The 144179-nt window shown below is 44.8% G+C and overlaps 1 long non-coding RNA gene and 1 other non-coding gene across 7 annotated transcripts; one reads left to right on the top strand and one right to left on the bottom strand.

The window, feature by feature from the left end:
* The first annotated feature begins 66490 nt into the window (after positions 1 to 66490).
* On the top strand, positions 66491 to 135097 carry LOC131488354 (uncharacterized). Of its 6 annotated transcripts, XR_009250178.1 has the most exons (11): positions 66491 to 67033; positions 67445 to 67568; positions 76737 to 76788; positions 78083 to 78187; positions 106035 to 106159; positions 114223 to 114344; positions 121260 to 123047; positions 123500 to 123681; positions 124957 to 125060; positions 126123 to 126354; positions 126663 to 127035. It is a non-coding gene; the product is annotated as an uncharacterized LOC131488354 (long non-coding RNA). The 6 variants fall into 6 exon arrangements; XR_009250181.1 differs by lacking the exon at positions 76737 to 76788; XR_009250180.1 differs by lacking the exon at positions 106035 to 106159 and having other exon boundaries at positions 66492 to 67033.
* On the bottom strand, positions 112676 to 112782 carry LOC131489437 (U6 spliceosomal RNA). Its single transcript, XR_009250554.1, has one exon. It is a non-coding gene; the product is annotated as a U6 spliceosomal RNA (small nuclear RNA).
* Positions 135098 to 144179: the final 9082 nt, after the last annotated feature.

Below are 144179 nucleotides of genomic sequence, written 5' to 3'. Positions count from 1 at the left end.
CAGGAATCAGGTAGGTAACATGAGGGAATAAGTGGGCCACACTTGGTGCCAGAGTCGGGGACGAGGGCAAGGAGAGCAGTGGGAAGGCCAGCCCATTCAAAGGAAGAGTTTCCTGGGCTGAATTGCCACAGACTTTTTTTTAAATTATTTTTCTCCCCCACATTGTATTGGCTAGTGCAGTGGTTTGTGAAAAATACGTGGACAGTTGAATGTTGGGAAACGTCACGTGAAAACCTGACGTTTCCAGCCTCTGATGAAAGATCGGAAGATTGGTAGTCACAGGGGCCACCCATCACTTCCGTGTGGCTGGGATTGGCCGAGACCTACAAGGCAGTGCCTTGTCCTGCGAGAAAACAGCAGCGTCTCCCTTCCCGTTGGGCTGGCTGTGGCTGTCCTGGCTGCCGTGACTTCTCTTTGCTCCCCGTGCCCCCCACCCCTTCTTCCCCTGTGTCAAGAACTAGGGTTTTTTACTGGGTTCCAACTGGCACCCAGGTCTGTGGATGGCACCATCTCAGGATATTGGAATGAGTTTGCAGTTTGGGGTCAGGTGGGCTGCCTTTTGTATTGGTGGTTCCAGTGGAGAACAGGCACATGTGGGTCCTGCAGATAGGTTGATTGAGGCCAGACGAGTTTGTAGTGACTCTGGGAGTTAAGTCCACCTTGATGTGTTCACATTTCTGCTTCACTTGAAGGAAAATAGGAGCCGAGTTAGTTTCTCTACACGTCCTTCAATGTTCTGTTCTCTGACCATCACCTCCTTAAATTCAATTGAATTTAGACTTTTAGAAAATGTGAAAACAAAGAAAATCAAAGGAAATTGCATCCCACATTATCAATCTGTGGCCTTCCAGGTATTCTGAAATAGATTTTTTTTAAAGCCAAGACATGTAGAATTTGGCACAATATTTATGGTGAAATGGCCTCAAGATTATTTGAAGTTAACACGGCAGGATGATGAATTAAGAAGAAAAAGAATGTAACACATTTCTTTCTCTCTTTCTCTTCCCCTTCTCTCTCTCTCTCTCTCTCTCGTTTTCTCTTTTTTTTCTTTCCTTCCTTCTTTTCTAGCTCCTGAGATTGTGAAACTGTGGCATTGGGTTTTTTCTCCCCAAGAGGTGCTCTCGAGAAGGATTTAGACAGAACATCAGGGTTCTATTATAAGTGGCTGGCTTTCCACCATGTGGAAAGACTGAAATTGAATTTATTTTTGTATGCTGTATGCCTGACGTGTTTAAAGGGTCTCCAGGTGAACGCATGAAATGACAACAATTAAATGAGATCCAACTGAAAAAGTAGAAGCTGAAAGAATAGAAACCAGAGCTTGGGAAGGAGCCCAACGCGACTTGCCCATCAGGATTGAAGAGGGGGGATCAGGGCTTATGGTGTCACCGCCCAGAAGGGAAAGCTCCTGGTGCGGAGACCCTCTGTCCTGGTATTCACAAACGTGGGCCCTGCAAGATGCCACACAGATGCTTCACCTTCACTTCCTCACTAAGCAGAGGAAGAAACAGTGCCCAGGAGGGCATGTTGGCCGCAGGTTGGACCCAGAACTCAGACCATCGTATTGTCAGCAACGTGGCAGATGCTGGGGGTAGAGGTTCAAGTCTCCATACCGTCAGTGATACTCACGGTGTGACCTGGCAAGACGTGGGCCAAGCTTCTGCTCCTGCGTTAGTGGAAAGGAGGGTGATGCCCGTTCTTACTGCATAGGGTGGTTTCTCAGGACTGCATAGGGGGTTACCGGGCCCGGGCCAGAGGGAATCCTCATCAGTGCTATTGCTTGCGAATTTGCGCAGGGGGTTAAGCTGAAGATCGACAGACTTGAGACCGGGAGCCACCTTTTCTAACTCTGCATCCAACACTCTTTCTCCGAGGTCAAGTTCCCTGGAAGGAGAGAAGGCAGCGATTTCAGAATCTGAAGGAACGTAGCCCCCATCCTCAGCTGTGCCCCAGGATGTCCTCAGCTGTGTCACAGGGGCCACGAGGGACACACCAAGTTGTCCCCCACAGATACTACTTTGGCAGTAGGGACTGCCGACAGGTTGCTTTGAAAGGCCACCTGGCGGGGCTTGCAGCTCTGGGTTCTCGGGGCTAGCTGACTCAGTTTCAGGTGAACCTCGAGAGTTCAGTCCTGTGGAGGGACCTAGAGAAGAACAACAAATCATTGTAGTAGCTGAGAGGTCATTAAAGCCGTAATTCGAATCGATCAGAGAAAAATAGGATCCCTGATGCAGGTGAGTCCTCTGGGTTGAGAACACAAGGACCAGTTCTCGGTCAGAGTCAGCCGTGCACCCTTCCTGGGGGTGGGGCTCTCCCCAAATCAACACACTTTCCATTTCAGCCCTTACAGGTGTCTGTAGGGACCGCAGGAGACAGCAGCGACTGGCATGTGTCTCCGAGCGGTCACTCCTGGGTTACAGCCCGTGGCTGTCATGAACTGGCTAAGAGAACAAGGACGATGATTTCACCTGTCTGAGCCTCGCTTGGCTCTTCGGTAAATTGGGGGAAATAATTGGACCCCGTGATAGGTTTGCTGTGAGGACGGAGGGTAATGATGCATGGAAAATCCTGTACGTAGAGCACGGTACCTGACAGGGCGGCATCGGCAGTAAGCGAGAACCAGACATGCGTTTGGACGTTTTGTGAGGTTACGCCAGGGGAAGGCAGGGGAGAGCCTTTCCTTCCCACGTTTGGATCGGGAAAGTTTCTCTGACCATCGTCGTCCCAGGGGTCTGAGCCCAGCGGTGTGGCGATGCTGGCCGTTCCCACAGCCCCACGACCACCACGGCCTTCCTGGCGTAGCCTCCTAACTTTGTTCAGTCTAAAGGGAGGAGAATTATCAGAAATTCTCTTGGTGCTCTTTTCTCACATCCTGCAAGGGGCGTAGGGAGTGGCTGGGGGCCTGGAAGCAGACGGGGAGGGAAGGGAGGGACAAGTGCTAACCCACGTGACCCCCCCGCCGGGTCTGCCTGGGCATCTGACGAGCGTAAACAGAGGGGGCCTGCCCCTTGTGTCCATGCGGCGATGTAGAACCCGTGCAGGTTTCTGGGTAAGTTGCTCCCTAGATACCTAAGGTTTGCAATGACCTGTACCAGGCTCCAGCCCGGGACAGACTTGCATCCCTGCACCGACCGTTTCCTGCTCCCGCCAAGCTGATCCCCCCGACAGGCTGGCGACTGTTGGTCACCCCGCTTCACCTACGCCAACAGCCAGGCGTCGTTTGTGTCTCTGCTGGAGTTTGCCTCCTGCCACTTTCACACCTGGCTGCTCTTCACTCTTTCTTCAACACCCACCGCTGGGAGACGCCTGGGGCCCACGCTCACTCGTGCCATGGCCCCATCTCCCGCTTGCGCCCGATCGTCTCTCCCACTCACCCGGGTTCTTGAGGGCCAACCCCGCACCTTTTGCAGTGGTGCCCCCTGCCTGGCCGGCATGGTTGTTGGAACCCAAGAACGATGGAAGAGCGAGTGAATATTCCTATGCCACCGGCGCCCTGGCTCTTGGCAGGGCTCTGGCTCCGTGCCCTTCGGTCATCGCTTAATCGCCTCGTCTTGTAGTAAAACCGTCCCTTCTGGTTTGGCCACGTGATCCAGCTGGCTCACAAACTTCTGCCGGTTTCGTGGCTGGCCCTCGGTTTCACTGGTCAATATCTGATTTGCCACCTCTCCCCCGCGTCGAGAACGGTAATTGGCATTTGTCTGTTGACCTGAGCTCCTTACAGGCGCTGGCTGCGTTTGAGCCTCGCAGCTACCTCCGACGACGTCTGCAGGACAAGCATTGGAGGCATTTTACTCATGTGAACACCGAGGCTCCGAGAAGTTGGGAGCAGATTCGAGTTCAAGTTGTTCGGGTGGGGGAGCAAATAGAATGGTCTTCAGCAAGTTCTGAAATCGCATCTGTTGCGAACTCCGCAAGTGCTGGCCGGCTGGGACTTAGCACCCTCTCGAGTGGCTTGGTTGGGCAGTTATAGCACATTCAGCCATGGAGCCGGGGCTGGGAACTTTGCACCCCACGGCACCCCCGAGGCCGTCACACTCTCCTGGTGGGTAATTTGTTAGAACTGCTGTTGCCCCTTTAATAGCTGCAGTTCCTGACTCCACACCGGGCTTCCTTTCATGTCTGTCCTCATCTATTACAAATGTCTCCAGGAGAACAGCTTATAGTGGATGGCAGAGTGATTTTAATGGCTAATTGAAAAATCATGGGCTTTTAAAGCTCAGAAAGGCTTTCAAAAAGATTGATGATGGCCCATGGTTGTGGTTTACCTTCTGCAGCTCTGTATGTGACTCTGTCTTCCCTGAGGGTATAAAGTGGGCCGGTCACCCTCCATTGGCTGGTCTCTCTCTCTCTTTCTCTCTCTGTCTCTCTTTCTCTCTCTCTGTCTTCTTCTTTTTTTTTTTTTTTTAATTTTTTTTTTTTCAACGTTTATTTTTTTTTGGGACAGAGAGACAGAGCATGAACAGGGGAGGGACAGAGAGAGAGGGAGACACAGAATCGGAAACAGGCTCCAGGCTCTGAGCCATCAGCCCAGAGCCTGACGCGGGGCTCGAACTCACGGACCGTGAGATCGTGACCTGGCTGAAGTCGGACGCTTAACCGACTGCGCCACCCAGGCGCCCCTCTCTCTCTGTCTTCTGATTAAATGGCTGCATGTCCTTGCATGTTGGTGTACGGGTTTAGTAATGTTTCCTTCTCTTTTTAGTTGTAAACTTTGGAGATGATAAGAAGGTCTGGGATATTTTGAACCTTTTTTTTTTTGCCCCCTAGGTGGAACTGTGGCTGTAATGTATTCCACACCCTGGGAAATAGACCCTCCTTCCCAAAGTGGTAAAGAAACCTTTTTACACAATGAAGTGCCATGGCGTGCACATGGATGGTGATGTCATCAACACCTAATAAATAAAATAATAACATTTTACATTTCGTGCTATGCTTTTGCTCCCCCAAATCCTTGCAGCTATGGCATAAGTCAGTGCTTCTGAAAGAAAGCCAATTTGAATGTGGGTGAACATCAATTAAGACGCGGGAACTCAGAGCTTTCTTGGTAATTGTCACACTGTTATGGAAAGCTCCCCAGGGTATCCTCAATTTCCATGTAGACTAGATTGGGACTTCTCCGACCTCGGAATTTCATGCGGCAGTAAAATTTCCAAAAACATTGGAATACTGACATGTTTGCCTATTTTTAATTTTGCTAAAAAAATTAAGCGCATTAGAAATATTAAAACAATATCCCAAACCAAAATCCGATCAACAAATAGACCCACCTCCTATCTATAATCACTGCACACCTCAAAAACGAAATGAAATTTCAACATCAAAATATTTACAAGCCTTAGGTCTCTGATCTGCAAGCAAATGAATATTTTAAGTGGGCTACCTTTTGCGTTATGAAAAACTTACTACATCTTTCTTATTTTTATGTGTGTATGCTAGAATTTATTTTAAGATGCTTAATATTATTAATAATATTAGAATTACAAAACTATGTTAGATCTTCAGGCCAGCTTTTTGAGGGGAAGCACGGCTATAAAGGAGATGTCTTGGAATATTCATACGAACGTCAGACATCATGCCCCCCGAGTGTGTTTTTGCCCTTAGCAGCCGGCGGTGGCTGGTCCCCTGCCATGTGTGACTTGAGTGTCACTGTCTTTGTCTCTGCCGATGCCTCTCCTGCTGCCACCAGCCCCCGTTCCAGCTCCTCCTTCTGTCTCTCGCTCTCTGCTTCCTCGGGGCCTCCTCTTGATATCTCCCGGCCCTTGCTGTCCCGGGCCTTTGTCTGTGTGGCTTTTCAACTTCTGTGTCCCGTTTGCTGGTCTGCGTTCTCTGTTCTATCTCCGGATCAGACTCCTCAAAAGGAAGAGTCTCTTTGGGCCTGTTGTGTGTCGCACCCCTGTGTGAGCGGAGCTCTTGCTCGGGACCCCGCAGAGACTGTCACCAGCTGACTTGTTGGCTGCTGTTGAGGCTGGTCTCTGGCTATGGACCAGCTGGCTGTGGCTTGGGGCGTGCCAGCTCTGTGCTAGGCACGTCACATGGGTTATTGATTTCATGGCTTTTGAAGACCTGTGAGGTAGGTGACAATATTGACCTTACCTGAGCCCCGTGCTCTGGGGAAAGCAGCCATGATTATGAAATCCCTCCGCCCTTTGGCGTTCCCGGCATGGGCTAACCACAAAAGACCACCCTGCTCTGTCATATTCTCACATAGGACCCCCTTCCACCCTTCGGTATGTGACTCCCGTAAGACTTGCAGTGACTTTCTTATTTACTCACCTCGATAACGCGCCCCCCCCCCCGCTAAGTTTCTCATTAATGCATATTCTTCCTGTTGTAGTAGCTTGTATAAAAACATCCCTTTAATGGTCTGTGCATCTTGTCTTTCACTTAGGAATTCTTTTCTCCATTTCTAGTCTTGAGTAAACTGAAACTTACCCCAAACCACCCAGACAAAAATGGCTAGCATTTGGCCCCAAGAGTAGCTGTGGAATACGACTCCAAATTTGTGTCCATTTTACTTAAGACATGTGTTGCCATGTCAACATCGTCGGGTTGGCTGAAGACTTTCTCAGGAAATGGCTCTCTGAGGAGAACAGTGCTCTTGGCTGGGCAAGCCAACGCTTCCTAGTGATAGAGGCCCTCATGTTTTATAAACTGAAGAACTCGGCATTTCAGCCGACGTTCTGTTCCTCTGTATCTCTGTGTCTGTCAAATTTGTCAGAAGCAAACCCTTGCGGTTCTTCCAGAAGCATCCATCTTATTCACCACCCTTAGAATGAGCTTTGGGGTCTTGGCAGGAAGCTGGCCCTATTCAGCTGTGAAACAGGCAGCGGGCTCGTTATTGAAAGTGAGCACTGACGGGTGGGTTGTGTGACTGACGCTGCCTGGGGGACAGAGCCGTGACGCCGAACGCTCCGGTCACATCGCCGGGATCCGATGGAAAAGAGGATATAAAATATACCAGTGATACGTGTATGGGTTGCATGCTGAAACGGTATTTTGGATAGATTAGGTGTAAATATAAATTATGAAACTTAAAAAAAAACAAGTAAAGAGAAAGAATTGCCTCTTTTGCTAACATCTCATTTCATAGCCCTGGATTATTATGCACAGTTTGCATGTCTAGGAGACAAGGCCCCTGGAACTTGTGTGGCCTGGATGGAGCAAATTGTGCACAGCCTGTCTCCAAGCATGTTCCAGAGACGACCGACCCTCCTGGGCAGCGAGAGCTTCTGGCACCCTGTGACTTTGTGGCCAGGACAGCAGGGAATGTTCTGGGAACAGGCCTGTCTCTGCTTCTAGTGCCAAATCTGGGAAGATGCTTCTGTATGGCAGGAAGTCTTACCCCAAAAGATATTTTGTGATCCTGGGCCAAATTCAAATAAATCCCTTATCTCTGTATTCTGTATATTATGAAATTCTCCAAATGTGTTTCCTTGCATGACTTTTTTTCTTTATTTTCTTTTTTTAAATATAAGTTATTGTCAAATTGGTTTCCATCCAACACCCAGTGCTCATCTCAAGTGCCCTCCTCCCTGCCCATCACCCACTTGCCCCTCTCCCCCGCCCATGAAAGAATCTTGGTATCTATCAAGAACTGGCCATGACTTTCATGAATGAAGTCGTGCTGATTTTGACTTCTGACCTGAGACTTGCCACCTTCCTGGAGGATTAACAAGCCAGTGCTTCTGAAAAGGACAGGAAAGAGACCAGTGGTTGCCCCCAGCACCTTGCACGGCCTCAGCCTGTCTGGGTTTGTCAGGCAGGAGAGGGATAAGGGCGGGGGGAGGGCCAGTAGCCTGAGCACTGCTTCCTAGGACCCTGGGTGTGAGCGAGCGCTTTCTTCCGGGTTGGAAACAAAAATACATCCTCGCCCTCAGAATAAATGATAAATCTAGAAAATGCTTATTTCTTTGTTGTCTCTAAAGTGTTTGAAGTCATTGTCATCTTAAGGCCAACAAACAAGCTTCTTTTGTTTTTAAATAGAACGCTAATATGAAAGTGCAATACACTATTTTAAATCTACTTGAACTATACATACAAGTAGAGAAAAAGATGTTTCCAGAGTTCAGATGTATTAAAAACAGAATTAATTCCCTACTCGTGCTTTCCTAAGACCTCTGGCATAAAAGCCAGTTCCATTCGTAATTTCCATTTAAGAGAAGGAAAAATTATAAGCCACATCCTTTATTTCTAACACTCCGAGACTTACAAAAAAATGTATTTACAGCAATGAATTCCTGTTAAATGAGAAAACGGCACCAGGGGAGCTTAAACGCCTTGTTAAAAGACATAGTGGTGAAGAAAGGCCGAATACCCGTCTGCCGACCCCACAGCTATCTAGTTTTCCTTGTTGGCCACACTTCCTTATAAAAACAGGTCCTCTGGGCTTTTGCTGCCTGCAGTCAAACCCCTGTTCTGCCACTTATAAAGCATGGGGGGAGCAGGTTAAGTTACCTAACTGTCTTAGTGAGTTTGGGCTGCCAGAACACGGATGACGCAGACCCGGTGGCTGATAACCAACAGATGCGTATTTCACACGGTTCCAGAGTCTGGGAAGTCCAAGATCAAGGTACCAGGAGATTCGGTGTCTGGGGAGGGCTCGGTCTCCGACTCACAGATGGGCATTTTTAACTGTTTCCTCACATGATAGAAGGGCCAATGGAGCTCACTGGGGCCTCTTTTATAAGGGCACTAATCCCATTCATGAGGGCCCCATCCACACGACCTAATCATCCCCCAAAGGTCCCACCTCCAAATTACCATCACACTGGGAATTAGATTTCAACATATGAATTTGAGGGGGAGGGGGGATAAACATTTAATCTATAGCACTAACAAACCTGAACGTTGAGTTCCTTTGCTTGGAAATGGACATTCAGACTTTGTGTGTGTGTGTGTGTGTGTGTGTGTGTGTGTGTAATGGGGGGGGGGCAGTGGAAGAGGTACAACTGTAGTGAGAAAGTCAGCATACATTGCCCAGAACAGCTTTGTATCTACGGAGGTTTGCGCTCCTTATAGCAGTCAGTATTTATGTCCTTACCATGACCACAGTGCCATTTAGCTTGGCCATTTTCTGTTATTGTGATGAACACAGGACCCAGGTCTTCCATGCTGGCCATTTCACCTTAGTGCTTCCCCTCCAGACTATCTGCTACATGGACTATGATGATGGGTTTCCTTCCCAGATGCGAGCAGGACACTGCCTTCGTATCTGGAGCCTGGCCTGCCTGGTGACGCAGCAGGGAGGAGTCCATATCCTGGCCCGCCATTTTATTTCTATTTCTGGTCCTGGGTAACCAGTGTCCTGTGGTGACGTGCCAGGAGAAAGCGTTCTTTCTCTCGATCGTGGCATTACTTTAACTCATAGGAAAATAGTGGAAGGTCAGAAGTAAAACTCAACATGCGGGGAGCAGTATCATTTGCGTTCTGCTTTCCTGAGTTCGTGGTAAGCTCCTTGAGGCCAGAGTTGATATTCCCTGGGGCTGAAAGCCGCAGGGCCTCGCAGGATGCTGGGAGAATGAGCGCAAGAAAGACAAACGCTGGGCTCCAAGGTCAGCTGACAGACATCTGGGCCAGTATCAACACAGAAGAGCTGTTTACTGCGAGTGTGAACGAGAGTCTCCAAATTCACTTCAACTGTAAGACACTGTTTACAGAGGTGTCAGAGGACATGGAGAGGAGCCCCCTGGAGGCATGGCTGAAGGGAGACGCAGCTGTGTGTTGTCAGAGAGAAGCCCACATTTTGCACATGGATCAGATCCCAGCGTATCAACACTGGCATCCGGCCCTGGTGCGGACCGGTCTCGGAGGGACGCTGCGGATCTCTGAGACACTTCCAGAGGCTCTATTATGGACAGGAGATGAGCAATTGCTCTGTCAAAGAAGCCAAGTTGAACATTCTGTGCATAACTCGAGCACCTCTTCATGTGAGGGGACATCTCTGAGCGCCTGGGATGCTTCAACGTCTGATCCAACTGGGAAACTCGCAAGCACCCTTGACCACAAAGCCATCTGGGGAGGGAATGAGGAAGCAAAACACCTAAGATTGTTACGGCCCACCAATATACACTTAGACATTCCGTAACTTTCTTCCCTCTTCTGTTTCACTCGCGAATAGGGCTTTCTCACGATTTTCAACTCAAAATCAGATGTGCAGTCTGAAAAAGCACATCAAGATGTGCCAGGTTGGATCTTCATTTATCTGGCAGAGCTATGTTCGTTCAGGTAAATGAGGTACCTGCATCCACAGGAAGAACGAGTGAGGTACAGAGAGACCACGTCACCCCAGTTCCAAGTGACAAGTGCCAACCACAACTTCAAGGCATTTGCTTTTTACATGATGGACTGTGCTTTGCTTCCTACGCATGAGGACAAGACATCGAGGTGGAGATAAAAATCTATGGGTCCGGCTTCATCCCACACTCGCACGTGCCCACACAGGCACACACCTCTCCCTCTCCCTCCCTCCCCCCTCACACACACACACACACACACACGCACACACACACACAGAAAAAGGTCCATAAAGATGTTGTGGAAAGGTTCCACGGAATAGATTGAAACAAACGTTGAACTGAAAAGTTGCCGTAAGAGTTTTCCGGTCGTATGAAGTAACTACTCCTAGGCCCATCTGCCTCAGAAAGGTGTAGGTTACGTGGCTGCTGCCTTAACCTTGGTGGGTATAGTTAGGTACATGTGAATCGAAGTTTCTCGAACTCACTTTTGCTACCTGAAGTATTGATTAAATGGTTCTTCTTCAGGCATTAATTCTGGCGATTAATGCTGTCGTGAGGTCTTTATTGCTGTTCTTTGGTGAAGCTGGCAGGAAGCGTCTCTGAGGAAGGATGGGTCCTTCTAACTTAAGCAAAAAAATCCATCTATTAACTTCTCTCGAAAGATATCTTGTCTGGATGTATGTGGTCGCGGTGAAATTTTATCTACGATTGTCAGGCACCCTCAGGATTTCTTTTTTATAACTTTTTTTTTCTATCAAGGTGACCACAGTCAATCCCAAACCCCCTTTAGAATGGCCTTCAAATTCAGTCTAATCTCTGTCATGCGCTTGGCCCCTGATGTGAGTCACTTTGACATTTTTGAGACTGCAGGTTTCTCAGAAGGGGTGCGAAGGAGAAAGTTTTCCAAATGCTGTGACCTTGAAATAAAAAACGTCACTTTATTTTCCTGCTAGGTTTCACCATGTGCCAGCTTGAAATTCAAGTAGGAAAAGGCAACAAAGCTGTGCAACTTGAATTTGTTCTGCAAGTCCGCACTGAGCGACTCACCCTTAGCAGTGAGATTTTGTTCCATGCCTGTGGCAATTTGCTGGAGAATTAGACGGAGTTGATAGGGAGACTCTTAGGGGTTATAACTTATTTTTCAGTTATTTTTTTTTGTTTGAGTTTTTGGTGGGCTTTAAGCATTAACGTGAACCCCCAAACAGCGTGTTGTCAGACTTAAGCACAGGAAATGAAAGCCTGGGGAGAACTGGCCTGCCCAGCAGGTACCAAGGGGGAGGGAAAGATTGGGAGATTGGGAAGAGTGATGGACCATCTTGGAGCTGAGGTGAAAAGGTGTTTGAAAGGTGCTCTGGGGAGGAGGAAAATGTGAAAACAAAAGGCTGCACGAGACAGATGACATCATTTTAGTAAAAAATAGCCCAAACTGTGTGACCCACAGTTGGAGGTCCCTCCTCCATCCATCAATACCAAAGAATCACATCAAATTAGCGTCCACACCAGTAGCATGTATCATCCCTGCTTCTTCTTGCTTTCTGAGTCCTTCTCCAGGTCCGAAACAGGGGCGGAGCGTGTATGGGAAACACAGGAGGGTGTTGGTGGGGGCAGTGCTGAATCTGAGCAAGCCGAGTGAAAAGGAAAAATTTCAAAGAAGGAAGTGGTAACTTGCCATGGTTTGGAAATGGACAGATACTTTTTTTGTTAAAAAATTCATTTATTTATTCAATAAATACTCATGGACTGCTTAGTCATTTTAGGGGACGTGCTGGGTACGGAGGATACAATCACGAGCAGAAAAGAGTGTAGGACCTGCCCTTAGAGATTCCTAAGGTAGCGGGGAAGACAGATAGTAATGAAATACCCCTGAAATATAAAACTTCAGCCGTGACAAATGCTAATGAATAAGCTTTGTCTTCTTAGACTTCTCAACCAAAAGCATCTAAACGTAGAAGCCCAAGTTCATCCTTGTTTTGCATCTTTTTCTTTGATTTATTCATTAGTAGATATTGAGGGCTTGCTATGGGCTTGGTGCCATTGCAGGGTCCAGGGGCACCAGGAGAGAGACAGGCAGAGTTCCCGGTCTCCCAATGCACAGAAGCACACCCACCGCTTTTATTAATAAAAAGTAACAATGCATGGCAGTCACAGTGTTTCTGTCTTGAGAACGAGGGTCAGGCTTGATGGGACTTGCTCCTGTTTGAGAGGAAGGAGATTGATCTCTTCAACCAGCGGACGCCTGTATAAATGCATTCCTTTCCCACTCTTGACCGATCATCTCCCTTAGCCCTTGCCATTGTCTCACGATGAGGCCAGTCCCAGTCACTACTTCTTCTAACAGGCATGGGCCGAAGAGTACATTGCCTATACTTATTGGCCGAATTCATTTGGGGCAGTGGACTTTTCTTTAAGAATTACGTATTAACTTCGTAGTTAGCCGGCAAGAGGCTGGCCCAGGTTGAGGGCAAGCCGTCCAAGCACCCGCTGGCTTTAGCTGGGCACACAGACAACCCAGGCAGGCAGATGGTGATGACCTGGCAGGGGACACAGAAATCTATCAACTTGACTTCACAGTTTTGTAGTGCTTTACCTTTATTTGTTATTTATTTTTATTTTTTAGGGAGAGAGTGCTAATGTGCATGCCAGTGGGGCAGAGGAGGAGAGAGAGAGGGAGAGAGAGAGAGAGAGAGAGAAGATCTTAAGCAGACCCCATGCTCAGCTCGGAGCCCAATGTGGGCTCGATCCCAGACCCTGGGATCATGACCTGATCCAAAATCAAGAGCTGGACGCTTAACTGACTGAGCCACCCGGTGTTCTGCTTTAGGTTTATTTAAAATTGCTTTTACAAATCATACATACCTTGTCATCTTCACCACAATAACGTGAAGTAGGCAAGGATAGTAGATATTTTGGTTTTAAGTATGAAGAAACTTGGGGCAGAATGAGTAGGAACAGAGAGGGCAGGTGAATTTCGGGAGAATTGCGGCCCAGGTGCTTGTCAGAGCCCAAGCGTCTCCTTAGCATTATCGTTCTAATTTTACTCTTTGAAAGTAGTTTCCCACCTCAGTATAGCAGGAACATATATCCATTGCTGACAATTTCGAAAATGTCAAAAACCTCAAGACATAAAATTAAAATCACATGTAATACCGCTACCCAGAAATAGATCACATTTTGGTATAAATTCTTATAGCTTTTTTTTTTTCTGTTTATATACACACGCAGGGAATCATTTTCTAAATTGGGAATCAGACTATACATCCTATTTAATTAGCTGGGATTTCCACTTAAAATTAATTGTGAATTTCTTATGTGATCAAATATTTTCTGTAACGTCATCTTTAACAGTTATGTATTTTTTTTTTTCAGTTTATTTGAGAGAGACAGAGACAGCATGAGCAGGGGAGGGGCAGAGAGAGAGAATCCCAAGCAGGCTTCCTGCTGTCACCACAAAGCCCTGCTGGAGGCTTAAATTCACAAACCATGCCATCGTGACTTGAGCTGAAATCAAGAGTGGGTCGCTTAATGGACTGAGCCACCCAGGCACCCAGCTAGGTATTATATTTTTGATACAAGTCAAAATTTCAAAGCTTTAAATGATCTTTTATCATTGGGCTGCTGAGTTGTTTTCATGAATATGGTTGATAAATGGATATTTCAATTGAAAGTTGACCTGGGGAAGAAGGAAACTTATCTTTTTTTAAGTCACTAAATTCTTATTCCCAAATTCTTAGATATAATTTTAAGGAATTATTCAATTGAGGCATAATTCACACATTGTAAAATACACATATCTTAAGCATACACTTTGATGAGACTGATAAATGCATTTACCCCAGTCACGTCCTAGATCGTTGCCATTGTCATGGAAAGTTCTGACTTACGTTGTTTTCAAAGTCAATCCTCAAATTTGCCCATGGGCAACTACACCCATGATTTTTATCAACATAAATAAGTTTTGGCAATTCAAGGTTTCTTATAAAATCCATGTACTTTTGACATTTCGTTTTTTTTCTTTCAGCATTCTGTTTTTGAGAATCGTCTTGGTTGCAGGTAAGGTTTATTCTTTTTAAAAAAATATTGCTGGGGCTCCTGGGTCGCTCAGTAGGTTGGGTGTCTGACTTCAGCTCAGGTCACCATCTCGCGGTCCGGGAGTTCAAGCCCCGCGTCGGGCTCTGGGCCGACGGCTCAGAGCCTGGAGCCTGCTTCCGATTCTGTGTCTCCCTCTCTCTCTGCCCCTCCCCCGTTCATGCTCTGCCTCTCTCTGTCTCAAAAATAAATAAACGTTAAAAAAAATTTAAAAAATTATTGCTAAGTAGTATTTTATTATATGGATATAGCATAGTTTATCTATTCTCCTACTGGTGGACATTTTGGTTGTTTCTATTTTTGGCTACATTAAATACATATGCCATAAAGTCCCCCTATAGGCTTTTGTATGTTTGTTTGCCTGTTTTTATTTTATTTTTTCAAGCATATATTTCAATGAGTAAATGCCTAGAAATAGAAATCTGGGTCTTATGGTAGGTGTATGTTGAACTTTATAAGAAACTCCCAAAATGGTTTTCCAAGGTGACTGTGCCATTTTATACGATACTCCCACCAGCAATATATGGCAGTGCTGGTTATTCCAGTTTATGAAAACATTGGTGTTATACATCTTTTTAAGATGAGCTATTCCAGAGGATATACAATGGCACTTCATAGAGTTTTTCCTGTGCATTTTTCCGATAACTAACTATGTTGGATATTTTTTCATGGGAATGTTGGTATTCACATCACCCTTTGTAAAATGTCCAATCAAACCTTTAGTCCAAGTTTTTTTAAGTTTATTTATTTTGAGAGAGAGAGTGTGAGCGGGGGGAGGGTCAGAGAGAGAGGGAGAGAGAGAATTCCAAGTAGGATCCACACTGTCAGCAGGGAGCCCGACGCGGGGCTTGATTCCACAAACTGTGAGATCATGACCTGAGCCGAAGCCAAGAGTTAGATGCTTAACCGACTGAGCCACCCAGGCACCCCACTTTTAGTCCATTTTTAATGGCGGTATGTTCCTTCTAATTGAGTTGTTTTTGGTTCTTTGTATAATTTTTTTTATTTATTTTTATTATTTTAATGTTTATTCATTTTTGGAAGACAGAGAGAGAGCACAGGCAGGGGTGGGGCAGAGAGAGAGGGGGACACAGAATCTGAAGCAGGCTCCAGGCTCTGAGCTGTCAGCACAGAGCCCAATGTGGGGCTCAAACCCATGAACCGTGAGATCATGATCTGAGCCGAAGTCAGATGCTTAACCGACTGAACCACCCAGGCGCCCTGATTCTTTGTACATTTTAGATAAAACTTGTTTGCTAGATGTGTTTGTGAAAGTTTCCCATAAGCCTATACCCTTCTAAGTCATTTGCTTACTGATATTTTTGAGAGCAGATGAAATCTTAGTTTTTTTTCCCCTCATGGTTAGTGCTTTTTGAGTTCTAAGAGAGCTTTTCCAGTTGAAGGTTGGAAACATGTTTTCCTCTATTTTCTTCTAAAAGCTTTACAGCCTCAGATGCTACATACAACTATATGGTCCATCTCAAATTAATTATCGTGCAAGAGGGGAAGCAGGGGTTGTGCTTTGTCTTTTTCACGTAGAAATACAGCTGTTCTGGAACCAATTGTCAGAATGATTTTCCTCTTTTCGCCAATGTACTTTTGTACCTTTGTTGAAAATTAATTTACTATATAAGTGTGAATGTATTCCTGGCCTCTATTCTGTTCCACAGGTGTATTTTTTTTTTAATTAAAAAAAAATTTTTTAAATGTTTTATTTACTTTTGAGGGAGAGAGACAGAGTGCGAGCGGGGGAGGGGCAGAGAGAGGGAGACCCAGAATCTGAAGCAGGCTCCAGGCTCTGAGCTGACAGCACAGAGCCTGATGTGGAGCTCGAACTCACCAACTTTGAGATCATGACCTGAGCCTAAGTCGATGTTTAACCGACTGAGCCACCGAGGCGCCCCGGTGTATTTGTTTATCCTTATCTGCACGCCATATTGACTTGTTACTCTTGCTTTATAGTAAGTCTTGAAATCAAGAGAATGGAATCTCTTGGCTTTTCCCCAAGTATCTTCTGGTTATTCTAATCGTTTTTTGACACGTCATATACATTAAAAAGAATAACTTGTCAGTTTCTGTAAGAAAAAAAAAGGATCCTCAGGATTTTGATAGAGAGTGTGTCAACTCTGCATGTGAATTGAAGAAGATTGGCATCTTAAGAATTTTGAGTGGGTTTCCCAATCCACAAATGTGGTATAGACCTTCAGTTATCTCGGTCTTTCTTTTCATATTCCTCTAAGATACATTTTAGAGTTTTCAGTGTATAGGTCTTGCACTTGTTTCATTAACCATATCCCTAGCATTTTATGGTTTCAGTGTTATTTTAATTCCTGCTTAATTACTGTTTACTTAATTATTTTAATTACCGTTTCAACTATGTTTTCAAATTTTTCGTTGTAAATATATAGAAATACCCTTGGTAATTTTTATATTGGTCTTACAGCCTGTGACATTATACTTCTTCATTCTAGAAGTTTTTTTTACAGAGCTTTTAGGATTTTGACATGTTGCTTGTGAATAAAAAAGTTTTATTATTATTAAATCTGTATATATTTGATTTCCTTTCTTGCTTTATGCATGAAGTACAATAATGAATAGAAAAAATGAAAGAGGACAGTCTTGCCTTGTTCTCAGTCTTAGTAGAATAGAGTTCAGTGTTTTCTACTGTTGGTTTTTTGGTAAATACCTTTTATGAGATTGAGGGAAATCATTTATTCCTAGCTTACTATGTTGTTGTTTAGGTCATGAATGGGTGTTGAATTTTGTCAAATGCTTTTTCTGCATCTATTGGGATGATCTTATGGCTTTTCTTCTATATAATTTTAAACCAACATTGTATTTTTGGCCCAAGTTCCATTTGATACACACTTATTTTAATATGTTTCTTGACTCGATTTAATTTCTTAAGGATTTTTTGAATCTATGCTTGTTAAGTATCTTTCTAGAGAAGAGAGGTCTACTTTGGGGGTTTGCTTTAGGGACCAGGATAATGACAATGATGTCAGCTTCATGAACCAAGCTAGGAAGCATCCCTTCCTCTTCAACTTTGACCATTATTTCTTTAAATATTTTTCTGTCCCCACTTTTTTTTTTATTTCCTCCCGTGAGTCCAACAGCAGCTGTGTTAGATCATTAATGTTGTCGTCCATAGATCACTGAACTTCTGTCCCACTTAACAACTCTTTCCCCTTTGTGCTCTGTTATGGATGGTTTCTGTTGCCCCTCCCACAGACTTGGGACTCACCTTTCTGAGGAGGGAGCATTGCCCAGCTGGTGAAAGTATCTCTGAAGGGGTTCACTGAGGCTGGTTCTAGAAATGTCCAAAAAACCCAGAACAACTCCTGTTGCTGAGTGGGAGGTCTGTTTCTGGGTCATGCTAGCACGAAGCAGAAGCTAGAAACGGGGGTGACTCCATTCACTGCTTCCCGGCCCCCTGCATTCCAGGCTTCGAGTCTCCCAGAGATGTCTCCCTTTGGAAGAAGCCTGAGATGGAAGGGCAGGAGCCGGCAAAGAGAAAGTGCTTTGCAGATTCTCAGCCCCAGCATCACACAGAAGGATCTGGAGGGATGGGTTAGGACCTGAGAGAAATTGCTTAGTAATGAGCGAATAATCCTCCAACTCGGTCTCTATGTTGTAGCCATAGTCATCTTTACCGCATAGGATGCCCTCTTTCTTTATTAAAAAAGTTTTTTTTTTAACGTTTATTTGTTATTGCCAGACAGAGAGAGATAGAGCATGAGCAGGGGAGGGGCAGAGAGAGAGGGGGAGACACAGCATCCAAAGCAGGCTCCGGACTCTGAACTGTCAACACAGAGCCCGATGCGGGGCTTGAGCTCACAGACTGCAAGCTCATGACCTGAGCTGAAGTTGGATGCTTAACCCACCGAGCCACCCAGGTGCCCCTCTCTCTTTTTTGCATTATGCTTTGGATAAAAGAAAAGTCCTTAATGTGTCCTGTGGGCTACCTGGGATCTGGCCCTTATCCGTCCCCACGCTCTCATGTCTATGCACTCTTTCTCTCACTCACTGCATGCTAGTTTTTGCTTTGGCCTGAAACCTGCACACATACTCTCCCTCAGCCTGGAAGGCTCTTCCTTGCATCCTTCCTTCGCTTCTCAAATCGAATGCCATTTCTTCAAAGCGGTCTTTCCTCCTACCACGTGTAAATTAGGTCCCTCTCTTAATAATCTCACGCTTTTGCTTTTAAGGCATGCACATCAGCTTCTAGCTGTATTTTGTTTCCTTCTTTTGTGTCTGATTCCCTTGAATCAGACCGAGGTGGAAGATTACTCGCTCATTACTAAGCAATGTCAAGCTCCACGCTGCAGGAACTATGGCAGGTCTGCTACCCTGGAAAGCCTACTGTCTAGTATGGGGCTCACACATGGGGTGAGTGGTGAAATCTTTGGTTCACGAGTGGATTGTTATCTTGGATACTCTTCATCCCCAGCAAAGTAAGTGCTCAAGGATATTTTTAGGACAGATAGGATCTTGGGAATTGACTGAATGGACTTCCCATTTTACTCCATTTTGCCCACCTCGGCTCCTTTCTTAGAAATGTCCCGCAGCCTGTCTGATGGTATCCATGAAGGTCCTTGTAGGTTTCGGGGAGAAACAGCCCTTACTCTTGTCATTTTTCAGCCTCTCTTTTCGATGTGACCTGATGACCTTCATAGCAGCCAAATGTAATTTAGACGGATTAGAACATTGGCTTCTTTTCAGGAGCTTACAGAAGCCTTGGAATGGAGACAGTCCAGAAATCTACACATATCCACATTAGCCAATCTCTAGAAATGTCTATTTTTAAACAGCATGAGCTTGTTTTCTCTTGTTACTAGAGAGTTAGATCTCTTCAGGTTGCCATCTTTCCTGAGACATCTTAGGGGAAAGTAGACGAAGGATCTGTTTTCAGCTTAGCAGGAATTTTGAGAGAGGAAATGTGCTTAAATGTATGGGTCCTGGACAAAATTTGGTCACTAGTTGATCCAAATTCCGTTTCTCAGAAAAATAAAAGATTCTAAGGACACGTGGATGAAATTCATCAGGCGAATCCAAAAGAGATTGAAGCAAACACAAAATGTGTCAAACCCATCATCCAAGCTCGATAATTAGTTCATCAGTTTGGCAAGATCGGTAACCGCCTACAAGGAGCCACATATTGTGTTAAGGCCTGGGAGCCCACCGAGACAGATGAGGTCACCAAACTGCTGTCACCTCAGCAGGAAAACATACATTCTCATGGCTAATGTTGAAATGACGTAAGCTTTCCCGGTGATGGGACACAGAAGAGGGACGGTGCCGGCTTGGCAGGGGAACCCCTACCTACGCTTCCCCTTGGAGAAACCAGGGAGACTTTTTCCTTCGAGCGAACGGTGGGTCCAATTTTGACAGGCAAAAGCACACAGGCAGCTGTGTCTTTTTCCCTCTGATGACTCTGCGACTATTTTACAAAGAACAACGTTTAGCTAGAGGGGCATGAGACTTGGTATTGCTTAGCTGGTGTGGCTTCCAGAGTCGTGGGCAATTTCTTTCCTTTCTTCCCAAAGCCAGAACATCTCCTAAAGCCTAGAATTGAGACCTGAATTCCCTTAATTTTCAACCCTTTAGATGAAAGCTTGGCCCACCGTTTCCACGGCAATGCCCTCCTGGCAAGTATCTCGGTCGAATCTTACCTGCTGGGCACAACTTCCTATGAATAGGTTTTTCTTGTTACTTCTTGAGAGTAAAATTTGGATCCACAGGAAAGACAAGATTGCTGAGACCCTAGTTTGTGGTGTGTGGGTGTGTGTGTGGGGGGGCGGGGGTAGAGGTAGGAAAAGGTAATAGTGAGGAGAGGTGGGGGAGGGGACGGTGAGGGAAGATAGGAGTTGGGGGAGGTGGGGGGCGGGAGGTGGGGGTGGGTCATTGGCAATGCTTGGTTGGTGGAGCTGACTGGGGAGAGCCTCGTAAGGGGTACAAAACTGAGTCGGGGGCACACAAGGTCTGCTTCGTAATTTGTCAGTGTGGTTCTGTTCACAGGGCATTGCATGACTATCGCTCTTTAAATGGAGGTTAAAATCTGCTGTAGAGCAGTCCCCACAGTGCAAACCCATTCATTTAATTATGTGAAAAACACCCAGATGTTAGTCTCAATCAACTTTTAAGGTCCTTCTTGAGATGCTGGGAGTAAATATGCCCAGCGACGCTAACAGCATGGGTTGCCAGGAATCTGGGCGGCGGCCCTTCCTTCTCTCTCTTCAGGACCCCAGCGAACTGGGAGGTTTAACAAAACCTCAGCAAACCTGAAGTATTCTAGAAGTCTTCTTATGCAACATTTTCGTTTTTAAAAAGAAAAATGGAAAAAAAATAAAAATAAAAAGAGAAATGAAGGTGGGTTTCCTGTGGTGACTCCCTCAGGGTCCCCTGAGCAGCATGCCCAGGGTCCACCCACCCCAAGTTGCACAAGACCCAGGAGATGGAGAGACAGTGCCCACGGCCACCCCCCACGCCCACGCAGGAGCTGTCCAGGAGAGGGCCAGACACCTAACGGTGGAGGGCAGCTCGCTGTGGAACCTTCTAGAGCAGAGATTTGTGTAAAGGGCCGTGGGAGCTCGGTGAGGGGAGCAGAGAGTTCTGCCCGGGGCAGGAGGGGTATTAAGACCTCCCCCCCTTCCTTGCTTGCCTGGGTCTCCTTTGCTGGGTTCAGACGCCGTCTCCCAGGCCTCAGGCTCTCCTTCTTCAGCCTGCTTTCTTGTTGACCCCGATTCTCCTCACAAGCAGGTAGCCGGAGATGAATGGGGTTGTGTAAATAACCCAGTGCGATAATGCCCGGGCCTCAGCCGGTGAAGGGGCCAGGACGGGCAGCCGCTGTTTTGTTTGATCTGCCTTTTACAGCTTCCCCCAGGATCCCACAAAGTCAGTAACTTTGAAATAGTTAATGAGGAAAAAAGAGGCGTGTTATTAAAGCAGTTCAGCAAGCCAGAGCATCGAGGCGGCTGTGTTTCTAGTGTTGGAAGGGCCCGTATTATCTTGGATTTTATATCCTCCGCTCCGATCACTAAGCCATCGTTCCCGAAATGAACGCCTTTGAAAGGGGGAGAAATGCACAAAGGAAAGCAAACCTTTGGGTTGAAGTGCCCTCCTTCTGCTTCGCGTTAACGGCGCCCTCCTCCCACAGCGCTCTGCCCTGCAGCCCACAGGGTCTTTGCACACATTTGCCCAGAGGACGCCGCAGTGTGTTAGCATAGAACGTTCCTCTTCTTCTCCCCAAAGTGGCCCGTTTGACGTCCGAGGCCAACAGCCCTAGCCGGTGCTCAGATCGAGCCTCTGGCGGCACCTGGGAGGGTCCTGGGGCTGGCAGAACACGCTTCTCACCACCGAGGGGACACGCTACTCGGTGCTTCGGGCCTGGACACCAGGTGAGAGTCTGAAGTCGGCTGTGATGGCTTAGGGTGTCTGCTCAACACGATCCTTGGCTGCTTGCAAGGGCACAACTCGGACAACCATCCTGCGTCTCTTCTCCTTTCCCAGTGTGGTCTGAGGAACCCGTGTTCGGGTCCGTCCATCCCAGAGCCTGGGCACACGGCCAGAGCTATCCTGGCTACACTGTGCCTTTTACAGCGGTATATTCCTTGAATTTTCTATTTAAAATGTTCATGCATTTTTCTGTTGTTATTAGTTTAAAAAAAAAAAAAAGCCTGTCTAAAATGATCAGAATGCCTGGGTACTTCATTCAGGGCCAGCAGGTTAGAAACGGGGAGGCTGAGTTTTGCTCTGACGTGCTTTATGGAGGAAGAGGAAAGGAGTGGGAGAAGTAAGTGTCTAAGGGCCAGCTGAAGACAGGACCATGGGAACACGGGCGTCTCCAGAATCCAGAAACAGGAGGGCCAGAGAGCTTCCTCAGCTCTCCCCTTCTCACCCCTGCCTCTCTGGAGAGGGCCATTCACACTCACCCCTCAAGCTCAGCTCGGATTTCAGGCCTGCTCTGAATCCTCTGATCTCCCCCTCTTCCCCCAGAGTTCAGAGGGATTTCTTTGGGCGACCATAGCCTGTCGTGTCCCTCGTAGCCCCTCCATGTTGGAGACTAACCGTGGCTCCCACGTTCAGCTCACTTCTCCAGGGTGAGCCGTAGCTGTCCTTCTCTCTGGGCACCTGTGCCTGGAATAATAGCTGGCACAGAGCAGTGACAGTGCCGATGGTGGGTCATACTTCCAAGAACGACCCGGGATCGGTTCTAATCGCCGAGGGGGTCTACGTGGCAGCGTGAGGTGCTGGAACTTGCGTGAACACATTTAACCCTCTCAAAAATGCCTCACGTTAGATCTTTGTGGACCTTGTTCGAGGTCACGCAGCTAACACGGGACAGCGCCTGGCTATGGGACTTCGCAGCCCATGCTCTTTACCTGCTAAACCGATTGAGGGGCGATGAATGAAACCAAGTTCTGGCAACACCAGAGCTGGCCCGAAGATAGGAAATAGACTTCAATGGGTCGGAGGCAAAGGGATGGTATTCTTTTCAGCTCCATTCCACTGACCGAGGTCTTAGACCCTGCCATTTTGGCATTTAGTGCCCCAGAAGACTGGGGGCGTTTGGACCACTAATGTGTCAGAGCACCGGCCTTCACAACGGCCGGGTTCCCTTTCCTCCCGCCCCTTCGTTCTGATAAGGTCCCACAGCTGCTCTGGGGGACATCAGCAGCTAATGAACTTGGGAGCCAATAGCACCAAAAATGCCCTCAGTCGAATTCTAGCCTCCACACGGCCAGCTATTGAAGGAAAAGATGGATGAACTAAGAATGATCCCTGTCACCGCCCGGCAGTGGGGGGTCGGATGTGCAGCCCACAACTCTGCGTTTCTTTCTTTTATGAGGCGCTAACCCTTCCCAAGATCCTTCGTCCCCCGGACGCACACCTATCTGGAGGCATGAATACTGAACGTCCCCTGCAAGCCTTTGGTGTGGATATGGCTTCCTAAAGCGTTCAAACCTGCTCTCTCATTTCCTCTTTGCCTTTTCTTTTCCTGAATTCCCCAGCAGTCGTCCTTCTTGGTGGTGTTTTTAGGCTATGTCCTCTCCTTGCCCTCTTCTCCGAACTCGTGCTCTCCCCCAGGCTCCAAGCCCGGCCAGAGCCTGACTAGAGTTTGCCTCTCCATGGGCCGCATTAGGCAATCCCCTGGATCACGCTTCTCTCTGCGTTAGGAGTTTCAGGTGGCCAGTATTGTGTGCTGGTCCGGACAACTACTGGGTTTGAGGTCTTGTACTCGGAGGATCTGTCTGAAGTAGACCATAACTCATTTTAAGTCATCCTGCCTCCTTCTTGAAGCAGGAAATACAACGACTCTGGGTGTGGAAGCTTAGCAAAGTCAATAACAGAGTTACATGGTGACATTGAGTTAAACCCCCAGTATGTCTGCCTGTGCTATTCCATTGTGTAGTTTGCAAATGGAGACCATATTCTACCGTGAAAAATATTAAATGAACAACAATGACATGCGAGGTATCTTTGCTATCCCCGTGTTGCATCAGATGTAGAGAAAGTTGCCCTCCTTTGGGTTGAGACGGATTTGTTAGCCACCTATAATTGTGTATGGATTTGCCCGGCCTCCTGCGTTTATGCGGGATTTGGGGCTGAGTGCACTTGCCCCCATCGACTAAGGGAGGGTCACAGTGTATTCTGTGAGCAACCCTGGACCAGAGAAGACAGTTCTTGAAGACATCAACCTTTTGAGCAGCTTCAGAATCACCATCACAGAGCTTGAAGAGACCTTGGAAATCACCACCGCCATGTTCTATCCTCGTCAATGTATTTGACATTTTCTCCCCCCTATGGCCTTTGCAGTGCAGTGATGGAGGCATGGGTAGCTGGTGTTAATGCCAGGAATCACTCCAGAGGCATTGTGGCCAGGGCCTGCTCCCGGGAACTCAGGTAACATATCTGCAGGGGTGCCCACGATAGAGCATCCTAGCGTGAGGCTCTGTCGCTCCTGGAGGGGAAGCCGAGGCCAGGGTTCCCTTGTTCACTACAGCAGCGACTGGCCACCTGTGGTTACTGGGCATTAAAGTGTGGCTGGTCCAAACAGATGAGGCATGAGGCGTAGACACTGACCTTCAAGGAATTGGTTTGAAAAAAGAACGTAAAATATCTTGTTCATAATATCTTAGAGTGCTTACACCTTGGAATGATAATGCTTTGTGGAACACAGGGTTAAATAAGACATATTAGTAGAATTGATCTCATCTCTTTCTTTTTACGTTTGAAAATGCGGCCATTAGGAAATTTTAAATCACGCGTGTGGCTTGTATTTGTACCTCGCGTTATATTTCTGAGAGTCCTTATATGGAATCCAAGTAGGTGGCCCCAGACTGCATCCGGAGTCCCCTTTTCGGCAGGAGGCAGGGCAGCTGGGAGAGAGACCAGGGCTGCGGACCAGGAGGTCTCGTATAATAGGGCTTTCCCTCTGAGAAGCAGGGCTTAGTCATTACCTCTTTTTTCCAACGTTTTTTTTTTTTTTTTTTTTGGGACAGAGAGAGACAGAGCATGAACGGGGGAGGGGCAGAGAGAGAGGGAGACACAGAATCGGAAGCAGGCTCCAGGCTCTGAGCCATCAGCCTAGAGCCTGATGCGGGGCTCGAACTCACGGACCGCGAGATCGTGACCTGGCTGAAGTCGGACGCTTAACCGACTGCGCCACCCAGGCGCCCCAGTCATTACCTCTTTTGACCTCAGTTTCTGCAACTGCCCAATGGGCGATTTAGTCGAAAACTGGTTTGTATGTACCGCCCAGCCCTGAAGAACGGTCACGGATGGATTCAATGAGGTCCAAGGGCCTCCACCACGGGGGACCGAACTCTGCACTGGGGACCTGACGCCTTCGGTTCTGGTTCCGACTCTGCCACTGACCTGCCGTGCAGCTTGGGCCAGATCACCAAGGAGGCAGCATCCGTGCACCTCTCGTTCCGGCACTTGGTCGTTCTAGAAGGGTAGAGGAAGAGGTGGGCCGTGGATGCCATTGTGCGAACCGGGGCTTGAATGAGAGAGGGCGTGGTTCACCCCGGCCCTCTTTGGAGTGGACTTTCCCATTTGGGTGGGAAACTGGAAGATGTGATCTGCTGTGTGAGGCCAGGGGAGACTCCGTGGGGTCTTTCTGGAAGCACAGAGGACTCCATCGTGTACTCGGCCCCTGAGTCTGCTTGTTGGCTGGGGTGGACCGCAGGTGGGGCTCTCCAGCTAGGTGTGGAGCCTGGGCAAGCTCCGTGGGGCCCACAAGAAAGGGTGGAGCTGGGCTAGGACTTTGGATCTGGCAGGGGAACGAGGAGGGCGCCTAACTCAGCCGTCCTTGGCAGTGACAGCCGACCTGTCTGACCGCACACCAGGACCGCGTGGTGTTGGCCACGGAAGGAAAACCCGGCCAGAAAAATGAAAGAAGAGAAAGGCATTGGGAACCTCTTTTAAATATGATCAGGGAGGAAACAGCAAGTGAAGTGTTGTGTCATTTGAAGATGCAATGCATGATCTGTTAATTGAAAGCTGCGTCCCAGGAACATTTGATATCGATACAATTTACTTAACCAAATTACTGTTATTAGTGAGTAGCAATGACAAAGAATTATCCAACATCCACACATTTAATTTTGGTGATTATTATTTACGCATGATTTATTACCCCCCGTGCAAAGCACAGCTGGAGGGATCACAGAGACGACTCACGGTTTCCTAAGGCCACATTTTCGTTTTGTTTTGTTTTGCCAAAATGATGGTTTTATCGAATCCCGGGATGACAGTCTGCTCCTGATATGTCTCCAGCGCCAAACGCATTGGAGGAAATGCAGGGGCATCGAATTATAACTTTGTTTCTAATGAGAGGTTCGACCTTCCCTTTGTTCTGAAACAAGAAGCTCTAACCAGAGATCTTGAGAAGGATACAAGTGTAATACTTTCTCTAAGACAGTAGTTGCAGACTACAAAGAGGGCAAGGTAACACCATGTTACATTCCAATCGCTTGAAACGACTTAATTATAGCATTTCTATGATCTCTAGGAAGGCCGCTTTTCCAGGCCCACCGAAAAGGCTCCTAGCACATTCTTAAGCCTGCACAAAAAGAATTTGCATAATTGTTATATTCAGGGAGCAGCGGAGCAGAGAGGGTCACATTCTTGTCCCCGTATGTAATTCCGGACCAGGCAACACTAGTCCCATTGCCGGAAACCACCCCTTGCGTGTCTTGGATGGAGCTGGACAGTAGCAGGCAATATACAGCACAACATACACGTTTAGCTACAATTCTCTTTTCTAGAGAGCTCTCAAGAAGGGTAAGCCTAGTGTACACCAGACAATAAAATAAGGCATCGGTAATTACCAATGAAGACGGAACAGTTTAGTTAGGACAGATTAAAAGCAGTCACTGGTCTCCCAGAGGATCACGTTCTCTGAGTTTCTAAGATTTTCATGAACTGGGAGCAACCATGGGAAATGGGTACTTTGGGTGCTGGGAGGAGACACCCAGTGCTGGTTGGAGATACCTTTGCATGGTTTTGGGATGCAGAGGCCCCTGGCCAGGCCGCTCTGTTGGCAGTTGGACTTTAGAGGGAAAGTGCCCTACTCATCACGATGATGGAAGCCTTCCAGTTCACAGCAAGCTTCATTATTAATCCATTATTGAGATTTTCATTTGTAAGACCTGTAGATTCAGGAGAGACTCCCCCCTGGGTCAGTTGGAAGTTGGTTTCACTGCTTTCTGTTCCCAGAGAGTCTTCAGCATTTAACACAAATGCCTCCTTTGCCTAATTCTTAAACAAATGGATAGATTTTTGTTGTCGTTGTTCAGTTGAATGATGAGGCAAAGACTCCTATCAAGCGGTGCCCGGCCACGGGGGGTGGGAGAAGGGGTTGGGTGCTTCAATACCTCTTCCCCATAATCTCCATCAAGTCAGCCTTCGAACCTTCCCAAATAAACACCAGTGCGAGGTAAAAGCTGTACCTGCTATGCCAATGAATATTCATGGCAATTCCTCTCATGCTCTTACCGTCCCAAGTAGGTTGCCACCAGCCTCCTTCTTCACTAAGCTGCTCCTTTGTGGAGATCTAGACACTAGGAAATCTAGACACTTAAATAAAGGGCCCTTTTTCTACCTGCAAACTCCTGAAAGCTGCGTCTGAGGGAAGCTCCCAGCTAGAGCCATCTTGGGGCATCCAACCCTAGTCCTAACCTGGGAGACCCTCCTTTGTTCCCATTTCCTCACTTTCCCCCCATGGGTTTCTTTGAATACATTTGGAAGGTTTTAAAAATGAAAGCTTTTTTATCCTAAAGTCAAACCGCCTTGCCCTTTAGATGTCTCAGTCCGTCACGTCAAATCGTGAACTTAGCTTGTTTTATTTCTGTTCCACTTAGATTTGAACATCGATTCGCCCCCGTTTTTGGTAGCAGTTTTTCTCGAAGATAACAATTTTCTGCTAAAGTGCTGCAGAAGAGACCAGTAGGCTCGAGGTTTGATCCCAGTTCTGTGAGAGAGCATCTGTTGTACGTGATGGAACATTTTGGAACATATCTAGCCTGTGCTTCTTCGACGGATAGAGTGAGAAGCCATCTTAGATATGCTGCAGAGAGAAATTATGTTCTTGAAAGAATTTTGGGCTCTTAGGATGCATGAGGTTCAACAATCTGCAGGAAACCTCGTCAGTGCCATTTTGTTGGCCTTAAATCTCTAGTCACCTGAACCTTGGCTCTTTGCTAATATGGCAATTATTCGTGGTGGTGTTTTTGAAATAATGCAAGTTTTCAAAATGCTTTCCGAATCCCCAAAACGGACTTCAGAATGCATCCAGAAAAGTTTTACTATTAAGTATACATAATTGCTTTCTAAACATTTAGACAGGCAAGGGGTGGCATTGATTGTCAATCAAAATTGAATTAGAAACGTGGTAGGAGAGTTTGTTCTCTATCCTGAAGACCATCATCTCTCTCTCTCTCTCTCTCTCTCTTTCTCTCTCTCTCTCTCATATGCATACACAGTTTACACACATAGAGAAAAACACAAAAACCCAGTACCATGTAGGCTAGAATTTCAACCGTAGCACCTCAGTGGGCTCTGACTAAGCAAGTGTGTATGAGCGTATGTGCCTCACTCCATGAATTGCGTATCGTAGGTTGTGACTCTTCGACAGGGAGTGTTTTTTTAGCTTATGAATTTCCTTTAGGTAAGTGTAATGTTTCTTTGCTAAGAAAACAAGTTTTGAAAACAAAGGACTCTGAAGTGTTGAATAATTGTTAAATCTCAATTGAAATCGAGATTTAAACATCTAAATTTATATTCTACCGAACGTAAACACATCATGCAAATGTGACGACAGAAGGTGGTGGGAAAACAAAATGGGAAAGATTACTGGCCCTGGCAGAGTCTCCCTATAGTTAGTACAGGATACTGGACAGATTATTAAATGGTCATAGCCTATGGCTCCCTAACACTTGGTGGTTCAACGGACTTCAAAGCTTATGTCGGTGCAAGAAGAGGTGGCTGGAGACTTTCCTTCAGGGCCCCCAGTATGTCCCCGGATGGTTTATATCCATTGTTCCTCCATGCCAAGGTCTTCCCAAGACCCAGAGCATGGGATTGAATAAAGGCTGGGTACGGCTACCACACTGACCAGAGATTTACAGGCGACCTCCCCCCTCCGATCTTCTGCCTCTCCGTCATCTGTGTAGAACTCTTTGCTGGCAAACATATCCCGCTTTGTAGAGCTCCCGCTTCATACAGAAACACTGGTTCGTATTCCAGTTTGGTTATGAGAAGTTGGCTAGTCTGAGTTCCGCTCACAACAGGTACGGTGTTGCCACACACGGGGTCTACCCAGCCCTCCCTTCCTCCTCACCCCGGTGTCCTCACTCAGCTCATATCCTTGCATGTTTGGGTGCATTCATGTGTTCTCCATTCAAGAGACTCTTTTCACGTGATAAAAAAAATAAAGGTTTTCAGTAATTGCAAGTATTTGTCCAGCTCCACGCCTAGTTGTCTTATGAATTGAGAGTAATGGTTTCTGACGCCTGCCAATATCTTGGATTCCTTCGTAAATGTTGGCAGTCCCCGCCACTGCGTTCTAGACCTCAGTATACACTTATTGTACCCCTGCTGTACGCACTGTGCTGATGGTGGGGGTGGGTTACGTTTTTGACCATCTGTTTAACACCCTGTTTTAACTGACCCCAATTCCGAGTCTCTGGGGCCTCTAGCACTAGCCTGCTTTTCACTAGCCCCTCCCTCTGCCACATCCAGAGGCCACGTATCACCCCTGCCTCAGCAGGTGCCTCCTGAACTCTAGATCTTGCTTATTGATATTACCAAGAACCAAATAGCTTGAGCTAGAAAACTTAGAATTATTCCCAATTCTTTCCCTCTATTTCTCCAAAGCAAGAATTGTGGCTTCTGTCTCCTCAATAGCTTTTGGATCTATCCCTTCTTCTTTATTCTCAGGTACTGCAGAATGGGTTGCCTATTTGCCTGTGTAAGACTCCTTAAGATCTTAAAGATGAGAGATGCCTGGGTGGCTCCGTCGTTGAGTGTCCAACTCTTGATTCCGGCTCAGGTCATGATCTCATGGTTGTGAAATCGAGCCTTGCTTTGGGGTCTCCTCCTCTCTCTCCCTCTCTCTGCCACCCCCCAAATAAAAATAAAATAAAATAAAATAAAATAAAATCTTGAAGATGAAATCCATATGTTTTTGACAGACAGTCCAGGCGCTTTGTAATGAAGCCCCCATCTCTGGGCCCACACGGACCCTTGTGTCCTGCCATTGTCATTTTTCTTCTCTCATTGAGTATACTTCTCAGTCTCTTGTCTCTGTCTTCTGCCGTGTGCCTGCCACTTCCACTCACGTCCAGCTGGCCCAGTTCTGCTCATACTTACAAGACTCAGGTCATGTTCTTTTGTATTATTCCCCGCCCCATTTTGACTGTGTTACAATAGGTCTTTCTTTACGCAGGTGGGCAACACGGGATTGTTGTGACACAATTATTGTTCACACGTTGATCTTTTCACCAGACTGGGCTTCTTCCAGGGGCAGGACTGTGCTTTAACCATCTGTGGAGCAGAGTCACTAGCGAAAGATAGAAGCTCTATAAATAGTCATTGAGTAAATTTGGTACATCAGAAATCTGCACTTGAAGGTATTGGTAGAATGCCACTGGCCCCATCACACCAGGAACAGAATGGGAGCAGAACGCTTCTGGGCTTGCTGTTTGTGGACGCCACGCTCTGTGGTTTGGCTAGGACTGTCCCACCCGCCCCCCCGGACTAACCTTTCATTGTGAGCAACAGAGTTCTATAGGACACCTGTGGGCAGGGGCTTCACCAGGCAGCTTCACCTGCCAGGTGACTTTTGCCCGTGGTATTTCCCTGTGTGGTCCCATCAGAAAGGAAGCAAGATGGTTTTTGAAGGAAGAAACTGTTTTGATTGGTGGAAATGTGGAGAATGAGACTTTAGCCACAGAGAGAAGCACGTGTAAAAAACATGTGGTGGTTAATGAGATTAAAGATAAAATATAGGCTGGGAAGGAATTAAAGACTGTGGAAGACCATCCCTGGCTCTCCAAGAGAGAGGACGTCCTCCCGAGGGCAACAGAAAGCCACTGAAGGACAAGTCCTTCGCTGACGGTCACAGGCAGTCTTTACAAGTTGTGTCAGATGACGTGTCTGGTGAGACCATTCTAGCTGCCATTGGATAAGTCCACGTTATGACTCTGAACTTAAAAAGTTCAGCCACGTAAAGTTTTGACTATAGTTTGTTCCTTTCAGATACAATATGTGAAAAATTCTCAGCATCGCAAGTCCATTTTTATTTTATTTAATATTTGTGGGCAAACAGATATCTGAAGTGAATGATTAATTCAGGGCTGATTTTATTTGGCCCCTAATTGCAACATCTAAGGCTCTGACTTCTGAGTGAACTCTGGGCGGGGTGGGGAGGGACCAACCACTCAAACCCAGGTGACCGCCCAGTCATGTACCTGTGGAGTTTCAACTTCTTATGCTCAGAACTTGGTGTTAGCGTTTAGCACGAAGGGAACGATTGTGAAATTTTGTACTGGGACTTTTTAATCTTTAGCTGTTGGTGGGAAACACATTGTGGACTCTCTGAACAATGGGAGAGGATGTCAAATGTTCTTTGCCAATTGCGAAGCTCGACGCTGCTGATCGTATGTATGGAAGGGTCGTGTGTGACTATGTGTGTATCCGTGTGTGTTTGTGGGTTCGGTCCTATACACTCATTTGAGACTTCTCAGGGCAGGTTATTTGTTAAGCACACAACCCATAAAGTAAATGTCAAGCCTTAGATAGTAAGCCAGCTTAGACATTGACAACTTAGGTCTTGGTCTGCTACAGAAATGGGAAAATGGGTACTTTGGGAAGAGCTTCCATTTGGTCAGGACGGTGTCAATGAAATTTTACAGTCAGGAGCAGAATTCTTGGGGGTAGTGCAGGCAGTAGGGCTTGAAGAAAGACATTCCCCTTATCACCTGAAATCTGTGGAGTACGTCCTTCCTCGGTTGTAGGGGAAGTCAGCTCTCCCTGTCGTGGGGGTGGCGGGGCAGCTTCAGGCTGAACGCTTGATGTGAACTTGAACGCAGCACTGAGCATGCACCCAGCCTTTGGACATTACATGTCTGGTGCATTTGGGCCTGCTTGTTTCTGTAATGAAAAAAACATGCTGCTTCTCATGGATAATAACTTTTGACTTCCTGGACAGCTCTTTTGTTTTGTTTACTTTAGCATAAAGTATTCCACCCTTTAAAAATATTACTCTCTCTTTTATCTGTTTTATAGTATTAAAAATACACCGACGTGTTTATATTTAAAAATGGGAAATGTCAAAAACATTTTTATAGCATCTTTCTTTTAATCTTTGTTTAAAGGGCTGGCGGGGAGGTAGAATAGCTTCTAGGTTATGTTCAATTTTGTCCATATCTGGGAGGGCTCGATTAAGGATTCCAAGCCTTTTGTGTTGGACAGATGTTCAGGATAAAAATAAAAGGCATATCATGGCTCTCTGATGGTAGTGGTTTGCAGTATAAGTCAATACAACATTAGAATTGCTAGGATTGCAATGCTTTTGCTAATGATATTTCGTTGTTTTTAATAACATTAAACTCTTTGAACGATGTTGTGTTCTAATATATATTTCATTTTTGGCTTTTGCTGTTTGAAATGTAACTGGCAATGCTATATTCCCAGGTCCTTGTTAAGGACCCCGAGACCCTTATGGATCTTTACAATGACGGTTGAGTCATAGGCAAACAGAACACACTCCAGAGGCTCCGAGGAGTGCTTGAATGAGTTCAATCCCCCCTCTCTGTGCCAAATGATGAAAATACTGACACGTGTCCCACAGTGTGGTGATATGGACAAGAAATGCCGCTAGCTGTGGGTAACTTCAGGATGCTGCTGACATTTGCAACGACCATATGAAAGGCTCTCAGTTGTTGACAGTGTCGACAGAGAAATACCAGAAAGAGAAGAATTCTACCTTTAAAGGAATCCGTTTGTTTTCATTTGGAGGTGACGAACTGAGCACTTCAGGGAGTAAACTTTGCACAGAAATTGGTTATGCTTCATGGTTTTGTGTATGGAGGGGGAAGCGATTTTGGTAAGCATTCTGTCTCTTCATTCTAGACTTATTCTCTCAAAGAAGCGTATTAAGTAAGGTAAAAACCTATGATACAATGCCACGAATGCTAAAGCGACTGAAACAAAATGATAGCATTATTATTATTGCAGTTATTATTATTATTAATTATTAATTTATTGCCATTTTGCATATTGAGAGCCACTTAATCAACTAGAATCACAGAGATATGCCTGCGAAACAGTCAAGCGAATATTATGGAAAGATCTAATTATCTGCTGCTAAAGTTACCTCATGAATGTGTCACACCACGGATTTGTACATTTCTAAAAAGTTGAACACAACAAAGACATAGAAATAATCTTGGCTGCTGTGCTGACTACTCCCCTAGACTGGAAAACTCTTCAAGGATAGAGGACATCTCTTCATTTCTGTGTCTCCATTTCCTTGTTCAAGACCAGAGTACAGATAATAAATGTCATTTGAATGGAGGCACAGTTGACTATTGAATAACATGGGGGTGAGGGGTGCCAACCCCCTCACCCAGTCAGAAATCTGTGGGACCCTCTTGACTCCCCCAAAACTTAACTAAAGCCTACTCTTGACCAGAAGCCTCACTGATAATGTGGGCAGTTGATCAGCACGTTTTTGGTAACTTATATGTATTGTATACCGTATTCTAGCAATGAAGTAAGCTAGAGAAAAGAAAATGTTATTAAGAAAATCATAAGGAAGAGAAAATACACTTACAGAACTCTACTGTATTTATTAAAAGAATCTGCATATCCGTGGACCCATACAATCGAAACCTGTATTGTTCAAGACTCAACTGTATTTGAATTTACTTTGTTTCCTTATTCATATCATTTTCTCCTGTGCTGGAAAAGTCCCCCAGGTGTCATCCTGGTGCTTGACGATAGTGTTCCATTATCATTTCTCCCTTCAGGGTGATTTTTTCTATAAAGCTTCCCACTGAAGTTCCTTTTACCTGTGATGTTTATTATACTAAGAATGAAGGAGAAATGGCTCCTGTGGCTCTCCATCCAAACACATCTCCTTTTGTATTTGCATTTTCCTTCTCTAGTTTGGTTTGCCTTCAAAACTGAGAGGTTGCAGTAGTTCTGAATTGAATGGACAATAACAAGGGCATTATTTGTGTTTACTACTTAATTGTCCCCCAAACAACCCTGTTGTGCATAATAGGCTGTCCTGTCTATCTCTATAAACTATTCCCAAAGCAAATTAGGAACCACCGCTCTGTCCAGAGCTCAGAAAGAGACTGAATTACTCTAACACTCACTATTCCAACCCTATATCCCTGTGCTCACCCTTAGTAACCTCTGTCTCCTCTCTCATTATGGCTGCCAAGGATGTGGGCAAGTGGGGAAAGTTGGGGGTCACCTAGACCTCACTTCTTGTGTGTGCTTTCTATAGGGTCTGTGGCTATGATGTTGTGCGGTATAACTGATGGGCTAGGCAAGGCAACACCCGCTTCAACTCTTCCCTAAGCCAGGTAGGTCATACTGACTGCATGTCCCAAATCCCATCTACTCGCACCCCAGTTGATTAAGATATTTTTCAGCCCGTAGAATCCTACTAATATTCACACTGTTAAAGTCACCCAGCTCTTGGAGTGCGCACTAACACATGAATTGAAGAGCAAGTGAAAAGAACATTCATTAGGATTCAAAACAAATACCTTCATGCCAGCCAGATTTCTGAACTGACACATTCTCTAACAATGTCCAAAATTGTGGGATGTTTTAAAACCAGTTTAAAAAGGTCTACCTTTTAAGTCCATGGCTTGCAGTGTTGAATAACCTCACAAATGAGAAAACGCACAACAGTGGAACATCAAAGCCAATGCTGTCCATTTATCATGATAGGTTAGGCAGTCACCACACAAGTATGCTTCTCCCCTGATGCCCGTTGTGAATGATGGACGTCTAACCGCAGTGGAGATCAGAACAGCCACCTCTTAGCTGGAGGCAACAGCTTAGAAGACTAAGAATCAGATTTGGTAAACTGTGACTTTGGAACAGCCTGTTCAAATACCGGTAACTTGGACTCGGGTTTGTGAGGGGACAAGTCAGCACCCATGAATGCACAGAAAGTGTCTTTCATGCTGTAGGTGTATTTCATGTTTCTAAGTCCTCCGTAATCTACAGATCTCACTTGCTCCTTACAAAGGTGGCACTGCTCAACCTCTTTTAAGACTGACTGGTTAAACAATGGTTTAAATCACTGGCCACTCTTCATTGCTGCATACTTGACTGAGTCAGCCATGGTAATTTTTCTTTCTTTTTTTTGCTTTTATTTTAGGGACTGTCACATCATTATGTCTAATTCCTTCTTCATTATTTCAACTTGATGACCATATCACGAGGACAATTCTTTTTTTTTATTTTTTAAAAAAATTTTAAAAAATTTAATGTTTATTTATTTTTGACAGAGAGAGAGAGAGAGAGAGAGAGAGAGAGCATGAACGGGGGAGGGGCAGAGAGAGGGAGACACAGAATCCAAAGCAGGCTCCAGGCTCTGAGCCGTCAGCACGGAGCCCGACGTGGGACTCGAACCCACAAACCGTGAGATCATGACCTGAGCCGAAGCCAGACGCTCAACCAACGGAGCTACCCGGGCACCCCTGTTTTCCTGTATTTTTTTTAAAAAAGTCTTTCTCTCTCTCTCTGTATATATAAATGTATGTAAATACATTTTAGTCCCTGCTGGGATTGGGTTGAGAGAAAAAGTTTTCTTTCAAGGGACAGGTACTCTAATTTAATACTATATTTTACTGACATTAAGTCGCTATCAATATTATGACATAATAGCATTTGGGGCATGACGGAGAACTTCTGCCCACTAAATTATGATACTCTATGATTATAAGATACACTCTAATTGCAGAGATGTTAATATATATATATATATATATATATATATATATACATATTTTAGAATTGATAAAATATTAAAGAAATCCAGTTTTATACAGACTCAGAAAACAAAGGAGGAGGGAGCATTGGCCAACTAAGTTTGTGAGGATAACCCCAACAGCAAACCCTGAAAATATTATGAGATGAAATTTTGGAGCATGTTTGTCATGCAGAAGCAGAAATAGAGAAATTCTTAACCACATATTAGTAAATGAAGCAGCACTATAAAAAAGGAATAGTACATAATGACCAAGGGGCATTTATCTCAGCACTGCAAGACTCGTTTAACATTTAAAATTAACCAACATAATTTACCACATTAAAAAGAACAAAAGAAAAATGCATATGATAAATATACAAAATACATGTGACCAAATCTAACACCCATTTGTGACTACAAAACAAACATTTGGCAAACCAGGGAAATTAGAAAAGTTCCTCAATTTCATAAAGTGTATCCATAATAATCCCACAGTAAACATTGCATTGCGTGGTGAAATATTGGATGATTTCTCCCTCGGAATTGAAACCTGACAAGGATGCTTGAATTTATCATTCCTACTCAACATTGGACTGGAATTTCAAGCCAGGGTAAATAGCAATAAAATAAGAAAAAAGCATGAAGTTGGGAGAAGTAAAAAAGTTATTATTTGCCAGTGACATGATTGAAGGTTAAAAAACCTTGAGGGATCTACCAAAAATTTAGTGCAATTAATAAATAAAATAAACAAGGCCATGGCATACAAAAGTAATTGTATTCTATATACCAGCGATGAGCAGTTAGAAAATGAAATTAAAAGTATGTCATTTGCAATAGCAGCACAGTGATTAAATTCCTATAAATAAAAATAATAAAAGCGGTTAAATTCTCTCCATTAAAAATTATAAAACATTTCTGAGAGAAGTTGAAAAACACCTAAGTAAATTAAGGATATACCATGTTTATGGATAGAAAGACTAAATATTGTTGGGGCGCCTGGGTGGCGCAGTCGGTTAAGCGTCCGACTTCAGCCAGGTCACGATCTCGCGGTCCGTGAGTTCGAGCCCCGCGTCAGGCTCTGGGCCGATGGCTCGGAGCCTGGAGCCTGTTTCCGATTCTGTGTCTCCCTCTCTCTCTGCCCCTCCCCCGTTCGTGCTCTGTCTCTCTCTGTCCCAAAAATAAATAAAAAACGTTGAAAAAAAAAAAATTTAAATATTGTTAAAATACCCATACTCCTCAAAATAGCTATAGATTAAGTGCAATTTCTATAAAATTCCTGTAATTTTTATAAAATTTTATAAAATTTAAGATTTCTATTGTATAAAAAATTCTATAAAATTCTATAAATATTCTATAAAGTTCCTGTAAGTCTATAAACAATTCCTACAGGTTTCAGGGGTTTTTTTGTTTTGTTAAAATTGATAATCTGATTCTAACATTTATGTGGCAGTTCAGAGGATTTAGACTAGCCAAAACAATGTTGCAAAGGAAGAATCAAGTTAAGGGAATTATACTTCCCCGTTTCAAGAACATTCTAGAGAGCTACAATAGCTAAGTCAAAAGACTATAGAGATATCATAGACAAATTCACCTATGGAACAGAATGAAAAGACTAGAATCAGAGCCAAATGGATATGGTGAATTAACTTTTGACAAAGATACCAAAGCACTTCAATGTTTGCGATGCATATATGTGACAAAGGTTTGTATCCAGAAGATATAAAGATTCTTACAAGTCAATGATAAAAAAAAAATAAGCCAACAAAAATGGGCAAGAGATTTAAAAAAGACACTGCATGAGAGAGCTGAATGGCCAGTAAGTACACGGTAATGTGCTCAGTGTCACTAGTCATAAGGGAGATACAAATTAAATTGTTTTTTTTTTTTTTAATTTGTTTTAACCTTTATTTATTTTTTTTGAGACAGAGAAAGACAGAGCCTGAACGGGGGAGGGTCAGAGAGAGAGGGAGACACAGAATCCGAAACAGGCTCCAGGCTCTGAGCTGTCGGCACAGAGCCCGACACGGGGCTCGAACTCACAGACCCTGAGATCATGACCTGAGCCGAAGTCGGACACTCAACCGACTGAGCCACCCAGGCGCCCCAATGCAAATTAAATTGTAATGAGATACCACTTGCTACATGAGAAGGGCCAAAATCGAATCACGTTGGCAAAATCAAAGCTGGCAAAAATATGAATCACCCAGAACCTTGTACATTGCTGGTAGGGTGGTGAAAAGGTGCAAGCACTTTGGAAAACTAGCATTTTCTCACCAAAACAAGCATCTTCCACATGCCATGTGACTCAGCAATGCCACTTCTGGGTACTTACCCAAGAGAAATAAAGACACACGTCCACAACAAGTCTTCACGAGAACGTTCATAGCAACCTTATTCATAAAATCTTTAAGCTGGAAAAAGCCCAAATGTTCATCCAGTTGAGAATGGGTTATCAAATTGTGTGGTACCCACACGGTGCACACTATCCGGGAAGGAAAGGAAAAATAACTGATGCATTCAATGGTGTGAATGAGTTTGAAGACTGTTCTGTTGAGAAGAAGGTGTTAAAAGTAAAGAGATCCGCTGATTCCATTTATATGAAGTTCAAGAAGAGGCATAGCAACTGTCTGCTTCTGAGGGAAGGACTGACTAGAAACGGGCATGAGGGAGTTTCCAGAGTGACACAAGTGTTCTGTGCCTTGATTTGATGGGTGTCTACACTCTTGACGATCATTGATGCATCCATTGAGTATACGTGCACTTTATTTTAAGGAAACTCTACCTCGCTGTATATATTATGTCTCAATTTTTCTATGTATGTATGTGTGTATCATCTATCTATGATTATGTAATCGACTCATCCATATTTATATATGTAGACCAGTTCTGATAAAAAAGAATTAATGAAATAGAGTATATTTTGAGAGATTTCTAAGTGCTATTGACCTATAATCCATGCTATCACATGGTGGATGATAGCAAGCATTTTGGCAGGAGGCAGACCTCAGTAGAAGTCTCTCTCTGACTACTTATTTTTTTTTATAATTAAAAAAAAACATTTAGAGGCAGTGAGAGAGAGATTGAGCAGGGGAGAGGGGCAGAGGAAGAGAGAGACAGAGGGAATCTCAAGCAGGCTCCACGCTCCACGCAAAGCGTGATTTGGGGATCGAACCCGCCACCCTGGGATCGTGACCTAAGTGGAAACCAAGAGGAGGACGTTCAACCAACTGAACCACCCAGGTGCCCCTTTCTCTCTGACTACTTATTAGCTGTTTTCTTCAGGAAGTTACATAAACTCTTTCAGTCGTGGCTTTGTCATTCACAGATGGGAGTATTGATTGCCCACCTTTCAGGGTTGATGTGAGAAGGAGGCAAGAAAATGCACGTGAGGACAGTGCTGGGCACATGCTCATCGGTACTCCACACACAGTGGTTGTGATAGAAGTGGCCTGGGAGTGGCACTTTCAGCAACTGCCGTCGTGCGTGTGTCGCTTCTGCCTGGAATATTCTGAAACTTCCCCTTTCTTAATCTTCTACGAATTTTTTACTCATTCAATTCAAATTCAAATATCCTTTCTTCTACTTGACCTTCATATTACCTGGTCATTTCAGGCTCAGGTCCTATTGCACACTCAGATTTTGCACACTTTTTAGACCCCAGATCTCACTGTCTGTCTCACCCGTGTTTTTCCATTAGGTGGGAGAAACTGAAGTTTAGGGATTATTGCGTCTCTCAGCTCAGCACCTTGCTCATTTCTGGAGAAATGAGCGTTTTTGTGAAATTGAATTGAATTAAGAAATCTAACGCGTGCTTCCTGGTATCCCCTGAGCCACTGTGGCTGTCTAGGGTTTTCGAATGTCACCTAGGCTGTTTCAGTTCTAAGTAAGAGTCCCTGTCCAATTACAATTCATCATGTATATGGGACTGAGAGCCCTGGTTCACTAACAGATGCCATTGTCTTCTCCAAGCACTCGTATTGTTATAAAATGTCACATAATGTTATAATAATTCTTTTTTTAATTTTAATATTTTATTTTTTAATGCTTATTTATTTTTGAGAGAGAGAGAGAGAGAGAATTAGCAGGGGAGGGGCAGAGAGGGAGACACAGAATCCAAAGCAGGCTCCAGGGTCCAGGCTCCAAGATGACAGTAGAGAGACCGATGCGGAGCCCGAACCCACGAACCATGAGATCATGACCTGAGACGAAGTCCGACGCTCAACTGACTGTGCCACTCAGGTGCCCCATTTGTTTTTTTAATTTTAAAACTGTTTTTATTTATTTTGGAGAGAAAAAGAGAGATCGAGAGTGAGTGGGGGAGGGGCAGAGAGAGAGGGAGACAGAATCTGAAACAGGTTCAGGCTCTGAGCTGACAGCAGAGAGCTGGATGTGGGGTTCGAACTGGTGAACCACGAGATCATGACCTGAGCTGAAGTCGGACGCTTAACCCACTGAGCCACCCAGGCGTCCCTAATATTATAATAATTCTTTAATTAATCGTCCATTCTTTTTTCCTCAGTGGGAAATAGGTAAATTCCTTTCAAGGATATATTTTACTATATATTGTAGGAAAGGTAAAGCTTTGGGTCATTTCTGACACCTTCTATACTTAAATTTGTAAAAGATGTTATTATAAGGTACAATAAGTCCTTCAAGAATTCTTCTAAAAGGTGAATTCAATATTCAATATTCAATATTCAATATTCAATATTGAGCACTATACTCAATAAGGCAGAACTCCAAATGTGAGAAAACATTTTCAACAGGGTCGGGGCCTTGAGGGACTTTTGCTTGGTTCTCGGTGGCTAGATAATTGTTCTAAGGACAATTAGGACACCAGGACTTCCTGATGGTGAGGTTTGTCCCCTTTCTTCCTTCTTCCTTCTGACCATAAAGTCTCACACATTCCCTCCAAAGCAATTCCCTTATTTTGTCAAGAAAACAAGCATGTCCTTGTTTTCCGTCTCTGTTTCCTCTACAGCACCTGTGCCTCATCGCCACCCAAGTATGTGCTGAGTACATGCATCACAAGAAGCATAACTGCCCTGCCTTTTGTCAGAGAAGAGTGCGGCCAGAGTAGCTGAGAGTGTCCACGTTACGTCACGTTTGATTTTTTCGTAGCCGTGATCTGATGCTGCGTGCTTTACCGTATTTTTCTCCAAGGAGTTGAGAGTACAGATTTCACCGTCGAACGTTCTTCCTAATATCCTCCAAAGAAAGAAGGAGAGGAAGACATCATTTTACGTATTGTAGATGGAGAAAGCAAGAGAGTGACAGAAGGAACTGATGAATGGCCACCAGACACGTGGTGTGAACAGGCTGAGGGTTGCACAGAATTTCTGGAAGAGTGCCCAAAATGCTCTGTAGGGGCGTGAAATTTTTGCGATCTCTTACTTCTAGGCCAATTTCATAGAAATGGGATTGGAGACGGTATGTTCCTCCTGAAAATAAGTATATGGGTTTTAACATTAGGATAAGTCCATATCATCTCTCTGCAGAGTCACGTCCCTGTCTTGTCCACCGTGCCCCAAGTAAGAAAGTCACCTGAAAGTTGACTGCAAGTCAACTCCACATAAGAAGTCAGACTGAGCCTGGTGGAACTGGCACGCAAACACTTCACAAACGTCCTGAAGACCCTGAGGCCTCTCCTGGTTTGACTGAGAACCGAGAACTATTTCCAAGATGGCCTCGTAAAATTCTTTTGAACCTTGGCCTTTTCTTTGCTGGAGCGGAGTTTCCCTCCCCCTGGGAATGGCGTCAGCGAGATGACGTGATCCTCATGCCCTAGGTTGTGCTGCTCTGGGAATTTCTTACCCATGTAACTCAGACGACCGGCTTTTTCTTGGCCACCGCGTGAGCCGGGTTAGGTGAAGCCTGGTATGTCAGGGTCACCGGGAGAGACGAGCAGGGAGCCTTTAGAAACGGCGACCGTGACCCCGCTGCGAGGATTCAGCAGGAGAGGATGAACACTTAACTGTTATTTCACAAGCACAGGAGGCCCCGGACGTGAAGCCAGAGAGAGTTGGTGACCCTGTGCCAAGGTCCCCACAGCCTAGGGGATTCCGGGCTTTTATTTCAGGTCTTTATTTCTGGGTGCTGGGCTTTTATTTCAGGTCTTTACTTAATTTCCAGAAGAAGAAACACATTCCTCTGGACATAGCGTATAACTGAAGTTAGAGCATGGTGATTTCTTTCAAAGAGAGAGGAAGTCAGAGAAATCACTTTGAACATGGGGTTTATATTTCCTGATTGGTTTCATCAGCCCTCCTGGCCTCAAACGTACCGAAAAGGCGGAACGTCCAACGTGAAGAAGCCACTGTCTTCCAGAGTTGGAAGGTGTGCCGGCCCACATCCATCCTGGGGGGTTATGTGTTGACCTACCTCAGCTCCTCGTGCTGTTCCAAGCAGGGGCTGAGAGAGTTTGTGTACCCGGTTCTCTGCTGCCACGAGGCAGCTAGCTTTCACCTTGGGGCAACTGCTCAGCAAGCTCCCAAGGAGCACACACTTGCTGTCACCGTGCCTCTCGCTGGTCGATGAACACCTTCTGTAGTTATACAGGTTGGTGTGCTTGAGGATGGGTAAGTAGACACTGGAAACTCCCCTCCACCCCCAGTCCCCGTGATGACAGGTCATCTCCATAAGACAGTTGGACATGTGGACATTTGCCTCCTGTGGGAAGTTACGCCTTTTCCCTCTCCCCTGAAGAGAATGAGGGAAGGGCAATACTCATGAACCCTGAAGGTGGGCTCGTGGTAGCAGCTCTGTGGACGTGGGGCGTCGGGAACTCTGTGATGGCCACCGGACTCCTGTAGGGAATTCTTTACAAAGCACAGAGTTCTCTGCTCATTTCACCTTCCCTCACCCCTCGCCTCCTTTTCTGTCTCAGCACTATTCCTGTGGGCTACACAGCCATGGAGGAATTGTGGAGAAGATCTTTGCAGGTCTAGAGGACTCCAGAAGGTCTGGGAGAGGAGAAGATTTCCCGGCTCGGAGAACAGTCTGACTTCCTTCCGCACGAACTAATCTTCACGTTGAACACTTTGGAAACGCGTGAAAGGATGGACCCTGGGACAGGCCAGATTGATTGCTTCGTGGGGAGGGTGGCAAGGAGTGTGGTGTCCACAAGCCTGAGTGGCTGGGAAAGGGCCAGCTAATTGGCCCAACAAAGGATGCTTAGCACCGAAGGAAACTCTGAGATGTCTCTTTCCCAAGGGGAAACCATGTCCGGCGCTCCAGTCAGGTTTCCTGGAAGGAAAGGGCTTCAGAAGATTCCCATCAACATGAGGAAGGAACAACAAGGGAGAAGGAAAGGGTTGGCACTCGGAAGGGTTTGGATCAGGCTTAGGCCAAAGTTTAAAGTCTGGACTAGATTGGTCGGATAACAGGGCACGTGCGTGAGCTGAATTTTCTGGAAGGAGCATCCGGGGCAGAGAGACCAAGGTCCTTTGGAGGGTCTGATGAAGGACCCAGAAGGAGGAGGTGAAAATCCAAGTGTGTATCTACCATGAAACCGGCAGCCAAATATAACGTGTCAAGGAGGGGGTCACACTGCCAAAGTGACCCGAGGCGAGTCGATGTGATGGTGATTTTGAAGCAGTGCGAGCTTTGGGTAAAAGAGTGTGTCCTCTTCCAAAGTCGTGGGCTTTTCCTTTGGGGAGCTCGTCCAGAGTCTCTCTGCTGGATCACTACGGCAGCTCCTCTGCCTTTGTAGTCGCTACTCTGCTTTTTACCACATTTTGCTCAAATGACTGCTTACAACGCATTTTATCCACATTGGTTTGCAGTCTGTCTCAAGGGAGTTTATTACCCTCTGGCTGTGCTGAGCTTTTCTCCTGTCGTGTGCAGAGAGCCCATTGACCCATGCTGGTCACGAGACAGCTGCCATCAGCCAGGGGTCCGTGGATGTCTGCTTTAAGGGCCGAGGTTCTTGTAGCTGTGGCAAGCAGACTCTGGAACTGGGGTGCCTCAGAATTTGACGTCTGTGGTTCAAGGAGACTTCCGGCAGCCCTTTTGGATCTGCTTGCCTGGGTTCACCTTCTGAAGCCTTTCCCTGTAGTTGTGCAGACAGCTGTACCACCGTTGCTTCTGCGGGCACCCCAGGGGTAGGCAGCGATTCCATCAAGTGCCCCACTCCACACCTTCCCAGATCCTTCTGGACTTCACACGGGCTCATCTGCCTGAGCAGGCAGGGTAGGTCCCCCCGGAAGCTACCGTTGGCTTGGGACCCTGTGGCCGAAGTGACTCACATAAAATAAATGGATTCTGCTCAGTGGAAGGCATTGCATAAGATGCAGGTATATAAAACATGGTCCTTGCCCTCCCTCCACTTCCCTACAACCTCATTGGAAAGGCAGGGCATTTCCACTGAGAACGACAACCATACCAAGCGGTTATGCTAAGTGCCAAATGAGTGGTACAAATCAGAAGGAGCTATTGAGTGTTTCGAAGGAGGGGGAGATCGCAGCGGCTGGAATCTTTAAAGAACGATGCGTGGGGGGAGGTGGGGCAGGACCTGGTTTGAAAGAATGGGTAATATGGGTAATATTTGAATAATATTTGATAACACGGATAATATTTGAAAAAAGCAGAGAAGGGAAAGGAAGACATTCCAGTCAGGGCTGCCACAAAAATAACTGTTGGTGACGGTGGGTCAAAAGACCCCTTGGAACAGAACCTCTCTGCCAAGAAGGAAAGGTGAGGAGGGAGGGAAGCGTTCTTGGAGGCCCCGGGAATCTATGGCTCCTTCAAGGTGCTGACGGTTGGCCCTTGTGTCTGTCAGCCATGAGGAGCCCCTGAAGGATTTTTAGAAGGTGAATGATTTGAGCACCGTGTCATACAGGACAATCTGGAGTCAGGATGCCAGGTGGGCTGCTGTCCGGGAGATGTATTAGAAGGCCTTATGAGGCCATAATTCTATACTGGCCACCATATTGCCGCCTGACTAGTCACCATGGACCTGTTTCCCTTCACCCACTCTTCATTCCCTCCATTTCCTAATCTGCCTCCCCCACACCCCCACCCCCACACCACCCTGGATTTTAATCCCACCCCCCACCCCCCACCAGGCTATTCTGAAACCCCTCAGGATCTCAATTTTCTCTCGGTAGGCCTGAGAGACCCAGCGGTCTGTACCTTGACTGGCAGAGTTCCTGGGAATTGAAACAGAAAATTTTGTGTGTGTCTTAAACCCACTCTACCTCAGAAATTAAAAAGATACTTTTAAAACTGTGACAAGGTGAGTAGCTTGAGGGGAATTTCAACACTAGTGGCAATTGTAAAATAAAAATCAAGCTTGCTGATGATAAATTACTTCACCCTTCACATTTCAGCCATATACCTTCTGATGTGTCTTTTTGGTCAGATTTATTGCCGGGTGCACTCATCTCTCATTTTAATTTTTAAATGACGTATCATTTAGCTTCCATTGTGTTCATTTTTGTAATTAGCTCCCACTTGTGGCAGGTGATCATGCTTTGCATTTTTCGTGATGGCAGGAAATCTCCTTTGGAAGTACACTGGATTAAACAAATAATTGCTCAACCCAGACAGAGTCATTAAATATTAGACGGAGTATGGGTGTGCCAAAATGGCGACACACTGAGATGATTGAAGTTTGTGAAGCATTGCTCACAAATAACTCGGTTATGCCCTCCCCGCCATCCGCTAGCGAAGGTGGTGAAACCTGACTTGCCCTCCGTTCTGGCAACTTTCTATACCGAAAGTGTCAGAAAGTACCAAAAAGGGTCTGATAGCTCTTGCCGGAGCTATGTGTCCCACTCTCTGTATACTCCGTAAGCAACTTAAAGGGTTAGAACTTGATGTTGGTGTCTCTGGCGTATATTAGACGTGTTTTTGTTGAATGAGGGAATCGGCAATTGGCATTGCCTCAAGACTATCTCTAGAGAGCTTAACTTGTGTTGTTGTTGTTGTTGTTGTTGCTTCGAGAACTATCGGGCCATAATTCTATAGAGGCAGCTGAGTGCCCAACTCTTGAAAACTTTCAAAAGAATGAGGCCATTGGGGTGCGTTCAGCGAGCTTGTGGGGTTCGGATCTCCACGTTCTAGCTTGCCGAAGCAGTTGCGCACAACTGTGGGTCGGGGCAAAAATGACAGCTGTCCCATGGAGGCGGCCTGACCAGTTCCTACCTAGCTAACACTTTCTTTCTTCTTGCAGAGGAAAAAAGATTCTTGGAAAAGAGACAGAGCTGGTTCTTAGTTACTACTGGAAAAAATATCACACCGAGCCCTGGATGTGAGCCACTATTTCCAATGGAAATACTGACTTGTAGCACTTGTGGCCTATTGTAAAATCTGGTGAAACGTGCATAAAAACCTTGCATCTGGTTTGAGATTTATCTTTGCTACCAAGTCCGTCTGTCTGCATTTTTGACTCTGAGATGGCTGTTCATCCAGGGGTGAGAGGCTACCTCAAAGGGAAAAAAGAATTATCGGAAAAACGTAGAGAACGGCATTTTCTTTTGCTATCACAATGGCTTATCAAAACAGAAAATCTTTTCTAAACAAGCTGAGGAAAGATAAGGTGAATATGAGCTTATCATAATGAGTTTCAGGTAATAGCTTTCTTTTGGACAACATGGCCTTCTCACATTGAACTTCATTAAAATAGGCTTTGGTGTAAGACAAGGAACTTACGCGTGGAGGGTACTTGAGATAGAGTTCTGCAGAAGCCATCGCATTTGCTGCTGCGGCCCTGTTAAAGACGTGGTCTACTCTCCCGAGAGAGAGCGACTTTACTGTAAATCCTGGGAGAAGCTTTGCTGTCTTTGGGGAATAGCTTTTGTTTTTCTTTATGGAGGACATTGTTTTACAGTTCCCGTCCCTCCGTCCGCCCACAGCTCCACTCGCTGTCGGTATAGGAGTTTATGGTCTGCGTACAGGCAGTTTATTTCCTGCCCGGTATTAGCAATCTATTCTAACTAAATTTTCCCTAGTCCTGGTTTGGTAAACTTGAATTGCCATTTTACCATCTCATGGCGTGTATCTCTAGTTAGCTGTTACAGATATTTTGTGAAATGGAGAGAGAGAGGCATCTGTTGCACTTGAGTGTGGCATTCAACTTCGGGACGTTTTCTTATTCTGGCAATGAATGTCGGAATCCGTTGTGAAATGCATGCATTCCCCTGATTTCAACGGTGATGGAGTGTACACATCTGTGCCTGACTTGGTTGTGAGGCTGACGAGAGTCGGTTTGGAATAACCCATCTGAATGTCAAGAAAAACGCTGCGAAGTTTGTCTCAGCTTCATCTGAGAAGGGAGCTTGGAGTAGGGGGGAAGCTTCTAGCATTGGTCGGGAATGCTGAGTTTGGAAATACTGTTTGGAAGTAACAGCTACGGAATGAGGGGCCCAGGGATGCTCCTTGGCTATGCCAGCTCTCCTGATGGGGATTCGGGTCTCCAGGGCTCCCAGGAGCGAGTGCAACACGAAGATTCAGGAATATTTTCCCTGTTGTGATCATGCCTTCCATTTCTTCCTCTCCTCCTTTTCCCCATATTTCTTCTCTTCCTTCTTCTCCTTCTCCTTCTAATGTATTTTGAATTTCTTCATTTTGTGCCTCAAATGTCAAATTCCTGTGCTACTTTTCTACTGCTGCTATAACGACTACCACAAATTTAAAGGCTTAAAACAACACACATTTATTTTTTAATTGAGATTTAACTGACACGCATTATGGTAGTTTCAGGTGTACAACATCGTGATTTGATATTTGAGTCTATTGCGAAATGTTGACTACACTAGGTTTAGTTAATATCCATCACCACACAGAGTTACAGCAAATGTTTTTTCTTGTGATGAGAACTTTTTGTGTGTGTGTGTGTTTAATTTTATTTTTTATTTTTTAAAATGAATGGATAAAGAAAATGTGATATATATATATATACACAATGGAGTATATATATATATGTATATATGCACAATGATGTATTACTCGGCAATTCAAAAGAATGAAATCTTGCCATTTGCAACTATGTGGATGCAACTGGAGGGTATTATGCTACATGAAAGTAGTCAGTCAGAGAAAGACAAAAATCGTATGACTTCACTCATGTGATGAGAGCTTTTAAGATCTACTCTCAGCAACTTTCAAATATACAGTACAGTGTTAATTACAGTTGCCATGCTGTACATTACATCCCATGGACTTATTTACTTTATAGATGGATGTTTGTGCCTTTTGACTCCCTGCACTCATTTTGTTCCCTCCTACCCTCTGCTTCCGGTAATCCCCAGTCTGTTCCATGTATGTATGAGTTCATGTTTCATTTCTCTTTTAGATTCCACATGTAAGTGAGATCATACCACATTTGTCTTTCTCTGTCTGGCTTATTTTATTTAGCATAATGCCCTCAAAGTCCATTCATATCATAAACGGCAATATTTCCTCTTTTTATGGCCAAGTAATATTCCAGTGTGTGTGTGTGTGTGTGTGTGTGTGTGTGTGTGCATGTGTCTGTGTGTGTGTGTGTGTGTGTGTGTACCACATTTTCTCTCTCCGTTTATCCATCGGTGGGCACTTAGGTTGTTTCCATATTTTGGCTACGGTAAATAATGCTTCAATGAACATGGGGTGCAGATATCCCTTTGAGTTAGTGTTTTCATCTCCTTTGGATCAATACTCAGAAGTGGAATTGTGGGAAGCTCTGTTTTTAATTTTTTGAGGAACCTCCATACTCTTTTCCAGAGCGGCTGCACCAGTTTGCATTCCCACCAACAGTGCCTGAGGGCTCCCTTCTCTCCACAACCTCGCCAACACGGGTGAAAACAACACATATTTATTACCTTGTAGTTCTGTAGTTCCGAAGTCTGACATAGGTCTCATGGGCTACAATCAAGATGTCCGGTAGGGTTGTATTCCTTTCTGGGGGATCTACAAGGCAATCCATTTCCTTGCTTTTTCCACCTGCTAGAGGCCACCCCCATTCCATGGCTCCTGTCTCCCTGTCTCCGTCTTCAAGGCCAGTGATGTGGCATCTGGGTGCCTTTCTTCCATAGCCACATCTCCTTGCACTCTCTTCTACTTTTAAAACCCCCTGTGATTACGTTCAATCCAGGAAAATCTCCCTATTTATTTATTTATTTTAATTTTTTTAAATGTTTTTTTATTTATTTTGAGACAGAGAGAGAGAAAGCGGGGGAGGGGCAGAGAGAGAGAAGGAGAGGGAGAGAATCCCAAGCAGGCTCTGCATCGTCAGAGCAGAGCCGGATGTGGGGCTCAATCTCACGGGCTGTGAGATCATGACCCGAGCCGAAATCAAGAGTCAGATGCTTAACCGACTGAACCACCGAGGCGCCCCCTCCCTAGTTTTTTAAATTGAAGTATGGTTAACACACAATGTTGCATCAGTCTCAGGTGCACACCACAGCGACTCAACAACTCTGTATGTTACGCTGTGCTCACCGCGATAAGTGTAACTACCATCCGTCACCATGCGATGCTTCTTGACTGTTCCCCATGCTGTACCTTTCATTCCCATGATGTATTAATCTTCCTACTTCAAGGTCAGCTGATTAGCAATCTTAATTCCATCTGTGACCCTTTGCCACATAATCTGACACATTCACAGGCTCTGGGAATTAGAGTGTGGGCTTCTTTGGAGGACCTATCATATCATGCTGCCTACTGCAAATCCTAAATTAGGATAAATGCAGTTCAGGATTAGTATTTGATATTTTTGTTTTTTCTTCAAAAGCATCATCTTTCCTACCGGTTAGTATATGCATGAGGGGTGGGTGGAGGCACACAATCCAAATTACTCCTCTCTTCTCTCCAGTTTCTGATGACTCTTTCAGCCATTGCTTGGGAAAGGGGTGACCCAATCATAGATGAATTTTGATGACTGTGCATACCCATGTCACGCCCACCACGAGCAAGATACAGAACTTTTCCTTCACTCCATACATTTTCCCCTGTGCTTCCTTTGTCATATCTCTCCACTCCCACGACATTCCTGATCTCCTTTACGTGACTGTATATTAGTTTTGACTTTCTAAGAATTTCCTACAAATCGAATTGCCCAGAGTTACTCCTGCTCCTGGCTTCTGTTGCTCTGCATGATGTTTTTGAGGTTCATTCATCTCATGGTGTGTGTCATATCTACCTCAAATGACTTTGGAAAGAATAATGGGATAGTGCTCTTAGTGAACATACAGTCGTGCCTGACACGTGAAGGCTCGCATTTATTGAGTGCCTACTATGTTCCGGACTTTAAGACTCTAAGCCTTTCATGTGAATTATTTTTTAAAGTTTTTATTTATTTATTTTTGACGGGGAGGGGGGCGAGGGCAGAGGCAGATGGAGAAGGAGAATCCCAAGCAGGCTGCGTCATGGGGTTTGATCTCACAAACCATGAGATCGTGACCCGAGCCGAAATCGGGAGTCGGATACTTAACCGACTGAACCACCCAGGTGCCCCACATTTCTATTATTTTATCCACAGTACTGACCTATAATAGTATAGGTGCTAATATTTGAGTTTTCACAGATGGCGAACCAAAGCACAGAGATACTCTGTCATTTTCACAAGGTCTGCCCCTGAGAAGGGGCAGAGAGGGAAGGGTAACTCACAAAACGGCCCCAGATCCCCACATGATGGTCTCTCTATGTCACATTGCATACCATGTATTGTATGCGAATGACATTAGCTACTGTTGGTGCTTTGTTGTTACCCACGAAGTAGATATCTTGATATTTTATGGTGCTTCATTATGGGGGGTGAGCGTAAGGCATGGGGAAATATTTTTTTTAATGTTTATTTATTTTGAGAGAGAGACAGAGAGTGAGCAGGGGAGGGGCAGAGAGAGGGAGACACAGAATCCAAAGCAGGCTCCAGGCTCTGAGCTGTCAGCACAGAGCCCTACACGGGGCTCTGTTGAACTCAGGAGCTGTGAGATCATGACCTGAGCCTAAGTCAGACACTTAAAACGACTGAGCCACCCAGGCGGCCCCAATTGTTTGCTATTAAAGGGGAACTCAATTTTTAAAAATATTTATTTATTTTTGAGAGAGAGAGACAGAGAATGAGCAGGGGAGGGGGACAGAGAGAGAGAGAACACAGAATCGGAAGCAGGCTCCAGGCTCTGAGCCGTCAGCACAGAGCCTGATGTGGGGCTCGAACTCATGAACCGTGAGATCATGACGTGAGCCAAAGTCAGACGCTTAACCGACTGAGACACCCAGGCGCCCCGAACGGGGAAATATTTTTTTTTTGTCAAAATTCCGTAAGTTCTGCTTCAGGTCCTGAAAACATCAGAACAGTATTATTTAAAACATCTTTTTTTTTTTTAATTTTTTTTTTCAACTTTTTTTTTTTATTTATTTTTGGGACAGAGAGAGACAGAGCATGAACGGGGGAGGGGCAGAGAGAGAGGGAGACACAGAATCGGAAACAGGCTCCAGGCTCCGAGCCATCAGCCCAGAGCCCGACGCGGGGCTCGAACTCACGGACCGTGAGATCGTGACCTGGCTGAAGTCGGACGCTTAACCGACTGCGCCATCCAGGCGCCCCTATTATTTAAAACATCTTAATGCTACTTTGCTTTTTTTTTTTCTTTTTGAGGACAGCAGGCTGCAAAAGAGAGTACATAAACTATTCTATTTATAAAGCTTGATTAACTCAGGAATTTGTGAGGTAGTTTTGAGGAAACAACATCCATTCAGCTGTCCACAAAATTTGCAGACTTTCTCTGCTCATGCAGTTGTGTTTTTAAAGTATATTTTTGATTTTTTTTGTAATAGTCCTTTATTCAGAGAGAGCTGATGAGCATTTCTGAGTATCAGCATTAAGAGAATATAGTCCTTGAAGTGAATTCTAAAGATGCTTCATTGCTTAAGCAGAGATATATTTTCCAACTAACCTGAAACAATTCTCACTACTTAACTTATTTTATATTACATTATATAATGTTATGTGCTTTCACATCTTCCGAACAGTCATGGGCCTTCCCAACTGTGCACACAAATGATGAGATTTTCCTAGATATTTGAACCGAAAAGCCCTCTTGGGAAGGACTTTTGAAGCAACTTCTCATTTTATCCAAGCTTTACGGTCCAAAGAACACACAGACACCACTTCATTTGCGGACAATTCTACATTTCCATCTGTCTTTGTGTTTCTGTCAACTTCTAGTCATTTTCTATCTTTCTTTGAAAGTTATTATTAAAGTGTGTGTGTGTGTGTGTGTGTGCAGTAGACAGACGCTCCTTTGTTTCGAAGTCTTTTTGCTGCTAAATTATTTTTGCTGTATCATCATCCAATTGACCTGAATTATGTACTGCTAAATTAAATTTCTTTCGAGGGAGTGATCTTTAAGATAGTATTATTTTCAACTAATCTTTGTACCTTTTTAAGCTTGTTGTTTAAAGGACTATGTTTCTCAGGCCGAAAGGGTTTGGTTTAGTGATTTTTACTTTCCCTGCTAATATAGGGATCATTTTGGCATGGAAGAATGAAGAGGAAAAATAATCAGCTAGTGGAATCCCAGCCGTGAATTAATTCACATTTTAAGATCAAGTTTACGAAGAAATTCCTTCTTCTGTGACTAATGACAATAGACCCTTCCGCACGGTAATAATGAGGTAAGGGTGAAGCTCAATGGCACAAAGCAAGCCGTGTGCTAAAAGTCAAGTTTGCCTCTTGCCTGTCGCTGACCAGCTAGGGGATATTGACAAAGCTCTGAGATTCTCTGAGCCTCAGTTTCTCAGTCTGTGACTGGAAGGCATTTGACTAGCTGGTCTGTATGGTCGACTTCGGCTCTGAAACGCTCTCGATCTCTGATTACAACAGACCTTTTGGACAAGTGAGCTTCGGTTCATCAGAATCTTAAATCAACTCCAGGTCACGGAAAAGACACTGAATTCTTTGTTCAGAAAAATGTGTGAAAACAGTATGAGTGAATACGAGGGTGGGCTCAACGTCTCATAACGATTTTTGTTGTTGTGGGGCCCTTCCATTGAGCCCTAAATTAATGTGATGCAGTATTTCCCAGTATGCAGCGTTGTGTTTTAACTCTCTAGCCTTTTTGTAAGGCGACTTCAAGCATTCCGAATACAGGTAAAGACTTCTACTCTGGTAGAAATAGAAATCGGTGAGTCACATTCCGGTGAAGAACGTGGAGATCCAGGAGAAGACTGAACTCTCGGTGTCTTTCAGTGTTCCTCTTTCATCGTTTCAGGAGCTCGACTGTACTGCATGGACATTGGGAAAATGACACCGGGAAGGGAAAGGTTTTGTGTCCGCACCTCCTGGGAAGGCCGTGCGGCTTCTTAATCGACAACCCTTTTGTCCTTTGAGTCATGACAATTTAGAGGACACACGTTTTACACGACACAGAAGGACGAGTGAGCAGAGCATTAAAGAGGGCCAGGGCTCGGCCTGTCCTTGGAGGGTCCAGACAGGAGGAGACAGTGAGCATCTCCCCAGACGGCGGCTGCGGCCAGGGTGGGCCTGGGGTGGCCGGGCGGGCCAGTGCGGCCGGCCGGGCCCTCGCGCGTCCTCAGGGCACCTCGAGGCAGGAAGCACAGGCGACACCCCCACGGGAACAGGGTGACGGGAGGATGGGGCCTCATGAAACCGCCGTTTTTAAGTTGCCGGTAACGACGGGAGGGAATCGGGGTCCTTTCCTCACGACACACGTGTTTAGGGTGTCGGTCATTGTTGGATTTTTAGGCTTGCGTCCCTGTGACGCGCCCGCACGCCGGTGGCCTCTGTGAGCCCCAGGCAGCGGTGGGTCCTGGTGTAGGGGCGGTGGGGGGGGGGGGGGGGGATGGGGACAGGGAGAGGCCGGGACGCGAGGCCCCTGGTGCCCCACAGCCTATTCACACGGGACCCGCCGTGGTGGCTCACCGGCCGGAAGGCTGATGGAACGTGACCGTTGGTGATGCGCTAAAAGGCCAAGGTTGCGCTTTGAGAACCAGGCGATAGTTTATGAGCAGCATCATTTCCCTGTCCTCTTGGGCTGCCGCAGTCCTTTCTTTGTGTATGTGCGGGGGGGGGGGAGGGAGAGAGAGAGGGAGAGACAGAATGAGAGAGAGAGAGAGAGACAGAGAGAGGGAGAGAGAGAGGGACAGAATGAGAGAGAGAGAGAGGGACAGAGAGTGAGGGAGAAAGAGAGAATGAGGGAGAGAGAGAGAAGGAGAGAGAGAGGGAGAGAGAGAGTGAGACAGAGAGAGAGACAGAAAGAGAGAAAGAGGGAGAGAGAGAGAATAAGGGAGACAGAGAGACAGAATGAGGGAGAGAGAGAGGGAGAGAGAGGGAGGGAGACAGAGAGCGAGAATGAGGGGGAGAGAGAGAGAGAAGGAGAGAGAAAGAACAAGCAGGGGAGGGGTACAGAGAGAGGGAGACACAGAATCCGAAGCTGAGCTGTCAGCACAGAGCCTGACGTGGGGCTCGAACCCACGAACCGTGAGATCACGACCTGAGCCGAAGTCGGACACTTAACCGACTGAGCCGCCCAGGCGCCCCAAGACTCATTTACTATTTGGGTCTCTGTGGATGGACCACAGTATAAGGTCTTTATTCCTGATGAGTTTTCTGTTGTCCTCTTATCTGCCTGCCTGCCTGTTGTCTTTCCAAATCAGAAAATGATCATGATCTCCTAGCCGACCCTTGGGAGTCTAACTTCACTCTAAGACTCACCAGTACTGTTGGTTTATTTTATTTTATTTTATTTTATATTTTATTTTTTAATTTTTTTATAATTTCCCGGCTTCTGGGATACCTAAGCTGACATTTATATTTGACTTCCCCCAGCTTCCGTCCTACTCAGGGTTTTTCATTCATTCATCAATTGTTTATTAAAAACTCACTATGCCAGATATTTGTTTTTTGTTTCTGTTTTTGTAGTGCCCCACACTTAGCTCTTTGACTGCATCCATCATGTTATATCTTTCCCACTGTATCAGGTTCTCGAAGGCAAGAACAGTGCTGGGTTTCGCACTCTTGTGGTACCTTGCAAACTCATGGGAGTACTAGGTATGATTTTCTTCATCTGAATTCAGTAGTAATGCTAAACAGTTTTAAAGCCTAAGTACAGGGGCGCCTGGGTGGCGCAGTCGGTTAAGCGTCCGACTTCATCCAGGTCACGATCTCGCGGTCCGTGAGTTCGAGCCCCGCGTCGGGCTCTGGGCCGACGGCTCGGAGCCTGGAGCCTGTTTCCGATTCTGTGTCTCCCTCTCTCTCTGCCCCTCCCCCGTTCATGCTCTGTCTCTCTCTGTCCCAAAAAAAATAAATAAAAAACGTTGAAAAAAAAATTTAAAAAAAATAAAGCCTAAGTACATTATTTCGTAGAAGCATTTTAAGTCATGCAGAAAAGCACAGTAAATAGTCATGTATTTGGCAAATAATACTACATAATAGCGAGTAATAATCAAACACAATATCTTGATGGTAACTTCCAGCATGCTCTGTGAGGTCTAGAGCGTTTCACGACTTTTCCTACGGATTTTTACTATATTTTCCTATACGTTCTACCATTTTATTTAAAGGAAATATAGATTATAATATAGTTGAAGGCTCTGAATCTATTGTTGAGTATTCCCACATAGGAGTTTTAAGCTTCTGTTCCCTCGGAATGTGTTTTTGAGACCGTACCTAGTTTTGCGTTGCGTATTTGTGAACGTATAAAATGGTGCGATATTCTCTGTATACCTCTGCAGCTTGATTTTCTCCATCAGTGTTACAGTTTTGAAATAGTTGCCGTTGATAGATGTTGCTGTAGCTAGCTCATCCATTTTAATTGCAGAATAACATTCCATTGTGTGAGCAAATCTACATTGTATTCATCAATGCCTCTGGTGATGGGCATTTAGATCTTCTCCAACGTATTTCCTGTTGCAAACAATGTGGCAATTAACATTCTTGTACATGTCCCTGTTTGCACCAGTGTAAGTGCAATTGCTGGGTCAAAAGGGTACGTGCATCTTCGATTCCATTAGTTGTGGCAAAAGTGCTGTTTTATGAAAACCAAATCTCATACTTTTAGTCTTTTAACTGTTAAGCCTGTTTTGTTTTGTTTTGTTTTGTTTTGTTTTAAATATTCTTCAAGTATTTGATTACACCTCTGCCGTAGAATCTTGGTTTTTCTCCCCCGGCTCCCTTTTCCTGCTTCTGTCATTTAGCATTCCCCCTGCCTTCTCTCTATTAGTTGGAAGTTACAATATGCATTATATTTCTGTTCTTCTAGGGGCCACCCTTAAAACTTGAACAGGTATGCTTAAAATAATGAAGTCTAATTTCTATCAATAGCTGTTAACCTTATTGTTTGGGAAAATCCTGAACAGTCAAGGATCCTACAATACATTACCTTCGATGCATCATTTCTGTCTTTCATGCTCTTTTTCTCCCAGTATTTGACCTTTCAGTTTGGGTTTTTTTTTTTTTTTCACACCAAATAGTGATGCATTGCATTTAACTGTAAAGTTGAGAATCTCATTTCTTCTTGAATGCCAGCTTTTCCTTCTGGTTTCAGGGTTTTTCCTTTTTCCATGAATATGTTCTTAAGCAGGTCTTTCAATGAAGGTATGTTAGTAGTGAAATGGTTTAGGCTTTTGTTTATCTAAGATGGTCTTATTCAGTCTGCATTCTGGAAAAGTTGCTTGGCTGGGTATAGAATTCTAGGCTCTGGTTATGTCCGTCAGTACTTCGAAGACGTTTTTCTCCTGTTTTCTGTCTTACCTCCTGCTGTTGTAACGTTGGCCGTCACGATTTCCATTTTTTGAAGCTAGTCCATTTTTTCTTCGAATACTTTTAAGAACACTTTTTTGTCTTTGATGTCCTTCCGTGATTATGTCTAGTGGTAAATTTATGTATCCTGATTTGAATCTTCCATGATTTCTCAAATTGAGGATTTATGATTTTTCAGTTCTGTAAAAGTTTAGCCCTATCAGCTTTGAATATGTTTTCTTTGCAGTTCTCTTTCTTTTTTTTTTTATTTTTATATGAAATGTATTGTCAGATTGGTTTCCATACAACACCCAGGGCTCATCCCAACAGGTGCCTTCCTCAATGCCGATTATCTATCTAATCTCTCCTTTGAGAAAGCTTATGAGGAAACACTGGACTTTGTAGCCTCAGAATCACCTTACCTCTCTTACGTGATGCTTTTATTAAATGTCAATAGATACAAAAATGTAGCTATTAGAAGTTGTGAAGAATAGATATGATACACATCCATGTACCTAGTACCTGGTTTAAGATACAAAGGTGACCGTTGTCTTTGAAAGTCCTCGTGAGCCTGTTCTTAACCCCTTCCCCACGCCAGGTGACTTGTGACTTTACCCTGCAAAGTGCGTATAGCATCCTCCTGCTTTTCCTTATGATATTATTATCACAAATATTTGCATCCCTGAACAGAATATTTGTTAGTTTTTCAAGGTTTTATTTTATTTTTTTTTAATTTTTTTTTAACGTTTATTTATTTTTGAGACAGAGAGAGAGAGAGCATGAACGGGCGAGGGGCAGAGAGAGAGGGAGACACAGAATCTGAAACGGGCTCCAGGCTCTGAGCTGTCAGCACAGAGCCCGACGCGGGGCTTGAACTCATGGACCGCGAGATCATGACCCGAGCCGAAGTCGGACAGTCAACCGACTGAGCCACCCAGGTGCCCCAGTTTTTCAAGGTTTTAAACTTTGTATGCATGGCACCATTTGCCACTTATTCTTTGAGTTGATTTCTATGCTTAATATTGTTTCATTCATAATTTTCATATTTTTATTTCTGCCAGGCCTCTCTGGAGGTGGGGATCTAATTGACATACAATATTATATTGGTTCCAGTTGCATAACATAATGTTTTTGTATTTGTACACATTGTGAGATGAACAAAGCAGTAAGTCGAGTCGACTATACATTTTTGCATTTTTTTCTTGCGACAAGGACTGTTAGGATCTACTCTGTCGGCAGCTTTCAAACATGCGATGAAGTCTGATGTACTATAATCCCCATGCTGTCCATTACACGCCGTGGTTTATTCACTTTACAGCTGAAGCTTCTACCTTTTGACCCCTTCCACCCGTTTTGCTCACCGTCGCCCCTTTTCTCTGGCAACCACCAATCAGTTCTCTGGATCTACGAGTTCACTCTTTATTATCTTTTAGATACCACACATACGTGATGTCATATGGTATTTGTATTTCTTACTTACTCCACTTAGCATCTGGATCCATCAGTGTTACTGGAAACAGCAAGACTTCATTCTTTTTTATGACCGAATAACATTCCACTGTGTATACATATATACTCTGTTTTCTTGACTCATTTATCCCCTGATGGACACCTAGTCGCTTCCCTGTCTTGGCCGCTGTAAATAATCTTGCGGTGAACACGGAGGTGTGGCCGTCTCTTCAAGTTAGTGTTTTTGTCTCCGGATAAATGCTCATAAGTACTCAAAATGGAACTGCCAGATCACACGGTAGTTCCGTTTTTAATGTTTTGAGGAAACTCTGTATTATTTTCCATAGTGGCTGCACCAATTTCTGCCGTTTACATGCCCACCGACAGTGCACAAGGGTTCCTTTTTCTGCACCTCCTTGCCAACATCTGTTATTTCTTACTCTTTGAAAACAGCCGTTACAACAAGTGTGAGGTATGGTATTGTGGTTTTGATCTGCATTTCCCTGATGATTGCTGGTGTTGAGCACCTTTTCATGTACTTGTCGGTCTTCTGTATGCCTTTGGAAAATCTCTATTCAGAGCCTCTGCCCATATGAAAAAAAATTTTTTTTAACGTTTACTTATTACTGAGAGACAGAGTGTGAACAGGGGAGGGGCGGAGAGAGAGGGAGACACAGAATCCGAAGCAGGCTCCAGGCTCTGAGCATCAGCACAGAGTCCAGCATGGGGCTCGAGCCCACAAACCATGAGATCATGACCCAAGCCGAAGTCAGTCAGTCGCTTAACTGGCTGAGCCACCCAGAAGCCCCTCCTCTGCCCATATTTTAAGATTTTTTCTTTTTTTTGCTCTTGAGTTGTAAAAGTTCTTTATATATTTTGGATATACTCCCTTATCATATGTGATTTGCAACAATCTTCTCCCATTCAGTACATTGACTTTTTATTTTGCTTATTTGAAATGTGTGTTTTTTTATTTTATGCACTTTCGGTGATTCTTCAGGAAAACAGGCTTGGGATATTAGGCTATAGTGCATAGGAATAATTCTGAATTTCATCTCAAGCCGTTAAATATTTTCTAGTTTGAAACCATATATTTCAGGTTCAGTCAAAACATATTCTCTGCTAGCTATTGTTCAGAGTGAGTTTGCCTATCGCAGAGATAAGACAGTTCTTGGGGAATAGGTTTTTCCGCCCCTATCACTATGGTATCCTTACCATCATGTCATTTGTTTTAGTACTTGGAAAAGTATAAAACAACGACTATGAACGTTTTTTTTGGGGGGATGGGACTTGTGTAATGAATTTTGTCCAATCTCACTGACTCTTCGGGAGACTTCCTCAAAGTCCTGTTTTCTGACATTTAGGGTGAAGTTCTTGGTATTTTCAACGGCAGTGGGACCTTGATAAAGGCAATATGAGGAAGTGTCCGCGTTCGCTCGCGAGACTTTTAGAGATAACATGCTCTTTGGGCACAGAAGTGGTGAGAAGAAAGAGAGAGAGAAAGAAAGAAGTGACTCCAGGTTTCTGGAAAGATGAGAAAGCATAGAATCAACGGTGTAGTGTGCTTTGAAATAGGTGTGTGTGTATTACATATGCCACTGGCTTTGTTTCAAGGACTAGACTTATGTCATTATTGAATGATTGACTGCTGGATGAATAAAAGAATATCAGGATGTTTGTCCCACCCAAGGTAGGAGTAAAATGATTTAAATAGAGACTTTTCAGAGAAGCCGGACAGCAGTATGACATCTATAGACGATCAGGGTATGGACAGTGGGGTTGATGATGGAGGCCCTTGAACATCAGACAGAAGAATTTGAACTTTATCAGGGAACCAAAGAGGATACTCTGAAACTGCCAAATGGAGGCAGTTGGGCTGAAATCAGGGGTCTATGTCCATAAGGGAAAGATATAATAATTTTGAGAAAGCAGGATGATAGGGTAAGAAGCTGGGGGCAGTGTTTCAAAATTATCTCAGTAAAAAAGAAGAAGAAATTGATATTTACATTTTTAAGCAGGAATTTAAAATATTGAATATATCATTTAGCATAACATTCTCCAGTTCCATCCACGTTGCTGCAAAAGGCCAGATTTCATTCTTTCTCATCGCCAAGTAGTATTCCATTGTGTATCTAAACCACAATTTCTTTATCCATTCATCAGTTGATGGACATTTAGGCTGTTTCCATAATTTGGCTATTGTTGAAAGTGCTTATATAAACATTGGGGTACAAGTGCCCCTATGCATCAGCACTGCTAAGTGAAATAAGTCATACAGAAAAAGACAGATACCATATGTTTTCACTCTTATGTGGATCCTGAGAAACTTAACAGAAGACCATGGGGGAGGGGAAGGAAAAAAATTTAGAGAGGGAGAGAGCCAAACCATAAGAGTCTCTTAAAAACTGAGAATAAACTGAGGGTTGATGGGGGGTGGGAGGGAGGGGAAAGTGGGTGATGGGCAATGAGGAGGGCACCTGTTGGGATGAGCACTGGGTGTTGTATGGAAACCAATTTGACAATACATTTCATATTAAAAAATATTGAATATAAGGGTCACCTGGGTAGCTCAGTCGGTTAAGTGTCTAACTCTGAATTTTGGCTCAGGTCGTGATCTTGTGGTTCATGAGATCGAGCCCCACCTTGAGCTCTGCACTGACAATGTGGAGCCTGCTTGGGATTCTCTCTCCCTCACCTCTGCCTCTCCTCACTCACATGTGCGTTCACGTGCACGTGTGCTCTCTCTCTCTCTCTCTCTCTCAAAATACATAAATAAACATAAAAAAAAGTTTCTTATGGTTTAAAGAAAAAAGAAAGAATGAGCAAAAATTACTCATGATTTAAGTTTGAATGTTTGGAGATTAATCTTTAAAAAAATTTTTTTTCCTGACGTTTATTTATTTTTGAGAGACAGAGAGGCTGTGAGCAGGGGAGGGGCAGAGACAGAGGGAGATGCAGAATTGGAGAGTAATCTTAAAGTAAAAAGCAAGGCAGACTTTCAAACTGCAAGAGCTAATATTTTCTCCTGTTGGAGGCATGAGGGTGCTCAGAAAGTGCCGTTGGAAAGAAGAAAACTGGTCCCTGTGTTGTGGAGCTTGGTCAAAAGCTAGGCAAGTGTCCTCTTGATTATTTTTTACAAAATTAGTTGGCTCACGTTTGGCTTGGCGGTTTAAGAGGCGACCCTCCCATCAGTTTTTGTATGGCTTTCTCTACGTTTAAGCACAACATTTAGAAACATCTTATGGGAAGCTCTAAGTCCTGGTTGTGCCGTGGGGCGTTAGGGAGATGTCCATAATGTCCATAATGACCCTCCCTGAGTGTCAGTAAGGCTTGTAGGAGGTAGTGATGGCTCCTTCAGGGATATTGGTAGCTGGGCGAGTCAATGGCCTTAGACTCAAGCAACAGAAACAAATTTTGCCTGGTTTAAGAAAAATTATTTGAAATATATTGAATTCCTTTCTGGGTTTCCTATTCTGTTCCATTGGTCTATATGTCTGTCTTTATGCTGGTATTATACCATTTTAATTAATGAAGCTTTGCTTGCTATCTATATATATGCTATATATAGGCATATATATATGACATATATGTCATATATATGTATACTTAGTTTTTTGAGAGAGAGAGAGAGCACGTGCAGGGGAGGGGCAGAGAGACAGGGAGAGAGAAAATCATTCTCACCAACAGTGAGACCATGACCTACACTGAAACCAAGAGCCACATGCTTAACTGACTCAGCCACCCAGGCACCCCTTAAATGTATTTTTAAATCAGCAAGTATGATGTTTTGTTCTTCTTTCTCAAGAATGGTTTGGTTTTACCAAAAGAAAGAAAGAAAGAAAGAAAGAAAGAAAGAAAGAAAGAAGATGAAAGAAAGAAGGAAAGAAAGAAAGAAAGAAAGAAAGAAAGAAAGAAGGAAAGAAAGAGAAAGAAAGAAAGCAGATGAAAGAAAGAAGGAAGGAAAGAAAGAAAGAAAGAGAAAGAAAGAAAGCAGATGAAAGAAAGAAGGAAAGAAGGAAAGAAAGAAAGTCAAAAGGTAATTATGTGACTTGATGTATGTGTTAAATAACCTTACTGTGATTATAATTATGCAGTATATATGTATGTATATCCAATCATCACATCACATTGTACACTTTATCTTTTTAAAGGTTTATTTATTTATTTTGAAAGAGAGAGGGTGCAAGCAGGGGGAGAGGCAGAGAGAGAGAGGAAAGAGAGAATCCTCAGCAGACTCTGTGCTGTCAGCAGGGAGTTCAGTCCCATGAACTGTGACATCGTGACCTGAGCTGAAATCAAGAGCCAGATGCTTAACCGACTGCGCCACATGGACACCCCTACATTGTACACTTTAAACATCCATAGTGTTAGGGGCACCTGGGTGGCTCAGTCGGTTAAGCGTCTGACTTCGGCTCAGGTCATGATCTCATGGTTCGTGGCTTCGACCCCCACGTTGGGCTCTGTGCTGACAGCTCGGAGCCTGGAGTCTGCTTCGGATTCCCTGTCTCCCTCTCTCTCTGCCACTCCCCCTCCCCACCCTCCCTCTCTGTCTCTCAAAAATAAATCAACTTCGAAAAAACACTTTAAACATCCACCGCGTTATAAGTCAATGATATCTCAATACCGTGGGAAGGAAAAAGATTGACTTGGCTCTCAGGCAAACAAAAGGCGGTAAATGTTGGCGAGCATGTGGAGAAATTGGAACCCTTGCGCGCTGTTGGAGGGAGGTAAATTAGTGCAGTTGCTGTAGGAGACAGATTGGAGGCTCCCCCCAAACTTAAAAGTAGAACCTGCCTGTGACCCAGCAATCCTGCTTCTGGGTACCTCCGAAGGCAATGAGGTGAGTATCTTGAAGAGTGACCTGAACTCAGGTTCACTGCAGTGTCACTCACAATGGCCACGTGTGGAAACAGCCCTGCCTGTGCTCTGGTGGAGGAACGGAGAGAGAAAAGCTGGCGTATCCGTGCCGTGGAATATCACTCGGCCTTAAAAAGCAAAGAAACCCTGCGGGACAAAAGGTGGCCGTTAGCTGAGTGAGTTAAGCCGGTCCCAGGGGGGTGGCTCCTGGGAGATTCGACTTGGGAGAGACGTCTAAACTTGTCAAATTCATAGAGTCAGACGGTTGGATGGTGGTGAGCGGGGGCCCAAGCGAAGGGAAGATGGGGAACTGTTCATCACCGGGCGTAAAGCTTCCGTTTTGCACAACGGGACAGTTCTGGAGACCCTGGAACAGCGTCGTGCCTGGAGTGAGCAGTACTGTATGGCAGCTTCCAGGCCGGTCGAGAAGGTAGATGTCCTGTTGTGTTCTTTCCGCACGCACCCTGCGCAGGCCTCCGGCCGGCCCTTCAGACACCTGCGGCCTTGGACCTGGAGGCCCGCGGGACCACGGCCCAGGGGCCTCGCTCGGCTGCCGCTCGGTTCCCTGGTTCCAGCTGGAGGCAGGGGAGGGGAGGGCTCTGCTCGTAGGTCTCGGGAAGCTGCCCGTGGGATCTGTAAGCCCGGGAAGCATTTTGACTTCTGCCCTGGGGGGCAGGGGTTGCCGGAGGTGGAGGGCTCCCTGAGACAGAGGGAGGGCGTGCGGAGAAGATGAACGATGGGGGCCCAGTGCTGCCCGGAGGCCGAGCCGTGCCAGGGAGGCCGGGACTTGAGGGGGAAGAGCCTGGCAGGGTCTGGGGTTCCGGGACACCCGGTGACAATGGGGGAGGGGCAGGGGCTGGGGCTGAGGAGCTGGCAAAGGTTCGTGTCATAATAATTGTGCCACAGAAAAGGACCGTAGCCCGGTCGTGCAACCAGCTTGGGAGCAAAGAACTGGGTTTCATGTCGGTGTAAGTCTTTTACGGCTTATGGAAACAGAAAGACAAAAGAGCCTGTGTCTTCCTCTCTCCCTGACATTCCCTGTTGCTGGGTCTCCCAAACGCTCCTCCCTCGCAGCCTCCCCGACCCCCTAACCGCCCGCTGGCACCCCCAGACGCCCCCCAGCCTTTCCTCGGTCCTGCGCCTTCTCAGTCTCAAGTGTGCGCCTCTGTGTGCCCCTCCCGCCCTCGGTACCTTCTCTGAGCAAATTCTCTGTGTCTCCTTCCTCCTCTGACCCCAGAAGTGGGGGGGGGGTGTGCTGCCAAAGGTCTGCCTTAACCGGTCCCCAGACTTTCTTCTTCAGCGTTTCGGTTGTCCCCACGGCTGCAAGCGTGGTGCCCGTGAGGGTGAATCTCAACTCTGGGTCTGCTGTGCACGTATTCGTGACCTCCCCGCAAAGTTCCAGCGCCAACTCAATACATGTAGCAATCGCTCTGATATTGCAGCCTCAAGCTGTTTCAAATCCATACTCTTCATACTTGTTCCCCAATGAACCCTGTGTATTAGTCAAGGTTCAGAATTCTCCAGAGAAACAGAACTAAGAGAATCTATATCTCTATCACCTATCTATCTATTTATCAATCATCTATCTATCTATCTATCTATCTATCAGTCTATCATCTATCAATCTATCACCTATCTAATCTATCTATCATCTATCTAATGTATCTATCTATCTATCATCTATCTAATCTATTATCGATCTATTATCTATCATCTATCTATCTCATCTATGTATCAATCATCTATCTACCTATCATCTATCTATCATCATCATCATCATCATCATCCTCTATCACCTCTCTATCATTGAGAGAGAGAGAGAGAGAGAGAGAGAGAGAGAGAGAGAGAAAGAGAGAGAGAGAAAGAAAGGTTGAGTTTTGAGGAATTGGCTCACATAATTAGGGGGGCTGGCATCCTGAAATCCTCAGGGCAGGCCAGCAGGCTGGAAGCTCAGGCAAGGTTTCTCTTTTCCAGTCTTTATGCAGCATTCCCTCCTCAGGAAACCTCAGTCAATGCTCTTTGAGGCCTTCAAGTGATTGGATGAGGCCCACCAACTTTATGGAGAGTAATCTGCTTTACTCAAAGTCTACTGGTTGTAAATGTTAATTATGTTTAAAAAATACCTTTCCAACAATATATGGAAAGGGTTTGACCAAATAACTAGGCACTATAGCCAGGTCAAGTTGGCACAGAAAATCAACCACCATTACGAGCATAATAGTATCACCAATCGCAAAACCTGGAGATTCTTTTGAGTTCTTATAATTCCTGTTTTGGGAGGCAGACAAGCCTGGGATCGAGTCTCAGTTCTGCCGTCATTATGTGTGTGATCCTGGGGGCTGCATTCAATGTTTCAGGATTTATCTGTGAGTTTTCTCACAGCTAAAGTGGGGAGAGTCATGGTATCTGTGCATCTCGTAGTATTGAAACGGGAGAAGACATACAGATCCCTGACGTGCGACGTGTTCCCCCTCAGGCGGTGGTGGCAGGGCCACCTCGCTGAGTCACTGCGGCTGTGACCCAGTACGTTTGGAAGGTCAGGAACTGAGAGGCGAGGTACTTCCCCCGAGTCATGGAGGCAGCAAATGTCAGGGTCAAAATCTGAGATAAGATCTTTCTGACACTTTTCACCACACCAAATAGTAGGTGTTCCAAGATGTCGAAGAGGACGAGTGGGGAGCCTCTGAGGGACAGATGAACCCATGTGTGGTGTCCACGCCCCATCCCTGCAGGAGCCTGGAGCACACATGGTACATGTCACCGGGCAGGGGACCCGCTTACAACCAGGCTTTGCCGAACCTCTCAGTTCACTCAATTGCCCCTTTCCCCTCATGCTTAGGGACACCAAAACCCACAAAAATGTATTGGATAAAATAAGTCTCTCTTATTAACATCCGGGGAGGAGAGTCTTCTCAAGTATCTGCCTTTCTATTGCTACAAAATATGATTTTATTGACGTTATATGCATATTGGTCATCTCATGAAGACGTTTACGTTATGTTTGTTGTACTTTCAGGAGAGATAACTCAGGAGAGCAATTCAGTGCATATTTAAATTTTTAAATTTTTTTTAAAGTTTATTTATTTCCTTTGAGAGAGAGAGAGAGAGAGAGAGAGAGAGAGGCAGGGAGTGGCAGAGAGAAAGAGGGAGAGAGAGAGAATCCTAAGAGGGCTCTGCCCCATCAGCATAGAGCCTGAAACAGGGCTCGAACTCACAAAGTGTGAGATCATGACCCGAACTGAAACCTAGGGTTGGACACTCAACTGACTGAACAGCCCAGGGGCCCCCATATTTAAACAAATTTTAATCCGATAAAGATGGGAGCAAAAACGTCTTTCTCTTAAGAGACTTCTTTACCTATGAGAGTATCTCCAGACCCAAAGAGTAGTGCTTCTGAATTGTCTCTGTGTCATTTTATTCCTGCACACTTACATGGCTTTGTGATCTCTTTAAGTGTCTATTTTCCCCACTGACGTGTGACCTTCTTACAGGTATGGCCAGGGTCTCAATCACCTTCGTTACTGCCTTACTTAGGCATGTGTTATACACTCAAAAAATAGTAAAAGAATATAAGAAGGAAAAGGCAAGAAGAGAAAAAGAAGGTACAATGAAAGAAGGAAGGAAAGAACAGAAAGCAGAAAAAGAAAATGAACCAAACTATTTACCCAGTTCCGGGCATTCATGCTACCTGAGCTTTACTACATTTTCTTAAGCCTGCTGTGCCCATCAGCGACACTCAGTCAGTAAGTCACATGCTTTCTGAAGGGCCACTTCTGTTTCCGGTAAGATACGAACAGAACATGTTAAGTAGAGAGAGTATTCTGCCTTTGTTATTAATTATAGCTTCCCTCCCGCTCATGAAGCTGCTTGGTAGCCTATAGAACAGGAGGAAATGGAGGTTGAAAGTTTGCCAGCAGACAACTTAGCTCTGTAAATAAGAGTTGAGGCCCCAAGAGCACGGAAGCCCCGTGAGTCTCTCTGTTCGTAGTGTGGAAAAGGGACGCTCTGCAGTGTTTCCATGTGTACAGCATGACAACAAGTGAGGAAGTGTCAGCAGCTGCCGCTTAGCAGTGAAAATACTTGGGGGCTTCGAAGAGCCAACTGCTGCTTTGTCTAAGCCACACCTTGTTTTATCCAAGCACACCCTCCAGTGTGCTTACCTTGTCACGGCTTGTTACGATCACCTATGGATCCAATTTGGGAGCAGTGGCTGTAACGGTACGTATCATCGGTGGGATGGGTGACTGCTTTCTTTCATTCGATGCTCAGCACAGTCGTATGAGCAAAGTGACAATTTTAGCGGGGAGGAACCAGAGACCCAGAGCACTCTAATAGCTTGTCCTAGGGACATCAAGGAAAGATCTAGAACTGGGATCCTTGGTAGCCTTGTCCCAAGGAGCGTGCTTTTAACCAGCTAGCTACCTCCTTCTCTTTTGGAAGGAGGAAGTATGTGAGACAAGATCACTTGGATTTTCCTAGACGCGGGGAAAAAAATGACCACAAGTGTCTTCCTTATGTGTTTAGAGTGCTAGGGGTTAAATTTGAGATTTTTTTTTTTTCTTATCACTTCTGTCTATCTCTCTTTCTCTCTCCTTTTTTTTTTTTTTTTTTTTTTTTGGTTTTTATTAGCTTATAGAAGCTGAGCCTGCCTCTGGTCAACTCCCTGAGGTGTATGTAAATCAGGGCCTACTTAGGACAAGGATATGGATCCAAAATGGTGACGTCTGAACTGTGGTTACCACTGATGTTTCCGGTAAGAGCCCCTTCTGGACTCTCTGGAATAGGTTCTTCTCATAGGCCATCACTTGGGATAACTATTCCCAGAGGTTGCCAGGATTCTATCACTCGCTGAACCAGGCTTAAACACCTGCGTCCACCTCTGCTACAAGCTTCTACTGCACACCTTGGAATCACGCGAACTAAGAGAGTGTATATCCAGTCCTTTGTCCCCCCCTTCACCCTGACATTCAAGAAAGAAATAAAAAAATCGAGTAATTTTACCCTTGGAAATCCTCAAACATTTTGCAGTCCGTATGTCTAATTCGGTTGAGCCTGCATCTGCGGCCGTGTTTATTCTAACAATAATCACGGTGCTTCCATTTCTGTTCAGGTGTGCTGATTTCAATTAATTACTACATTCATTCATTTTCTCTTTTTAGTTAAGAGAGAAAGAGCACGCGAGTGGGGGGAGAGGGCAAGAAGGAGGGGGAGAGAATCTTCAGCAGGCTCTGCACTCAGTACGGAGCCCAAAGTGGGATTCGATCCCACCACCCTGGGATCATGACTTGATCTGAAATCCAGACTCGGAGACGCTCAACAAACTGAGCCACCCGGGCGCCCCCCAAGTTGTGCTGATTCTAAAACACTTTCACAAACAGTAGAGGCAAAGCCGTGTTGGGAGCGTGCGGGGCTCTGTGCTGGGTACTGGGAAATCAATGATGTGGAGGACTCAGCCCCTAGTTCACGTAAGGGCTGTCCCAAGAAAGGGATGGCTGCCTCCCTAGGCTTGGAGGGAGGAACCCTTCAGCAGGGATGTCCTGATAGCCTTTGGCTGTCGCACTCGCTGGCCCTGTAAACCCGGGGAAAATAACAGTCCCTGTTTCATCTGGCTGCTGTGACGGTTATTGGTTACTAGGTTCGTGTAAAGGGCTAGAACAGTCTCTGGCGCTTAATAAGTCTACTCAGGCAAGACTCCCTCCAGGAGGCGGGATAAGTTAGACCCACAGGTTTCTGTCAAATGATGGCGTATAACAAGCAACTCAGAATCTCACGGCTTGCAACAACAAATATTTGTTATGCGTGGTTGGGCCCGGGGGTCGGTTAGGACCCAGCTGGCCCAGGCGGCCCCACAGACTCCACCTGCTGGTCCGGGAACGCTCTGCGTGTGTCTCTTGTCACCACCTAGTCTGAGGCATCGGCCTCCGGAGGGGGCGAGCTCTTCTCGCAGTGCTCAGCAGTGCCATACAGTTAGCAGCGATAGGTGACGGTTCTTAAGGCCTGTCGCTCGAGTGGTAAGTGATGGTTCTTGGTGTGGAGCTGGGTTTGGTTGGGTGCCCCTGCCTCCCCTTTTCCACTGGCCAAAGGAGGCCGTATGGCCAAGCCCACCTGCTCGATCGCTTCTGCCCATGGTGAACCTGCAAGGGAAGGAAAGAAGGAAAAGTTGTGAGGAAACGGCGCAGTCTACCACAGATGGCTTTCAAACATGAACATTGACCATTCAGGGTTTGATGAGACTGTAGACGCCTTGAAGGAAGGAATCACTTTGTCCTGAAGGAAGGAATCGCTTACTCTGCACCTGATAGACGTGCCATCGACGTAGACGATTTTCACGTGACGCCCTCAGTCACGATCGGAATCACAGCGAATTCGTTAGCTACGGCAAAATGCCCAACTGTTTAAACACCTGTTTTTTTAGCAACAGGTCACCTGCTTTACCTGGAGATGGGATAAGGTGCTGGAGAGAACAGTCCCTCCCCATCAAGGTACGGGCGCTCTTGTGAGGGAGACGCACGGCAAGGGCTGTAATTGGGTCAGAACTGAGGTCTCTACCTTGTATCATTTGGTTGTTGGAAGGAGACTGTTATCAGATGTGGCCCTAAAGGCCTGTGGTAAACTGAGCAATCATGCGCACACTGTGATTTCCAAAGGCCAGACTGATCGCTGTGGTTGACTTCACGATAAGACCCCTAGGAGAGGTTAGGGGTTTCAAAGAAGGCATTGCAGAAAATAGATATTCTCAACTGGACTTGCTTCCAGAACTCTGGTCCCTGGAGAACATTCTTCTCATACCCATACCTCTGAAAGGAAGGATGCTAGGAATTCACATTCTGGTCTTCCAATTTATGGTAGACGATATCTCTCCAGGCAACAGGCCGCCCCAGAACTTGAGCCGTGCTCAGAAGAATCATCTCACTGGCTCTGCCTCCAATCTGGGGAGAAGGAGGACGGGGTCCTTTGGGGAGGTGGAGTGAAGCGTATGAACAAAATCTCAGCCAGTGTTTAATTATTAGCCAAACACTCTGTTTGTGTCTCTGTATTTTCATGGTGTTGTGCATGCATCCAGTCCTTCACTCTTACAAATGCCCTATGGGTTAGGTGTTATTTTTCTTCCCTTTTAAGAGTTTTGGAGAGGCCAAATGTCTTGGTCAGTGTACCTGCAGAGGGTGAACTCCTAACTACCACTTTTGCTTTCCTTTATTTAAATCAATGGTTCTTAATTTCAGAGTGATCCTGGACTTTTTTGAAAATCCGACATGACCTCACACCCTTGCTCCTCAACAATATGTAAACACACAAGCAGGCTTAATTTTCAGAAAATGTCACTGATCCTTTAAAAACCATTCATGGAAGGTAGGTTAAATATCTGTAATAAAAATGGTCCAGGGGCGCCTGGGTGGCTCAGGGGGTTAAGTGTCTGACTGTTGATTTCAGCTCAGGTCATGATCTCACGGTTTGTGGGTTCGAGCCCTGAGTCAGGCTCTGGGCTGACAGTGTGGAGCCGGCTTGGGATTCTCCCACCCACCCCTCCCTCTCTGCTCCTCCCACACTGGTGCACTCTTTCTTTTTCTCTCTCAAAATAAATAAATAAACTTAAAAAAAAAAAAAACAACCGTGCAGACTTACCTAGATAGAGAAAAACTATGTTCAGATTAAGAGCTGATGGGTAGATTTAATTTAGAAACTATAGCTTTTTGGAGGGAAAGGCGAGGTCTTGGGACAGCAAAACTGCTGTGTCCTTTAAAACTAAATGTGTGAACAGTGTCATTCACACATGCACACACACTGGCACTGCACACACTCCCAAAGCCACATTTCTTGGACTGGCTGCTATTTCGAGTGAGTTTAGAGGGCTCCCACTCACCTCTGGGTGTGGTGATTCTCAACCTGACACAATATTCTCATTTTACTTGAGATGGCGGGCCAAAAAGTAAGGGTGGTAGAAATTGTGCTGAGGACACCTTATTTGAGAAGATGCCAGTTCTTCCCCATTGCAGCTGAGTCATATGTGTCAAGAAAATCCCCTCTGGAGGCATTTTGGCCAAATTCAAATAGGTCAGAGTCCCAGAAAGATTAATTAACTGCAGGAACTGTTTTTTGGCTGATGGGAGCACAGAACCTATTATTCCCTTAATAAGGCAGCTTCCTCAGTGAATCATGGGAGCTTGGACAGGCTCAGGGAAAGACAAAAGGACATTTTTAATTAAAGTGTCATATGATCTTCTTTCCTAATATCTGTATTGCCCTAGAAATTATATCTCCATCGCGAGAGGGACTGGCTTAAAGCTTTCTGCACCCCTTACGTAGAATAAACATGGTTTGACTTCAATCTTGACGAACTAACTGTACAAGATGTATTTTGTTTCCTCTTATTGGGTCATGTGTAGTGTGGTTACCTATTATTAGAATTTTTCATGACAATGAACAAATGGTGATGATAAAGATGGGCAATCCTCCCACCTGGTAAAAATTCAATAAATGACAAGTGAAATGAATCAGACATTCTCGTGGAATCCCCTGGGTTCTGGGAAGAGACTTTGCACATTTGTGTCTTTGGTTGTTCATGTCAAAGAAGGAAACTGAAGCATAATGAAAGAGATGACCCAGGATATCCGTCAACAGTTTTGCCTTGTACTTAGAAGTAAGATATGGGAATCAATGGATGAATGGATCAATTCATCAAAGAGTATTCTCATATTTACAGACCACCTGTTATGTGCCAGTCACAGTCCTGGGTCCTAGGGACACGGAGGTAGATATTTCATAGTAAATGCACAGGGATGAATCTTGTCTTGCTTTACTGAAATTGGTCCGCAGGGTGCTATTGAACATAACCCAAATTTGGGTGAATGCATATTGCTTCCTCAAGAAATGCCTCCCTGAGGATGAAATTTATATTCTAATATCTGGAGGAGGAGTTGAAATTGCTCAGGCAAAAGCAGGGAGGAAGAAAAAAAGAGAGAAAGAGAGAAAGAATTTCCAGGCACAATCCCCAGCATTTACAAAGGTCTTGAGACTGAAAGAAAAAGGCAGAAGTGCAGAAAAGTCCAATGAGGTTGGATTACGGTGAATTAAGGGGGTGAGTGGGTGGTGATGGGACTGGAGATGGAGATCCATAGTCCTGATAAGGCTTTTGAACCTGGGTCCGACACAGAAGGGTTTTAAGCAGGGGAATGATCTGAGAAGATGATTGCATTGCAAAGATCACTTAGGTGTCCGTGTAGACGGGATGAGAGTGTTTGACAGAAGACAATCTACAGCCCGCAATGCCCATGTTTCGGTGAGAGATGACATTGCCTTAGGTGACCATGGTGACATTGGCCACGGAAGTGGACACAATCAAGGAACATTTAAGATGCAGAATTGGCAAAATTTGGTAATTGAATGTAAGGATGAGAGCTGGTTGGATCACAGAATTATGTGTGTTTAAGGGGAAAAAGAGGAGATGCAAAGCCAACCTGGTGCCACAGGCACAGAGGGATCTTAGGATTTCTCATGTTCTCAGTATGGCGTTTAGTGGTTTATGTGCCATAATATGTTTAATTCTTGCAACTATCCTATGGTTAAGGTCTTCTCAGAAAACTCTTTCTTAATCTAAATAAGTGTCATCATGTCCATTCTCCTCCTCTGGAGGAAGAGGAAGAAAACAGGTGCCATGCTTTGTTCAAGTCTGACTATCAAGTGCATATGGCCACCTGAGCTGCTCTCACAAAAGCCAACTCAGGAACGAGCATCACCATTGCTTTTAAGAATTGCATCTGTTAGTAGGAAAGATAGAACCCATAGGTATGAAAACAGTGGAGGGCACTTCAAATACAGCCCAATGCAAGTGAGAAGAGGCTACGCAGGCTGAATGCTGCCTCGGAAGCTAAGAGAGGGCAGAGGATTGACTGGAGACGTGTAACTCTCTGAGCGGGAGCTTTCCGGAAGAGATGAGATGTAAGCCAGGTTTCTTTTTAAAATAAACTTTTAATTTTAGGATAGTTGTACAGAAAATTTGCACAGATAGTGCAGAGAGCTCCCGTCGGACCCAGGGACTCCCTTATTGCTCACATCTTACGTTACTAGGGCACATTTGTCACAACTAACAAAGCCAGACATTACTGTTACTGAAGTCCATACCTTGTATGGACTTCATTAGTTTTTCCCCAGTGGCCTTTTTCTATTCCATGATCCTGCATTACATCTGGTTGTCATTTCTCCTGAGGCCCCTCCTGGTTGGGACTTCTCAGTTTCCTGGGTTTTGATGACTTTGGTGGTTTTGACAAGCATCTGTCTGACTGACCTCTTTCCATTTTTGTTTTGCTCGAACGTCACCACTGTGGGAAGACTTGTTTGCCGAGGGACGACCCTTCGTACAGATTCCTACGGCTCTCCGTGCTCCCTTTGGGGTCCATTCTCCCAATTTTTTCCCATTAATGTGTGCATTACTTTTTTCTTTTTTTTCTTGTCAGTAATTCGATGACATTTATTCATCACTTAATTATGTACTAGGTGCGTGTTCGAGGTGCTGGAGAGAGAGCAGTGAACACTTTAAGTGTATCTAGAGCTCATAAATACCGTAAAAAAATATGCATAAAAAAATAAAGCAGAGGCCAATGGGGTGTGCCCGGAGTAGGGGGAGTTTTAAGTTGAAATGGAATGATCAGAGGAAGCCTTATTGAAAAGGTGACACGTAGGCAAAGATATGAAAGGGGTGAAGGAAAAGCCCACGCTACCTGGGGGAAGAGGGCCCAGAAGTGAACAGACTTACCCAGTCACAAAGCACGCGAGCACCGGAGGTGGGATTTGAACCCAGACCATCTGGCCGCAGACTTTTTTGACCTTTAACACAACGTCATGCTCCCCCAAATGCTGCATGTGTGTGAGCCCAGGACCAAGAATGACCCAGTGGGTTAAGCGATGTGAATTTGCTCGGGGATCTTGCAAGGGCAGCTTCGAGTGAGCTGGGGAGGAGATAGAATGATGGAGGGGGTCGATGGGAACAGAGGAGAGACAGCAGAGACGCAACAAACGATGCTTGGGAATACCTTGGCCCTCAAGGGGGGTGAGAAACATTAGGATGGCCATAGGGAGGTGTGGGGTCAAAGAGGAATTTATTTCTCTTAGCAGGAGAAATTAGGGCACACATGTAGGCTGGAGGGATGAACGGGGAGACAAGGGGAAAAAAAAGGATGTTGTCAGAGAGAGGGGAGGATTTTAATTCTACGTTTGTGACCGGATGATTGTTTATGTAGTTGCTTAATTTCTGTGTTCCCGGCTGAAGCATGAAGTGCCAGGTGAGGGAGTCTTATTTTTCTGGAGCCCCCTGCCCGCACCTCATTGCCTGGTGATGAACAAATGATGCCGTTCACAACGTGTAAGTGGAGCCCCCGGTGCCCCCACGCTGCCCATCTTCCCCGAGCCGCTGTGACTGGACCCCAGGAAGGTCTCTGCTCCGTGGCCACCCGCCTGCAGACCCGACCCTCTGCCCGCTGCTTCCACTCGAGGTCCAACTCCAAAACCCCCAGACATCACTGAAGGGTTAATGGAGAGAGAAGCAAGGTGGCATTTGACCCCGGCACGCTTCGCCCAAAGCCTTTGAAAATCTCTCCCTAGGGCACCTGCTTTCCACCCCTTTCCTCTGCCTCCCGAACCTCTGTCTTTCCAACTGCAGGGCTCTGACCCCCTGCTCCACCGTCCACTCAGACCCTCAGTCTCTTCTTCCGGCCCTGTGCTTCCAGACCTCCGGGAGAGTGAGAATGGGCCTCATCCATCCCCCTGCGCTGTAGGAAGCCTGGAAAGTGCCCGGGGCGCTGAAAAATCTCACAGGCAGAAGGCAGGGATGGGGCTTCAGTTGCGATGCTTTTCCCAGCGAGGGCCTTGTTTCCTGGGACTGAATCCCAGGCTCTGGGAAATGCAGCACCATTTCCCACAAGCCCAGGGTGGGGGTGGGGGGTTCCCGGAACTCCAAGGTGAGGCTGGAGAGATGAATCACGCACCTGCAAGGCTGGGGCTCCTTTGCTAGGCAACCGCAATTGTTGTCGAGGCCTCTGTTGAAACGTGGGATAATGCTCTTCCTCCCCCCCCATTAGGTTTGGAGGGCAAAAAAAAAAAGCTTCACATATTTTTCGAGGTACCACACATCCACCCACTCATAAAAATCCACCCACCCACGGGGACACGCTTTTCTCTCTTCTTCCTCTTAGACATGCACACATATGCACACACACACACACACACGCACGCGCGCACGCACTTTCACCACACTTGCCCCCCCGCCTCCAAACCAGTCTGCGCCCCCAGATGCACAGCGTGCTACGGGCCCATCTGGGCCTGACCTGCCTACACTGTTTGCCCAAAATACTTGTGAGTATATATACAGTGTGGTACGGAACCAATTTGTGAAGCAAGTGTGGGGGCTCCAGGGCACTCCGCCATTTCCTCTTGTCCCCAAGGCTGTTAAACTAAATTATAGGGGCCGGGAGAAGGGACGGGCCAGCTGTGCCTCAGCTGCAGGCCCCAGTTGTTGTGACAAAGTACAAAGTGTGGGCACCAACAGATCCTTAACTGTGGAGCCAGAAATAGGCTGATGATTGGACCGCATGCGCTGAGGGGAGGAGAGAGGGGGACCCCCCATGGCCCGTGAGCGCTGGGCTCAGCCCAGGAGGGGACCAGCGCTTTCCAGTGGCAGGTGCGCCCCGCCCACGGCCTCATGGTCTCTGCGTTTTATTACGTTGGGGCAGGTTTTATTTTTTCTAAATCTTTCTTAAAATTGACAAGGGTTTTGGTCTCTGTTTTGGTTTTGTTTTTAAAATTTCCCCACGGTTTCCTGTTGTGCTGCCTCTTTGGCTGAGTTCAGCGTTACTGTTGCCTATAATTACTGTGAGGCTTGTGACAAGGGCTGAGAAATCTAAGTTGACATTCAAGGTGCATTACACTTGAATAAACCCAGAGACAGAGTAACGCACATGGGTTTGGAGCTGCCCCTGTGTTTTGTCTAGATTAACAAATTTAGACGGCTTTTGGTTTGCATAGCATTAATAACCACTGGGGCAATCTCTGGAACTTGTAAACACTGCTCGTAAATAGTCACTAAAGTGTGAGGTTGAATAAACATTACCTCAATGGTTCGAGAAGAATCGGCCAGCGTGGAACCAAACTGTGCTTTGAAATAAGACCTTCCTCATTTGTGAGAAGTGGAGAGAGGACAGGACGGGGACACTAACCAGTGGTTACTTTAATTCCTGGACTGTCTAGCAACCGCAAGTGACCACAAACAGTTGACATCGTCTCATGGTGCCTCAGTTTCTCTCTCATTCCCTCTAGAATAGCCACAATGGTCTACTGTCATTTCATGTACTCACTTTATTCATTCTCTGTTGGAAGAAGAACTCAGAATCTTTTTCTTAAGCTCTGTAGTCACATCACGTGGATGTAGGTATTTTGACTTTGAAAGACCCATCGACACCTTCCAACTCAGCATCGTTTACAAATGGTGAACTTCGGGCCCAGGGAGCTGTGTGTGTTTGATTAGGGCCTTCACGAGAGACACAGCCGAGGCATAATGTCTTGAGCCTTCTGTAACCTGAGTCTGTCAGCCTTGCTGTCATGATCCCCTTTGGCCCGTTGAGACCAGGCACATTTTCATGGCAGATACAGACTGACCCAGAAATGGCAGAGCATCATTGAGGAGACATTTGCCCGTGAAGATATATGAGAATTTGAAGTCTCGATGGTGACTTAAAAATCATAAAGGAACAAATGTTCTCATCATAGAACCTTATTTTTTCCTCAGAATATTCTTCTCACCACACACTCTAACATGTCTAAATTAAGGAAAGCCGAGAGTCTCAGAATATGTAGGAAAGTAGCTTCCAGTGATTGGGTGCAGGAACCTCACTAACCATTTGTGATATTAATGTTATTTGCTCTGTGCTTACAGTGGGCCAGGATTTTACGTAGCATCTCCTTAGTCCTCATGACACGTCTTTGAGGTAGGTACTGTTATTAGCCGTGTTTCATATTTGAGAAAACTATGGCGTAAGTATGTTAACCCATTTGCTCAAGGTCATACAGTTGGTGACATCACCAGCATTTCATTAATTAATTAATTAATTAATTAATTTATGAGAGAGAAGGAGAGAGAGAGAGAGGGAGAGAATCTCAAGCAGGTGCCATGCTCAGAATGGAGCCCAACGTTGGGCTCAATCCCATGACCTTGGGATTATGCCCCGAGCTGATATCAAGAGCTGGACACTCAACCGACCGAGCCACCCGAGAGCCTCACCAGCGTCTTAATTTTAACCCGGAGATTCTGACAACCCACGTTGTTTGCCCTCGTCTTTGATTCAGTCACTAAGAGGCCTTAACTTCCAAGGTTTCGTGGCAATGCTCAGATTGCAGCGTACCAAAAGATCAGCTGGAACCTTTTGTGTACTTCTTGCTTCAGTGAAGTAAGCATTTACTGAAGACGCAGGAAGGGGCTGTGGGATTTGTTGGAGGGCATTTGTTCGTCGTGTATCATTCCAGGTGTCATTTGGCCAGTCAACAGGCCTCGAGGTAGGAGTGCCGTGCCTTGATGCAGTGCTGTGCCTCGGAATGGTCTGTTTGCTAAAGCCGGAAGGCCCGGGGTGGAAACAAATGCTTTGATGAAATAGCTTATTCCACGTGTGATCTTTTAATTAATGACCAACATCTGGGCTTACTTTTTCTTAAAAAATTTTTTTTAATGTTTCCTTATTTTTCAAAGAGGAAGAGAGAAAGGGAGCGTGAGTGGAGGAGGGGCAGAGAGAGAGAGGGAGACCCAGAATCTGAAGCAGGCTCCAGGCTCTGAGCTGTCGGCGCAGAACCCTGCGTGGGGCTCGAACCCACGAACCGCGAGATCGTGACCTGAGCCGAGGTCGGACGCTCAACCGACTGAGCCACCCGGGCGCCCCTGGGTTAGTTTTGGCAGAATTCTACCTTTCAGATGTAATCATGGCAGATTGTCAACGATACGACTGAAGTCCAACACAAATACCACCTGCTTCTCTGAGGACGCCTCACCAGTTCTCTCGTGGTGGAAGGTTGTGCCTCCATAGAGCTAGCACAGTGGCTCCTGCTTGTCGTGCTCTCACAGACCTCGTCGTGCCCTGTTGGTGTCATAGCCATTGCCCTGCGGCGACTTGCTCAGAAGGAACGCAGGCTCCACATGCAGGCCGACTGGCTTCAACACTCGCGAGCTGTGTGGCCTTGAGGGGCTGATTTAGCTCATGTAACTAACTTGCTTTCATTACTTCCCTTTCACAGATAATGGAAGTAAAATACTGCTTGGAGAGTTGGAATGAAGAATGGATATGAAACCTGTTACGTACTACCATGATGTCTGACAGAAGAGACGGTCCATAATTACTAGTGGGTATATTTAAACATATTAAGTAAATGTACCTATGGGTTACATGTGTCTAGAGAACAGAGGCCATTTATCTTACATTGTGATACTTTCATACACATTAAAGACATTTGATAACTGTTCCTAAAATTAGAAATACTAATATATATGTGTGTATGCACACATTGTACACACACACATACACACACATATATACATACATATACACACACATACACGCACACATATATCCACGCACATATATCCACATAAATATATACACACACACATATATTCATACACATACACACACATACACACACATACACACATATATACACACACACATATACATACATATACACACGCATATACACATACACACACATATACACGCACATATATCCACATAAATATATACACACACATATATTCACACACATACACACATATACACACATATATACACACACACACATATACATACATATACACACGCATATACACATACACACACATATACACGCACATATATCCACATAAATATATACACACACATATATTCACACACATACACACATATACACACATATATACACACACATATATACATACACATATATCCACATAAATATACATTCACACACATGCACACATATATACACACATCACACACACATATACATACAAACACACATATATATACACATATCACACACACGTATACACACACACGTATATAATATGTACTAGCATTAAAACCAGGTACATATATTACGTGTATATTTCATATATTGCTCAACCATGGAATTCAGATATGTGGAACCCCAAAGTAGAATATCTACCACGTGGAATTCCCATTTCGCCTGTGTTTTTATCAGGCGCTTGTCCCCAACCACTTGATAATTCGAGGACCAACGTTGCCATGGTTTTGTGGTTCCGTGGCGGGAAAGGTGGACTCAGATCTTCACGTAAATTGAGAGAGAAAACCAGGGCTCCCAGTGCCGGGTCGGGGCTCCTTCCTGTGGGCCCCTGGCACTGCGAGCTGAGTGCAGGCATGTCTGACAGAGATTATTTATTGCTCACTCTCCGACCGCTCATTTGTTCCCGTGTCACAAAATCTGCCTGTCAAAGGAGGCTCCGAACCCGATCTCCCACGCCGGCTGTGAGCAGAAGGAACAATCCTCATTTGTTCGTTGAGAAACGAGGCGGGTGATTGCCCCGACCACGGGCCCCTGTGGGAAATGAGCGGTGTGAGCCGGGGTGGGGCGGTGGGGGCTGAAGGCCTGAACCAGGAAATGTCTCACACCTTTCCACTTCAGAACACTTTGGCACGCACCTAATTTTTCCGTCGTGCCTTTTGTTCTGGCGAGCCTTTAGCTGCAAGGAAGATTACATACGCGGCTCTAGCACCACACATGTATTTAAAGGGAAACAGTACCAGTTGCCGTTTCCACGTCAGTGAGATGGATTCTTTGGGGACCTTTCCCCTCCCGAGTCTGACAAGGCAGACAAAGATAACAGCCTTCCAGGACTGCGTTCGCTGCGGAGGCGTCACTACTAAGTCCCAGGAATGTGCTCCTAACTCCTCCTCTCTCTGCTGCTTGCCGTTGGTTTTTCAGACGAGCAGGATCTTGGGTGGGCAAGGGATCTTACTGGGGGATCTCTTAGCATTCCCTTCCCCAAAGCCCTGGGATATTTTACACCTTGTCCTTGGTGCCCAGCACTTAAGGCACATGAGAAATAAAGCTTTCAGACTGCAGTTGAAAGAGAATGCCAGAAATGGCATTGGGGAGCAATGAAATATGGCACTTGACAGATGAGACAGGCAACACGGCGGTGCTCGCCGTAGATTTCACGAGCAAATTTCAGGGTTGCACGGGCCATTAAGAGCAAAACAAAAACCATAATTGCCCTTAATCTCTCTTCATTCTGCATGTGCAAATCTTGTTCAAAGGGAGATTTTGAGGGGGAAGATCAAGAGAAAAATAGGCATGCATCTTTGGACAGTGCCAGATTTGATCTTCTTTCTTTGAAGATCTGTGAAGAATAGAGATGGAACCCGAGGTGCGAGCTCTCCTTCAGGAGCTGATGCTGGGTGACAGGGCTTTAAAAGACTTGACTTCAGTGCATTGTCTCTGCCAGTCCCATCTGCGTCCACAATCCCCTTTTGTGTAGGTGAAATATTTCTGCTGGGTTTTTGGCTCAGAAGCTGAGCGAGATGGTCATGCCTACACGGGCGCTTTCACTTAACTTTCCATAAAAACAAAAACAAAACAACAACCAGCTCTGCTGAAATCACGGCAAAATTACGGCTTGTGTGCCTGAGGGGTGACAGGTTGGGAGTGGAAGCTGGAGGGAAGAGAAGGACCAATTTAATCTGGTTGTAGACCCAGGAAAAGTGTTCCCCTCGTTATTTAGGGCTCGCTTCCCCAGTTCCCCTAAGAACAGAGATTCTCACCAATCCTCAGTGGCCTTACTCAGGGTCATATTCTAGAACTGTGAGACGATTTTATGCAACGCTCCAGGTTTTTAGTGAAACGAATGTATTATTTCTGAGATAATACAAAGCGAATGATCCGAGCCTACATAGACTAGACGGTGAAGCATTCATTCTCTGATATACCTAGATTTCATGATCCTACTTAGGAATGTTTTGGATAGTTGGACTTTTCTTTAGCATAATAGACGCCTTGCATGGGGTCTGATATATTTTAATTTGCTCCAGCTTCCTCTCAGGCGAACGTTTTGCAACAGAGTGACCCATAACGCATCAAAGTTTTGTTCTTTCCACATTTACAGAAAATTGGATTGAGTTTGTTCGTTTGTTTGTTTGTTCTTGGGGAGAGAGGGGGAGAGAGAGAGAGACAAAGAGAGAGAGGGAGAATCTTAGACAGGCTTCACACTCAGAACGGAGCCCGACATGGGGCTCAGTCCCACGACCCTGGGATCATGACCAGAGCCAAACTCACGAGTCGGCCACCCAACTGACTGAGCCACCCAGGCGTCCCTGGCATGAGATTCTTGTGCCGATGGGGAGAGCAAGGTGCTCTAGGAATTTTCCACTTCTTTCTCATCTGCCTCCTTGTGCCCTACACTTTTTCCCAAGTGAAGCTCATTTATTCTCATAATCACATTTCTCTTAACCATCACTCCACCTTTAGATTTTAAGCTCTTCTGATTCTAATTATTATAGCCATATTCCCTTTCTCTGATCAACAGGTTGTCTGGGTTTTTTTTTTCTCCATTTTTCTAAAAACCAGATTGGACCCTAAGGTTGGCTCTCGATTGTAAGCGAAAAGCTTGAATGGATATTATTTTCATGAGTCTTTTTCTCCTTGGAATCAGAAATTATGAACAAGGAGGAGGAAGACTACTTTGTAACCATTTCTGATGTGATTGGTGTTGGAGGGATAATAGTTTTCTGATAATTTGATTTCGGATTACTTAGGCACGGGCTCATTTCCATGGGCTCTTGCATTCAGTTTGAAGCCTCGGCTGGCATCCCTCTCTTTCTGATGGGCCAGCACTGGGCACACAGCCTCACTTTTGGGTTCTCCACTGACTTGCAGGTCTGAAATCTTTGCCTCTCGCTCCTCAGTAATGGATAGGCCGGTGAGGAATTCTGACTTCTGTGCGTTATGCCACTTTGATCAGTTAAACTTTAAAGGGTGGTTTCTTCAAAAGATGTTGAAAGCTGCTTTAAGTTGAGTGACCTCATAGCAAATACTAAGCTGCTACTTTTCATCAAATTTCCTCTTCAAGGAGCATATGTAACTCTTCAAAACTTTCCTTTATTCAAATTGTCACACCAAACCAGATGATCATCCCATTAGAAAAACAGAGCCCGTCGCAATTACCATCTCCCTTATAAAGTTAAAAATTGTACTCAGATTATTGTGCCGTGAGAAATTACAATTGAGGCAGACTGTGACTTGAGCCATTACATTGTTTTTGGTTTGTTTGTTTGTTTGTTTGTTTTTAATGAACTCAGGGTAGAAAGGAATTAGGAACTCCTTAAAACCCCATTGAGGGTAGCTTGACGTGTCCACAATGATTTCTTAGCTGGGAAATGACCTAGGTTTTTCCTGGTAGGTTTTTGAGAAATAATGGGAATATTTGCAAAGTATGCTGTGACGAAGAAAAAAGCTTAGCTTTGTTCCAAATAACTATTTAATTGAAAGAAGTATGAGCTTAGATAGAGCTAATGTAAAATAAAATAAACAATAAGAAAACAGGCAGATATTTATCTAATTTCTCTACGGAAAAAAACCCTCTAAAATAATAAGCCACGAAAGGAATTATAGACGGAAAGACTGGTAGATTTCTTGAATAAGACCTTTGTGCATTGAAAACTCCATCGATAACATTTTTTAAAAAATGTTTTAATGTTTACTGTTGAGTGGGGGGAGGGGCAGAGAGAGAAAGAGGGAACCGAATCGGAAGCAGGTTCCAGGCTCTGAGCTGTCAGCACAGAGCCTGATGTGGGGCTTGAAAACACAGACCGTGAGATCCTGACCTGAGTCACCCAGGTGTTCCCACTGATAACATTTTTACCAATCAAAAAAAAAAAAAAGATATTTGCCACAAATCTGATGCTGAAGGGTTATTCTTCTTAATATATAAAGAGCTCATATAAATCAATAGTTGGCATAGTCAATAAAACTATGCAAAGAAGAGGAAATTGAAATGCCTGATAAAGCAGAAATAATATTTAATCATGTCAGTTATCAAAAGAAATGCAAATTTTTTTTTTTTTTTTAGAAATGCAAAAATTTTTAAAACTAAACTTGTGTCCATAAAGTAAAAGAAACACAAAATACTGGCAATTAGGCATTTTCCAGGAAAATATATTGCTGGTAGAATTGTAGACTGATATGGCCTATTTGGAAGACATTTCAGCACCATGCATTTGGAACATTCCAAATAGTTTTATTCATTTAATTTCATTGTGATATTTGTATGCTAGCAGAAAATCAGAAATAATTACATGATCAAGTAAATGTTTGTGAGTTATGGAATATATAACCAGCCAGTCATTGGCAGTTTTAGTCATAAAGGAAAACACGCGTGTTAATTGTAAAAAAAGGAAGAATACAAAGTTATATGTTCAGTATGCCCACATCATAAAATTGTGGTCATATTACAAAATTGCATCAAGGAGCTCCAAAATATGAAGGGGATTATTTCTGGATTTTATTCTCTGTACTTTCCTGTATTTCCACTATTTAAAGCGATTTTTAATTTTTTTTAATGTTTATTCATTTTTGACAGACAGAGAGACAGACTGTGAGCAGGGGAGGGGCAGAGAGAGAGGGAGACACAGAATCCAAAGCAGGCTCCAGGCTCTGAGCCGTCAGCACAGAGCCTGACGCGGGGCTTAAACTCACGAACTGTGAGATCATGACCTGAGCTGAAGTCGGATGCTTAACCGACTGAGCCACCCAGGTGCCCTGTAAATTTTTAATGTTTTTTTATTTTTGAGAGAGAGCACGAGCAGGGGAGGGGCAGAGAGAGAGGGAGACACAGAATCTGAAGCAGGCTCCAGGCTCCGAGCCATCAGTACAGAACCCAATGCGGGGCTTGAGCTCACAAGCCGCGAAATCATGACCTGAGCCAAAGTCGGACGCTTAACCAACTGAGCCACCCTGGCGCCCCATAAAATTTTTTAAGTGGTATTTCTAGTGGTCAGTTAGAGTTCCCAAGCTACTTTTACATGTCCCTGCAAAGCTGGGGAGCTGTCCCATTTTCACCTTGGAAATTGTTAGTGTATATGTGAATAAAATTACTGTATGTATCATCAGCTTTTGTAGCATTTATGCTATGTAGTAATAAATGCATACTATAAAATATAAACATGTTAGTATATTAGTGTTAATCTAGTACTTGTTAATTTGCATATTATTATATTAATACAGCAATAGGTTGATGTTGTTATGTTATATAACATACACATGTATAACTATGTATGTATTTTCATTCACGTAGAATGACAGCCGATCCCACATTCTCCTTCCCTGTATATATAGACAGGGGCCACATTACAGCTTCCTTACCCTCATGTCAACTCCAAGGATTTCTGAGACTCTTTGAGGGCTCCTTATACCCTAAGCAGCTTCTCTGCCACAACAAATGCCCAGCGCAACGGGGTTTTTTGGATGGTGCCCTGGCATCCTTCGTAATAGAGTATGACTTTTATAAGGTGTTAAGGGTTGCCGTGCGAATGGACATTGTCACCCATAGCTTTAGTACTCAGATTAGCTAAATATGTTGCTTTTGAAAAAAGATTTAAGCTGATCTCCAAGAAAGGACAGACACAGGGGAGAATCAAAGGACTCTTTCAGATTTGTAAGCCTAATATCAAAGAATTTAGAAGTCTAACCCAGGCTTACAGGTGTCCTTTGCTTTGATCATTAATTAAAATGTGACTTCTATCCTCAGTGTCACCGTGGGAGGACTTGACAAAACAAAGTACGTCAGGTACCTGACAATTTCTTATAATGCCCTGCAAGACAGGTGTTCATTCCTGCAAAGGCTTTGAAGCTAAAAATAAAATAAAACAAAATTTAAATTAAAGGATATTCCCAAGCACATAGTAATCATCTTAAGACATACACTTCAGGGCCTTTTTCCTCCCAGATGATGGTGGTGTGGTGGGTAGTGGGGGGGGGGTGGTTGGTGTTAAAGACGGGCAAACCCTGGCTGGAAAGGAATGCAGAAAATAGGGTAAAGTAAAGCCTCGTAAGTCATTTGAGATCAATCGTCAGAGAATGTGTCTCAACGGTGTCATTATCAGATTAATATTTGAGTTCCAATTTAAGCTGGAATTATTTGGATAACAAAAATCAAAAGAACAGTTTTTACAAACAATTTTGCCTTGCAGCAAAAGAAACGTATCAGGGATGGGATTTTGTGTGTGTGTGATTTTTTTTTTTTTTTTTTTTTTACCACACCTCTCAAATTCCTATAAGCTTGGGTTACTCCATAAAGAATCATGGACATCCCTACCTTCAGAGTCCTGGTTTGTTTATCTTGAGTTAAAATCAGATAAAAACAAATTTCTGCTAATATGATAGGCGTTTCAGGGGGACTGTGGACCTCTCAGCAAAATAATCTGCAGAGTACTTCTCATCACGGCAAAAGCATGATTTATTTCATGGGTCGCTCTAAACTGAAAATAAAAAGAAATGCATCTGTGGCAATAAAAGGCAACTTTTGGTTAGCTGATTGCTTCTTTTTATTTCCTCAGGAGCATTTACTGGAGCTAGAGAGCTCCACCGTGAGTTTGTTAACAAAATCCTCTGGGGGCACGTGTGCGGCTCAGTCGGTTAAGCGGCTGACTTGGGCTCAGGTCACCATCTTGCAGTTCGAGAGTTCGAGCCCCACATCGGGCTCTGTGTTGACAGCTCAGGGCCTGCAGCCTGCTTCAGGTCCTGTGTCTCCCTCTCTCTCTCTGCCCCTCCCTGCTCACACTCTGTCTCTCTCTTTCTCAAAGATAAATAAACAGTAAAAAAATAATTTAAAACAAATAAAATGGCCTGACTTTCTAAGGAGCTCACAAAGAATAGTTGGCAGCAATCGGCAGATAAACACAGTCGGTGAAATACTTAGACTGGAAAACCGTGTGTAGAGGGGCTCAAAGAAAAATCGGGATGCATTCATTATACTTGCTGAGTCTTTTAGTTAAGAGAGAATTCCCTAGAAGGTGGGATTCCAGGGGTCCTCAGGGAGGGAAGAGTTCAATGCAGGCGAGTGGTGGGAACGTTGCAGGTGGGGGAGGCTGCCCGTGGCGACGTGTGTTCTTACCGAGGGGACCCACAGAGGACAAGCGATGGGGTCAAGAAAGCGTGCAGCATCCCAGGGGCACTGGGGATAGCCGACAAGACTCAGCAGACAGTAAAGGGCTTCACAGAGGGAAGCTCTCACAGGATTAATGCGCTCCGTGATTTTGGTGAGAGAAATTACTTTGGTCACAGCACAGACCACTCCGTGAAAGAACTTCTGTGAAAATCAGCAGGCCAGAGATGAGACAGTGGGTTTTGTTCAGACCTCAGCCTGTTCAGACCTCAGCCAGGCCATTAAAATCGTGTTGCAGCTGGATATTGACAAGGAAAGATGTTCACAATAGATTCATATAATATTCCCAGTTTTATAAAAAGTGAATACATTTGTAAAGAAAAGAGAGGCTCTAACAGACAGATGCTGACAAGGACAGGTGGTCACAATATGGGGGCAGGATATCCCCATTTTAATGAAAAGAATCCTTGCTTTGGAAAAGGAAAGAAAAACCAAGCTGGGAATTGCAACCAGTGGACGCTATGCTTTTTATTCTCTGAACACAGCAGTTCACCTTGCACTAGCTTTTGTCTTACGTTTGCTTATGGAGGTTGGCCTTTTCGAATAGGTTATTTTAGAGTGAAAGCAATTCGATTTCCCATCTATGTGGAGATCTTAGGAAGAAGTTTTGTCTCCCCCCTCTACCTCCTCACACAGCGTCAACCCGTACCCTTTGGTTCTGCTTCCCTCAGTGTCTTGGTTATTGGCGGGGAAGTGGGTTTGTTGGAAGCTTTAGGACACACACAACCCGACCTCAGCGCCCCCTCCCCCCCCCCCCCAAGTCCCCTTACTCTGGCTTGCGCCGCCATGTTGCCATTTTCTGGAACTTGAGAATCCGCAGAGGTAACAGCCTCGTAGAGCTTTCAATGAAATGTTTCTGTCTGGCAGCTATAGGTCTTGTCTACATTATTCTAGCTGGTCCCTGACTGTGTGGTGAGGTCATTCCTGGGGATGGTGGCTAGAGAGGAAAGGTATGCGGTTGCTTACCTAACTCTCAGCGTGGAGACTTTCAGTGAGCTTTCCTAACACCTTTTTCTCTGGAAAATACTGAACGTGGTCAACCGAGAAACCAGCAACTGACTTCTTCAGAGAATGCATCAGACTATTTTCGTTGGTAGGTCAAGCTTTGACTTCATGCACGGCCATGGCTCCATTCTTTGTGAGAAACCAAATACCATGGATTGTGCTCTGCTGTTGTTCTTTTTAAATGAAACCAACCGTTGCATATATCAGTATTGATTATGGTGATGATGATAATACATTCCTTGATATTACTTACTGCATACTTTCTACGCCTCAGTCACTGGACACTGGATTGTATACTATTTGCCTCACTTCAGTCTCTACACAATTCTAGGAATTAGCTATTTTATGCTCATTCATTAATAAGAAAATGAAGTGTCAGAATTTAAGTTCACACAAGTAGAAAGTAGCAAACATATGATCACATGTCTCTGTTTTCCACCTGGTTTATAGGAGGGCACGCAATTTAGAGAATGCAGGTTTTTGGTCTCTCGATATTTCTAGTAAATACGAATGTCTTGAAATATAGCAAGCCTTCAATAATATTTTTTGAGTGGATAAGTGAAGTTGCAGGAATTTCTACCATAATTTTACAGCAAAGCCCAAAGACCTGTCTTGGCCATCCTAGGGGAAATTGGGATGTTTTCTGTAATTGGGTGTGAAAACTGTCCCTCTGAGATTGAGATCCATGGAAATGAGGTATGGAGGATGGCAAGGCATTCGCTTTCTTTCTTAAATATATTTTGACTTTTTGTCCTAAGTATTGACCTGATTTCACTAAGTGGACATATTTGATCACTATATTGGCCAATATCCTGGGATGATAAAGACAATACTGCAATTGAGACTGGGTTATTGCTTAAACCGCCAAGAAGAAAATTTTCAGATTCACTTTTTCTCCCTCCTATCCCTGCTATAGTTGAAATGTGACCATCGGAATGATACCAAAGTGAAGTTCGAAGGTGTTCAGTAAAGTGTTGTAAAAGTAGTGGGATAAGACCACTGACAAAATGTGGAAACGGAGTCCACTGATGGGTTCAACCAAAACAAAAAACAAAAACAAAAACAAAAAAAAACAACCCAAGGTTGATGACTTTAGGATTCCAGCTTCTGACAACAAAGCTGTGTCTCAAAAGTTTAGAATTATGACGTCTTGGTGAAATATCATGAATTCGAAGATCAATTCAAACTTCTTATTACATAAGTGGAGGTGGGAACACCTGAGCAAACTCGCAGGATCACATTAGCTGTGCTGTAACGTGCACAGTATTTTTTTCTTTTTCCCTTTTCATTCCCCTCCCCCCACCTTCTTGTTTTGTTTCTTGCAGAAAAGGCAACTCAGCGTGACAGGACCGTTCACTTGGCAGGTTCTGTCTCCCTGCCCACCTGAGGTGCTCCCCAGAACAGCGTGGGATCCCCGAGTAGTAGCAGGATGCATTGCTGTTCCCACAAACATACTGAGAATTTGGTATTTTTATTGGCTAGAGAGCACACAATGAATTTTTTAAATGTTTGAATGGTCCTTTTTTATTCTAGCTGATGAACTCTAGGCAGGTATGTAGTTTAAGCACATGGAAGGATTTGACATCATTGCTGCCAGAGCTTTTGTTGGACACAGGAAAATGCAATTAGAATTCTTAGTTGTGTCACTGTTTTCTCCAGGTATTATAAAATTTCCACCTATAAGCAGAAGTGATTGTCTTACTGGACTTCCTTATAGATGGGCCACAGTATGTATTTAACACGTTAAAACCTGGTGGAGTTTCTAACCAGGGAAAATATGTACATTTATCCAACGTGAACTCAAGTTGCCATTAATTTGCTGATTTACAGGGTGATTAAATGCAAAAAAATGAACAGAAACAATTGCAAACAGCTTGGGGAAATGTTCTTTATCCTTCCCAGAATACTCTGATTTCTAGTATCATTAACATCTAAACATTTCAGTATAGATCATATGTTTTAACAAACGGCTTAAATACATTTTTTTTTTTTTAACTCTCACTCCTAAGTACTGGCTAAGTAAATTTTACTCATGGTGGTAACAGTGAGAGAGCAACCTGGTTATGATCAACTTGTCAGCATTTCATTCATTTAAAAGCACAGAGTGGCAGAGACTTTCCTCCCCTCCCCACCCCCACTGCCCAATCTTGCCCCTGATTCGTTGCTCTCATTCTAGAGTAAGAAATCGAAGGCCTAACGTCTGCTTTCAGATTTAGTCCATGTGGACTCTTTTTTCTTTACATCCAGATTTCCTTGCTTTAATGGTTTGTACTATTCAAATGCTTCTGGATTGATCATCAGAACCCAATCCTCCAATGTAGTTCATTTTAGGGAAAAATACAATGGCACATTTATTTTTTGAAGGCCTTCCACATTCAAATTAGATTTTTAAAAGTTGCAATTCAGTGAAAAATGAAACAAAACAAAAAACTCTTCAGATCTGATCATCAAAAATGTCCCAAACCAAACAACTGGCTGATTAAAACTTACCATGTTACAACGGTTCTGTTTGGGGTAGGTGGTCTTAAAGAAAAGAAGGAGGGAGCTGGACAACGAATTTGCTCTTCGATGAATGTTTTTTTGTTGTGGGCATTTCGTTTAAAAGCACAAGATTTTTTAAGGCACAAGACCTAGTCCATTACTTGATTTATCTGTCTCCATATCACGAAATAAATTAGAAGTATATGCCCAAAGCAAGTATTTGTGAGACACTTACTGCCTGGTGGAGGCCGTGTGGTGTTTGGGAAATGCAAACAGGATGGGACATAGTCCCTGCTCTGGACTAAAAGAGGTGAATGGACTCTGGGGTCATCAGTTACTACGTACAGGGCACCCAACACGTGTGCTATCTCTGCCGTGAGAAAGCCAGGCAAGCCTCTGCTCTACCAAAGCTCAGAGCCCAGCAGCCATCACTAAACCCATGTTCAGGATGCCGGGCACCAGGTAGGACGAGGACACAGCCTCGAGAGGCTCGATCGTAGGGAAACTTGACTTGTCAGGGGGTTTATCAAGGGAGAATTGTTTAACCTGATTTTTGAAGTGAGAGTTCCAGAGGGAGCGAGTGTTCCCAGCAGAGGAAACAGCTGGGGCCAGGCCAAGGAGGTGAGGTGGAAGAGAAGGTCAACCCAGGCAACACGAGGAGCCTGGCGTGGCCGCTGAGGGTGGGGGGACGGAAGGGTTGGCTGACGGCGGGGCTGATGGAAAGGCCTCCAGATGCCACGGTGCTGCGTGCCTGCTCCCAGGGCAGTGAGTGTGCAAATCAGCCTCACCATCAGTTGTCGGGGCAAGTACTCCCGAGGCACACAAACCAACAGGCCCACGCTAAGTCTCCGGTGTGTGTCCACCTGAACTCATCACCGCCAGGGACCTTTTCATTAGCTTTACAACCATGTACCGAAGTCACATCGATGGCAGGAAAGTGCCAGCCTCCCATTCCTGGCTCGAGGTTACGGTGTTTCCAGACTTTTTATGGTAGTTTAAATTTTAGTCATATTTTGGCCCCTCTTCGGTTCTTTTCGCAAACCAGGCATTTTGAGATTGCTCAAGCGTTCATAGGTGGGATGGGCAAGGGTCCAGGAAAGGGGCACGTCTTCTTTCAGGAGGGGGAAAAGATGATAAAGGAAAGTGGACATCAGTGTGTAGGCATGAACTTGTGAAAAACATGTAAAAACAACTCAGATCAGCAGGGTCATTTTGGATGTCTTTTCCGTGGTTGAGCAAAAGGACTGCTGTCAGAGCGGAGGGTAGTCATTGTTTGCATTGGGCCAGTTGTTTGAAATGAAGGTTTGGGTTTATTTACAGAGGAAGATAACAATTTGGGGAAGAGTCAGTGTGACTTAAGATCTTGTAGGTGAAAACAGCACACCCAGATCTTAGCATCATGTACAGATATCATCTTATTCTACTCTCCTCCCATCCCTAAAGAAAAAATAAATAAAGCACATTCCCGGGATCTTTTGGATTACATGCTAGGTGTAATTAATATGTCTGTTGAATTTCCTGTGTGGGTGGCACTGTAGAACAGTTCAGAAAATAATGCTTCTTTCAACACTTTGAACATCATCAGTCATTTGATTCAACTCCTTTGCACACCATCAGCCTTGGGTCCCTGGGCTTGAGTTTTCAGTCTTAAAGCGTTGCTGATGAATATGTATCTGGGATGACATTGCCCACAGGTGTCTTTCTTAATTCTTTGGATCCACACATACTAGTGAGATTTGTAGTGTTTAAATGTTTATCTCATTTAACGCTCTGTCCCCCAAAACGGGAACTCCCTGAGTAGATACTGTGGTCCACATTCCCTTTTCAAGTTTGTGTTTTCTTTGATTGAAACCAGAGTACCTTTCACACCTTGGTTGAGATTTGAACCGTGAGATCATGACCTGAGCCGAAATCAAGTCGACGCTTAACCGACTGAGCAAGCCAGGAGCACCTGTTATATTTTATAGTAATAATAATAAACATCACATATACCCAAATATCTTCCTCATCAGAACTATTGCCTCCAGAAAGTGGATTAATACAAGAATGGAAGCGACGTATTGCCCAAGGACTTCAAGCTAAGCAAAAATAGAAGATGGGGAGCTACTGAAATGAAAGGAAGCAAAATCTGGGACCAGTAGATGAAACATATAGGAAGATACATTTCAGCTGGACTTATGGATGGTTTTTCCATTGAATAGATGCGTTGTAGGGTGAGTGAGATGGACTCATGAGGCCCTAGGCTGCTGGTCTGAATGTGTCCAAGCAGCCGAATGGTCACGGATCAGCTCTGATGCTACGATTTTCTCTGGGTAGGAATATGGATGGATAATCATAAAATGGTTTTTCTGACTCTAAGATTCTATGACTTATCCGTATGTGGTAGTGTGGATTGGAAGGGTGGGAAGACCTCTGAGTCCAATGTCAGAAAAGATTTCTTACATTTTTTTCTCTTCCCAAATACTCTGTTCTGGTGAATATGGAAGAAAGAAAGTAGTAGCTGAGATTCATTTATTGTCAGTTTAGATTCACACGTTCTGTAAGTTGGTAAAGTCCACAAAAGTTATCATATCCGACCTTCCATCCACTTCCAGAATTTCTTAGCACCACTGTGAAAAGTGGTTACCGAGGCCATTTGGTCCTTCTAGGGTCGGGGAACTCACTTCTTACTTAACAAGGTTGGTCATGATGCTGTTGTACAACTCTAACTTCCTGCTAACTCTTTAATAGGTTGAGTGAAAAGACCTGAGCTTTCTTATCCCTGGGGGATAAATCAGGTTTCTGGGCCAACGATCCAACCTGAGACCTTGGCAAACTCACCAAGTTAATGGCCTCTTGGGAGGCTGTTTGCTGGTGTACCTTAGGGGACACAACAACGGGCCATATTACACAGTGAGATTAATGCTTCTTTGTATAACTGCCCCAATTACCACACTCCTCGGCATGACCTTTACGTAACCACACAGTACTGTGTTTTTGGTAAAGCAGGGTTTGTATGAAGATATTTTACACAAGAACACATTATTACCTTGTATATGAAGGGTTTTTCTTTTTAATCTTTACATTTTCTTTAAATGTGACTAGGCTAAATGTAATCTTCTTTCTTTCAGATCCATCATACTATTTATTATGAATTCTGACCCTGTCTTCTAGTCCAGGGGTTACCAAAATACAACCTGTGGACCGCCTTTTTTTGCAAATAGGAAAATTTTTTTGGAACAGACCAACACCCACTTTGTTTACACATTATCTATGACTGCTTTTCACTGCAAGGGTGGAGTTGATTAATCAGGACAGAGACCGTGTGGACCCCAGAGCCTAAAATATTTACACTATGGTCTCTTGTAGGACAAGTTTTCTAGCCATTGATGTCACTTCCAGGCATGGTGCACAAAAACCTCTCATGTTCAATCCCGCCTATCTCTTCTTGTCTACTGACTTAATGGAGAAGACTCTGGAGACCTACAGGAGGCACAGCTATAAGATGGAGGGAGCCTTGATCCAGAAATTATGGCATCAGTCAAAGTGTGTCTGCTAACCCACATTGGATGTGGTGTGAGGGAGAGATAAACATGCATTATATCCAGCAATTTGAAGGTTGTTAGGCATGTAGACTATCCTAATACCATAATCAAACCAGTTTTTTATCTGTCTGTGTACAAGAATATCATATGAAACTTGTCAGATTATCTTTTTCTTTTTTAAATGTTTATTTATTTTGAGAGAGGGAGAGAGAGAGAGAGAGATAAGAGAGAGAGAAAATGAGCAGGGGAGGGACAGACAGAGAGGGAGAGAGAGAATCCTCAGCAGGCTCTGCCCTGTCAGAGCAGAGCCTGACGCGGGGCTCAATCTCATGAATCATAAGGTCATGACCTGAGCCGAAATCCAGAGTTGGATGCTTAAGTGACTGAGCCACCCAGGCGCCCCTCAGTTATCTTTCTCAAACTTAGATAAATGTGTTCACAATATTTCCTTAACCTAAGATGAACATTTATAAAAGTCAATACCATTTATTTTATCATAAATTATTCAATTTATTTAAAATTAAAAAAAAAAAGCCAAAACCAGTTCATCCATTTTTTCCCACCTTTAAACTCCCACTGGTAAAATGCCATCTATACCTCCTCCTTGGTCAACTATTACATCCTCCTTATAAGCCCTTTTCCCCCCTAGGTTTTCACCAATTACCTGTTCACTCATCAACTCCTTATTTTGTTTCAGTGATCAAGAGGATTGATAACATCACTCCCTTGTTTGAAATATTGGATACCTGTAGGTTGTCTGAAATCTTTCGGGTCCATTTGTGTGTCACCTGCCTTTTACTTCACTGATGTCTCTTGAATCTGTTGGGAAATGGTTGGCCTTCTCTGGAGACTTGACTAAACCCATGAAGCAGCCCCTTACTATTTCTTCACACGGTCCTTAACCGTTTTCTCTCCTCTAACGGATTTTAGTGCAGTGACCCAGCTTACTCACATGGACACCAACAAGCTCATGCAACCCCAAGCATGTGTCCATCTTGGGCCTGCCTTGCTTTCTGTTAAGGATCTTCATAGAGGGAAATAGAAATTTCTCTACATCTCCTGGACTGTCTGTCCTTCCTCTAACTTTCAACAGCTGTTTTCCATTCTATGAAATAACAGGGTTTTGACTGGTGAATGAATAAATAAGTATTGTTTCAATGATTCCTACCATTTTTATTCCTCCAGAGAAGTTACAAAGGGAAATAAAAAACCAAAACCAAAAACCTCAATAAACCCATGTAAAATGGCTTTGAGGTTATTTCTCAAGAGCTGATGAATGCTTTCCTAGAGCTGGATTAGCTAAGAAATAGGGTGTGAATTCAAACAGGGGAAAGGACAACACTTTCCTGATTAAAAAAAAAAAAAGTGCTTTGAGCTGTTACATGATAGCATCACTTCAGAGAAACCTCACTGAGGACGTCTGATCAGATGCAGTGGCTTTAGTCTACCCATGACCGTCGGATCGGCCGAGTGAGAGCTGTTGTGAGGAGGTTCCTGTGTGCCAAAGCTGTCTCCTCAAAGGGAAGACCTTGGAATTTCTTCTGTTTGCCACGGGCACATAAACTAGAGTGGATGAGATGCCAGCTTTGATCTTCAAAAGTGTAGAGCTTATGGAAAAAATTAAGTTACTTTGAGTTCACATGTTTCACAAGATTGAGCCATCGAACGCACAGAGCAGTGAGGGAGATGAGAAGGGCTGGGTGCGGGGGTAAGAAATGTCAGATTCGAAACTACTTTACTTCTAAAAGTATACACCCTGATTAAATATGACTTGGTGACAAATTGAGTGACTTTGAACATCCAGGAGAGGCAGCCTGATGCGGGGGAAGAAACACAGGATGCAGGGTCCCCCTCCATGGCACCACCCAGGCTGGGTCTGTTTCCTAATCGATACCTGGTGACTCAGAATCCTCACCGCCTTTTGGGGATGTTATGAGGATCAAATGAGATAATGACTCTAGACTCGTTTTGAGATCTCTGAATTTTAAACAACTGAAATCACTTTTCCCCTCTCCTTTAGGGAGGGAAATAAATAAATACATACATAAATACATACATAAATACATAAATACATAAAGGTTTTCATATCCCTAGAACCATTCAAAATATGTTTTGAGATTTCACCTCTTTCTTCCATCTGGTCCCACACTCCAACTGATCCGTTACATAATCGCCCCTCACATTTGCCATGTCAGCCAATCATGTCCCTGGTTTAATGTCAATCAAGCTTTGTAATTCAAACTCCCAATCGGTTCCAAAGGACCAATATAAGAAACTTTCCTAATATCGAAAAATCTCAAATTTGCAAGTCCCTGCAAACGCTCAAAGGATCATCTTCTGTCTGCTGGTACATCTGGTCATGACTATGCATTTTGAGGGGGCTTGTCCATCAGAGCAGACATCTCAGTGAGGCTAAGACCTCAGTGAGGTTCAGTTGTCACATACGATAGTTGATTTCCTCTATGCCATGATCAGGGTCTATACCCCGAACAACAATCATGCTACCTGTCTAGTGTGTAAGTGAAATGCCTCTGCAAAAGATCAGTCCATGAGAAAGAGGAACATGTGAATTTGGTCATTCCTTCAGCAAATACGCGTGAACCACAATAGAGTGCTGTGTACTCTTCTAGACCCTTCCCTTCTTTGGCTTACAGACTGGAGGCAGAGACAGGCATTCCTGAAGTAGATAGTGCTGTGATGAGGTCATGTTATAAAGGCAAAATGCATGGCCTAGGACAGAATCGTCACAGTATTTGAAAAAAATAAGATATCACAGGGTGCCTGGGTGGCTCAGTCGGTTGGGCGTCCGAGTTCGGCTCAGGTCACGATCTCATGGTTTGTGAGTTCGAGCCCCGCGTCGGGCTCTGTGCTGACAGCTCAGAGCGTGGAACCTGCTTCGGGTTCTGTGTCTCCTTCTCTCTCTGCCCCTCCCCAACTTGTGTTCTGTCTCTCTCTATCAAAAAAAAATAAATAAACGTAAAAAAAAAAGAAAAAAATAAGACATCAATATCTATGTCGTTTTCGTATGTAAGGCTCCATAGAGTATAATAGTTATTTTTATGATTCGTAAGACATGGCTTTGTTTCTATATTCACATAGCACTGAGAGCCTTACTGTAAAGAGCAAGAATTTTGTGCCATTCAGGGAGAGTAATCAGACACCACTCAGCTCATTGTAATTGTTGCTTATCATTCCTCCGCTTGGAAAAAAAAAAATCTTCCATAGCTGGGTGCTATTTGATTTAAGTCCTCTTCAGCCATGGTTGACTGTGTTGAAACAATGCCAGACTGAACATCGATACCAGGTGCCTGTCCTAGCAGAATCCAATATCACACCTGCAGATAGAGTGTAAGATTACATCATGTGTCGTCCTGAGCACCACACATGACTCTATACTTCCTCTCGAATAACATTATAATTTACACTTGGAGACTTCAGACTATGTGGCCTTGGCCAAATGAAAGTTTTTGCAGCCAAACACATCAAACTCAATATATTTTACTGCGCCGACGGGATCGGTGGGTTTTTGTGTTTTTTTTTTGAGAAAGTTGAACATAATTAAATCTATCAATGGCATTTAAAATAAAAAGTACCTGTCCTGCAAAGGTGGGCTTATGAACATTTGGCTGTCAATGAAGAAGAAACCAGAGACGCATGAAAGAAGGCCAGTGTGCTATGGGAATGAAATGAGAGTTCACAGAGGAAAAGCGGAACAATGAGATCTTTTGTTTTACGGAAATGTCATAGCTAGGAAGGCATACATTTAAAGTCAGAGAATCACTTCAGGCAAAAATGAACACGCTCCCAATTCAAACACATTTCCGGCTCTGGGATGTAGCCTATGGTAATCTTCTCTCTGAGCTTTGGGAGACATTGTGTGGCTATGTCAACACCCGCTCGCTCTGCGCACTCGAATTTTCACCTCTGCACTTGGGTGCCTGACAGGGGTTCCCTTAGAAAGCAGTCACCGTCACCTGCTCACGCTTTGAGCTGCTGGCTGGAAAGCAACAGCTCTTCTTTGTTTAGAAAGCCACCACAAATGTTTATATGAACAGAGGAAGGGAAGACCGTCTTCATTCCCTTTCTTTCCTCACTGACCTCTTCAAAGGATTGGAGGAGCTTTCCACCTGGCTATTGGGTTTCTATGACTTCGGGATCCATTCTACGGTTTTCTTATTTTCTCTGGAATTGCCCCAGAATTTTGAGTCTTTTAGACAGGTTTCTGCCATGTTTAAAACTGGTAGCCAGTGATCTCTGTGGTCTGGGTATGATTGCGGGGTGCCAGAGAGATCTTTACCATCCCGCCTCCCCCAATAACTCTCTCTTAACTCTGTCTTAATTTTCAGTGTTTTCTTGGTATTTTAGACACTCTTTTAGAACTCTCTGCATTGGTCACATGCATCCCAAGGATGTAGAACATAGGAAGTCAGGATGTTGCTTGAAGTCTATGTAACTTTGCAATGAGGATCCCAAGATACCCGAAGCCTCCTGGAGTCTCTGGGGGAGGAATGTACTAGAAGGAAGTTTGAAAACAACTAGAGAAGTAAAGAGGCACTAATGAGAAACTTGATTTATGTCACTGTGCTGTGTTCTATGACCACAAGCTACCAGGGGAAGTGTTTTATCATACAGCTGTGTATAAATCAGAGACATGTAAGAGTAGAGAGTATCTTTTCCACCTATAAGTGAGGGATGTATATTACCTTGTACAAGAACCAGACACATTTTCTTATCAGGTCTTCATGGTCAATTTTACTTGAACAATGGTTTTCTGTGAAATTATTTTTATTGACTCTGCCTCAGGAAAGGATATATATTAGGCAGTCTTGCTGTGGTAACAAATAGTTCACAGGTCGCCACGGTCTTCAATAATGTTTATTTCTTCTTTTCATTTCATATGGGTGACTACAGTTGGCTGTGGCTGCCATAGCTCCGCTTGGATCTTCTTGGCTTTGTATCAAGTAACTTTTTATTTTATTCTTGGACCTAGGCTGAAGGATTGGCATCCATTTGGGACAACTCATCCTCATTGATGAAGAAAAAGACAGGAAAGCTAGGGGAAATCTGCAATACTTCTGCACACAACCACATCTGCTCCCACTTCATATGTTCAATAAAGCCACCTGGCCAAGCCACACACAGTGGCACGGGGAGATGTGTGCTGCTTACATAAAGGCACTGAGCCACAGAACAACAGGCAGGAGGCACGTCATCTTACAGTCTTATAATCGGGAACAATAATACAGTGTTGCTCGTCTGTTGTCCTGTGGCCTCTTACTCACTTTTATGCAAATTGCAAGCGGATTCAGCTTCAGAGATTCAGAAGGGTTGGTGCATATGAAGCCCAACGGCGTCTTCAAGTTCTTGAATTTTTAGGCATAACAATTTCGAGTCTGCCCACTGAGAGATAATCAATAGTTTCCAGTGCGTCCTTCGTCATTCATACTTTGGTTTTCAACTCTGAGTTGGGGTTCAACTCAGAGCTAAGTTGGACTGAAGGAAATGATTTTTACTGTACGTAAGTGTTTTTCTCTTGAGCTCAAATTTTACTCCATTATTAAATATGTGATGATAAAAATATCCATATTTTACTCAACGTGGACTCCATACAGTTAAGGAATTAAATAACAACATTTTCCACAAGTAGTGACAGTAATTTACATGTGGCTCATATCCCAAAGGATGTTCTATTGCTGTTCAGTCTCCCCTAGTAATCAGTTCTCTGACACCCCGAGGGATTAGGTCATTAAAGAGTTCCTGGCACGTTACCTAAAGGCTTTGAGGTGTTAATCCTGGTTTCCTGGTCAGATTCCAAGTAGGGTAATGACTTGCTGACTTCTTAAATTACTCCTGTAATTTTGGCCAATCAGGATGTTCTCCTTGCTTTCTGTCCTATGTGTTTTCACTAAGTGGTTTTCTTGTTAGAGAAATGTGCCATCTTCCTTTGTAAATGAGGTGAGGATAATTTCAAAGCACTTCTAGAACCTTCTGAGCTATAATGGTGTGCTTTGTTATGACTCTGTCATGAATCTCGATGTGGTCTCTCTCCTAACGAAGACCTCAAATATAACCAAACGTAGGTGTCGACTTTTCTCCCTGTAACTTCTGTGGATGGTTTGTCCCTGGGTGAGCTCACCCCACAGAGGATACCCAGTGAAAAGACCCTCTCTGGGTCCTGCCTCCGAATGAGGAGTGAAGAGGTTCTGAGGAAACTTTTTGGCGACTTGTCTCCTGGATGGCCAGACAGGTGTCACACAATCTCTCTTGGAAGGATTGGTTGAACTGGAGATTATGGAGAAGCAACTTTATTAACCAAGAGGTACTCATAAATATTTCTTATCTTTTCAATGTCTAAGGACATATGTTATTACTTATATGTTAAAATATATTTCACTAATATAGCCTATTTAGAAAAATGTATATTTATGTGCACATATTTTAACAGTACAAGTAACTTGAATGCTAATTTTCTTATGAATAGAATATGAAGTGATTTGTACAAAAATTTAAACAAGGGCACCTGGGTGGCTCAGTCAGTTGAGCGTCCGACTCTTGATTTAGGCTCAGGTCATGATCTCATGGTTTGTGGGATCGAGCCCTGCATCAGGCTCTCTGCTGATGGCATGGAGCCTGTTTGGGATTTTTTCTCCCTCTCTCTGCCCCTCCTTCTCTCTTTCTCTCTTTTTCTTTCAAAATAAATAAGTACACATTAAAAAAATTAAACCAATAATTGCTAAATGGATGTTTAATGACTATGTATGTATTTGATTTCCTAGGAATCACACTACCTTCCGATAGTTTTGCCAATAAAATCTACTTTAATTAGAGTTGTCCTATTGATGCCTAATTAGAAAGATTTTTGCTTCCTGAATAGAATGAATTAAGTAATAATAATTTTACTTCCTTAATTTCTATTTTTAGCAGAGACACATACAGTGAATAATCAGGGTTATTGACTATCCGGAGCTCACTATTAGACTGTAACCTCTTTGAGGGCAGAGATAATAATGTCTTTTCTTACTTTTGTTCTTAGTGCTGAGCATAGTGGCTGATACACTATAGATGCTCACTAAACATTATGGAGGGAGGGAAGGGAAGGAGGGAGGAAAGAAGGGGAGGAAGAAAGGGATGACAAAGAAGGAAGAAAGGAAGGAAAGAGTGAGGAAAAAAGAAGAGTGAATAGGTTACTAGCCTGAGTGGATATGATTCTAGTCCCAAACAGATAGGATAGGTGTTTACTTATCCTTTTTTAAAAAATTAGTGTTTATTTATTTTTGAGAGAGACAGAGACAGAGTGCGAGTGGAGAAGGGGAAGAGAGAGAGAGAGAGAAACACAGAATCTGAAGCAGGCTCCAGGCTCTGAACTGTCATCCTAGAGCCCAGCACGGGGCTCGAACCCAGAAACTGCTGAGATCATGACCTGAGCCAAAGTTGGACGCTTAACCAACTGGTGCCCTTAGGTGTTCACTTATCCTTAAAGATGTGTGTGTGTGTGTGTGTGTGTGTGTGTGTGTGTGTGTGTTTAACTTGTAGATTGGCAGTGCACTTACTTATGCTTGTTAATTGTAATTACTGGTTTTATTCCTTTATTTCTACAGTCTGATGGAATATTGCCTTTGCTATTTGTTTCTATGAGAATGTCAGTAGATGGGTTTGTATGTCTCTAGAAAGCAGGTGAATGTTCATTCTGATGAATAACAGCAGATACTGTTACTTTTATTAATTAATTATTAATTATTATTAAGTTATTTTTAAATTTAAGTAATTTTAAATTAAATTATTATTAAATTCAATTATTATTAAATTATTAATTAATAACTCCCAAGAAAGGCTATAGATCAACCATTGAACACGGCATCATTTTCGTCAGGATCCTTCAACATTCAACTAACTTAGGATCAATGTTCCATAAAATAAGTTAACTAAGTTTCTTAGGCAGTCAGTTTCTTCATTATCATTTCATTCATTATCTGTTTATTTTGAAGTAGATAATAAAGTTAAATGTGCTATAGCTACTGACGTTTTGCTTTTTCTGGTTTTTAAAAGCTGAAGAGAACACCTTATGGGTTTTGGACTAAAATGGTCGTGGCCATGTTCTAGGAAGGAGAACTTGAGTGGGTGAGAGGGGGAAGCTTGATTGCTCCTTTGTCTATACTTTGGAAGGGGCTCGACCTAGATCTTCAGGAGACTCGAGGCCCGGGTGCTGTTGGGCCACCTCCGTTCTGAAAGAAGCTGCCTTTTGTTCAGGTGCATTTTCTTAACAGGTTTCTTGATGACAAGAAAGCCAACAAATTACAGCCGGAGAGGAAGACACGCACATGAAATGTCACCTTCGCTCGAGAGCAGTTTCATACCAGTATGACCAGCAACACGGGATCCATAGATCCATTTGCTGGTCAGGGGGCAAAACTCCAAATGCTCGGATCTGGAGTACATACTTGGAGCTTGTTTGAGAAAAATGGCTAACACGGATGAGAGCACGAGATAGTTTTTGGTCTAGATTCTCTAAACCCTTCTTCCCCAAACCGGATTAGGAAGCTTTGGCAATAAAATGTAGCCCGCCATTTTCCAAATGTTTCATCAAGGAACTCTGCGGGGAGGAAGTTTGGAAGAACCGCATCGTTTTGGTCCCTGTGGAATTGATTTTCGGGAATTCTGCTTTGGGGTTGTGTTCTAGGCACACACTAATGGAAGCTTATGAGAGAGACTGATGAACCTTATTGGTGTTTGTGGTACAAACGTTAGAAATGTAGTTCATTTTTTCTTACCTAGTGCCTTTTTTTAGGAGGACATGGGAAGGTGCATAGGAGGATTTTCTCCTTCTCTAGTGCCAGAAATAGTTATATTTTTTCTCAGACGCTGTTTGTTTTCATCTTCTGGCCTCTCATAACTACGTAACTGATTGTCTCCCCATGCGAACTGGCCGATTAAAGTTTATAGTCAGAAAGATTCCTTCTGCTAGAAAGGTGTGTGTTCAGGCGAAGCCGAGGTGGTCAATGAATTTGAAAAGGTCAAGAAAACACAAGGCTGGAGGCTAATTTGGATTGTCCGATGGAGTTAAGTTCCACGGAAAGGAATGTGGAGAGGGAGACTAGGAAACAGGTGAAGACTTTAATGGATAAATGGGGGGATTGAACAGTGATGGTGATATGGAAGGCTAAAAGGTGGTGCAGTTGAATGAAATGAGTTCCAAATAAACGGTTTTTATCTGAGGATCCAGGGATAACGTTCTGAATCAGGTAACGGTGAGTAGAGGTGGTACTTCACTTCCCTATGAACACTGCAGATGGGAACCCCCTGCTGCCATAAACCAATGGATGTACTCTGATTCATCTTTCATATTCAACTAGTTAATCACCATGTGTTCACTACCTTCAGCTACAGAGCTCTGACTCATCTGGTGATGAATCCTGCCTCCCTGCCTTTGTCTGTCACCCATTCTAAGGGATCCACATTGAAAGTATCTCCAATCCCCTTCTTCTCTGGCATTAGCACCTCTGCCTCGATCTGTCCTTCAGTGGATAAATAAATAAAATAAATCCTCCAGTGGATTTATTGCAACAGCTGCAAGAGCCTCCAAACGAATCTCCTTCCTCTTGTTTTCCCATAATTTCACCAACTGCACATTCATCCCAGTGATCCTCCTAAAGCATGCTTTGCTTCACCGGTACCCCACACACCCCCTCTGCTGCACCGAAGAAAAGGGGTCAACTTCTGAGTGGGGCGCAGAAGGCCTTTGCCATCTGGTCCAGGCCAACTTCCCCGGTACCTCACTCTGCTCTCCCGTCGCTCCCTCACAAACCTCCACCCTCGTCCCGCTGAATCTCCTCCATCCTGGGCCCTCCCGAACAGGTCCTGCCTTCTCATCCATTAACGGGAAGGCAGAGTCTGTCTTCTCTTGTGAGGCTTTTCCAACCCCCCTCTCACCTCAGCCCAGATGAGTCATCTCCACCGTGGTACTGTCTCATCATTCCATTCATGCTGTGACTTTAGTTCTTGCTGCCTCGTTCCCATGACTGTCCTTTTCACTGATGTAAACCCTCTAAGGATAGGGAGTGAATGTGATTCATCTGTTTCTTTCCAGGCCTGTTATCTTGGATATAGTTGTTTTTGGCCAAAACACACACAAATGCTTGGGAAGGAAGCATGTCCTTAGCTGATCAAGGTGCATACATTTGGAGAAAGAACCAATGATGTAGGTAGAACCTCTAGGATTTGTTCTTTAACTCACTCTAAGAACACAGCTGCTCATATGGTGGACACCACTTGTATACATTGCCCCCCAAGACCACACAGAGGCTTTTTACGGGACAATGAAAGACATTTTACTGTTTACCTTCAGTAAACACAACTACCCGAGCCCCAATATCTGGCCTCCTCTTTGACTATCGTATTAGGCCTTCCAGCTGGGTAGGTGGCTTCCCAGCTAACAAATGCATTTTTCTAGTCTCCCTTACGTCTTGGTCTGCCCACTGGCTCTAGATTCCAGCCAATGGGAACAGACACAATGTGGGCAAATTCCAAATAAAAGGAGCACGTTTTCTCTTCCTCAGTTTCCTCTTTTCATGGGCCGCAATGGTGGGTGGTGGAGCAGCCACCTTTGGTCACTTTGCTGAAGCCAAACATATTGAGAACACACAGAGCACTGAGGGTCTGGGTTTCTATACTACCTATTGCAATAATCCAAAGAAGAGGTGGCCGATAAAGACTTGAATGACGGTAGGAGTGATGATGCTAAGGATCCAGATTCTTTCTGTCTTCTTACTAACAGCTGTGGTGCTGTTAGCTGTGGACAGCTCACTTGTGGGTTTTCACCACCTAGCTGAAGTCATTCTGATTCGGCTGGCTTTGTTATAGCAACCTCACTAGTGTGTACTTAATTGCTACCGGTGAGCTCATGTATTATTAAGCTTCATCAGTAGGCATTTTCAACAAGTGTATGTTTTTTTGTGTGTGTGAGAAAATGTCCACTAACCTTAGTGGTATGAAGAAAAAGACTTTATATAGTCTAAAACAATCAACACTTTTCTCCCATGGTTTACTTTCCCTTCAAGATGTTGGTGCCACTCTTCTGGTCTATCTTTTATCACGTTGGTCCAAGCATGTGGACAGTCCTTCCCTCTTCATTTCCTGCTATGGAAATCAGATCAGCAAGATTTTGCTAAACTTCCAGGATAATAGAAAGGAATAACTTATACAACGAATAATGTATAACTTGCTGCTAGATGGGGTTCTTCTCAAACTCTCAGGCATCAACCCACCTCATAGGGTCCCCTGCATTCAGTCTCATGGTAGAGCTCCAAGTCTACCATTTGTGGCAGAGGCCCACTCACCCCTCCCACCTTCCCACCCAGGACCACCTGAGAACACATCTAGACTATGAGGCTCCAGAGAGAGGCTGAGATTATCTTCTGGTCTAAGATAAAGATGAAGACTCACTTCTGGTCTCAGCATCTTTTCTTTCCAAGAGGTTCAGCACAGAGATGGCCAACTCTGGAGATGGTTAACTCTAGAGAGTTAACTCTAGTTATTCATAGAGAAACAACTCTATTCCCAGGCCCAGGGACAAAAACCATGCCATGGGACAGCAATAGAGAATGGGATCATGCCTTCACGGCTATTGGATTTAATCTTTCCAATTTAACAGATGAGTAAATGAGGATCAGAGAATTTAAACCACATATCCTAAATCTCATGGCTTTTAAGTTTCAGAAACAGGATTTGAACTTAGTGCTTATATGAGGGTTTTCCATATGCTGACCCAATGACCTGAAGCAAACTACTGTCTGTACAGATGCTTCAGGGAGCTTGTTAAAATAGAGAGAAGTTGGGGCTCAGTCAGTTGGGCATCCGACTTTGGCTTAGGTCATGGTCTCATGGTTCGTGGGTTCGAGCCCCTCGTCGGGCTCTGTGCTGACAGCTCAGAGCCTGGAGCCTGCTTCAGATCCTGTGTCTCTTTCTCTCTCTACCCCTCCCCTGCTCATGCTCTGTCTCTCTCAGTCTCTCAAAAATAAATAAACGTTAAAAAACATTAAGAAGAAAATTAAAAAAAAATTCCTGATCCCACATTGGGAGGTATCTATTAAGTAATTTTGGGGTGAGTCTTAAGTCTTTGAATTGTATTTTTAATAAACTACCCAAGCGATTCCAATATACTGCAATATTTGGGAACTACTATTTTGTGCCACACACTTTTTTCTAGCATTTTCTCACTTACTCTTTTACCCCCCCACAAAATGAATGACTCAAAATGGGAGCAATATGTCTCAAAACAAAATGAAACTCAATACCCTTTGAGGCAACGCTTTGGAAATTAATTATATGAATGCGTCACCACTTTAGCTAGACTCTCCGCCGAAGTTTGAAGGTTGTCTTTCTATCCATCCATTACTGCTTATTGCATGATGCTTTGTGACTAGGTTGTTATGCCCAGAATTCGTGATCCCCAAAGACCACCAGGGAGCCGAGTCCGATGCAAAAGCAAAGAGCCTTTATTCAAGCTAGCTCGAGCTCAATCCCCTACCTGCCCCGAAGCAGCAGTGAGATACCAGAGAGAGAGAGAGAGAGAGAGCGGGTTTCAAAAGCACAAAGGTTTTATAGGGATTGTGGCCTTAGCCGATTGGCTGGGGAAGGGTCATGGCCTCATCCGATTGGCTGGGGAAGGATCGTGGCCTCAGCCGATTGGCTGGGGAAGGGTCGTGGCCTCAACCGATTGGCTTGCTAGCTGATTGGCTGAGGAAAGGTCAGAGTCCGTCACTCAGATTGCCGGGCCTGGTTTGAAAGGTTTAAAGTAGAGTGATTACAAAGAGGAAAGCCCATCCCTCTCTTGTCCTTGAGCTCCTGCTCTCAGAGTGTCAGTGGTCTTGGGCCTGCTCCCCCAAATCAGAAGAGTCTGGCCCTCAGGTCACCCAGCCTCTTTCTCAGGGGTGCAGAGGGAGTAACTGCTGGGTTGTAGGGTTCTCTTGCCATCTTTCCACCTTCATCTGAGCTCTCCTTTCCCCAGTGACTCGTCCCAGCCCACCCCCAGGTGAAACAAGGAAACTCAAGGCTTTCCTCCACCTGTTCTGCATCCTCAGGATGGCTCCCTGACCACAGATCTAGGCCTAGGCCCCAACTCATGTTGAACAGGTGAGCGGGAAGTTATTCAAGGGGAGGAGGCGTGGTCTGAGGTTTGAGCGGGAACTTCTTTCTGCGGCCATGTCGGGGACATAGTCACTCAAGATGGAGGATACAGAACAAGATGGAGTCAGCCGGCCTAGGTCTGCTCTTTCAAGGTCTTATAGGGAATAGAAGAACAATCCTACACTCAGATTGCTTGAGGTATCTATGAAGGAGACCAAATTAGTGCATTAAACAATTTGAGAGTGGTAAAAAATAAGTAGATAATAAATTCTGAGTTATAGCAACAGGTATGAGGTAGAATAGAAACAGTCAGAAGTGAAAAATTCCAGGAAACAGAGGTAGGGAAGGTTTCATAATAGAGATAATGGTAGAACTAAGTCCTGAGGAACGAGTTAGGTTTGGAAAGTCAGTTGTAGAACGGAAAATCCACGTAGTGGGAATAGAGTAAGTCAAGGCACATCCTGTCATAAAGCAGCCTGAGGTGCTAAAGATGCTGTTATATGTAATAGATACTCATTTCCTGAGCCATTACAAATATAAATTGGAATATAAACAGAAACTCTTAGAATCGCACATTATCAGTCTAAAAGTGTGTACGTGAAGGAGGCCTGAATTGGAGGCTCAGGCCAGGTTTGCCTAGGAATGTGGTGAGAAGCGTTGTCACAGGATGACAGGAAGGAAGGGTGGTTCATACTTTAAGACTCGGGGGGAAGAGGGTGTCAGTTGCCAGAACCCATGTCTGCAGAGAGAGGGTGAGATGGGCCGGTCGAGGGAAGGTCTCTGTTAGGTCACCATGGTGCACGGAGGACATGACCCAGGAGGGCTCTGACGACTTTCCTAGACTCTGGGCCCAGTGCTATGTTCTCTACCCCGTAGGTCAGGTTAGTTTTGGAAGTGAAACATTTATTTTATTCTCCCTTGAAAACAAACTTTACATCATTGATCTGCCGCTAAAAAATGTTTGTGCTAAATTCCTGCTTCTAAGCCAGTGCCTGTGACTCAGATGGTGTGCATTTCAAAATTCTCTCAACATAATTTCACGTAAAAAAGAAACATGTTACATTGGGCCAACTCTGGTAAAACCAACTGCCTTGTATCACTAGTCTGTAGCTGGATTGATTCATGGTGTGCATCTTCAAAGACCTGGATAATCATCTTTGTTTGCAAATTCCTTATTAACGTGGAGATAAATGTTATCATAAATTGAACTTTTATATTAGGAGCTGAATTTTTTGGTCTTTAGACTCCATTTCCAGAATATTCGATAGCATGACTGTAAGGGCTGTATGGCACTTTCCCAATTGGACACAGTTCGAGATTTTTTTTTTTGTCTCCTTTTCCTTTAAGCAAGATGATAAACACTTAATAAGAAGATGGAACTTATGGAAGGTAGCCAGAAGAGAATAGCATTCTACCAATGGAATGCCACTTCAGATGCTGTGCTGGAAAGAAATCCTCCTCTTGAGCTCCCTTTGCCTTTTGATGATGGCTTTAAAAACTGTGAAAACAGAGAAAGCCAAGTGTGTGGTCTTTGGCAATTTCGTAATAGTCTGTGCAGGAGACAGAGGGGGTGGTTTGCTGGAAAAAATGATTAGCTTTTTCTTTATGATGACAGAAAACAGTTGCAATTCAAAAATGCCAAAGGTTCTGCAGCCCGCCCTTTTGGCAAATTGTTAGGTAATCACTCCTTCCAGGTGGTGCTTTCAATAAAGACCTTGGAAAGTCACGCCCCCAGAGATGTCCTCGGGGCAAAGCCATTGTCAACTGGGAGAGACTTGTGGAGTCTGTAAGAGTGGGGTGGGAGGAAACACCGGGATTGGAATTTTCGTCAGGGGCATTTGCTCCTGATTTCCCAGCCTTTGGATGCCTTTTTGACTAATGGGCACAGAGCCTGGCCCTGAGTTTCTCAAGTGCAGCCAGAGAAACCGTCTCCACATTCCATTATTATTATTGTTGTTGTTTACTTTAAGTTTTCCCAGGAAGCATAAGGCTCTCTCTAATTGAGATATATTTCCATACACATGCGATCTACTGTAACAAAACAGGTTTGAATCAACCGATTACCTTGCTGATAGTTTACCCACCGATCCTTTCTACCTAAAAATAAGTTTCGCCAAGACTGGTTCTTAAGTCATTTTGGTAGTTATTTAATTAAGCCAACCTGGAACTGGAGCCCCGACTTAGCTCTGTCCCTCACGGACACGCATGATCTCAGGCTCTTCCTGTGCTTCTGTCTTTGTAACACAGAGTGGAAATGCAGCAGACACCTCGTAAGGTGTGGCACTTGTGCCTGTTTTGATGGAAAAGCTGTATCTGTTGAGTCATTTCAAGGTTCCTTTTCGAGCACAGTGCTAGCTAGGCCTAGGACACACAAAGGGATAAAAGGCCATCCACATCCTTGACAGCTCAGGGTCCGGTGAAGGGTGGACGTTGGAATATGATGTTAGTAGGACGGCAAACGTTAAGCCAGAGCTATGTACATGGTGCTCTGGGTAGTTGTGGCATTCGGAGTGATAGGTATTATCTACATTAGACCATTCCGATGGTCAACCGACAGGTGTTGAACCCTGCTTACGTGCGTGGTCATGTAGGTACCGAACAATATGCGGGTAGATGAAGCACCCGTGATTACTCTGCCCCGTGTGCTCACTACATGGGCACCACCTGGCTCAATCTTCTCGGCCTCGTGGTGGACAAGACCTTTCTCTGTTGCAGAATTCACGACAGCTCTGTTTCCGTTGTTCCCCGAAAGTAGAACATTGGACATTCCCAAAATGGACAAATTTTGCCAAAAATTGGACATCCCATCCCTATCCGGAGACTCCTCAGGTTTGAAAGGGCTCCTGAAAGCGAACTTTGTTGAAGCTTACTTTTGTGTGCCTATTCCTCAAAATACTCATTTTCTGCCCCTTCAAGATTCTGATCAGATTATTTGGGCAAAGTCCTCAGTAGCCCTAGACAATATGCAACAAGTTAAAGCCGTTTGTTCCTCAGCCTCTCTAGGACTTACCATTCCACGAGTTGCAGTGTCGGGTTCTCTGGCAGTGACAAATTCTCTTGCTATGAATGATAAGAAGGAAGAACTGACCAGAAAAACCATATCCACGTAGCTTGCTTAGACAAAGAGAGGGCAGCTAATTCAGAGAAGGTAGTCCTTGCGACAGTCCTCACCGTTACCCAGGGCCATTGAGAACTTCGTGTCGGAGTACAAGCGAGGTCCTATGTTAGGGTGAGCCTTCAGAAAAATGGGTGTGACAGGAATACGAAGTTGGGACCCGGGCAGTGCAAAAAACTAGTGGATGTATCCCTTGCCTCTCTCACGTGGAAAGTTGAATGAGGGAGTGGGATGTGACCGCCCAGCAGTGGCGGTGTAGGGAGGGTGGTGCTGGTGGGCATGTGGACTATGGCATTGTTAGACAGCAAGGTGCCACACAACATGAAACTCTGGAAGAAAGCCTCACCGTCTTCGAGAACTATTATTTCACTTTGCCAGAGGATTCTGCTTTCAGTTAGAGTGCTCATAGACTTCTTCCTCACCAAAGCCCTTTTTGATCCCAGCCACAGGATGGTATTTTTTGGTCTTTGGCGCTTTGAGTTTTTCTTGCCATGCCTGCCTTTCTGTATCTAGTGGCAGGGTGATGGACAGATGGCAGGAAGGACAGTGTCAGCTTCCTTCACAGGTCTCCTGTGGTCCTCCGATAAAGTACTTATGAGAGGTGAGCCATAAATGCTTGTTGAGTTGAGCCATTGCCCGTCCCTGGGTGTTCAGGATCCAGGCCAGACAGAGGGATTCAAAGACTGGGAGACATCACAGTACCTTCCCCTTCCACAATCTTTTCATCAAATAAAAGCCCGTTGAAAATGAACAGTAAAGGCAATTGTTGAAGTGAAAAGTAATAACAAGGGGCTAAAATGTGCTCTACAGGGCATGTTTGGAACAAAGAAGGGGGTGTCCCCTCCCCGTGCTCCGGTGAAAGTGCTGGTTTTAGGTTGACCGTTACGTGCATGCATAGTGTTGACCGCTATGCGCAGGCACAGTGGGACTTTCCTGTTTTTATTTTTAAATCATCAGCTTCTTTTAAACAACCCTCTTCACTGCTTTTCCCTCTTGGCATCACTGCACCTGCACCAACACCATAACGCTCTGGAGACCACTCTTGTGACGCCACCGAGAGCCAAACACCCAACACAAACAGGAGGCACTCTTCCTGGTGAAGAGACAGAGCGAAGAGCAGGGACATCGGTGGCTGTCACCAGCACGCGAAGCACAAACAGAGCCTGACCTTCCAGAGGTTCGCTGCACACACCGCATCCCTGATTCCGTCTGCTGGGGTTGGACGTGATGCTGGCTCGACATTTGTCTTCACGTCTCTTCTTGACTCTTACGCCTGTCTTGTCCCTGGGCTGTTTTTGTAACCAAATGACTATGTGGATACGATGAATCCTTTCAATAAATTTACTCAATTCATTTAGTATGCCACCAGCAGTCTTTTGAAAGACACCTGCTTGTGTGGCCAGTGGCGGAGCTTTCTGGCAATGGTATCTGAGATTAGAGTCAAGTTTATGCAAAATCCTGACGCATCGACCGTGTGCTTTTCTCTTCCTTGCAGCGGCTCACACTCATGTTCTGGAAGAGCCTGATGGGCTTCCCTGACTCCCACCAATTTTTGCTTTCAGAAAAATCTCAGTCAGGTGCTTTTGAAATGACACGTTGCTTTCTTTTGAAATTACATGAAATTACGTCTTTGCTAAAACAATTAACAAAACATTCAGTTGATGGGAAAACAAATCTAAAATGGTGTCTTTGACCGTTACGTTGGCAGGGCAGAGGTGATTTAAGGCAGAGTAGAGGTGGGGGTAAGAAATATTTCTGCCCCCTCCAATTCATTTTCTAAAATCCGTTAAACAATTGATTCCTTACTCGGCATTTGTGCAAGCGTTGACCTATCCAGGGCTCTCAAATGTTACGGTTTCTTCCATGAGCAAATGTTTAGTGTGTCAGGAGATTGAAGAAAGAGCTGATGATATAAACCCTGACACAGAATGTAGTATTTTGGATGTAGTATACTAGAGTTTGTAGCCAAATTAGTGCATTCTCCGAAGCCGTGCTTGTTGCCCGTGGAACCACCGACCACCTTACTGCTCTTGATAAAAGGTTTTATTCTTGTGGTAATTTTTACCGTCACTCTACCCAGGATGGACAATTCCATCCAGTGGCGTTGTTTTATAAAATCATTCTATAAAACAGTTCTGCATACATTATTGCACCCAGTACCTTCTTTCCGATTTCTAAGACTTAGATTGTTATTGACTCCTTTCGATTTGATGTTGAATTACATTCCATTCTCCTGTTTTAATGGGGGGAGAGGGGTAAAGTCATGATCATTAAAAATAAAAAAAAAATGGGGCGCCTGGGTGGCTCAGTCGGTTAAGCGCCCGACTTCGGCTCAGGTCATGATCTCACGGCTTGTGAGTTCGAGCCCTGCATTGGGCTCTGTGCTGACAGCTCAGAGCCTGGAACCTCTTCAGATTCTGTGTCTTTCTTTCTCTCTCTCTCTCTCTCTCTCTCTCTCTCTCTCTGCCCCTCCCCCACTCACACTCTCTCAAAAATAAATATACATTAAAAAAAATTAAAAAAAATTGAGCGACCAGCCCTCTATAAAGTGCAGTCTAACCTGCAATGAAAATAAACGAATGCAAATGGACGGAATTTAATTTGACCTTTTCTAACCCCAGGTGGTACAATGGCCTCTGGATCTCAGTTTTAGGGGACCTCCTGCTTGACCTTGCTGTCCGCACCCATGAGTTGGGGTAGTGGCCTCTGGTTCTGCAGTGACCCATTTCAGCACACCGCTGGAAGGTGCTAGAAATGGAAACGCATTTAATCTAAGTTCCTGGGGTAAACTCAGATCATGGATCCCTTTTCCTCCATGGGTCAGCTGAACTTTGTGGTTTTCAGGGCACCTTTAATTGTAGTGCAATTCTTTCTTTCACCCGGGCAGTAGAAACTCCAGACGCCCATATACAGCTTCTTATATTGAATCCTTAGTTTTGAATTCTAGAGACATCTCCTTACATCAAAGTATGGCACAGCGTGGGCCACAGACCCAGAGCACTCAGACCCTACAGGGATTTTGTAGGAAGAGTATATGAAGGAGTGTATCGCCTGGGGGGAGAGTGTTGGAAACATTCGTGAGAAGCACCCACATCAGCTGCCTCTTCCAGGTGGCTCCCGGCTCAGGCCCAGTCTCCTTCCCCATTCTGGTAGCTCTTTGAGGCTGGGTCCCACCTAATCCCAACTGTCTCTGGACTCTGGCTTCTCCATGGCCCTTTATGCTCCAAATGAATGCTAACTGCTGCTGTGGGCACAGGTGGCTTAGAGAGGACGTTCAGAAACTAGGAAGAGAGCAACCTGAATTCAGCCACTGGGTCCGTTTAAAATGCATCTGCAAATGCAAGAGGTATTTGTCCAATTTTGTTTATTTATTTGTTTGTTTATTTATTTGTTTGTTTATTTATTTTTGAAATATGGAACGCTTCACAACTTCGCGTGTCATCCTTGTGCAGGGGCCGCGTTCATCTTCTCTGTATTGTTCCCATTTTAGTCTATGTGCTGCCGAAGTGAGCACTTGCCCAATTTAGTTTCAAATGTAGCAAAAAAAAAAAAAAAAAAATGCTTTTTAGGCTGTGAGTTTAAAGGACTACAACCGCTTTTTCTTTCTGCGTGGACTAAGGGAATATGGGAAGGGAGCCCGTAAGTCTGGAGGCGGTGTGGGGCCACGCAAAGATTACAGACACTGGGGCTTAACATTGGTGGGTCAAGTGTGGTCTATACGTGTTAGTTTTCATGCTCATTCTCCTATCACAGAGGAGACCGGCTCTATTTCCTCGGTTATGAAGTGATTATGCTTTTGGGGGAGTAACATTAAGCATCCCTCTTTTCCACATTGGAATTTTGAATGCAAATTACACCTTTGCAGTTCTGACAACTCTACTGCTAAATGTGGGCGCGTCCCCTAATACATCCGTGCTTTGTGAAGGAAACTCTAAGGCAGCAGTTTTCAAGGTGAGAACCAAAGAATGACATCTAACATCAGAACCCAACACCCATGCTTATGTGACGCAAAGTAAGACTTCTTGATTTGACTCGAAGACTGGACCTCACATCATAACCCAATGCCCATGTGTACGTGAAACTTACAAAGTATCGCTGTATTTTCGATTTCATTCTAATGCACTGAAGAAATGTCGCCTATGAGGCACTAATTTGATTTCACAGCCTACAAGAGATCATGATACATAAGTTGGACCCTTTCTTTTTCTGACTATATACTATGTATTGACAGTTTGGGTTGAAATTCTTGGTTGAACCAATTATCCCTAGAGACTGTGTGGGGGCATGAGTAGCAGAGACTAATGAACACAGCCTGTTCTGGCTATCCTTGCTTTGAGTTCAACCACAATTACGTACTTTGACATGTAGTAAGAGCCCTGCTGTGAAGTCAAGGCTCTGTAGCCCCCTTTTTACTCAAGGGAGTATCTCTGTGCAACCTCTGATGACGGACAGGAGGTGGTGGCTTTCCAGGGGAGCCCACGAGTGCCACGTGCCTCTATGAGACAGTTTTCTTGGCTGTGTTACTTCTCCAAATGAGAAATACTCTCTGCCCGCAGAAGTCAGTTGCGACCATTTGCATAGTCATGTTCATGGGCATAGAGCCACTGCTGCTGCCCCTGGGTCTGTCCATGCCCTGAGGTGAAGCGTCAGAAAGTCTCAGGTCTATGTGCTGCTCCTGCCTCCAGGTGAAAACCTGAATTTGGGGCCATTTGTTTGCAGTTTCCTTGCTATCTGCCCTTTCCTCTGCACTTTAGCCAGCTAGAATTGACCTCTGGAAAGAATGGACCCTTGGCCTTTGCTCTGATCACCAAAACTCGACCTCAGAGAACATTATACTGCTTTACGTGACCCTGTCATTGAACTCTTGGAAACATGCCAACATTAGTTTCTTAAGACTTCTATTTATTTATTTTTTTCTCTTGCCTTGGGATAAAACATTTTACCCCGACGATAGCACGTCGCACTGCACGGGGACCACAGGCCAATCTCCTCTGCATTTTCCAAGAATTGTTGCCGTGAAGAATGTTCCTGCCAGCTTGGATGCAAACAGGACCGTGGATGCTTTGGAGTTTGCAGGTGAGTTTCCTGGAGCATCACTTGACCCGTCTTCACAACACGCAGCCCCTCTCACACCATGACCGCCACTGGCCTGTGTGCGTGCATTTCACTGTGTCAGCCAAGTATAGACGGTCGTTCAGGTCAATGCAGTGTTCTTCGAGTAAGTCCTCAGAAGCCTGTATGAATTTCGAACTAACATGGCAGGATCTTTTCTGCTGAAAATGCTTGACGATCTCTCCCCTGAAGCCCCATTGGGCTTCATCGGGCTTGACGGTGACTAAGATGCCCTCACCGCTAGCCGTGGTCTCTTCCCGCTCCAGCCGCTGTGGCTCCAACTCCAGCTGTTGTCGTCTACCCTAGAAATGTGCTTGGACCCCCCACGGTTCCCGGCACCCGCCGGCCAGCATTACTGGTCATCTCGGCTCACAGCTCCCAAAGGATGAGCAGTGACATGGGCACCAACACAGGGAGGTTGTACGGCTAGTGTGTATTTATCCTGTCATCTCTGCTAGGAAAATAAGCACGAACAATCAGTAATACTGCCTTGAGTTTATCTTAGGACTTCTGTGCCAGCTCTTTTGCAAGATCCACTTAAAAAAGTGTTTTCTAACAATCAAGGGTATTTTTCTGTATTTCTGATGACGTGTGAGGTTATCTGAGAGCTGTCAACAAAGTCAAAACAGCAGGCAAAACATGTTCTCAGGGACCAGGTTTTGATTCTTGTATACAATCATGCACAAAAATGTGTATAGTTTTGATCATAGGGGATAGGCAGGAGGCAGTGGAAAAATAAAAGGGGAAATTGTTGGGTTAACTCCCATGCTTATTAGAACATGGATCATCATCCAAAAACATACACGAATTAAAGAGAAAAAAGAACAAAGACGATCACCGTCATCATCCAGTAACTTGTGTCGATCATCCCTCTATTATACAAATTTGGCCCAGTCTGAGATGAAATAAATGATTTTGAGTGCCTCTGTTGCCAAAAGTTTACAATAAATGAAACTCCGAAGTCCACTTTGGTTCATTGCCACTTTTCAAGCTACCTGACATTATCACCAGTTTTCTTTTCCCTTTCTTTCTTTCTTTCTTCCTTTCTTTCTTTCTTTCTTTCTTCCTTTCTTCCTTGATAAATGCCAAAATGAACACACAAAATTGTTTTTATGGTTTTGTTTTCAATGCTTTATATCAAACCTATGCTATCTTCTTCCCTGAGGTCTGCTTCTTAGTGCATCAGGACCCGTCTACACAAGCCCTGCTTTGTTAGGCTTATGTTCCCCTTGGGCAGTTTCTCCTTCTGAAAACTTTACCCCGACGTCACCTGTGCCCGGATGTGGACCTGCTGATGCTGCCCGTGAATGTGAGCCACGGGAATGCGAGGACGGTAATTCAGGTCTAGGCCAGGTGTACAAGACAAAATGTAGGGCAGCATGGCATCCGTCTCCAACCTTCGATATAGATGCAGGTCGAAGGGCTGGGGCAAGTCTCCCAAGGCCCCCAGACTGGAACTTGGCCTTCCCAGAGGAGCAGCTGTGTGGGAAGGGCGACTGGGACGCTCTCCGGGCCAGGCTCGGGGGCTGCTTACTGATCCGCAGGGATCATGACTCCAGCATGTATTCCTGGTACGGCCTTCCCCCCGCCTACCGGCTGCGCGCGTCGATCTGGACCAAGCCCGCTGCGGTCACGGCTTTGTTTCTGGCATCAATACAGTCAAGGACATTTTTCATGCCTAACTCTTCTAAATGCTAAACACCACTGCTGGGAGGTATGTCAGGCCAGTCCTGATTCCGGGATTAGAGTTTCGGTTTCCTCACGAATGACATAGACTGATAGGGCCGTTGTTTCCCTGAGCTGTGTCCAGGCTTAAGTGGGAGGAACCTACAAGCAAAGGAAACATGAAAATCTTTGACCTGCCAAGCTGACGATTGTCTCACTGATGCGTTATTGATTCTGGGTTCACAAGAAGATCCAAGTTTTCTGCTCCTCCTTTCCAGTCTCCGTTATCTCACTATTGAGACAAAGTCATGGTGGAGCTTACCAGAATCCTTTTGGGTGAACCGCAAACTTATTTTACCAAAATGCCTCGTTCATTTTGAACGACACTTACTGAAAATGGAGGCAGTTCTTCCGAAAGGGTCCTATGTATGAATCAGTACTCAGATCCGGCTCCTGAAGGGAATGGCCTGGTCACAGGATCGTGGGTCCTTCCCAGAGTCAGCCACCAGTGCAGCCCCAGGACCAGGCGGTGGGGGTGGCTGGGGGGGGGCAGGGGGTGGTGTGGCGGGGAGCACAGCCCTGCTGGCTCTGCTAACTTTCTCTCATTAGCCTTGTTGCAGTTACAAGGTGAGCAGGGTTCTCCCGCAGCAGCAACTGCGACTTTCTGGCTTGCCGTCTGTCTCCTGGCTGCTTGGCTTGGAAAGTGGCCACGGTCACTTCGTCGTTTACCTACAACATGCCCCCTGAGCTCGTGTAGCAGCACATCTGAAGGACATCCCCCCAGCAGAGCCAGACAGGGCAGTATAGCACCCACATCAGACCTCTGCTGCAAGAGGAAACGCTTGAGTCTAATGTGAGACCCGTTTAGAGACTATCTATGCCTTTTGCTTCCTAACACGGATTTCTGTTAGTGTTGCTTAATACTTCACTTTAAGCTTCTTTTGGGAAATTGTCAGGCATAACAAAACGAGAAAGAATAGACTAATGGACCCCCGTGGACCCAACACCCAGCTTTTGTTGTCAATGAACTAGGGGCCAATCTTTGTTGTTTGTTTTTAAGTTTAATTATTTATTTAGAGAGAGAGGAAGAGAGAGCACGGGGCAGGGGAGGGGCGTAGGGAGAGGGAGGAGAGAGAGAGAATCGCAAGCGGGCTTCACGCCGTCAGCGCAGAGCCCCACTCAGGGGTCGAACTCACGAACCATGAGATCATGACCTGAGCCCAAATCAAGAATCCAGAGTGGGACCCTTAACCTACTGAGACCCCCGGGGTGCCCCTGGGGCCAATCCCGTTTTGCGTATTCGCATATTTCTTACCAAGCCAGATACTCACGGTACTGATATTTTCAAAACAACTGACTCTATTTAGCGATGATTTAGTGCAGTGAAGCCATCACCATGAGAATCCACAAAGGATTCTCTGCCTTTCAGCGAGGCTGTCATGGGAGGGAGGCAGAGGATGTGTGTATCCGGGGACCAGAGAAAGAACGCATCAGGGGTAAGTCAAGATTTTAACTTCGGCATATCAAGAACTTCCAAACAATGTCGGTCGAACCAATAGCCTTGCTGGCCGGGAGGAGGACTCAGGACCTCCTGGAGACGCCAGGAGGTCGGTAGGGGAGTGCAGGCTACCAGGGAGCGTGGGGGCCGGGAGTGCCACTCAAGGAGGCGATGTCTGAGCCATGTCCCAAAGAGTGTGGGCGACACAGTTCAGGGAGAAGGAGGACGCCGGCTCTAATGAGCCTTGCAACAAACCAAAACTGAGTGGTTCACAGAGTGGAGCACACAGTCCGGTCCCGAAGCACTGAAGGCAGCAGGCAGGAAGCAGGGCTGTGTTCAGGGACCTGGCGTCTCCCTGTCGGGGAACAAAGAAACCTTGGCTTGCTGCATTTGAATCCCAGACTTGTAGCCCCGGCAGGTCCTCTGTTCTTCTTACGGATGGAAAAGGTCGGGGAGGCAGAGTGCCAAACCCAAGGCCACACAGCTGGTTAGGAGACTTGAACTTGGTTTTCTACATGATAACTCCCACCTTCTTCTTGAGACCACGCTGCCCCTGGCTTCGTTTAGGTAAGGAAATGATATGTACCTGCGAAGCACCTGCCCCCTGCAAGGTAGCTGACTGCTCCCTTTTGGACAAAGAAAGAAAGAATCCAGGCTGAGGGAAATACTGCTTCACTACCGTCATTCTACACAGTGACTAAGGTTGTTACTTTGTATTCAACCTTCTTATAAGGTCAGGGAATGACAACACATTATTCACTCTTTGATGTTTGCTAAGCAAATACAAAGCTTGGACGTTGGCCTGTACCCAGTTTTCAGTTGGAGAATGTTCCAGTTGCAGTTTTTGGAGCTGTGGATGAGGCGAAGAGATAGACAGATGTGATAAGAAGGGGATATATCAGACATATGCCAGCCTAACCATTTTTTAATTGCATCAAAAAATGTTTTCGCCCTAATGTGTTTTGGTTAATACCTTCCATTGCGTTTGTACAGAGATCTACCCCGTGATGGGGCAGTCTTTAAAATAGGTGTCTATTCTTGGTTTCAAGAACTTCAGAAGGGTGCTTCTTTATTAAAGAAAGACTACATGTTTTTATGCTTTGAAGGAAAGGACCGTAGATTTACCGAATACAGGAAAATCAGAAGCCAGGCATTTGCACAGAGTTAAGATTGTTCAGGAAGGTAAGTGACTTACACGAACATGGAAAGAAGGGTCTCTTTTCGTCACACTATTTTCTATTTATTTCTGTAAGACCTTTTGAGTTGCCTTGCCTCGAAGGCTTAAGTCTGCTTATTGTTTTGTTAGCGTACATCCTTTCTTTCCTCTTCTTTTCTACTTCACGTTGGAATTTTGAACCGATCTAAATCTGAAAATTTATTAAAAATGAAGCTAAGGAGAAATGTTGCCTGGCACTACAATCCTTTAAGGGGCCAAGGAGATAGGAAGTGAGGAGAAAAGGCTTCTTTTCTTAGGTTTCTTAGGTCATGACTCAGCCGAGACAACGAGTGAATTACTCCGTTTCTCTTTGCTATAGTTTTCCCCTTTGTAAAACAATTTTAATAATCCCTGGGAGTGCTGCCTGCAGACTAATTGTACCCTCTCTGAAAAAAGGAGCTATCAAAATAGGGTATATGATTAGGTCATACCTAGCTTTTGATTTATACTAACATGACAAGTTTAGCCATACTTTTTTGGCCAGCTTTCTGAAAGAAATAGTTTGATTTGCATAATCACCTGGGCTTACCAGCCCATGATGACCACAATGGCTCCGTGATTCAGTAGAATTACAAATTCTTCTCTTATTGTTCTGGGCAACCAACTATGCAGATGATTCAGCTTCCCCCCCCCCCTTTTTTTTTTCTTTTTTGGTCTCGTCTCATCAGCTACACATTCCAAGAAATTACCTTAAGATTTGTTTCACCATTAAAGCGACATTCTCAGCTGTGCTCCAATAGACTGGATAAAAGCAGAGAACCCATCAGAAGTTGTTCCTGGTTGACTATCACCTTTCAAAGTATGTGGATGTGGGAAAAAGCCCTCATCCCTCCCCGACTATTGTTAAAAATAAGTAATGATGTATTATAAGATGCTTCTCATGCCAGAGGGTTCCAAAACTTTTTGCGACTGCACATATAAACAGGAATTACTTCACCAGCCATTGAAATGCGGCCACCTCTTGGACTAAATGTGGCAGCTGTTTAATAATGCATAGCAACATTCCAAAACAGTGGAGGCCTGGAAGTGAGGGGCAAGTCTGCATCCAACTAAAATCACCTGGGAAGTTTCCTGGGCTGAATTGTGCTGTGTTGGGAAGGATCTTTTGTAACCGCAAGAGGCCAGGACATTAGTTTCATGTGTCCCTCGGAAATTCAGCCCCATTCTGTTTAGTGCTGGCTCATGGTCACCTGCTAACTCATCCAGATCCCAGACCACAAAATGATGGACGTTCCTCTGAAGTGTGGCCAGTTTTCCACACTGGCTGATGGAGGAGGCTGGGCAGTGTGGAGAGGTGGCCTTGGATGAGGATCATGGTGGCCTGACCCCTGCAACAATATTTGGAACGGCTAACGGTCCAGGGTGATAGAACAGAAAACTTTGTCCAGTTCTTCTTGGTCACTGTAAAATGCGTTCTCTGCCTTCCGAGACATTTACCGCAAACTCATCGTTGAGTCAACACTGCTTCATACTGACCTGCTCAAATGTGCCCTGGTATCTCAGAGAAGACCCAGAAGAGCCTCCATAGGCCACAAGTTCATTAGCAAAGACAGCTTCTCCTTCAGGCAGAAGAAGAACTCAACTTACAGTTAGAATCCTCTTTTCTAGACAGGTTTAATTTAGGGAAAAGCCACACTCCTGACCACTTGTATTCCCTCGTGCCTTCTGTTCTCCCAGTTTACTGTGATTATGGCTATGGCTAAAAGAGGGAAATGAACCCAGCATACCAAAACCCATGAGAGGCAGTGAGGACAGTCTCCCGGGGAATTATAGTTGTGCACACATTCATTAAAAAAGAAGAAAGATCTCAAATTAATAACCTAGTTAGTTGGTGATTAGTGGATTCTCTGAAAAGTTGGTTCTTTGGGAAGATCAACAAAGTTGAGAAACCTCAGCTCGATGAGCAAAAAGAGGGGGGCAATCAAGAGTGGTAGAGACTTGTTTCATTCTAGGGGGTTTGATGGTACCAGGCTGGTCTCTTGACTCATCTGGAACTGAGAGCCTTTGTAGGACTCTCTTAGAACATGGAGGGTGGTGGAGAGACCAAGATCATTCCTGGGAGGTTGTGTGATACAGGTGAGATAAAACGGTGTGTTTTCTATACCCCAGTTATTCTTCTATGAACAAAAAAGGGAATCACAAACATTGAAGGCACTGTTACAGTAGAAGAGGGAAGCCTGGGGTTGGGCTAGAGGGTGGAGGGCAGAATTTGGGTTTAGTAAAATCAGGAGGAACCGGTGGTGGTAGGATGACCTTTAGAGAATGATTGTCTCACCAAACTCTTGGCTCACAGCTCTTGCTGGTGAATCCATCCCTTTTCCTGCCCTGAATCACTCCCTGGGCCCAGCAGTCTTGTCTTCTCAAAGTGCGGGAGTCAGGGCTGTTGTTTCAATTCACCATAACCTGGTGACAGTTCTGATTCTGCATGGAAAATTCCACTTTCCTAGCTAGGTCCAAATTAAATATTGCCTTTGCTAATTTTAAATCATTCTGCCCATAGACAAATGGCTTTGCTAAGGACATTTTGAAGAAACGTTTGAGCAGTCAACAAGATGCCATTTCTACCCCGTGAAATTTTGCGGAAGTGAGCAACAGACACGCGCTGCTCGTGACCTTCCCTGGGCGGACGGACAAAGTCCTGGCCCTGGAAACATCATCCCTGACCAACACTGGAGAAACTACAGGGCCTCGCTGGGTGTGTCAAACAGTGTCTGTTTTGTTAAAATGACCCTCTTTCCCTCACCTGCGACGTCAGATTGTTCTCTGAGTCCTGATGTTCTGTGTTGTCTTCTTCAGCTCTGCTTCAGAATTACAACATTTCTCCCTGGGCCATCGGTAGAGACTCCTGGTCTCTTCCTCACCTAACCTACACCCCCTCCAGTTTCTACTGTGCCAGTGACTTATTTCTACAGATGCGGCATGGTGGTTCACTTCCAGGAGGGCACCTTGCTGACCGCTGACTGGACACCGGAGGCCAGCATCTGCCACCTGAGAAGCATTGCAATATGGAGAAGACCTACCTTTCTTGACCCATGTCCGTATCTCCAACCCCTCTCTGTGTACACCATGCGTCTAAGTCGTGCAAGACTCGTGGTTTCCTGAACTTGCAACCTTTTCCTCCTGTGCCTCCAAGCCCTCACGTGACTGCAGCTTCGACCGACATCTTGGCTGTGATTTCATGAGGGACCCTGAGCCAGAGCCACCTGGCTAAGCTGCTTCCAGATTCCTGGCCCACAACACTGCGATAAATGAATGTCATTGCTTTAAGCTGCTCCTTTTGGGGGAAATTTGTTACGGGGCAATGGATTCCCCTCTCTGGCCTGGTGTTGTCATACGTCAGTAGAAGGATACAAGCAACCTACCACTGTGTTGTTCAGAGTAGGCAAACCTATGAGCAGGGCAGCCATGACAGAAGGGCCCTCACCCCCCTTGGCTCTGTGAGCTTTGTGTCAGCATCATTCAAACCAATGTCTGTGCACAAATGGGTATTCAGATGGGCATTTAAAGGGTGTTGTGCTTTCGTCAAATTTGGGAATGGACAGCACGCAAACGACCTGGGAGTCCTGAGGTGGAGAAGAAGGTGAGGGCCTTGCTGAGTGAAAAGCATCTGTAGTGTCTGAGCTGCCTTTTCTGCTTCTCTCTGTCATGAAGGGACACAGTGGAGAGAAGAATGGATATTTTGAGAAGAGGATGGCTATTTGGAAAGTCTTCAGGAACAATAGAACGTGTTCATGTTCACGTGGTTTGTGTGGTAGCAATTGACCAAGAGGTCAGGGCACTGTGGAGTCTGACGAGAGCCGTAGCTTAGGTTTTCTGCCAAGTCATTTTGGTAACGTGTCACATCAGTGCGGTTGTGTGTGGAGTCATTTCAGAAGGAAGAACCGAAGAAGGCAGCGAAGGCCCATAGTATATGGCCTCTTGTCTGTGGCCTTCAAGCCCAAGGCCTTGCATGGAAACATGGCCCGAGCCACACTGTGTCACCTGTCTCCTCTGTCCACTCCCTTTTTCCTGCCACAGTGACCAGGACCCCAGGTCTGACAGTTATTGGGCACCTGCTCAGTGTGTTCTCGGCGCTCACACGCTTCCTGAGCTATGAACACTTGTGTGCAGGAGGGAATCTTTACGCATCCTCCATTACTGTGATGTGTTTTCTCGCCTGGGAACCTCATTATTGTAAGCTTGGCCTCTGTGGAAAGAGAAGATTCTCCACGGCATATAAGGAAATCTGGATTATATTCTGAAGACGATGTTATGCCTCAGCAGATGGCGTAACAGGCATATTGCTCTGGTACGTTAGGGGGGTGGGGCCCGGAGGGGGCTGAGACTGGAATTTGGGGGTGTCAATCAGGAAGGGTGACATGGTAACCCCAAAGAGATGCTGGGGACCCGATCTGAAACGCTGGCTAGAAGCAGTGGTAGCTGCCTTACTCTTCCTTCACAATGTGACGGAAGTCATGAGCGGAGCAGTCCTCCGAGACTTATCTGGTGATCGTTTGCAAGACGCATGCCATGGTGCAGGTGTGGTGCTGGGAATGGGGTGGGAGAGAGGAGCTGGCCCTCGTTCTGCCATCGAGGGGCTCATGGGGGCCTGCTGTGCGACCCCCCTGCCCAGTGCGGGCAAAGCACTCACCTGACGGTGATTATACATTTCACGCGGGCTTCCTGAGATAGTAGACTCGTGAGGTGAAAGCAGGAATAATTACTTAAAATTGAGGCAGGACGTTTCTCTATATCCTGTAGGTGCGAACATTCAGTGACCCAGACAGCATCTTGGAAGGCCTTCTCCTTTTGAGTCATGTCTAAAATATATACTAAACTTAGCTTCGGCGAAACAAATCAACAATCGAACGATCTTCTGTTCAACTGACCCACCTGGACTGTCTTTCCCAGAAATCATTTTTTTCGCACTCAGTGCAAGAATAGTAAGTACTTAGGTAGTGCTTTTAATATTCCAATAGTTTGTAGTCACTAATTACAAAAAAAAAAAAAAAAAAAAAAGGAAAAAAACCCTCCCTGAAAAGAACACCCAAAAAAACTTAGGTATTTTGCTCTCCAGCCATCATTCATTTTACCAATAAAATAAAATAATTTGCTTCGTTTCTTGGATAGGAATAATCGATCTCTTTTTGTGTAAGTTTTAGAGGATTTCTTTTCAGCTTTGTCTTGCCTGCATATATCATGTTTCTGCAGTGGTTGGCCAGGAAAGGGGGCTGAGGAAACTTCCGGCACGGCTGGCACGAGTGACGACGTATTTGTGGCGATGAGGAAATCTCTCTTGACCTGGGCTGAGTCGGAGACCTGGGTGTGCTGGCCCGGGCCCGCCTGTCCCGGCCCCCCCCCCCCCCCCGGGCCAGCCTGCTCCCACTGGGCCCTCAGCCATGACTCAGCAGCTCTCACAGGCTCACTCCCACCCCACAACCACAAACCAGGCTCGGTGATGGGCTGACTGGCTAAATAACAAAAAGGAGACGCTCTCTCTTTCCATATCCCTCTCACAGGAGAGACGTGTGTGTTGGAGCGGTGTGCTAAAAATTGTTTTTATGTTAGGCACGACCATGATGGTGACAGATTTTCAGTACTGATAATGAGGAAACCGAGAGAACCAAATGCCCTAGCTGACCCCAGGGATTTTTATCAAAGCTCTGGTCTGTAGTTCCTGCCTATCAGCCGACACAGCTGCTCCTGGATAAGCCCCAAAGGAGCCCTGAACTTGACCCATAGCATAAGACTTTGCTCTCACTGGGCCCAGCAGTTATGATGGGGAAAAGGCTCAGGGGGCAGGGATTCACCCAGAATGGTGAGCCGTTCAATAAAAAATTCGTTCTTACTCCACTCAGAACCATTTCTGTTGTTCTAGGTTAGTCACGTCTAAAGAGGATTGACAAAACTAACGTCGTTCCTTAGATAAGATGATTTGTATTTTGTGGATTCCTGTGTTTTTTAAAAATGTTTATTTATTTATTTTGAGAGAGAGAGAGAGAGAGAGAGAGAGAGAGAGAGAGAGAATCCCAAGCAGGCTCTGCACTGTCAGTGCGGAGCCCGACCGGGGGATCGATCTCACAAACTGTGAGATCGTGACCTGAGCCGAAATCCAGAGTTGCATGGTCAACCAACTGAACTGCTTTTTTAAAGTAATTTTTATTGTTTGAAAATTGCCTGGGCTTTAGAAATATTTTTCTTCATTGCATTTCTGTTAGGTTTGCATTGGCGCGCATCTTCATTCATCGTAACTCCCCTGATTCCACGTTTTGACGACGTGGGAGGCGGACTCCAATCACCTTCCTGAAATCACGGTCTAAATGTGGGTTCTTGGCATTCTGTCTTTTTGGATTTTAAAACTGAAGCTCTCCAATGAAAGTAAACATAATTTTAAATACGCTCTCTCAGTGTGTGTTCATAGATTTAGATCCCTTATGTAAATGTTAAATTATTTTGATAGGCGGTTATACGTATTCTTAACATTCAGGCCATGAGCCTAAATGTCTGGTTGAGGTGGCTTCTGTTGCTTTTCTTCATTTTGTGGGGAGGTAGGTGGGTATCTGGAGGTAAGAAATGTGGTGAATTGAAAGGTAGACGTTGCAGGTGATAAGACTTTTCCTAAATTTGAGAAGGGACTGAGTGAACCAGGTTCAACAAAGCCGGACTTGTTCTATACAAAGGAAAAGTCTGCAGAAATAACAGAGAAACCAGGAGGTAAGTTCTGGAAACGCGGGGGAAGATGCCCCAGTACTAAGATTTCTTTTCTTCTTTTCTTTCTTTTCTTGGCTAAGTAAAGGGAGGGGAAGCGAAGACCAAAACGATTTGCTTCCTTTAGAAACACTGCTCAGCCACCTGGCATCATGGGAGGAAATCTCCCTGGCTATTTTTGGGGAGGTAATTCAACCCAGAGTGTAAGAAACGAAACCCTCTTCCACTTGCTGAGGTCACCAAGAACTATGGTGCAAATCACTAGCTCTCTGGCCGTTTTCAAGTAGTTGTTTGCCTTTGTAACAATAACCCCCATAAATCAGTGCTAGCACCGGGGTGTCCTGAGGCATCAGAATTAAGTGTGAAGCTTCCCATCACTGAGAATCAATCAGAATCGACCACGAGGATCAGATGGCAAGGTGATGAAATCACAGTCCAAGTGGGGGGTGAACAGAAAGTCTCCGCCTGGGAGAGGCCCCTGGTTCCCCTTTGTGAATCCACTCTCTCCACGGAAGCCGGGAGTTTGTTTTCACTTCCTATTATTCTAGTAGGTCATCATTTTGGGTGTGTGAGTGGTGACCTTCCCCAGTGTCATCACCAAACCTCCTCTGCAGGACACCCGGAACAGCTTCCACTTTAGACAAAGGATGCTAACTCTGATGTGTTTGTTCGTTAGGTTAAGAGTCATCTGACTCTCGTGAGATGGCAACACAGTGGATGGAGAGTGAAAAACTTACTTCAGCCACTGGAGCTGTGTTTTCTTACCGGTGGGAGAGGGGACATCCAGGATGTTTGAAAGTGATTTATTTCCCTCAAGTGAACGAATTGATATTTTGGGCTCATGGCGATAAACTCAAGTTGCCCCTTCTTTATCTGAGTAGAGCTACAAGTGTTTGTCCCTATGAAAGGTGAGCCAGCATCGCCAAAATAGAAGAAGAAAAATGTCTGTTTGCACTTTCTGTTCATTTTTTTTGTGGTATTTCTTTCCTATTTTCACCAGTGAAACAAAAGTTCCCTTGGAGGAATACAAAAGGAAGTGTTATTGTGACGAATTTCCTTTTATTCCTGGTTCTACATCATGGAGAGATATGATGTTTTTAATCTACGTTAAACTTTCTCCCTGAGGTTTTTGGAGTCAGGCATTTACTCATTTGGAAAGTGTTGGCGCAAAGTACAAGGACTCTGGAATCAAATCTGGCTTTCTCGCCATGAACAGGACAGGTTGGCTAAGCCTTTCTGATGCTCAGTTCCCTTCATCTATGAAGTGGGAATATCAACTGGCAAGATCGTCACAGGTTTGAAGCGAGTGTGTTTCCAGCCCCTGGAACTGTCCCTGCTGGAGTGTGGGCATTCAGTGAGCGGAGCGATCATATTAATGCTCTGCTGCTCATGGTCAGAGCATTGGCAACAGTAGATGCTACTGCGGGGACTTTGTTACCATGGTGGTATGCATACCTTTTTCTTTGCTCTCCACTATAACTCATTTGACTATTTTTATCCAGGAACAAAAGGGAGACACTGAGCTCTCCCTGCTTTTTAAAGTGTAAACTGAGAGTCCTGTGATTTTTAACATAGTTGAGGTGTTTTGTAAATGGACTACTTAAAATAAAGATTCCTTACGATTTGGGTCATGGAAATTCAATAATTCGTGGCTGCCTACAAGACAGTGTGCTGTAATATCCTTATTCAAATGGTTTTAAAAGCTATTTCCCCTCTGACAGAGGTGAATCGTTAGCAACGGCAATTATCGTTGCTTCCAAAGAAACAACCGTGTTGTGGCTGAAAATATTCAGGCCACACTTCTCAGTAAGTTGGTAAACAATGACGGTCACCAGAAAATGTTAACAATGATGAGTTTTCAACACCCACATCATTTTGGGGTCTGACATTTTCTTTCTGGTGATTTCACTGGCAATCTTGGTATCGGCGACATTTAACTTCTGTACCTCGAAGAGTAACATTTCCCAACTAGGTCTTCAATATCAGGCCCAGTACGTATCGATCACATACAAGAAGACAAAAGCCAGTTCCCTTATTCTCATTTTGATGGCATAATAGTACAAAGGGCTTAGATCATGGGACATAGGCAAGGGTGAGCAATTAAATTAGTGCTCTCTTGAGAATTGGGTCTTCTCTTGGATTGGGTCTTCTCAGATGGGAGGCATTTGTTCAGAATGGTAGACATTTGGCTTCTATCTAATCCTGGAGAGTGGATGAGGATTTGAGTGGAAATAGGACCTTATGGGGAGCAGAAGCAGATGCCCACCAGGCTTGGAGGGCTCCAGAAAGGTAGGGGTGGGAGTGGGAACAAGGACTATAAACAAGCTAATTCTGAAAAGGGGCAGGGAGTTCCTGAAAAGACTCCAGGGTGCAATTACAAAGAGAATCACCAACTGATTGTAAGGCAGCACACTTACGTTAGAAATTGGACGCCATTGGGCTCTTTGGTGGCAGAAAAGGGTTGCTGGCAGGGGTGGGGACGGCGGTGCAGGAACGACACCCCTCTCTCACCATTTCCTACACTGCTCCCTCCAGTGGGATGGGGGACGTTTTGGAGCACATGTCCCTTATCTGTGCAGAATAAACTACAAATCAGTATCTAGAAGTGGTCATTCGGGTTAAACAGTGCTTCAAGAACAGAGTTGAACCAACTGGCTTCTCTCTTAACAGCTCTTCAAGGGCGTGTAGCCCCGGATATAAAGGAGTGTCACCGATGAGTTTCTGGGGATGAAGCCTGTGGAGGCTTCTCTGAAAATCTCATCCCTGCTGGGCTATAGGACCTCAACATTTTCAGCTCGGATGGCTTCTCTGTGACAAAATCGAAGTGTGTTTGGGGATGTGAGTGTGTGTCACTGAGTTGAGTTCTTAATAGGCAGACAGGCATCGCACCGAAATTTTCCCCGTATTGAAGTAATTGGCGCAATGGTTTCATCCTAAGTGACAGAAGCAAAACCGAGAGCATGTACATGTAGTGACTGAACCGACTCCCACCCCCAGTCTTCCAGATGGTTCCTGTAGCTCGGGATCACTCCTCACTTATGTGTATTAACTGATGGGCTAGTACAGAAAACCCTCATGTGCCTGATGTGTCATAAACAGAGGCCTCCATGAAGGATTCATTTTCTCAGGAAAGGAAGAAGAAAAAAAAAGTTTCAATTCTCTGTCTCCTACCTTACATTTCAGAAGAGGGAATTGGAAATGGTCCTACGTTTATAATCAGTAACCCTAGATCTGAGTTTCAGGTTTGAGAGGCCTAGCAAGGTACCTCTGGGGCTCACAGCAGATTGCCTAACCTGCTGGACCTTGGGGGCACCCTGGGTGGCACCTGTCACAGTGCCAGCACTTTGGCAACTTCGCGTCATTTAGACATGGAAAGCCGCCTCGCTTCCTTCTTCGTCACCTAGACCGATGAAGACCAACGAGATAAAGTTATAAAATATAGATTCATAAAATAAGAGACGCTCTGTTTTGAGTGCTTTCTTTATGCCAGGCACGTAACATATATGATGTATGTTAAGTACTTTCCAGCTATCGTCTTATTTAACCCTTACGGTCATACTATGAGGCGGGCACTGGATGAGGCTGATAAAACTCAGGTCACAAAGCTAGCATGTGATGGTCAATCCTGAGCCACACTTTGTCGTCTTTTACCAGATCGATGTTTAGCTTCTTGGAACTCTCTTGAAGGATGTGTTTCTTTCCTGGAGTGGTGAGGAATGAAGATATTAACTTTTCTCATTTCGTTGCTTCAGGTTGATACTTCTACAAATATGTCACGATTTTCTTTTTATGTGTACCATAGAAGCTTAACATAAACCTAGAATATTCTTCGGGAGACGGTATTTGCATCTTACCTTCGGTAGAACGACACCTTCTTTCTTCACCCACTGTCTCGTCCATTTGCAGCCCTGTTCCCCTAAAGCCCTGAGAGTCACTGAAGGTTTGCTCCAGAACTTTCTCTTCACTTTATCCCTATCATCAGAGGTATAAACCAACGAAACTCTTAGCATCCACGTGTATCCACAGCTGTTAGTGCTGTGCTCTAAGAGAGGCCATGTTTCAAACTCTGGAAAAACTCCGCTCGCACAGCTGTAATCTTATCAGACGTTCAGTTTCGATTTTCTTGCTGTTGCTGCTGTGCTATCACTTTCCCTCCAAACATCGCGGTTAAGACAGATAAGCCTTCAAGAGTATGCTTCACTAAAGGGCTCGGACTGTTGTGGCAGAAAAGAACCCGCAAGTCCAAAAATGAATGGGGACCTCTCACAACAGTGCATAGCTTCGCCATGATCTCCTTGAATCTTGTTCCACAGAAAGAACATGTTCTCCAGAATATCTATTATCAGAGACAGAAAAGACATCATCTGACATGGTTAAAGTTTTAGGCAGGTAATAATGTAGGAGGAAATTATTTAATAAGTGACTGAAGTGCAAAAACTGAATAAAGTGATATATTTTATGTCCTTAGTCATGAAAAGTGGTTTTTCCTTTGTTACACTGACTGCCTCAATAGCTTCCCCGACTCCCAATTCCTGTTGCGACCCCAAGGAATTGTCTAAGTTCTTTTCTTCCCTCTTCTGACACATCCACATTCGGTGTAGACGTTTCATCTCAGAGAACTCTCCACTGGGAAGAGAAGCTGTTTCTTCTGCTAATGGAAGGGAGAACAGAAGGTAGCATCTTCAATGGTGGAAGGAAGGCATGTGAGAGGAAATGGAGGGACATCGCATCCCCTCAGGTGCACTGACGGGGGCCAGCTCTGGGTCCTGCTGGGGTGTGGCCGGAGCTCCCCAGGACTGAGGGCTGCAGAAGCCAGTTGTGGAAGAGAATGGGGGCCCAAGCTCCCAGGACCAGGACCGGAACCCAAGACTCATCACGAGTTCACCAGGCATGTAGAGTCAAGCTGGGACAAGAGACATGCCCTGAAGACCAGTAGATGTCGCCAATACGCACCTGAGGACCAACATGAGGTCAGAGAGGACCACACCTCCCAACACGAAGATATGCCAGTCATCCCCCACCCCTCACGCCTGGGTACCACCTTAGGGGGTTGAGCAGAAGGGAGCAGCTAATGGGAATGGGGCCATCTTAATCCGAGAGAAGCCGGGTATCGCTTAAAAAAAGTTTCAGTGATCTGACTCTCAGGCCAGGCTAATAACGATGCATTATGTTTCCGGGCACATTTGAGTTTAAATGCACAGTGAGTGAAATGGCACAGCTTTGTCACACCTGCTGCTCCCAGAGAGTGAGTCTGCAGATGGCATATCATCAGAGAGGAGGCGGAGTCCCTTTTAGGTCCATCCAAATCACACCTCAGGACAGTCTTCCTTGCTATCTACCTAAGGGACCTAGGACCCCGTAGCCCGTTTAAAGCCTCCATTGACAGTAAAACATCGTATGCTAAGTGAATCAGTATCTCAAGAAATATGCTGAATAAACCAGAGGTCTAACTCAGAGACCTTTCTGAGCACACTAAATGTTTTTCTGCAAATCCTCATGTCCTTTCCTTACTTAGCCTTATTTACCTCCTTCCTTTGTTCCTCTCTCACTGGGTCCCCACCCGTAATCATCTCAGACTTTATATGGAACGTTCCTGCTTTTCCGGCGTGGACTTCCTTTTGGAGGCTCTGCATGTGAATGACTCACCGACACGAACATGTCTCGAACACTGGTATTATGGCTCCAGCCACCTTCCGATGAGCTCCTATCCTGTTCCTTCAGTGGCTGTGTTGTCACTGTCTGACCCCGACACAAAGTTCAGCTCTGAGCCTTGAGGTTAGGCCGGTCTGAACAACTGAAATTAGAGAGAAGTTCACCTTGCTCTCACTCGACCCAGGGCGGGGGTGAGATCTACAGGTTTGGGCTTGGAACTAGAAAAGGTCTGAGTCGCTCGTCTGGGAAGAAAGCTGGGGCATGGCCCTCTGTCTTATTCCAACGTTACTTATGGTCTCTGACGTCACAACGTGTAGACAGCAATAAACTATTTCTACACATGGCCTTAGTAGCTCTTAACAGACATTCTGGGAAATATTGTTCAAGAAGCGTTGTTGGACCACGGAATTATTTTACACAGGTAACTTGTAGGACCAAAGTTTTTATTATTATTTTTTTTAATGTCATAAAATTTCCATGACTTCAGCACCTGGGAAAGCCATAGAGGCCAACTGGGCATCCCATTAGACAGGCCTAAAGGAGAGCAGATGGAAATTCTGAGAGTCAAGTAAGAACAGATGGGAGCTCTGCAGGTGAAACTTGAACTCCAAAGTTCACGATGCTGAACATAAAACCCCATTAAGCAAGTTCCAAGAAAGAGTTAAATTGACAGGCTGGAGCCTGGTGGCCGCCCCCCTCATGGATCGCCAGCGCACTTGGCCTTCAACAATTTCTGTGGCGGGGGTTAAAGAAGCACTTCCTTCCATGCCGCCCTGCTCATTTGCAAACGGCAAATTTTTAAGCTGTGCTCTCTCTTACCTGGGACCGAATGGAGTGGCAGTGCTATAAACAGGGAGAAAGGATTTGGCTTCTTTCTTTTTCTTTTTTAGCCAGTCATTTGCCTCTCCCCTATAATTTTCCCCTTCTCCATTTAGACAGCGGTGCACCCACGGAAGCCGGGCCAGCCAGGCAAGCCGACCGGTACGCTGGCCAGTCAGAAGCCTTCTGGTGTTTTGAAAAGATGTCACCTCATCCCACAAACGTCCCCTTGTGTGAAAGAGGCCACGCTGTCTGACACGGCCATGGTCGCGGCAAGACGGGCCTGGCATGCGGTGTGCTGTTAACTGGGGCCCCGGGGGATCTGCCTCCCGCTGTGTCTCAGGTGGCACAGAACCCTGCGAGACATGGGAGACAACTCGATTCTAAATGTACCCAAGTCGGCGGGAGGCACGCGAATGGCCCACAGGGAGGCTCTTCCTCTGGTGAAGGAGGCAGAGCCTTACCTTGGTGACTCGATGCCAGACTGGAAGGGAGAACCGATGGAGAGCTGGGGGTTGCAGCCGCTAACAGATGACGTCGTGTTGTGTTGGGTCTCCTCCGCTGGTGGTCCCAGCACGAGCTGTCTGGGACCCAACACTGGACTTTCCTAGGGGAAAGATGATACTTTTTTTTTTTTTTTTTTTAGATTAAATAGTCATACCTATTGCCTTGTCATGACCCTTAATTTACATCGTGGCTTTAAAAAATACGCATACCATCCGAATCATTATTTGAGAGTATTTGCAAATACCCAAGGCCTTCCTCTTCTATTTTTTTAAACTCTAGTTTTAGTGAGACGTAATTTGCGTAACAGAAAATTCACCAGTTTTTAGCATATAAAACATAACCGTATCCACATTCGATTTTGAAATATTTCTATCACTTGCAAAAAAACACAAAAACAAAAACCCAAACCTATTAGACACGGCTGCCTTTATCCTCTTGCCCCCAGTCCTCAGGAAATAAAAGTCTACTTTTTCTCTGTATGGATTTACCTATTCTCACCATTTGATATAAACGAAATCGTATGTGCTCTTTTTGACCGTTCTTTCACTTAACGTAACAGCTTCAATGTTCATCTGTGTTGTAAGATATATTAGTACTTTCTTCCAATTTATGGCCCAAATAATATTCCATTGTTTGAAAAGACTACATATTTTAAAAAAATGTTTATTGACCCATTTTGAGAGAGACAGAGAGAGAGAGAGAGACAGAGAGAGAGAGAGGGACAGAGAGAGGGAGAGAAAACACACGTGCAAGCAGGGGAGGGGCAGAGAGAGACCGAGAGAATCCCAAGGAGGCTCCGTTCTGTCAGCACAGAGCCCAATGCAGGGCTCGATCTCAAAAACCATGAGATCATGACCTGAGCCAAAATCAAGAGTCAGACGCTTAACTGACAGAGCCACCCAGGTGCCCTGAAAATACCACATATCATTTATCCATTCACCAGCTGGTGGTCACTGAGTTTCTACCTTTTGGATAAATTTCTATGAGCCTTTGTGTACACGTTTTTTGTGGACATACATTTGTGTTCCACTTCGGTATATAGCTAGGAGTGGAATTACTAGGTTATAAAGTAATTTTAGAACTAACATTTGGTGGAACTGGCAAAATTTTTTCCAAACTGGCACTATTTTACGTTCCTCCCAGCAATGTTTATGGTTCCCGATTTCTTCCCATCACAGTCAACGTGTGTTTTGTCTATCTTGTTTTACTGCAACAAGCCTGGTGAGTGCGGAGTGATATCTCATTAAGGTTTCGATTCGCGTTTCCTTAACGACGAATGACATTGAGCAGGAAAGATGATACTTATTCAAAGAGTCAGATAAAAAGAAAATAAAACTTCACTCAGTTGCTGAAGTTTCGAAACATGGTTTTAAAACTGTGCGGGATGTTACACATAGAGACACATCCGAAGGAGTGACGTTAAACATGTTTAACCATCATGGCATGAGCAACAGTGAGAGTCTGGTCGGGGGAAAAGTGATGCTGGCTTTGCACAAGCAGGACAATGACACTAGTGGCCACCAGAGGCGCCATGGGCTCTGTTCCCAGATGTGCCCACAGAGCAGTGCTCACCGCCTAAGTACCCGACTTAAAAGTTCCGTGTTTTCGATGGTCTTTTTAGAGCCAGGATCGATCAACGAGTCACTATTAATAAAATAGGGACCAACGCATTTGTTTATACATATATTATGAAAATAACACCTGCCACGAAGTGTTCAGTAAATAGCAGCTGATACTATGATGCTTCAGCATCCTTTCATTTTTCAACTAATTTTTCTATTTCTATGTTGTCAAGCCCTCAGTGGTTGACAGGTACCTCGCTTGTTTTGAGCACTGAACGTATAATAAACAAATGTAGTGTCAGGTTGAGGGTTTCCGAGATAAAATACGGGATATCTACTTAATTTGACTTTTGAATAAATAACAGAAAATTGTCTAGTATTTGTGTTGTTACAGAGATTGCATAAGATATTCTATTACTAAAAACTTATCCATTGTTTATCTAAAATTCAAATTCAATTTTTTTTTTTTTTTTTTTTTTGCTAAATATGGCAACTCCCACCAGATTAGAAGAAGCAATGGTTAGTTTGGGAGTGATTGACATATTTTAGGAAGCCATGCCACTCAGCATATAGAACATCATCAAAAGCTTGGGTAAAGGAGTGAAGGAGTGTGCGTAAGTATCGACCTGCAAGCTGAACCATGGTATTTTATATTCCACTATGCTCTAGGGTCTCTCTGTGCTGATTTCCTCTAAGTAACTTTATTTTCTTTGTAACTAAACAGTTTAGAGCCATGCAGGAGTTGTGGAAGCCATAAATGACTGGCTTCCACAAGGTTTGAATGAAATACCCAAAGCTCACAGTCTCATTGATGAAAGTAGGTCAACCAGCAGAGTCGGGGTTAAAATTTGGGCAATTTGGATCGCAGAATCTTTGCCCCAGATATCCAGGGATAGACATCTCAGATACCTAAGATTAAATGACCATGTAAGACGTGAAAAGGGAGTCTAGTTCACCCGATGCGCTTTGAAAAAGGGAGAACTTGCAGCTTTAGTGATGGATATGATTAAGTGGCTGTATAATTATTGTTTTTGACTTTTCGTACCTCTTTTATAATTCCAGGTAACACCTGGTGGCCAAGGAAATACTTACTACAAGATCAAAAAGTTCCAAGAAATGCTTACTAAAAATTTTTGTTGGAAGACATTTGTAACAACATTTGCCCCAAGGGTATGTTTACTCGATTAGACATTGTTCTTGATGTGCTGGGTACAAAGATCATTGCTACTCACCCAAGATTTAACCCATCAGTACAAATAACAAACAGTTTGGTCTCTGAGAGAAAAATATTCTGGTTTCTTAAATGTGCTTCCTGGGGTAGTCTGTAGTCTGTCAGGGCAATAGTGATTAAAAATTTTGTGGTCGAAGGACAACGGAGCGTTTGAAAATGGGCAGCAACGGCATGGAAAAATAGAAGAAAGCAAGCCTTTTGAAGTAGCACGTGGAATATCGCCGTCAAATAAGATCCTACAAAAATCCCACCGACAGGTTGAGGGGAAAAAATCTAGGATGAAAAATCTTCTACTAAAATTGAGAGGAGGAGGCTTAGAACAAATAGCGATTTTAGCTCCCGGCTTTTCATATTTGGTATTATTCCACATGTTCCAATGTTATAGTTTCCTGTGAAAAGAATCACCAGTCTGTAGGTTTTCCAAGAGCAACACTCGAGCTCCTACATCTAGAAGTCTAGCATACGCCTTTTCTCAATATTTCTAGAAACTCTTAACTTCATGGGGTCAAATACTTGAGGCCAGAGGACTTCACATCTCTTATATGTCCTTTTGGACTGTTCTGGGTGCAGTGGAGTTTCACCAGTCGTGTCTGGGAAAATGTGACAGGGCTGGGAATTCTGTTTCATTCGCTGAGGCCAACACCAGTTCCAATAACCGCCCGGGCCAAAGTAGTTCTTCAAGGTATGAGAAAGAAAAGAACAAACCTCTCTGTACTTGCTTTGGATCCCAGGGATCAGTGTCACAAATCAAACATTAGATCAGGAAGTCTGTCAATCATTTATTCCACAGATGTTAAATGAGCACCTACTATGCGCCACGCCTGTGCTAGGCACTTTTTAATGATGAACAAAGTGATCATTCAATCAGCCTTCTAGGAAGCTCGATGTTTGTCAGGAAAGACCGATACTTATTGGTAGATAACAACGAAGAAGGTAAGTCAAGTTTTTTCAAAAGTAGACTAAAGGAAACCAATAAGGTTCTTACATGTGAGAGAAAGGAAAGGGGGCTCTTTTAAAATATGGTGTTTCGTGGAGGCTTTCTAATGGGATTTCTGTGATTTAAAACCTCTGAAAGGGCTCAACATGTTATATGCTCCCAGAATTTTCCCTTTGAAGCAGAGCTTCCCGCTTTTTGTCTACTCAAAGAAAAGTAGGTAAAATTTGATATTCAATGAAGTCAAAATGGCACACAAATGGAAACTGTCAGTTTCAGGTAAATAGCAAACCACCCCTTCATTTATAAAATAGCTCCTGGTGGTGACCGTTATTAGAAATGGCCAAAAAAGCATTTTTCGTCTTCAGTGCACTTTGAGCATCTCAGTGAGGTTTTTTTTTTTCTTCAAGTTTTTATTTTTTTTGTTTTGTTTTAGAGAGAGGGAGAGAGCATGAACAGTAGAGGGAGAGAGAATCTTAAAGCAGGCTCCATGCCCAATGGGGAGTCCCATGTAGGGCTTGATCCCATGACCATGAGATCATGACCCGAGCTGAAATCAAAAGTCAGCCGCTTAACCAAATGAGCCACCCAGGTGCCCCCTTTATTTATTTGCTTGTTTGTTTATTTCTTTTCAGTGAGGTATCTTTTTAGTTTATAGGAAAGAGAGGAATAATTTTAGGTCAGAGACCCTCAAGGTCAACATCATTTCTATGGTAGAACCAGCCTGATAAACTATGCTCACTTTCTCTCTCTATCTCTCTCAACTCCCCTTTGTCCCCAATCCCGGTAATCCTACTCAGCTTTATTACATTTGTTCCTCTGAAGAAACATTTCACATTTGTGTTGATCGCAGCCGCCCCAGGTCCAAAACCCTCACATTTTGGAAAGCAAAGTGTGCTCAGTTTTCCGGAGAATGGTGGGTCTCCCCAGACGGGAGAAATGGAAAAGCTTCATTCTTCAAGTCAATAACTCCTTAGCTCCCACCTCAAGATGGGTCTCAGGAAAGGACAGCCTGGTTTTTTTTAAACTCGGAGAGCTATTTCGGAGCCCTCTGCAAAGTGACAGGGTCCACAAGTCCCTTCAAGGTTTAAGGACGAACGCTTCATGTGAGTAATAGTTTCTACAGTGCTTTAAAGGCTTTTACAATGTTCTTCCTCTATAGGCCAAATCAAAGAACATTTCCCATATCTCAGGCTCTTGCTGCCTCTGCCTGTTAGGAAAAGCGATGTTTCCTTCGAATTCTGGTGATGGTCCACATACCTAAACCATTTTGACAGTTTTCAGCTGCTGCTACTGCTGCCTCAGCAAAGCCAAGACAACTGAAACTCTTACAGGACCCCCTCCCCCCTCTGCCACCCACCCACACACATAAGCAGAAATACTGAAAATCCCAAGGCTTTTCCCGGGCACGGAGAGATCTCAGGTCACAGGCTTATTAAAAAAAAAAATCTTAATGTTTATTTATTTATTTTTGGGAGAGAGAGAGAAAGAGAGAGAGAGAGAGTGTGTGAGCATGGGCAGGTCAGAGAGAGAAGGAGACACAGAATCCGAAGAGGCTCCGGGCTCTGAGCCATCAGCACAGAGCCCGATGCGGGGCTCGAACTCACAAACTGTGAGATCATGACCTGAGCCACAGTTGGACGCTCAACCGACTGAGCCACCCAGGCGCCCCACGGGCTTATTTTGAAACACAAATGACTATAGTTTGTAGTATATCGCATCCAGTGGACAAAAAGCTTCATTTTTAAATCTTAAAATCTCTTCCTTCCAACAAACTCGAAATGATTTCACTTTTTCTCATATCACTGTAAGGTTGGTAGAGCAAACACTGTCACTGTGATTTCACAGTTGGGAAAACTGGCCCAGAAGGTGGTGGCCTCTGTGGTTGACCGCAGGGCCAGGACCTCTATTTCAAATCCCACGGTGGTTTCCAGGAGAACCTGCTGCTTCTCTTAGAGTTAAGTTATACTTCACTTGGGGAGACTTCCAGGTTCCCCAATGCCACATCATTCTAGGCCAAATAGCTTACCAGGCCATTTATTGTTCGACAAAATAATTACGTGATAATGATCTATTGAGTTCCAAGCTTCTTGCTGTTATTTCTGTGGCAGAATCCGGCTGTTGCAAAGTTGGATCAGGTTCGATCTAAGACTCCAGATATTGCAATCCTTCAGACGTTTTATCATGGGGATCTTCCAGAAAGGACGATGGGAAATGTTTGTCAGGGGAAGGACTCGGCAGTGACTTGTGGATGTCTATGGGGGATAAGTTCTATGCTTCTCCGCCCTGGGGAGATCTTGCCTCAGTATCCAATTGAGTCAATGTAACTCCTGTGTCATGCTGATGAACAGCTGTTTTTCCCCCCCCCCCCCCCCCATGAGTGATTCATGATTTATTTCCGTCTTGTGAAGACGCATTCTCAGATTGTGATGACACACACAAGCCATTTGACTGAATTCAGAAAATATAAAGGAGAACAAGCCCCAGAGAACAAACAGGACGGTTGAATTCCACCCAACACTTCTTTTTATTCACAGGATCGCAGACAGCTACTTTGACTGTGGTAGCCTCCTTCCGATAGGCATCTCGGTATCCTAAAGAATGATGATCTCATTACAAGAGTGTCCCCATCCCCTTTATCCTACAAAATGTGGTTGTCATGAAAGGGAACTTGATTTTTGGCACGAGTGAATTACCAAACACTGAAACGAAACATTTTCATCGGGGTTTATCTCTTACAAAAACACAAAAACAAAAACAAAACAAAACAAAACACCAAAACATTTTCTTTCCTTGACCCTGCCGTGGGCATTTCATGAAACGTCAGAAACAGTTCACTTTACAATTTGCGAAGGAAAAGCAGTGACTTGCCCTCCCCCTGGAAGGGTTTTTGTACATGTGGCTTTTTATTGGCTGTGAGCTGCTGAAGTCCAAGGGCATCGACTTTTCAGAGGCTGAGAGGGAAGCTTCTGGCTTTTGCCTGCCTGGTTTGTGGATGAGACGAGGAAGGATGAAAGGAAGGTGTAGGTGGTGGTCTGGAGCTGACAGAGCTTGTCTGCCCGAGGATATCTTGACATCACATTTTACCAAAGCTTTTAGGAGTGGGAGTTTTGACTTTATTGTGTGTGTGTGTTTTAAATGTTTTATTTATTTTTGAGAGAGCACAAATGCGGGAGGGGGAGAGAGGGAGGGGCAGAAGAATCTGAAGCGGGCTCTGAGCTGCCAGCCGCCAGCCTGACGTCGTGGGGCTCGAACTCACGAACCGCGAGATCATGACCTGAGCCGAAGTCAGACGCTCGACCGATGGAGCCACCCAGGCGCCCCAGGGAGTGTGCAAGCTGATTTTAAAGCAAGGGTGTTTTTTACTCATGTGGCATATGAGGAAGGCAGCCGGCGTGATGGGTATTTGGAAAATGTTTGAAAAGCTTGAATGCGTGGACTGTCTGGAAATTAGGGAGAGAGGATCCAAGAAGCCTGTTTCACTTGCTATGTCTGCGTAAAAAAATTATTTCAAACCTGAGTGGCTTAAAACGATGGCAGCGTTTGTTTTGTGTAGGGACCCACAGTTTGGGCGGTAGCCGTAGATATTTCTGTTCCACTCTGGCACCGGCTTGGGTGGTTCCAAGGCCGGGCTGAAATGCTGTGAAGACGCGTTCACTTACACTCCTGGCAGTTGGCTAGAGCACTTGCACGTGGCTTTTTGTAGAGCTCGGGCCTCCTCCTGACATTGCAACTGGGTTCTAAGGGCAACGACCCCGAGACCAAGAAGACAGCTGAGTGGCAGCGAGACCACCTCTTGGACCTAGTCTTGGAAGCCACACGGCATTACCTCCTCCGGGTTCTGCACCGAGAAGGTCGCAGAGTCCTGTCTGGGTCCAAAGAGAGCAGACCTTGATTCCCCCTCTTCACGGGGAACGGCAGGTTCTTGCAGGCACCGATAGAATGAGAATGTGACCGTGGTCATTGTTGGAAAATGACTCCGCTTCTTCCCGGAGAGTCCATGAGAGGAGCACCAAGTGAGCGGGCAGGAAGGCTGAAGCATATGCTGTTCCTGCTTTGCCGGCGCCCCGGTGCAGCTGGAACAGAGAAATGAGGTAGTGAGTTGTTTTCGTTTTTCTTTTCTGTAGCTCTGAATGAAAACACAATTCAGAGGTGCTTGTTGTACTACCAGAAACTTGATAACAAGGCATCGTTGGCATTATCAAATCTAGGCATCCCAACAACAATCTTGGCAGGTGGGAAAGGCAGGCATCCGACTCCCCATCTGGGGGAGGAGGAGGCTGAGGACCAGAAAGAGGTAAATGAATTTTCCAGAACCTCAGCATTAGTAAATGTCCATACTGGGGCTCGGACTCACATCTTCAGAGTTCAGATCCAACGTGCTTTTCTGTTCTAACCGTGTCAAACCGGAAAATAGAAGGACAAAAGCAAATAAATGATCAGATGGGAGCATTCTGGGATTGAAGTAAGGAAAGAGATAAGAGGGAACCGAGAGGCTGACTGGGCTAAAAGTTTTCAGAGTTAATCCTTTTTTTGCCACTTCGAGTGCTTTGTGTTGAGTGGTGATGTATTTACAAACTCAGTACGCATCTATTTAAAAAAAGGTTTTCTGAGAGCCTATGATGCACACAGTGCTAGGCAGGTATAACTACAAATTGTATGATTATCGTTTTGAAGGTTCTATTAGGAGAAACAGACACACAGAAAATCATGGGATATGGCCTTTTTAAATGATACTGACAAAATGCTAGGTATTGTATTAAGCTCCTTCCCGCACCAAAATTTCCTGAATACTTTTAGAAAAATATGTTTGAAAGTAATACAATTAGAGCACGGCAAAACTTAACATGTGTCACAGAGTAATCTCGAAGTTTCGAGAGATTTCAGAAAGAAAGCACATAGAAATAGAAACAAAGAAAGACATAAGATATGCCCCTAAATAAACGCAAAACAAGCCTGTTTTGTGGGTAAAATCAGTTCTTGAGGTAATTTAATCCCGTACTGAAAGAATAGCAGAGCAAGACTTTGATGGTGCAATTGTTAAGCAACTGATTAATTTTCTGCATTTGTGACAGATGCCTCAGATGACTTGTTTCCCTCCCTGTGCTGAGCATCCAGCAGCAGTAACAGCACGTTCTCTCAGGATAAAGCCTGACAATTAAACAACCTGGGGACTGAATGGAAGAGAGGAGACCCCGGTCATAGGAACTTTGAGTCTCTCTAACATCCACAGAGAGAAATACAAAGAAGAAAGAAAAGCAAGCATCATAGCTGACTCCAGCATTGGTTCAGAGCTACAATTGAAGTGTTCTTCTGCAAAACGGGAATTCAGAGATGAGCTATTCTCGTAGTGGGCATGCAGTCCAGAGGAACAAAGAAGATATTGGAGGAATATCCCCCATCACCAGATGTATCCATCGATCAGTGAACAAGAATTCTTATTTGGGCTATAATCAGGAGAAACCCTCAGTCACAAATATAGACACCAGGAATCACCAATATTTAATTATGAAAAAGACACGCAATAACTTAGCACATACATGCACATACACAAGCGTGTGCGCACACACACACACACACACACACACCCGAGAGTATCCATAAAAGCAGAGTTGGTAGAGGCAATTAAAAGAACCAAAGTTAAAATACAACCAGAGGGATAATCAAGGAGTCATCCCATCCATTAAACTAACATGCAATATGAAAAAAACATTGGGTGTCTTAAAAATGCTAAATATGATCATCAGAAACAAAGAACACAACTCGTTATGTTGAATGCAGAGTAATACAGCTGAGATTCAGTTATCAAAGTGGGCAGTTGAGGCGATGAATTATCTACCACAAGATGTTGGAGAGTTGCCACGGATGAGGGGCAAAAGGCTAAAAGATATGGAAGATGATCTGGAAATGAAATCTCCAGCTACGGGTTCCAGAAGAGAAGGAGCAGAATGAAGAGTAGAAAATTTCCAGAAGCTAAAGAAGGTCGTGGCTCTTGAGACTGGAGGGGACCCAGAATAAGATGAGCAAGCAAGATAACACACCTAGACATGGTTTAGTGACATCGCAACTATCAAAGAGAAAGGTTTAAATTCTCCACCAGGGAAGGTCAGACAACTGAAAATCAAAGAGAATCAGATGAGCATCAAGCTTCTCATCGCAGATACCAGCAAATAATGAAGCTAACAGTGAGGCAATACCTTCAAAGTCATTTGCTAAAACAACTCAGAGTACACAATGTCCCCATGCCTACTTACTTGTTCATCTGACTGTGAAGGCTAAATAAAAAGGACGTTGGGGCCCCCGGGTGGCTCAGTCGGTTGAGCGTCCGACTTCGGCTCAGGTCACGATCTCGCGGTTTGTGGGTTCGAGCCCCGCGTCAGGCTCTATGCCGACAGCTCGGAGCCTGGAGCCTGCTTTGGATTCTGTGTCTTCCTCTCTCTCTGCCCCTCCCTCACTTGTGCTCTGTCTCTCTCTCCTTCAAAAATAAATAAACATTAAAAAAATTTTAAAAAATGACGTTAAGTCATAAAAGCCTTATGAAACTTACCAACTATAGACGTTTTATAAAATAATTATTTAAGGAGATGTGCAAACAGGATTAAGAAAAATATGAGGGGCGCCTGGGTGGCTCAGTCAGTTAAGCGTCCGACTTCGGCTCAGGTCACGATCTCGCGGTCCGTGGGTTCGAGCCCCGCGTCGGGCTCTGGGCTGATGGCTCAGAGCCTGGAGCCTGTTTCCGATTCTGTGTCTCCCTCTCTCTCTGCCCCTCCCCCGTTCATGCTCTGTCTCTCTCTGTCTCAAAAATAAATAAACTTTAAAAAAAAATTTTTTTAAATAATATTTATTGTCAAATTGGCTTCCATGCAACACCCAGTGCTCATCCCAACAAGTGCCCCCCTCAATGCCCATCACCCACTTTCCCCTCTGCCCCACCCCCCATCCACCCTCAGTTTGTTCTCCATATTTAGGAGTCTCTTATGGTTTGCCTCCCTCCCTCTCTGTAACTTTCTTTTAACCCTTCCCCTCCCCCATGGCCTTCTTTTAAGTTTCTCAAGATCCACATATGAGTGAAAACATATGGTGTCTGTCTTTCTCTGCATGACTTATTTCACTTGGCATAACACTCTCCAGTTTCATCCATGTTGCTACAAAAGGCCAGATTTCATTCTTTCTCATTGCCAAGTAGTATTCCATTGTGTATATAAACCACATCTTCTTTATCCATTCATCAGTTGATGGACACTGAGGCTCTTTCCATAATTTGGCTATTGTTGAAAGTGCTTTTATAAACATTGGGGTATGGGTGCCCCTATGCATCAGCACTCCTGTATCCCTTGGGTAAATTCCTAGCAGTGCTATTGCTGGGTCATAGGGTAGATCTATCTTTAAGGAATTTTTTTGGGGGGGAAATTCCACACTGTTTTCCAGAGCGGCTGCATCAGTTCGCATTCCCACCAACAGTGCAAGAGGGTTCCCGTTTCTCCACGTCCTTGCCAGCATCTGTAGTCTCCTGAGTTGTTCATTTTAGCCACTCTGACTGGTGTGAGGTGGTATCTCAGTGTGGTTTTGATTTGTATTTCCCTGGTGATGAGTGACGTTGAGCATTGTTTCATGTGCCTGTTGGCCATCTGGATGTCTTCTTTGGAAAAGTATCTATTTATATCTTCTGCCCATTTCTTCACTGGATTATTTGTTTTTTGGGTATTGAGTGTGGTAAGTTCTTTATAGATTTTGAATACTAACCCTTTATCTGATATGTCAGTTGCAAATATCTTTTCCCATTCCGTCAGTTGTCTTTTAGTTTTGTTGATTGTTTCCTTTGCAGTGCAAAAATTTTATCCTGATGAGGTCCCAATAGTTCGTTTTTGCTTTTAATTCCCTTGCCTTTAGAGATGTGTCAAGTAAGAAGTTGCTGTGACCGAGGTCAGAAAGGTTGTTGCCTGCTTTCTCCTCTAGGGTTTTGATGGTTCCCTGTCTCACATTTAGGTCTTTCATCCATTTTGAGTTTATTTTTGTGTATGGTGTAAG

This window comes from Neofelis nebulosa, chromosome 1, assembly GCF_028018385.1.
Source record: "Neofelis nebulosa isolate mNeoNeb1 chromosome 1, mNeoNeb1.pri, whole genome shotgun sequence".
NCBI classification, from domain to species: Eukaryota; Metazoa; Chordata; class Mammalia; order Carnivora; family Felidae; genus Neofelis; species Neofelis nebulosa.
The sequence above is the reverse complement of the archived record's forward strand: the minus strand, read 5'-3'. Positions and strand labels throughout refer to the sequence as shown.